The sequence below is a fragment of the Tyto alba genome, unplaced genomic scaffold (assembly GCF_018691265.1).
Source record: "Tyto alba isolate M040663 unplaced genomic scaffold, T.alba_DEE_v4.0 Super-Scaffold_27, whole genome shotgun sequence".
Taxonomy (NCBI): domain Eukaryota; kingdom Metazoa; phylum Chordata; class Aves; order Strigiformes; family Tytonidae; genus Tyto; species Tyto alba.
In genome coordinates, this window is record NW_024881301.1 from 7,375,689 (window position 1) to 7,494,140 (window position 118,452).

Consider the following 118,452-nt stretch of genomic DNA (forward strand, 5'->3'; position numbering starts at 1 on the left):
TGAAAGCCACTGTTTGTAACAATTGCAGTTAAAACTCGATCCTCTTACTAGCAAAGCCCTTACTCAAGTTTTTTCCATTTTTTTTCTTCAGTGAGAACTTGTGCTAAAATAAATAAAGCTACAGTGGCAGTTCAGTAACTGATGTAATTTGCAACTACTGTGCCTTAGAATGGTGCCATTACAGCTCTTTTTAAAAGTGAGTACAATGTTTTGGACCCCTTCCTTCTCTCTCAAACTGCATTACAAAGTATAAATAGAAAGGTTCTCATTGTATCTTAATCCAAAATCTTCAGTGCTGAGGAACTGAATAAGAACAAATTATCATGGTTTTAGTACATATATATATAACAGCTGTGCTATACCTTGTTAAGGTAAGATAGCAGAATCTAAACAATTCAGCTAAGAAATACAGTATCACTTTGAATTCCCTGCTTTTCTTTGACATTTTTATTTATTACTGCAAGAATTAAGACATCAGCTTAAGTATAATAAAGTTTAGCAGTCCTAGTGTCCCTTGGGAACCTGGAAATTCTGGGCTCCACTTCTGGTCCAAGTGTAACCTTCTAGTCCCCTGTAACTTTTCAGTCTGTTAATTGATCTCTTTGGTTCAGTTTCCTCTACTCTAAGAGGAAGGTAATGCTTAGCGAGCTTCTCAAAATTTGAGGGAAATTCTGCATCTTGTAATAAAGCATGACAACGGAAGAGAGTGAAAGATACACTCTCCAAAACACCTTTAGTCAATTAGCTAAGATCCCTTATTTGGGAAGCAAGGAAGCCAGATTTCACAGCCTCCAAAATCAAGTTGAAAACAGGATTCATCCTAGCTGAGCACTCTGCCCATATATTCTTCAGTCTCAAGAGGAGACTCAGCAGCTTCACTGTTTTTCATGAGAAACAGCTGACCTTGTCAAATGACTTATTCCTAAAGTGCTTTCTAGGAGTATATAGATACCTAATTCTTTTCCATCTCACTCCCTCAACATTTCTTCTTGGAATTAGCTTAGATCTAATTGGTGTCTTGAAATCTTAGGTATCTAACTCTTCCGCACCATGCTTGGAAAGCCTGTGTGCAGCAGGGCACCTAAAAACATGGATGTTACATTTATGTGCCTTGTGAATGTACCTCCGACATCATAGACCTATTTTGCACAAGTCATGATGCCATGTTACTAATCTGTTCACATCCAGAAGATAATCAACACCAGTCAGTAAGTTCTTTTAAAACATTAGCAGTGTAAGTAAAGTTTAATAGAAGATCCACCACATAGGCTTCTAGCAGAATTTTATTGTGTGGCTATAACTATGATTAAACCAGTCTAGAACATGTCTAGCTAGAAAAATATCTGAAGTAGATAATAAAATGCTGATTTTCTAGTGGCACCAGGGCAGTATATGAACTGTTCAGGGATAACACTATAAAAAGATATGGACTTTTTATTCAAATAGACATGCTAGACAATAAACACAAAGCACAGATTAATACATGAAAAGAATTCACAAGGAAATGTTCCAGCTTCCTCTTCCATTCCTTCTTCTCCAGATGTTAAACAAGAACACATACTAAACAGTAAAAGTACCATCCTGAATTACCTGCTTATTCAAGTGTTTGGACTTTTCAGTATCAAGAAATTACAAACAGTCCATAATTGCTATGCTGCAATTAGAGAGACAATTATCGTCACTTTTAAAAGTTAAGGGCAGTAGATTTTAAAAACAAGCTACTTTTCCATATTTCAGCATATAATACTTCCAGATATATGGTAGGACATTTAGATTAAATGTTCTGTCTCATCACCACTTTGTGAAGAAAAGCTTTTAAGATTGACAGGAGTTCTTTTTTTCTATTACTCAACTGTCTTGAATTCACTAAGGTTCTTCCTTCTGAAGTCTGTTTTACAGAGAAACCACCTGAGAGTTCTTTAGAAGATACTTTACTAATAAAATACCCTGATCAGAGACCAGACAAACTCCAGCTCTTAGTCCAGTCACTTAAATTTGAGCAACAAAGAAGAACAACTCATTCCAATACTACCTTGTAGGAGACAGCAGTCCTGTAATGGCTAATCTGGTTTCAGTCATACTCCTGATTTGTTACCAAAAGAGCAAAACAAAAACAATGAAAGAAAGAGGTAAGAAAACAGAATGGCAAAAAAGACCAAATAGAAGTCACAATCCAACTTTTTCTGTTAGTGTCTGATTCTTCACGGACATATTTTTATGACAGGCAACTGTACTCTAGGTATAAATTAATGCTATAATCCTTTTCTTATTTTTTTTTCAGATGACATTTGTGACTTCCCCAAACAGGGTCTATCTATACATCTTATACTGTCTTAAATGAATTTACAATATTTGATAACAAAAACTGTTACAACTGCTTCAGTTTAACATTATATATTCTGTCAGGACATTATTTTTAAAGTTAAAGTTGAAGCCAGCCAGCTGCTTGTAAATGTAGACTGACACGTTTTCTTTCTCAGGTTCTCGGGAACCTCTGCTCTTCACTAACAGAAACAAAATGTTTTATAGCCCAGTTTGTAAATAATTTAGGTTTTTGTTTTCCTTGTTAACAAGACAAATGCATGAAAGACAATGATGAAAATGTAACAATCAAAATATATTCCATCTGCCTGTTGCTACTCTGCTCTACACATGGAATAGGTTATTTGTGTCCTTTGGTTACCAGTCCCAGTGTTAAAACACTCTTGACATCTTAAGGACATCAGCTGCTGCTCAGTGCTAAACTTTTGATCCTGACACGTAACAACCACTTCTGCTCTAATTTGCTGAATTACAAAGCAGAAACAATTAGCAGTTGTATTCAATTAAGTGATGGGATACACCCTCCTTGAAGCATAACTAATAATCAAAGAGCAAGAAACACAGGTTCTTTAGGCCATGAGGTATGCTGAGGCATTACTCTCAAAGGAGAGGACAAAATCCTGCATTGCAGAGCTCTTCCGGAAAGCCGCAAGAAAACTTGTTCTTAGAATAAAGGAACCTGAAAGTTAGGAAATGCTTACAAGCAAAAATAGGAAGAGAATGCAACTTCTCTAACCAAAGCGTCCACAAGACAGCTAGCCAGCATTTCACCTTCTCTGGAAGAAACAGCGTGAAAATACAAACATATTTCCACTTTGATAGCCAGTTTCCAGTCATTTTAAGGGATAGGGGATTCAATTTCTTCACTGATTGAATGACCTATATATACAGTCTACTTCATTTACATGGCAAGTAGTTATCAACAACTTTTTTCTCATGTTTTGAGGTTTTAGTTCTTGCTAACTCACAACACTGAAACATGAGATTCTTGGAGACAAGGATCAGTACTTTCTGAAAAAAACAGTAGTTAAAAAAAAATAAAATCAGACGCCTAGGTTCACATACCTCAGACTGAACATCCAAAAAGCTCAGACCTTCAGAATCTCTTGTTGATTCTGAGCGTTCAAAGCTGAAAAGATACTCTTTGGAAACAGAACACACATTACTACGAATGGAATTGCATCTTGGGCAGCTGCAGCGTAACTTCTCACACTACACCTGCTTCCTGTATTAAGTAATTGCTACAATTTCAAGCTTTCATAAAAGAAACAGAAACGTTGGAATAATTAAGTCAATAAGGTACTGGAATTGAATGACAACATTTTTACTTTAACAAAATCTGTCCGTAAACCAGCTAAACTATGAACAAGAAATACTTGTGCAACCCAAAAAGCGCAGGGCTACTACATGCTGTAATATATAGATCTTCCCTGGGAGGAATGCCATTTTATTATCACAAGTACAGGTGCTAAGGCTGAACCCCAAAAAACATCACTATGCAGACAAGGCAATATAACTGCATAATATTGTTTCAGTAAATCAATTTAGGACACATCTGCCAGAGAATCAGCAGCAATTTTTAATTTTTTTTTATATCACGTATTTTTTAGTGGTACTTTTCAAGGTACAGAAATTGTTAAGGAAAATCTCTGTTGCTGTATCAAACCCTGGAGTAGTCACTCTGATTAGATGTAGTTTGGGAAAGGTTTTCTGGGGTATCCATGCTGGAGAACTATAATGAACAGTTCAGTATAAGAACATATCAGCAAAGAAGATGTGTATCAAACTGGTGGTCAAATAAGCTCTAGTCTTCCAAATACACCTTTAAACTATGTAAGTGCCACTAAGGAAACATCATTAAAAACAGTCACAGCCCTGACTTTACTATATGAGCAAACTACATAAGGTCTACCCAACCTAAGAAAGAACCTGTGACTCAGCTGGAAATCAATGGATCACAAAGTTTAGAAATTAACTTGAGAAAAAAAAAAGAAAAAAAAAGCTAAAGTCCATTAAAGTCATTAAAGTCCATCATCCCCAAGTGAACGTTACCAAGAGAATGTTAAAAAAAAACAAAATAAAAATTAAATCTCATCTAAATAGCAATACGACAATTAACTAACAAAAGATCCCGTTAGTTTTTCTGTAATGCATTAGAGAAAATTTGGAAGGTAGTCATAAAAGAGCAGAAAATTCAAGTGTTTATGATTATATTGTTAACACTTGGTTTTATCCCACTCTACACTGTCCTGGTTTTGGCCAGGATATAGTTAATTTTCTTCCTAGTAGCTGTTACAGCGTTGTGTTTTGGATTTAGTGTGAGAACAATGCTGATAACAGGATGTTTCAGCTGTTGCTAAGTAGCCTTACCCTAAGTTAAGGAGTTTTCACTTTCCTGTGCTGTGCCAGCGAGCCAGTGGGCAAGGAGCTGGGAGGGAGCCTGGCCAGGACAGCTGACCCCAACTGGCCCAAGGGATGTTCCATACCACAGAGCATCACGCTCAGCACATAAACTGGGGGAGCTGACCAGGACGGGGGATCACTGCTCGGGAAGTGGCTGGCTATCAGTCAGCAGATGATGAACAATTGCACTGTGAATCATTTGTTGGAAGTTTTTTCCCCTTCCGTTTCATTTGTCTCTTTTTGTTATACCCATTCGCATTACAATTATACTTTATTTTATTTCATTTATTAAACTGTTATCTCAACCCACAAGTTTTAATTTTTTTTTTTTTTTTTCAAATTTTTCTTCCCATCCCACTGAGTGGGGTAGGAGTGAGCAATTGGCTGCATGGTGCTTAGTTGCCAGCTGGGCATAAACCACAACATACATTAATAGAAGCCACTTTGCAGTGTTCAGTACTACTCACTACTAGCTGTAACAGTCCAATTTCAAAATCCACATACTCTTTGTTGAAATCACTGGTTCATTTAATTATACATTTAATCCTCAGCTTTTTAACAGGCTCCTAGAGGCCCAACAGTCAGAGAACGATCCTCAAAGAAATTCTGGGGCAATTTCTCCCCATTTTAGTTCATCATCCATGTTCAGTCTTTCTTATGTCATCAAACAGGCCCTATCTAGCATGATCAAGAACTGAATAGGCAGGACCAGGCTCTCCAAGGCCATATAGCACTGGGCCACATGCCTTCCTTTTAGGTAGAGAAAACCTAAAACTTCTTAAGTAACTGGGTCTATGAATGACTCCAGTCTCACCCTCAATACACCAAAACAGGGAATTCAATGACTAACACAAGACAGGTGTTTGAGTTCATAACCAGGAATGGAGAAGACAAGTAATCCACATTTTAAATTAGTCAACCATCATTCAATGGGAGGGGGTGAGATGGGGAAATGGTTCCAGATGTTGCAATGCCATCATAACAAGGAGCTGAAATGTGTGAGAACACGGAAAACGTGTCTAAGCTCTACTTAACAGAACAGCAGAAGAAATCACAGAACAAGATGAAAATATATCTATAGCTTTACTGAATTCTCTTTTGAATACAAAATTTCTTTTGTATTGGATAAGGCAATAACATCCATGCTTTCTTTGTATAAATATGTGCAAAATAATCTTTTACAATTTTTAAAAATAAATTAGTGCTCTGTTCTCTTCTTGTTTTCTTTCCTTGTTTTTTTGCTCTTTCCTGCTTGTTTAGATGACTCTTCCTGAAATGAAAAAGAAGCATTTCAAAATTTAAACAACATTCTTGTATACCATGAGTATTCTCTCAAGGTCACCGATGAGAATTATTTTTAATATTAATAGTGTTCATAGTTCACTGGAATTTATGGAACTTTGAGTTGTATAATATTTATCCACTCAGTTTCATTAATCTGCTTATCTTGCTATTTAGAAACTTCTGCCTTCACCAATGATAAAATTATAGACATAGAATGTATATTTTGCATATAAAGCAAAAATAATCTAAGCCATTTCTATTCAAGGAAGAGGTTATCAGTATAGGAATACTTCTACACTACAATGTAGAACTCCTTCTAGTGTGCATGTGGCCTTATCAAGAAATATACTGCACACCAGAACATTAAGACAGCTTCCCTAAGTGAAACAAACCTACACTGGTAAAAACAAAATTTTGCCACTCTTGCTGAATCAACATTGTTACTCTGACTGCCAGTTCTGAAAAACAAGACTTTTCTTCAGTAGGCATTCATTGCAAGCACTCCCCCAAATGGTGAAGGAATCTGCCACTACATCTGACAGAACCTGGGACATTTTAATCTACTCCCTTCTACCTATTGCACATGGAAGGGAAACAGACCCTAACAGGATGTTTGAACTCTGCTGTTCTGAAGAGAGTTAGCTAAAAGAATACTTTTTCCAAGAGTCACATCTATGGTACTAGAATAATAATTACCATAAGTTCCATCTGTTATTTTCCTGATGGACACTGGTAATAAAATACATTTGTTAATACACAATAAAGAAATACAGTCTGTTTAAAGTCATCAAAATTAGAAAAAAAAGAAGTAATTTTTGGTACTAAACGTTCTCGTGAGGGTAAATATTTTAAAATCTTGTTAGTTTCCTTTTATTTTACGAGCAACGTTTTCAAATAAAGCAATACTGACAAGCTGCCAAGAAGGTAAATCATTAAGTATATACAAGCACCTCTAAAATGCCAAAAGCAAGTAACTGAAAATTGCAGGGGGAGGAATGGGGAAGAATGCTCAGATTTCAGCCACAGCAATCTTAGATACTTTCATATAAAAGAGAAAACTGACAGTTGGATACTTTTTCAAGTGTCAATTAGTAGTTATTTCCTACTGTCTTAAACATTCTGTTGTTAGCAATTACATACTATAGTGTACATAGACATATTTAATATGCTGTTCTGAGGATGAAGAAATGTTGAAAAACAATAATATTAGATGATTAAATGACCTAAATCCCTTAAGAAATAAAATGCCATTTTGAAGACATTTGGAACTTTGTTATTTAAGCTCCTTTGAAGCATTTTCCCATAATCCTTTCTGTAACAGTTCATGTTACTTTGTTTGAATATTTCTAGTGTAGACTTTTTTTTTTAATGGTGTCTATAATTCTGAAAACTTCTTCGGGTCTAACAAAGCTTTAAATTTTTAAAATGCCTACTAGTTACAGTGATTCCCAAGCTCAGTCTGCCTATACACTAGAACTGGTTGGCACAGTTAAGCACAAGAAGCAGCAGCTTTCAATTTTCTGCACACACAGGAAGAGGCATTTCTCCTTCCCATCCTCCCCTCCAGTCTCAAATTTGCGTTCTGGATCAATGCCCTCAACTTCTGCCACCCTTCCGTTGCACACCTCACACTTAGAAGCCAGCTCACTAACTTCTCTGGAAGTTCTTTGTGAGCCTTTGCACTGATCCTATGTACACGATCAGTTCATCAAAACAACCAGAGGATGACACAAGTAGTATTACTTTTCTTCTGGCTTCATCTAACAGTGACGACTTATACAAGTTCACATACAAATGCCTTCATTCTAACTGGCAGAAACTTACCACTGAAGGCACATAGTTGTATTCCACAAGTACATTTCTGGCACAATTGTTTATATGTTTAAAGCGATCTGGTCCTAAGAGAATACCTCCATACCAGCGGGATACCACAACTAACACATTGTGGACATTCAAAATCTGTTTTAAATAGAAGACAAAAGAAAGAAAGAAAGAAAAGTTGTTATTTTAATTGAACTAGTTTTACTGTTGACACCAATTTTAAACATGGGAAAAGTCTACTATCTTGCATTTTTAAGAAGAACTTACAGTCAGGTCTGTGTCACACATATGTTATCAGAAGGTAACAAATAATAATAAGTCAGCAGTTGTGGTAAGTTTCCCTCTCCAAGCTCCTACCCAAAGGTAAATTAAAAATAAAATGAGTCAATACACCCCTCAGAAAGGTCACAAAGCTATCTCATGGGCACTACAGTTGCTCATCCGTGTGTCAAAAGCGTCAGGCATTACTTAAAGGGAAAATTACTGAGTTACATTTACTGTTCTTCAATATGATGAACTAGTGCCAGACAAGCTCTGTCACTAAGCAAACTGCCTACCCACATTTTTGGAAGTATTGGTGGATGAGGTTAATAACAGCCAGGAGACAGGCATTATACATATGGATACCAAAAATGCCATAAGCTAGTACTGTTGTCATGTGCAGGACTTAGCAACAGCACCTGGACCATACACAAAAAGCTCTGAATTTTCCAGGTTTGAGTCTCAGTCCCTTATTACCAAGCAGTTGCTTTCTGAATTCAAAAAGGCATTTATAAAGTTCACACAACATGAAATAATTAGCAATTAGGACTGAAAGGAACTAAATGACCTTTATATAGCTTTTTAAAGGCTGTGAATAACAAAATCAAGTAGAGAGTTAAACGGAAGTGATGATTTTACTGCAGTTAAAAACAAGAAATGTGGAAGGCCTTCAACAGCTTTACTTTTCACAAAATCTAAACATGATTTGACTAGACTTGAAAACTAGCATTTATTCTTCCTTACAGCAATTCTTTCCTCAAGAACCCCCCATCATCAGCAAACACCAGTAACACAGGGAATGCCAACTAAGTATCAGAGAGAACCACACATCTTGTCAAAATACAAGATATACATTACTGCATGGAAATGTGTAGTGACAGTCACCAGTTCGCATTTTTGCTCAAATTAGTCTTGTGTGATGAGTGACCACGATCCTAAATTTGTCCCTCAAACAAAAGCATCTGAAATCTCCGTGGCAGGTCTTCACTTACAAACAGCTTTCTCTCAAGTCCTGCGCAGTACTACACTAATGCACCCAGGTGGCCTGGAGCCAGCCAGAACAAACACAGCTTTATTTGCATAAGGCTGAGCAAAAACACTGTGGTCTGCAAGATATCAGGGTGGTTTGGTGAAGGCGAGTAAAATCCCTTAAAAGCTAGATATCAGTAAAGCACCTTAACAACCATACGTTGTCTTCATTAAAGAGAAAAATAGATACATTTTACTAATTTGAACAATACTATTATTAGAAGATGCTATCATTGTTTGTGAAAATGTTAATTTTCTTAGACTTTTCAAATGAAAAGGGTAACTTTAAAAAAAAAAAAAAAGGATTGGGGCAGGTTTTGTGACGGGCACTTTCATCTCTACATTTACACATCAACCATAAACTCTATGTATAGCAACTGTTCACAGTAAACAGGATGCCAAACAGGGTTGGGAAATTTTTTAACTCTAACTTTAAGTTCAAAAGAATCAATCTAAAGTACAGTTTCTTGTAACCGGAAAATGCTATCTTGACTGAAGTGCTAGGTTTATCTGAAACGAGATAAGATTTCTATTGCAAAAGAAGAACTATAAGTACGGCAATAACAAGTGTGTTCAGCCAACTAATTTTCATGCTTGTATTATATGTCAAAAGTGCTCAGAACAGAAAAACTATGAGACCTATGAACATCTAGAAATCAGCCCATAAACTATTTTAATCTTTTCCTACAGGTGAAAATTGCACTTCTCTGATCCCTACAGCAGTACTCTTCCAAAACAGAAATATTCGCAGTAACTACCGATAGAGAGAAATGACCCATATGATTTAGACACCTTCATATTTGAAAGGGGAAACTTCATGTCATCTTCTAAACTGGATTTTTATGGAATTCCTATACACTGTAAGTTTGACAGCCTTCAAAAGCATACATTAGCATGCAGAGACAAATTTGATAAGCTCAGGACAAACTGAGGTACAGTAACTGAAAAGTTGTTTCTTAACATTATTTTTATTACAATAATGTTTTCACATTTATCACATAGACTTACATATATTACATAACATAAGCTTTCCTTCCCCAGTCAGGTTTGAGTTACTTAGGAAGTTTCAAAAAGTTCTAAATTTAAAATGTCAAAATATTTCCATCAATTATATTTTTTTGTTTTCAGAAAAAAAAAAAAAAGCTTCGAAAAAAATTAAGAAAAAACAAAGCTGTAAAACAGTCCCCAGGAATAAGAGTACAACACATGAAGCAACAGAATATGCAAGCAAATAAAGGATGGGAAAAGAAAACCCCTGTTGTGAAGGGGACTTCAATCTAAAAATCAAAATTAAAAACAGTAATTAGTGTGCTGATATTGCTAAGTGACTTGAGGCACTGTGTAAGATGTATCCAGCTGTCCCCTGTAGTTATATTTTCTTTATGGTTTTACTAGGGCTTGCACCATGCCAGTGAATAAAAAATTATCTTAATTCACATTTAGTAGCAACTTTGATGTGGAAATATTATTTCAACAATTGAAAACTAAAATATATATGAGGGCTATGGACCCAGAACTGGAAACAGCACAAAAAAAGCCATATTAAATGATTGAAAGAACTTAACTCCTTCACTCCCACTACCTTTTGCATTTAAAGCTCTACTCTGCAAGTTCAAATATGTGTCCTTTTATTACAAATACTCAAGGAAATTGAATGAAAGGCTGTGCATAGGTCAGCTGTTGTGTCCTGTCAATCAGTTTTAGTCTTCATTTTCTATATACTTTACACCATATTGTAAGCATAGGAATCAAAACTTAATTATCTTTTAAACCGTTCAAACTATTACTACCACCTATGAAACACTACTTGTTTCTACAATCCAAGCCTTGGAAATCCCAGTTTACTACATGTATGCAACCATCTAGTGTTTTTTCTTTCACCTTTGAGAAAGCAATCATTTATTTGGCTACACGCACAGCATGAATTAAAATAATCTTCTACAAGTTTATTTGCATTGTAGTAATTTCTAAAATCTGTTCAAGACTTCCAGAAGTCAGATTAATTCATATAACCTGCATTAGATGAAGAAGACGTCCACCGGCTGCTGTCTCCCCATCATCTTCGCAATCCTGTAAGAATGTCTGCTGGGCTTCACAGTATATTCTTCAAAAGAATAAAAAAAAAAAAAAACAAAGAACATAAAACATATTCAAAAAATATCAATCAACTAACATTTTTACATGATCAATGAAGTCTCAGAGACCTTTCAGACATGTATCAATTCTACTTCTCTACTAAGGACACCTACATGAAAACAGGATGAGGCTTAGGGTAAATCACAAATATTTATCTGTACAATAGAGCAAGGTTTGAGAAGCTTTTATATAGATGTTAGCTACTTCAGGTTAAGTCCAGAGTCGTTACCAGTGTGAAGTCCCTAATCAGAAAAATCCTTATGCTTTTAGCCTAACAGCTACACCTAGCTGAAACCAACTCTATCAGATATAGGTTCAAATTATGGTACACATCCACAAGTTGGAAGAACTTGGATAAAAATATTATGGATAATTAGTTAGGTCTGTATTTCAGCAGCAGTGTGAAACTATTACTGAAATTTGCCTTCAGATTCTCCATGCCATCTCCTTTCCCAGGGAACACTCCAGGAAATTTTCGGGTGTATTGTTTCATATAAAGGACAGCTGCCCACATCTAATTTTCCAGAACTAATGTTCAGAGGTCTACTGTTTGTTACCAATTGATTTCATAACTTCTGAACTTAGTTAACACACATGACACAATGACAAAGAGGCTTCTGGTACCAGATGACAAAAATGAATCAGTAAGTATGTTTCTGTTGCTTTTTTGAAGTGTATTTAGATAGGACGAGTGAAAGAAGTCAGATCATCAGCAACAATAGAAACTCCTTCTTTACAGAAGCCTTTTACTTAGGTAGACTTTTTGGTAAAGTAAGATTTCACTTGCTCTTTTTTCATGTTTCATTAGGATCACACCAGGATGTGCATAAAGGGATCAGTGCCTATACATGCTTTTTCAGATGACTGGTTCCTCCAATAATGAAAGGGGCTCCTTTTACTGTCACTTATATTCCTCAGAAAATGTACATCACCACTGGGACTAAGACCATTTCATTTCACATAAGCTGTATTCACAGAAGTTGTCAGAGACAGACCCCTGTCAAAGTCGTTTTTACCTTTTCCTCATTTTCTCTGAGTTTTCTCATATTTCAGCTGAAACTTCATATGCCACGTATCTGCATCAGTCTGTCTGTTTCAACTCTTACTTCAACTAAAAATGTTCAGCTATTTCTAAATGTAAGGTTGAGGTAAAAAAAAAAAATTACTTCACCCAAGTAAAAACACATTTAGTTCAGGATGATGTAGCATTTCCATGCTCACACATACTATACAAAGTATAACAACACATGTTCAAATCCACGTTTAGGCTTTTTTTGTTCCTAACGCTGCTTTACTATCTTAATGTATTTCCCACTATATGTTCTACTTTCTTGACCTCAAATTCAAAATAAAGTCTAAAACCTTTACCATACAAATAAGAAACATACTCCTATAAAGATTCAATAACAAGGAATTTCTTTGATGGATTTTGCTTTTCTCATGTCCCTGCACTCATTTGTCAAAAACACTGAAAAAAAAAAAAAAATAATAAAACCACTATTCATCTCTCACCTGTATGCATATATGTTGTGGGTAGCACTTGCAATTTTCTTATTCTCATATAATTTTTCAATAACTCTCTTTACCTTTGAAAAAACAGAAATAAGCTTCCTTTTATAATGGGGATTTCATACACACCATCTCAATACTACCACTAAAAGAACATCTCTGTAATACTATAATGAAACAGTTTTACACTTTATATTAAAGAGAATTAAATATTCAGTGTGGTAACTCAAAAGTAGCTTCTCAGTACCCACATGCTAGTTTCAAATCATTTTTCTGGGATATTGAAAACATCTGTTCCTTGAATTTGTACCTTGTGTACATGTTTTTGCTGAAGTGTCAAATCGCTTTACTAAACAAGAGAGACAGTAAAATGTAGAAAATATTTTTAATCAGTATTAAGTATCAAATACACCTGCTTACTTTTTTCAACTATAACATTAAGCTGGAACATAACACAGATTGACATATGTTTTCCCATTACACACTGCTTTTATCTATGTCACAAAAACATGATGTTTAGAAAGCTCTACTACATTTCAAGTTTTTTCCTCAAACATACTTTTTTTCAGAGTTTCTATTTCACAGAAAGAATAGTAAAAAAAATGTTCTTTTATGGGTCTGGAAGTGTCAGTATTTCCCAGAAAACAGATATTCTCACCATGTCCATCTCTCTGCTCTTAAGCAGTACCAAATTCAAAGCATTTATCAATATCCGTTCATCTTCTGTTTCTAATTAAACAAGCTAGCAATTGTTCAACCCTTTCCAATTTGGTCTGGCAGGAAGGAGAGCTTTGATCAACACATTGTTTTAGTACCTAATACAAAATTAATATTACTTGGAGCAAAACATTACTGAAGTTCAGAAAGCTTGGGAAAACATGCTTGGCAAGTAAATTGCCTTCCACTCCAAAGAAAAATGTCTCTGAGGAGTAATCAATATACATATTTAATATCTGCCTTAGCTATACTGTGTTATTTCCAATTCTTCTGGAAAAAATGCAACTTACAAAAATCACCTCAATGAAAATACTCCTATTATTAACAAAGAATGTTGCTTCAGATACCTGTTTTCTCCCTTTCTCCCCCTAAAAGGGAATATTGAAGACAACTTACAGTACTTAATACACTTTTATAAATATGTTTCAATACATAGATTTCGGGTACAAAGCACATGAAGTGATCATCACCTCTGATATTACCTTTTTGTCAGCTACCAGGCTCCTAAAAACATACCTTAAAAATTCATTATGTGTATGTATTAGAAATGAATCTCCAAGACAGGCATCTTACAGCTAAACAACAGTTTATCCTTTTTTCCTGTTGTAGCTCCTGAGCCTTTTTCTTCCTGCTGTTCCCCTCTCTATTATTCCTGCTTTAGGAAATTAGGGATGTAATTCCCTACACATCAGTGAGACATCTGCTCATAAAAGATACAAGATGATTAAACAACAGATCAGTTCTTCATCCCACCTTACTAAATCAATGTCAAGTCCAAGAACCACATAGATTTTAAATGTCAGAATAAGCCAAATTGAGACAAGGAAAGGCAATGGTACCAAATATAGCCTGCTAACCAAAATATGCCCATTACTTTCTTTGCCCCATGAAGTTTACGGTAATATATTCTGTTACGTAAGTAACCATGGCATTACTCAGGCTATCATTACTGAAATCTACATTGGAAGTTAAGTTCCACTATTAAAAACACTCAATAAAGGAATCTACGCAGCAATCTGTGTACTGTCTTAAAATATTGATAAATATAATTGCAGATTATGCAGATAAAGTAATATGGGCACATACTAATCTCTTCAACTGATAAAGAAGCTAGCTTTCACTAGAGGTGTAGTGTTTACCCCATTCCTCACCTCTTTTAGCTTGCTTTCAGAAAAATTAGTCCATACCACAGGAAAGCTTCCCTGCCGTCTGAAGACCAATCACCCACACTGTACAGCAAGACTCTGTGAAACAAGATGGATTTGACCCTTGGGGAATTGCTCTGTCTTTACACTAACCATGCATCAGGAAATCTTGACGGGAAATCCTAGGTTTATTGAGAATATGTTGGCTTTTAAAAAAATAAATTAAGAATGTCTTTGCATGCAAAAGGGAAATTACTAAGCTGCTTTAAGTGAGTACTATTTCTTGACACAGACCTGTCCTTTTGGAAACCCATGCCTGTGGCTACAGACTTCCTCATAAGTAGGAACAATCTTACTCATAAATCATGATCAAAGAGCAAGAGTTTTTTAAAATGAAAAAAAGACATGAAGCCAATGATTCCAAATTCTTCCCTTTCTAATGCAACACAGTTCATAGGGACTCACAGTTGATAAGGGACTGAGTACAGCTAAGAAAGCCCCTGAAGTGCAGTACTACTTCAGTGAAAATGGAAATGTACTGAGTATTTTAAAACACTGCGTTATTCCACATTAACCTTATGAATAAAATTACTTCACTTTGCAAGCAGTAAAAGAGCAGCTCAGAAAAGCTGAAAGTGTGTTCAAAAAAGTTCCAGTTGTACCCAGATAGAGAAAAATAAGGTAGATGACAAGATAGATGTGAAAAGCACAGCACATTTTTGAAGGTATAAAAATAAAATTAATAATAATTTATTTCTTCAAACACATAAGAAGCTGAATCTTATCAGAGATCTCTACTGTCAGCAGATGAATGTAATAGATATAAAAGAATCACTTAAAAGAAGATACAGCTGTAGCACAAAAACCTAAATGAACATACAGTATATATGAACCTAAAAGGTGAGGCAAGGATGATACAGTAGAGCCTCACCACAGAATAAGGTTGAGCAAACTGTTAAAATGAACACAAATAAATCAGCAAAACCAGAACATATTTATGTAAAAGTTATTATGTAAAAGGGAATTGGAGAATGAAGCTGCTGAACTGTAGTTAAGGTATCTAACCTGCCAGTTAAAACTGTTTCTGCAGCAGAAGGTGACTGATGCAATACCAACATCTCAAAAGTATTCCAGGAAGGATGCAGGGAACTAAAGACCAACAAGTCTTATGGCCATACTAGGCAAACTAATGAGGAGGAAGCAAAACCCAAAAAGCACAGACAGCTTAAAACATTACAGATCTTGTACAGAGAAACATGCCTCAAAACCCTGTCAATATTCTTTCAGTCACTAAGCATGTTGTAGATCTAGCTTACTTGGAATTTCAAAAAGCATCTGACAAGATCCCTTACCAAAAATTCTTAAAATAAAAGCTAGGATTCAATAAAAGGAAAGAGGAAAATCCTCTCAAGGTTTAACTCTCAGTTAACAAGTAAAGATGAAAAGATCAGTAGTTTCCCCACTGAACAGAGATTGTCAAAGGAGACTGATGTTAATAGATGCAAACTGATGTACAAAGTGACTCCAAACTAGTTATGAGCATTTGCAGAAAGAGATCTTGGGATTATAACAGATGTTTCTATGAAAACATCAGCTCAGTTCTCAGTACAGGGAAAAAAAGTAAACTGAAAGGTATTACCAGGAAAAAACCCACGGAAAACAGAAAAAACTCTTCACCACTCTATAAATCCATGGAGTGATTGCATCTTCAGGGTTGTGTATAGTTCTAGCCTGCATCTCAGTAAGGTTACGGCATATGTTACATGTACCAAAAAAGACTGGGCATCTTCAGACCAGGAAACAGAAAAGTAAGGTCTATAAAATATGACAGATGTCTGTAAAATCCAACTGCACAGAAAAGGTGGAGAGGTGCAACAAAGGAAGTTATGAGTGACTGATTCACTGCAAACACAGGAAGGAGTATTTTCATATACAACACTCTTGATTCTGAAAGTTAATTCTGGTGCAAGAAGCAACAGGACAAATTCCACAAAGGATTAAAAAAAAAAAACAAAATAGGAACAATAATCACAAGGATACTTTCTTTACCATGTGTTAAACTGCTGAAAGAGGGGAAGCATGATGGGAAACTAAAGGTACCTGCCCTTTTCTAGCACTCTATCTAGGTCTACGTTCACCAATGATTCCAATAAGAGACAGTAACTACTGCAGACTTTTTTTTCTAGTTGTAGGCAAATACAACTCTAGAAAAATGTTTACCCCTCTCACTTAGGTCACAATAAAGATTTACTTATGCATTATCCAAGAGTATTTTTTAACATAATTCCTTTCAGAAAGAGAGAAAACATACATAAACCCATTTTCCAAGTAACACATGGTAGACTCAGTAGCTTCCAAATACCTTGATAAACTTGCCAACATCCAAAAGTCAAATTTTGATGTTCTTATTCTTACATCTAATGCATGTAATGGTACAGAATAGCAGGAAGCACTGCAGAGATGGTGTTTAGAGCTATTTAGCTGATACTGAAAGCGGGAAACTGATGACTACTCAGACAATATTAGAACATGAAGATGCAAAGACAGACAGACATATTTGGCTAATCCCAAGTCCTTCAGTAATGTTTTGTCAAGCTCAAAATACAGACAAAAAGAGTAGAATTGATCTCTACTAACTTGTCTGGGTGTCACCACAGGAGCCAGATGTGCCTGGAAAGTACTCCTTCGATCTGTGATTGGGTTTCCATGATGTATGGACGGCAGTTCTTCATCTACTGATCACAAACAAGGAAGTGTTTGTTTTCTTTTAAGGGTACTGGAAGAATGTATATGGCTACATAAGCAAAGAATGTCTCAACTTCAGGAAAGGGATTTGTTAAAGTACACAAGACGACATAGAGAACCACCAAAAAGGTTCTCTTTTTTACAACTGTTATTAATTTTTATTATCATTTTAATATTACTAATTTTACTCAAAAACTGAGTAGAAAACCAGAATCTTAAAGCCTCTCTCTCCTAAATTATTTCATCAAAACTAACAAGGGCATATTTTTTACCTTCTTGACTTTCAGATGTGATGTAGTTTAACATTTTAATTGAATCTTCCTGAATGGGCTGGTAGTCTAGAAGAAAATCATCTCCATCGTCTCCATCAACTTCTTCACTGGTTTTCTTAATATCTGGTTCTATTAAGATGCAAGTAGCAGAATTTATTACACAGTTTTTTGCAAGACAAGACAAAATTTCAAATTCTTTTTCTCAAAAATCTCTGGCTTTTCAGTTCAAATCAGTTTGCCACTAAAAATTACAAAATGCAGAATAGTAACATGAATTACAACAAAACCCAGAAATTCGTATTCCAGTATTAACTAAAATCTTCCTTTGAATTAAGAATACAGTGCTCATGCTATGGAATCCTTGCATAGTATCTTCCATTTCAATACTAATTAACAGTATTTCTAAGAATAATGATAATGTTTACCACTTCCATTAAACATTTACAATGCTACCACTAACATAATCTGAATTTAGTGACCAAAATAATCTGATGTTTCACAAGAACTCCAGTCATTTAGTTAGTGCTCTGGCAACTGGATTTAGAGGGAACCTACCATAGAGACAAGTTAATATATCACATTCTAACTTCCTATTTAGAGGGCCTATGATGTGGTCATGATGCAGTTTCTATAACACAGAAACACATTTTCCAGAAGAAGTGATATAGCATGTTCAAAAGACCTAGAAAAATTATTAGATGTATTAAGTAGAAGCCTCAAGGTTGCTGTCAACATACCCAACAAAATTCCAATTATGTCACTAAAATTTTCACTTCTCAGTATCCAATCCTTTGGTCATGTCAATGAAAAATGACTTTTAAAATGTCTGTGATATAGCAACAAAATACAGTTTATTGAAAGACTAAAACTAGACCTCATCATGAAGCAGCACTGAAAAGATACTTTTTTTTTTTTTTTTCAGTCGTTTATTCCACACGGCACTAAGCTAACATCCATGAAATAGAAAAAGGCTTCTATTTACCTTTACTATGAGTGCATGCATGCATGCATGCCAGTCACACATCTCATAGCAGTTAAGCATTTTAATGAACAAAAAAACCCCATCACTTTTTGAAACAACTGTGAATTTACACAAACTCTATCACTATAAGAATAACGGCAGAAGAATCACTGCAGCTCTAGTGATGATGTACTTCTCATCCCAATATAGTAAAATGCAATTAAGATGGAATACTTGGTCATTTGTCTGCATATTCCACTGAAGTTTATCTTCTCTTGAGGCTAATCCCAATCCTCCAAGAGTGCACTCAACACCAGAAATTAATTACTGATATGAATGATTCCTTTGCAGAACAGAGGCCAATGCATAATGTACCTCTGTGCAGCACACTGCTTTCATGCAAGTCATTTAGCTCCTGAGAGAACTGAGGACCTTGTTCTAGTTCACTGAGGATACTCCCCTCCTTTTTTTTATCCCCTACTGCTTTTAAAAAGCTATCACTGTAAAACAATAATCCATGAAACTGAAGACTGTTGTTTTCTGTTATTTAGATCTAATACAAAACCGAGCATAAAGCTTCAACTTGTAATGAAGTCTATCTTGGCAGTTGAACAAGAAGTAAACTGAAAAACTCATGTATTTTCTGAAGTACCTGGATCCGATGACTGTGCCTTTTCTATCAGAATGTCTCGTATCTTCTCCACCCATAAATAAAGTATACTTTCACCAAGGTTCTGTCTAGAAGTTAAAACTCACAGTGAATGAAGAATCATTTTTTGTGGATTTCAGCTGGGAAGTACACCAAATAACACACAGATTTCAGACATGCAGAAATAGAACATTATAATCTAGTGAGATAAAGAGCTTAGACAGGCTTGTGGAAAGTTCTGTCTCAGTAGTTTGCTGGATGAAACACATAATATCTGCATCATTAAATACTCTGTGGCTTGCACTTTTGTGCTTTTTTTTTTTTAATTTATTTTTTAACACTAAAAGCACCAGTGCTGAAGAAATACGGTCAACTGAAAGAAACTTTCTGGCCACCAAGGTAAGTGAAAACAACCATGAGAAAAGTTGGACAGGCCTTAGTATTTTCAAAAGAATACTATGCTAGGACGTCTAGCCTTAGAGCTTGCCCTGGATCAGTTTTCTCTACAAAAAGTACTGTACTGCCAGGGGTGAGCTTCTTCAGCCGCCTTGTGGCCACAGGGGACTCTTTCCCTTCATGTTTGGAAGGGGGGGTTCTTCCTTGGAACAGCCCCGCTTCTCTTCCCCCTCAAGCAGTCAGTGCACACAAAGCAGAGGCTGACCTCCGTGAACTATGATAGCAGGCCAGTGGCAGCAAACCCTGTACAGCACTGGACTGATACGCTAGGGTCTGGGTAACAAGCAGTCCTATAGGAGACAGTGGTAAGGATTTAGGTGTAGGAGTCCTCAGTCAGGGGGCACGGGGGTGTATTAAAGTGCTGGGGGAGGATGGGGTGAACACATTTCTTATGCGCATACTCAGAGATAAAGAAATGCTGCCTTGATGTGCAGCAGGACCCAAACAACTCAAAATATATTTAAAATGGGGTCCTGAAAAGTTGTCTTTGCAGTTATATTTCAATATGTTTATGAATTGTGCATACTTGTCTCAAAAGCAAAACTAAAGATTTAGGGCCGTAGGTAACATGGTTTCTCATTAATTTTATTCTTACTGCCACCATCTGGGTCACCATGTAAGTACAAATCAGTGAAAAAACTGCATTTTTAAACTTTTACTTTGCTTAATGTATACAACACTACTGCTGAACACAATCAGAAATTCAAACAAAGATACATATTTTAAGAAAAATATTCAAGTAAAAATAAGGAATTTATAAACTTGTAGCTCTGTCTTAAAAATCTGGACAGACTCCAGAAGAATTCAAGGCCCTGATTTCATGCTGCTTCTTATCACACTGAAGCACTACTTTAATACATGAAGAACTACATTTATTTTAATGATACAATGAGAGACATTACACAATGAATAAGACTCCTCTGTTTTGCACGAGTAAATAGTAATTTCTTCAGCTATAACCCAATTTCATTTTCTGCCTATTCGCAAATTATGTTTAGTCTGAAAGGTTACCTTCCTATGCTGCTATTTTTCTTGTCACATGTGTATAAGTCATGAAACAAAGCTTTCTATTGAATAAAAGTCTTACCAGAAGAATATCTGGGAAGGAAGGAGGGGAAAAAAAAAACAAACAAACAAACAACAAAAAAAAAAATCAACAAAAATCAAACCCAAACATTTGCCAAATTTTCAAGAACTTTTGGTCTCCCAAAACAGGCTTGTGATCTATAATTATCCAATTTTTCTACCTCGTTAAGAAGACAAGTGACTGACCGTACAGTTCATATTGGTTTAGACTGGAGAATTTTACAATTTAGATCACTAGGAACTAGAAACCTAGTAACACACAATGCAAATGGTGCAGAGTACCTCTGTTTATCTGACAACTATTTAGACACTGGATAGATAAAAGGCTTTCACAAATACTGTGCACATCAGCAACTACTCCAGAAGGTTTTCAAACAGTCAAAAATTATATATAGCCTTAAGTATAAATGCATTAATTTCCTGCTGAACAAACAAAAATTAGATGAGACCAGCAAGGGCTCTAAACAGCAACTGATATAGACCGAACAGAGCTGCACCAGACTGATCTAACTAGCACAATGTAACAGCCTCCAAGATTGCAGTGGTAAATAAAAGAAAAAAAGTAAAAAAACAAAAAACAAAACAAAACAAAAAAAAAAAAAAAAAAAAAAAACAAAAACAAAAAAAAAAAAAAAAAAACAAAAACAAAAAAAAAAAAAACACAACACAACAACCCAAACCCTTTTCACAGCCACACTACCCCTCGGTCCTCATGTTGTAACTTGTGCTGGATGCTCGGGACATTTGAAGAACCACCTACAGCAGCTGTACCTCTGGCAGAGACTCCAGAAAATGCTATGAATCTGGACAGAGTTAAGGACAATCTCTGTCCTTTTTGCTCCACCGAACAACCGTGCTTAATATGATCCCATAGAACTTTTCACTTACAACCCTTGTACATTTTTAACACTTCAAGTTCAATTTTACTTGCTTTAATTATCTGTTGCTGAATTAGATGAGAAACACAGTTAATGAAAGTAACTGAGTAATTAGTTAAAAAACCCTCATGCAAGCTAAGTGCTTTCTTCCTTATTTTATGTTATTAAGAAACATTTGTTATGCTGCATGTTCAGATTCCAGCATTTTGGGCATGACTATGCTTCCTTATGACATATTTTCATTTCATTTAGTTTATATTATCTTTGGGATATGAAAGAACTACATAAACCACATAACATTACTACATTTACTACCCCAATTTTACAGCAATTCAAAACCATGTGAGTATTTCTAAACGTTCCATTTATTCTCATACACTCATTATGCATTGTTGTTAGCTGCACACTGTGACAATAAACAGTCCGCTATGTTTCAGACTATAGTTAATAGATTCTACATGCGTTTAATTTGTTTTAAAACCTACTTATCCCTTAGCTATGTTTAAGAAAAACTGTTTTGCCACTTGTGCTCTAAGACACAAACGTTTTCATATCCTGCGGCTTAACATTCAAATGCAGAATAAATGTAGAAATCTTATACTGCATAGCACCAATTCGTAAGCAATCTCATAGATTCTAAAGGGAGTCTCTTCTACTAGGAGTCAAATGAAGACTTCTATCCTTATAGAACACCAGATCTAAACAATATGCTTTGTAAATACACAGCATTTCTACCTGTTAGATTTATAAAAGAAACTTGTTGTTTTATGGCTACCGCAGCAATCACTTCACAACTAGTAAGTAGTTCATGCAGGTACTTCAAAAACATATATTGAGAAGAGCATGAAACTGAAAATACATTGTCTCCTTTTCCACAGTCTCTAACTTACACATATATTTCTTCCAAGCTATTTGCTAGTTCCATATAATCTTGTCCTCGAAGCCAAGGGGCACTAGAATGAAAAGAAATACAATGAGAATTGTGTCCATACACTGATTCCCACATCTCAACAAACATTAATTTTAAAATAAATGCGACAAACACCTTGAAAATAAAACATTGTCAATCACTCCCACTTAAAAAGATTGCAGTTGTAAACATCTTGGTAAAAGCATGACCACCCAGTTCTCCTTCAAGATTCCTATCTTGGGCTGCCTCTTCTCCTCTAAGGTAAGAAAGCTGCTCTCATTTTGCATGGTAGGCCGTTATCACTCCAGAACCAACTTACATATTATTAAGTTTACCTTTCCAACTCCTTCAGCACCACAGTACCTATTACATTTAGAATGGCCCTTCAGTCCTTTACCTGCATCCTCCTGGTCTCATGTTAAACTATAAATTTTGCCTCAAGTTTACCAGCACTGTTTTGTATTGCCTTGTCAATACTGCTGACCAAAACTCTGTAGATAGGCTATGTGTGCAGGTCCCTCTACCATTCAGATCAGGGGTCTGGCTTATACATCTCCATTCCCATCTCTTTTACATGCCAGGAGATGAGGGGAGAGCAGGGAAGGAAAATGGGAAGATGGTACATGCCATGGCTCCATCCCAACAAGAGTCAGTGCTCAAATGAAAAGCATGCCTTACAATCTGAAACAAGGATCCAGACAAGAGGGATACACCCAAGGAAGTGAGGAGACATCACTGTCCAACACAACAGGCAGCAGCCACCACTCCTCCACAGTCTAATTGCTGCCTTGCCATAAAATAATGCTGCAAGAATTAGAGTTGAGGGAAGAGAGCAAACTGTCATAGGGAGCTCCATGAAATTAACTTGCAAGAAAGAATAGAATATTCTTGCTGGAAACATACCCCCTCCCCAGTATATTTTAATTCAAGGATCATATTGATTGTTTACAGTGTAAGTTAAAGTTTCGTTAAAAGTAGTAATTCATAAAAGAAATACGAATGTTTGATAGAAAATTTCACTTACTTTAGTTGATAAATAGGTGGCTCTGCAGTTGGATATCCTGGCGGCAAAATCACCTGAAAGAAATTCAAGATAAGTATTCACTGGACTACTGCTCTCAGTTAGCTAAATTTTACTGATGGACTCTGATGTCCAGCACTAGGACTACAATCAGTGTTATATGTGAAGAAAATAGTTGGCTATGTTGTTACAGAATGACAAGAAAACCCGACTATCTGTATTTAGGATTCCAATAATGGTAATGCATACAAATATTATATTTCATGGTGCAATTTTTATGGATGAAGCATCATGCAAAATAAAGCGCAGTAAAAATCTGAAAGGAGATGCATACATGATTACTGGACTTAAAAAGTGGCACTGCACTTAAATTCACACTTCAGTGTTTCTTCTACTAACTAAGCTTTGTATTTACAGAACTGGAAGCAATAAATAGCAAGTTACTCAATTAAGTTGGTCTGAATTTCATTTTGCCTTCACACTTTCCAGAAAGTAAATCCAGAAGCAATTGCAATAGATTCACTGAGGTGTACGTAAAATCAAAGATATTTTTTAAATTAGTCATGGAAGAAAAACACTGAAATTAGTTTTTTGTCAGGTGTGGAATTAGGATATGTAACTACTGAAAATATCGCAAGCACATTGACATCTGTACAGGAAAAATCACTGAAAAGTCTATCACAGAATCCAATCCAAAAGCTCCTTAATCCCTATGAATAGATACCGAATCCTATTTAAAAGGGTTTCATGCAAGCACAAGATTTTGTCTGCATCAGTCCAGCTGCAAATTCTGTGCAAAACTCCTTAACATTACTATACCTGCAGGCAGAGGGTCCATTTTGGTTGATCCAGACAATCACTAATCTTAATGCAATAGATTTTTTCATCTTCATCAACAACACACCAATCTTCACCATATATGGAGGAAAGGGCTTCAATTTCATCAATCTAGAAAAAGCATTATGCAAAAAGAAATTAACACCCCTCCCCCCACAAGCCCGCAACCTTGTGTGCCAATCAGTTTTAAATCTTGCTCTTCTACAGTTTATTTACAGATGTGACAAGATTCACTACACTGGAAGGCCATAACTATTTGGGATCCAGTCCCGATTCACAGCCTAAGTAACTTTTCCTCAGTTCTCCTATGCACACACCAGTTTTTGCCTTTCTGCGGATAATCCCGCAATTCTCAGCTGTGACACGGCGAGCAAAGTGACAGGGAGCAGCTACAACACATCCCCACAGCTCCCCATCGGTGCTGCTCCTGGCTGGGCCATCCCCCTCCAAAACACCCCACGGACTTGGTACGGGCTCTTACCGAGTTACAGAGAACAAAGTTATTCAACAAATTCCCATCTAAACCGGAGAGCCACCTTCCACCTAGAAATTAAACACCTAAAACAGGTCCTCAGCGCAAAGGTGCAGCAGTCACAGGCGGTCGCGCTGCCGTTCGGGCAGCGCCGCGGGCACGGAGCCCCTCACAAGGCCGGGCTTCACCAGAAACCACCTGACCGCCCACCCGGGGAGGCCGCGGCCCGGCAGGACCGTGACTCCCCGAGCTCTCCTCACCCCCCGCCCCGCCGCTCACTTGTTGCTGAGCCGTGTCCGCACCGTTGGCCGCCATCGGTACCCGCGGGGAAGAGGGAAAGGGCGGGCAGCCGCCCGGCCGGGGGGGCAGTGTGCGCATGCGCTGAAAGCGGAGTTTGCGCAATAGCAGCAACGAAGCTACCTGCCCTTCCCTCCGCCAGCACAAACACACACCACCACCACACCACCCCCCGCGACGGGCGAGCGCATGCGCAGTGTCTGTCAGCGGGGCAGTGGCGGTAAACCGGCTGCCGCCGAGCAGTAGGTGTCCGTGGGGATGGCGACGGTGGTCCTTCCGTCCTTACTTCCCTCCCTCCCTCCCTTACTTCCCTCCCTCCCTCCCTCCCTCCCTTACTTCCCTCCCTCCCTCCCTCCCTCCCTTACTTCCCTCCCTCTTTGGCTGGTCTGTCCGTGCGGTTGCTGTTGCGTCCCGGAGCCCAACCGGCCCGAGGATCGAAAGGGCAGAGATGGCCGCTCGGGGGCACTCACAGACTTAACGGGAGAGCCGGACACCCCTGAACCGTTCTCGCGTGTTTCTGACAGAATGAATGATCTCAAGTGATCTGTTTGTATCCAGGTTAGGTTTAGTTGCTGTCCCAAATTCTTACGGCAAATAGCCCAAATAACTACGTCAAGGTGTAGCGTTAATAAATTGTTACAAAATCAACTTCTGTTCATGCAGAGTCAAGATGACACCTGCTTGGTGGTATTTTTGCCTTACTCATTCCATCCTCTTTTTAAAATAAAGTGTATAAGTAGTCATATTTCAGTGATGATTTTATAGATAGTCATTTTTACCTTGCATTTATGTCACTCGAAATGAGCAACTGGCATTCTTACTACTACATAATTTCTTCAAAAAAAGGATTGAAGAAAAATCATAGGTGTCCCAAGCAGTTTTCATTACAGTTATAGAAATGCAATTCATTTATTTAACATTGACAAGATTGATGTATCTCTTTTAGAGACAGCACTAACCAGTAAAGATCTCTTTCTGCTTGAGTGCAAAGTATGGGTGTCACCTTTTGGGGAGTTTTTAGTTAGGATATTTTCTTCCAATGTGTTTCTATACTGACATAGTTGTGAAGAATCCAGTGTAAGCTTTGTTTTCCCCTTTGTCAAAAGCTGGAAGAATCTGCAGCTGCTCTGGAGAACAGGATTAGAGTTCAGAATGATTGTGACAAACAGGACACACGTTCTAAAAAAACCAAAAAAGCAACAAAAAAACCCCAACAGAATGCAACTGAACAGAGACAAACCCCGCACTGTATTATTAACTGCATATATTCAGGATGGAGAACCACTGGTTACACTGCAGTTCCACAGAAATTACTTGGGAGTTCCAGTGAATCCCAAGCTAACCATCTGCCAACAGCGCTTTAAAGGAGGACCAACGTGTTGGGATGTCCAAACACGTAAGGTAATGTAAGACACATGAGGTAATGCTGCTTTGTATGGAACCGCTAAAGCCCCGGCTGGAATTCTGTGTACAATTTTAGGACTGCACTTCAAGAAGGATGTGCACTAACTAAAGTCTGGATTAAAGCAATGAAGTCAGTTACAAATCTAGAAAGCCTGAATTCTGAAAAGACTGTAGAGGAGTTTGTTAGTTTAAAGAGAAGTCTGAGAATGGTAGGCATCTTTAATATGCTACAGATTGCTGCAGAGACTACATTTTTCTCTCAGACGTAGAAAAGTGAAGTACAAAGATTTAATTTTGAGGGTTGAGATTCAAATTATACACTACAGAGAATTCATCAACAATTAAGTCAGTCATCCTGAGTGAAGAGAGGTGGTGATGTGATAATCATCCTTATTTACACAAAAGCTGTTGCAAAGATGGGCAAAATGCTATGTGCTTATGAAGCATGTTACCTTACACTGCAGGAAGGAAGATTTGGATAATTATGAGGAAAGGCTAACCACTGAGGACTTTATTGAGCTGTCATCACTGGCAGGTCTAAGAGAGGTTGAGCCTGGACAAAGTTAATCTTGTCTTGGGGCAGGAAAATGGGGTAGATTGCTGTGAAAGCAGTAATTCCTAGGATGCTTATGTGAACATCTTCCTGGGCTTGTAGTTCCATTTGAAATTAGATTACCACTATTAACTATGACCCAGGCTTGAGGACAAAAAGATGACAGAGATAGTAGAAGGCAAAATTTGGTTCCATGTTTAGACTTAGATTCAAGAAAATACTTTTCATACTCCTATTTTGGCTCCTAAATTTTAATTAATTGGAATTTGGAAGTATTTAAGAATATACATATTCTTATATGCATATCAGAACTTAATGAACAATGCTATTGATGCTATCTGAGCCCAAAATCTTCCACGTTTAGATTACAGGGATGGAAGTTTGAAAAAAATACTTTCTTTTTTCTTATTTTAGCCAACCTATAGAAATTGGGAAAAAAAAAAAAAAAAAAAAAAAAGCGCTCTATCCTGATGTTGTTTGAGTGCCAAAACAGCTAATTATATACCTTTCCAGTTGTGAGATTATAAATACTAAAGGTTATTCCATTATTTTACAACTTGAAAGGTAATTTATTCCAAGATCAGTGAGGCTTCTTTGTCTTCAGTGTCATGGACAGAGCTGGTTTAATTATTTTTGAAATAACAATAAAAAGAATATACCCAGTCTCAGAAGATGACAAAAATGCATATTTTATCAGGTGAAGTAACATATTCCACTTAATTTCACGAGTGAGAGAGAGAGAGAAAGGGCTTTTTTAAACAATTGCCTTCTGACCAAAACATAACAGCTTTAATCTACAAGGACCTAGAAAAGATGGTGCCACATCTGTTCATCCTTATACTAAATTGCCTTATAAATTTAAAGAAAGAATTATGACACTACAAGACATTTTTTAACTTTCTGATAGCAATCTCTATATAGTGCTTGTGGTTTATAAGTCGCTAGTTTTAATTTAGCTGAACAAATGAGTTAACATGAATATACATATAATTTGTTATTAAATAAAGTCCTTAATGACATTTTTTATGACTGTTGTTGTCTATATGTTTATGTTGTCTATAATCCATATAAAAGCATCGATATGAAGGACTTCAGCAACCTACTATTGGGCAGGAAGAAACTGAAATGGGTAAAATGACAGAATAAATCACAAAAACTGTATGGACTGTAGACATCTCTGACAGATTTCTGAGGACTCTGCAATTTCACTGTCAGTTATTATTTGTGATAAGTCTTACTAAATTGAAATGGAAATAAATGTGGTTAATGAATCTCCCAACATGTTTATATATACTAAATTAATAACAGAATAGCTGAATTGATATGGTGCACAGGAGTATTTAACAGGTATTAATTTCCTTGTCTGTCTGAAATAAACATTCTGTTAAAGCAGGATATGAAATACATATCCATAGCTTTCAAATCAGGAATAACAGCATAATAGATTTCAGTGAAGTATTTGGGGTCTTCTTTTAGTACACAACTGGACTTCACTGTTCTTTATGGTAAGCTGTCTCCCAAACTCTTCACAGCAGTGCATGAACTTTGATATTTAAAATGGTTACTAAATCTAACCTTTGGTCCATCAGTTCTGCCTTTGTGAACTATCGATATCAAACAAACATTTAAATCTCAAATCAAATCAACTAAGCAAAAGAAAACCCTGAAGGTCAGGAAGTGGACCAAATTACTATGGGGAATTCAAATTCTTTGTTCTGGCTTGTCAGTAAGATAATACACTGGGTAATTACTGATGCCTTTCAGGAACCAGAATCTAATCCTAGAGAACAAAAAGCTTAATCCAGATACAAATAATATTCACATAGTTAAGGAAGCAATATTTACACATAAAGCAAAAATAAGAAGAATGCTATTTAAATGCAATGCATGTAAAAGCTATCAACAGTTTTGAAAGAAAAAAAATAATAATAAAAAAAACCACACAGAAAACCCCTGAACAAGCAAACAAAAAAACCCAACCAAAACAAAACCCATAAATGCTTTTTGATTTAATGATATACTACTTACATTCTATTACCAAATCTGTCCTGAGGGGGGAGGTAAATAGCCACATTTTTATGTTACCATAAAGAAAAAGGAACTAGCAAAAACTGCTCATTCTCCCTGTGTACATAACTTCAGCTCATGTGAACTTAATTTGCTGAAAATTCTTTTATTGCCACTAGTCATTTTTTTAACTTCATGATACAAACCTCAGAAACTTTAGATTTGCATAATAAACCAAAATGTTACATAAACGATGTTAGGAAGACAGTATAGAGTTTGACAGCACAAAGTAAATGCTGATTAGGAATAAAATGCCGTAACTGATATGAGTGAAGAATTCTGACTTGTGACTAAGAATCACATGTAAAACATACATCATGAAATCTTAACTTCATTAGAGCTGATGGGATTTTGACTATTAACTTTGATAGGGCAACAGTAAGTAAAGATAGAAGGATAAATCAAGATTGAATCACAAATAAGTGAAAAATATAGAACTAAGAAATATATAAGAACTAAAACGTTGGAATAAAGTATCAATTACCCTGCTTGATTTTGCATACAACAGGTCAAGCAGCATAGTGCGTTTGCAACTTTTCTTTTATAAAAAAAGAGGAAGATTAAGAACAAATAAAGGCAATGTTATGTCATGTACTACCAATTAATGCCCTCAGTTTTGTATTCTGTTTTTCAGCAGGATTTTCTTCTACCTGGAGTCTGCCAGTACTGTAGCTTTATTTTAATAATACCTCAATGAGAGCATTTTGCTGCAGTAACTTACCAGCAAAACACAAAATTTTCTCTAATGTTCCAGTTCCACTCTACATCAAATATAAATCTCAATCTGGGCCATCCAATAAGAAGCATATATACATTTAAGCACAAAGCAGTTCATCTGATTTCAGTTTCACAATGATGTGGTTTGCTAGATTGCAGTTTAAACTGACAAAAATTAGCTATAAGGTTCATAGTTATAAGTTCTCCACATGCAGCTAATTTATCATTTTGGATCTAAAATCAGACTAAAATGATGCAATCACAAGAACGAAAAAGTGCATTAAACAAGCCTAAATCTTGGTCTAATACTACATGTCTGGTAAAACTAAGGACAAGTGTACGTACAGGTGAGTTATACCTTGGTTAAGAACATTTTTCTCTCTTAGCCACAACCCAGTTGTGTGCTGGCTATAGCAGGATATAGTTGTCTTCTGTAGAGCTAGAGAAATCCAAAAGCTTTTCTACAAAGTAGCAACTGCTAGCAGCTTTTAGGAGTCTCCTGGCAGAAGAGGATCAGTGATTTCTCATATTTTCTCCTCTCATACTTGCATTCAGATAAAAACGGCATGTTAAAATGAGCTCTTCTCTATTATATGATTATTTTTTTGTGTGCTAGAGGATACCTCCAGAAACTGCCTGAGCTTACTTCAGCACTGCTTTGAGCAGCAAAAAGCATTCCTAATCTCAGCAGTGAATCTAGCTCACACCATCTAAAAATTAACCATATTAAATGGCTATTTCCTGCAAAGTATGAAATAAATATCAGCAACAATCTCACATCTGTAAAATTTCCTACTGCAGGCAGTTCAGAACATGAAAATTTGCTTTCATTGCTCACTGGAAGTTGCTATTGGTAATCCAGGAGGGAGAAGATCCACAGGAATCACATCTGAGTATCAGCACATTAGCTAATTCTCCTGTGCCTGTCTTTTGCCAGCCTAATAAGTAAAATCAGTGTGAAAATACGACAAGACTCTGTGCTTGCTGCACTGCTTTCCAGACAGAGGTGAGGAGCAACTTTCTCAAGAAGTGCACCAGGGCTGCATGCAAGCTACTAAGGAACAAATTTTTAGTTTCTGTCCAATGACTGTTGGTCAGTTAACAAACACTCAGTCATTAAACATTTTACTGCATGAAAACATACATGCTACCTGCCATGTATCATTTATTACTTCATCATTTCCATGTGTACACTCCCTTGCTGAATTGTGTATCTCAAGTTTGACCAGTGCGCTCCCATCTGAAGAGGAAGAAAACAAAGTGTCAATGCAATAGTTGTTGTATCATAAATAAAATTGTGAAGGTTCATGGGGGGTAGCAGTATAAATGTCCAGTAATTCTTGTCCCTTTCCAAGTCTGAAATGTTTTCCAAAAGTGCTTCCCTAGTTCAGCCCTGGATAAGCCACTAGCAACCTAGGTCAACTGTGCAGAGGCAGAAAGGGGTGTAGGGAGGTGCTGCTTGTCTTCTCTCAGCTGCAAATGGTACATTGCAAAACGAGGAATGATCAGTATCTTGGCTTGTATACTTGCTAGTGATGACATCAACCACAATAGTGTGGTTTTTTTTGGTTTTTTTTTTGTTTTTTTTTTTTTTTTTCAAGTATTGGCAATGAAGAATGGTATTATTTCAAAACTTCCAGCTGAAATACTTCTAGTCATAGGGTTTGGTTGCCTGCAGCAATGAATTCAACCGGTTGATGATGCGCTACACCCAGCAAAAGCTCCCTCCCTAAACAAGTTTCTCCTCAGGAAGTGCTGTGGCCTTGCAGCTTCCAATTCTGCAGTCAGGTTGCCCCATTGCCCCATCCCAGAATACGAGAGGATGTAAAATATACTATACCGTGAAAATCATTGACAAAACAATTAAGTGAGTTCTGTGTAAGGCTGTTTGCCAGTGCATTCAGCCCCAACATGGGAAGTATTTCATGCTTTCTGCATCACTAATTTCAGCAGGTTATCTGAAATAGGAAAACCATGAAAAAATAGATAAAAGACATGCTTAAAACAGAAAGAACCCTTGACATCAGCAACACTGTTTTGCTCATTTCCACACTTTAAAGCCCCCAATACACTGGATTATTACCCTGGGATGTTCAAGGAGGCAAAACACTGGTGAAAAAGAGACACTCCTTGAAGACACTGGAAGCAGGGGGAGTATAGTGACCCTGACCAGGAGACAGCTGTACATCCAGGAGTCAGTGATCCACAGCACAGTAAATCTGAGCAGGCCCAGGTCTGTGCTCTGTGCTCTGCTGCCTTCAGGCCTGTGTTGCAGTGCACAAAGCCCTTGCCCGCAGGATAAACTCCACCAGCAACTCGGCACAGAGGAGCCTGCAGGCAGTTCCCTCTTGGCTCAGGCGATTACACCACCTGCGTGGCCTTGCCTTTATCTAGAAGTGCAGCAAGAAGTTCTCATGTGAACACCCTTTATGAACAGCTATCTTCTTGTAAGAAAATTAAAGTAGCTTGAATGACCAAGGAGGAGCTTCCTTCCACGGATGGGATCTGTGCAGCCTGCCGTGGGAGAAATCCAACCAGGGTCAGTCCAGTGCTGCAGGAATGTGGGGTTCACAGCATCTGAAGGGACATAAGTTTTACTCACTATCTGTATTATTCTTCCCTATTCTGTCTTTTTAAAACGGTAATTTTATTACGGCATTTGTTGTCAAAGATTCAGAGAAAAACCCTGCACGGTCCCTCTCAATTAATTTCCCCTACTCCCTGGTGCAGAACAGGGACCTACGGTATAACTGACTGGTTGAAGGGTAAAGCTCTGTGCTATAAACTCTGTGCTGCATTGCAACAGGTTATAGAGTAGGGGGATGCTGATACTTTTATTGCAAAAATTATAATAAATATCAGAAAATAAATATATGAATATAGTATTTCTGTATGTAAAATATAATACAAAATAGGAGGAGGGAGGGATGCTTGATTTTATTGTGAGGTTGCTTGGATCTGTTATGGCATTGTGAAAGATGGCTTAAAGCCAGAAGCAAGAGGAAGAAATAAGGGGAGAGAAGCTCAGGCAGACTGACAGCTGTCACTGAGAGCATAGGAAAAGATGTGAATGTGGGCACAAAACAGCTTGTGCTCTGAAAATAAGGACAGCAACCTGAAGACCTGCTCTTAAGAAAGCCAGTGTGATCCTTCACTGTGATCTCTCAGATGTCATATATTTATTGCTGAAGCATCCCTGGGAGCAGATCTCTTAACTATGATAAACTAATTTAAAATAATGAAAAGCAGGAAAAGTCCAAGCATGGTAAATTTGTGTTATCTCTGCAAGTGTCAAACTGTTCTTCTTTGGTACTTCATTCCTAAAACATTAAAAATATATGTAGCTATAGACAATACAGAAAAATTAAGCACACCTCATTATTTCCGTCTCAAGAGTTTCACAAGAATTGCTCAGGTTTAAACTTGCCCACTTTTGGAACAGAAGTTTCATCCTAATCTTTTCAGGTAGTTTCTCATGGCACCTGTGGCTCCTGCCCTGCCTTCTCAGCGCTCCTTCTGCATGTCACAAACTCAGTCGTGCCTCAACGCTGCAGAGCTTCCCTGGTTCCGCAGTGAATTCCTGCAGGATTTCAAAGGCACAGCGGGAGCTTTCAAAATGCAACACCCCTCTCAGGTGCTAAAGGCAGAAAAACAAGGTGCCAGCTCTTGGTTTCAGGTGAAAAGTGGAGAATAAATAAGGGCAGGACTAAGAGGTGGGAAGGAGTGGCGCAGCAAGGGGCCCCGAACCAAGAGGTTGCTTCACTTTTTGCGCCGCTGTAGTGCCAGAACTCTGGCTCTCGGGTTGTTTTGGGGCACGTTGTTCTCAGGAGCGGCGCATGTATTCGCAATTTTCCCTTACGTGCCCCACTTTCGCATACGAGACTGAAGCGATTTTCCAGGACGCCCCTTTTTCCCCCCGGGTCATACATCATCCTCGTACTCTGCCCGTGTCCCCACGTCCCCTCTCGGTAGCTCCCCCTCGGCAGAGGCGCGGGGCTGGGGCGGCCGCCCCGGGGAGGCAGCGGCGCCCCCGCCTGCGCCCGCTGTGCGGCCCCATTTCTCCCCTCCCGCCTCCTCGGGCAGGTTACGGCGAGCCCCGGACTCCGGGACCGGCCCCACGCGTGCAGAACAAGCCCCGCCGCCCGCTCCCACCCGGCCGTGGGGGGGGCGGGGGCGGGGGGGAGGCGGGGCCGTGGCGGGAGCGGGGCGGAGCGCTGCCCCGCCGAGAGCTCGCGCCGCCCGGCCTGCGCGGCGGGGGCGGGGGGAAGCGGCCCGCGCGGCCGAGGCGCCGCCGCCGGTGGTCACGTGCGGGGCCGGTGCGTATAACGCAACGGGAGGGTGGAGGGGGGGCGGTGGCGGGAGCGGCGCGGCGCGGCTGGTGGTCAGCCCACCCCACTCCACCCGCGTGTTTTCTTCCGTGGCGCGCAGTGGGGGGGGGGGGGGGGGGATGCGGGGGCGGCAGGATTGAGCCGCCCTGCCGCTGCGGCGTTTGCTTTGTTGCTGCCGTTATTGCGTGCGTTGCTGTCCCCTCCTCCCGCGGAGCGGGAGGGGACACCAAGTTTGGCAGGAGCCGGCTGCGAGGGGCGCGGCAGGGCCGGGCCGGGGAGGCCTGCGGGGCCGGCGCTGCGTGAGGGGGTTTGGGTTGTCGCTGCGTTTCGCCCCCCTCAGAGCGCGGGGGGGGGGGGGGGCGCGACCCAAAGTAGGACTCGGGTCGAGGCTGAGGAGCTGAAGCAGAGGCAGCCTTGGTAGCCGGGGGGGGGGGGGGAGGGTGGGTGTGTCGGGCCTTCGGTAAGCGGTGTGAGCGCCCGCTGTGGTGTGCGGGTGGCCCTTCCTCCTCCGCCTCCTCCTCCTCCCTGCAGCACTCCCGTGGCCGTGGCGGAGCTGCGGCCGGTGCCCGCGGGCGGGGCGGTCCGCGCCCGGGCTCTCAGCGCGCCTGTCCCCTAGGCGAGAAGCGCAGCTGGTGTGATGCGGGAGCCCGTCGCCTTAAAAGTAATAATAATACTAATTAAAAAAAAGTGTTCGGTGACCGGTGCGGTAGCGAAGGGCGCGGTTCCAGGCGCAGGCGGGGAACCCCCCCGCCATTCCGCCGAGGCTGGGAGGTACCGGGAACGGCGCCTGCCCGCGGAAACGGAGAGATCTCCCACTGCCTCTGGTAAGCTTCTTCGGGGCTCCTGGGCTGAAAGGAAGTCTTCGATGTAGCAGAACAAAACTATGTGCAGAAAACAGCCAAGAGATGCCCATGAGTAAGGAGTAGTTCAAATAGCCATTACTTTGGCGGTGCTATTGAGCAGATACTGTGTTATTGCATCTGTGTTAATTGTGACTGATCAGACAGTAACTCGATTTTAGATAGGAGGTGTTTCCACATGAAGCACTGTGAGTGTCGCAGCAGCATGTCCAATTTACAACTTCTGGAGCCCTTTCACTGAAGATTAAAATAACTACTTTTAGATAACATCACTTGTGCTTCTAGTACTGCAGCTCACTCTTCTTGGAGTAACTCCTGTCCGTACGGTGTGTTGTGTGGGTTTGTAGACAGGTTCTGTCTGTTTGTGCGGTTTGGTGCATTTTGCCTTTCTTCTTTACAAGCATCACATTACAATGTGTGCATGCAGGGACGTGTAGAAAGTTTTCCTGAGCAAGTATCATCCTTTCTTACAGGAATCTAGTTTTTGTTGCTAGAGGGAGATCTCTTGAAATACTAGCCAGCACTGTGCTTTTTGCCAACCTTACTGTTTGTCATGAATGGAGAGCTTCCTATACAACCAATGGCTGCTGACTCAGAGCCTTAACATTAAATTGGGCAGTGGCAGCACTGCTTCTGCTGCTTGTCAAGGTGCAGCAGAGTGAAAACCAGCCATATTCTGGTTAGTGTGTACTGTCACTGTTCTAGGCTACGTACATGGCAGGAGGCCTCAGCAGGAGAAAAAAAAGCAAAGCAAAAGCAAGTGGATCTTATCAACAGTGCTGCTCCATGGTCAGGGATGGCAATTCTGGTCTTCAAAGACCACTCTGTGAGGAAAACAACTCTTTATTGCTTGGAACAGTTGGGTAAAGTTGGTAGTTAGGTGGCCTTTCATGGTTAAGTATTCTGCAAAACTCCCCCTAGCAGGCATGCAGGTGGAATGGTAGCCTGGGCTCTCTACTCTGTTGGAAACAACTCCTGTGTGAAGACAGATGCTGTAATAGCGTGAGAAGATCACTCTGGCATATGTCTCGTAGAAGAAGATAAAAGTGGAGCTTCTCAGTGCTATCTTTTTATACCTTCTTAAAGGATAAGATCACATTAGCAGTCAAGTACTGCTCTGGTAGTCCTAATGAGTTCAACAGAAGTGCCTTGCAGTCACATCTCGGCCGTATAGGAGTCACTAAATATTGATTCTTGTGGTGTTTTCTCATGGTATATCAGTGGCTGCAGAGACTACCATACAAGCCTTTCAACAGTGCAAGGCATAAAGATGAGCTGTGAAAGGCAGTTTAACCTATACCAGCTGATTAATGAAGTAAGTTAATGATAGCACCACCACCGACTGAACAGATATCCGCTCTCTTAAGTGGCTGGTAGCTTTTCATGTAGGCAGCACGATTCATGTAGATTAACCTGCTGGTAGTATTTTATGGCTGATAAGTCCAAACTAAACTATAAAGTTTCTCCATCAGTGCTGATGGTTTGGCCTGGTACCTCAAAATGGGTGGGTGAGGATTTGAGAGCTTTCTTGGAGGTGGCTCATGTGACCGAATAAACTCCTGCCTGCAGGGAAATGCACATTGATGAAGTACAGTTGTAAGCGCATAGCACTTTGGTGCCTGTGTATTGATTTCTTGCTGTACTCTAAACCTTCCACTCAGACTTCGTTGGTGGTTGCTCATCTCCATTCCAGAGCAAATCCTGTTGCTTGAAGCAGTATTTTCAAGATTATGCTAAGTTCTGTTAAGAGCCCCTTTGCTGCCAGCTTCATTTAGGCACTTCATTTAGCTTGTTAGCTAAAACTTTAGGTTCTGTATCACTTGTCTGATGAGTAACTGCACACAGATTCACTTTCCAGCCCCAACTGTAGGAACATTTTCATGTGAATGATCCTTCTAACTATGACTAATAGCTAGGCAGTCATTCTTCTGCATCACTGCATGCTTCAAGCTTACAAAGTGTATTTGAAATTGGAAGCTTGGCCTAAATGCAAAGTCTTTGGGGACTAAACCAGTGAGGCTGACAGTCCCTTCATAGTCATGTTACTATGCATGTCACTCTACTGCTAATGTTTGCTGTAAGAGTCCAAATAAATCAGTGATGTTAACCTAATGACTATGTGAGGGGAGAGAAATCATGCAAGTAACTTTACACAGTGATTCAGCTTTTGTGTCTCTTATGCTGTTCAAGATTCTGCTCGTGTATAAACTGGCCTTGCTGCATACAAGAGTTGTGCATTTGGATCAGCTTCTTAGTTCCCTTCCCAAGCAGTCTTTTCTTTCTTATCAATATCAAATGCAAACTGCAGATTCTTAATGTGTTGAAAGTGCATCACTACTCATACCTGCTGTGTATGTGGGATGTTGACAAATGATATGAGATGTTGATAGGTGTGTGTTTCTCTCATCTGAGACATTTGAGAGATTGCTAAAGAAATACTGTGTGGGAGAGGATGAAAATGAAGGATGAGCTTTGCTCCCCCACTCCAGCATCCCTCATGATGGGTTAGCCATCAAAATGAGCTCTATCCTCTTAGCTTTTGGCTGTATGATTCTCAGTGCTGCATTCTGTGTCCCCCTGAAACAGTATCATTCAGCTTCAGAGAAAGTCTTACAGACTGATAATACATGAACATACTTGATTTTGATCTTTCTCTAGACACTGGTAGAACTGATTCACCGAGGAAAATTTCACCTGCCCCAGTAACAACAAACTGCTGTGTTGCCTCAGACAACTGGATAGCCTCCTGTTTAAAGGAGGAGATAGCTTCAGGGCTTGAAGGATTACTAGAAGGAGTAGTAGTGTTTTGTTTTGTTTTTTTCTAGTAGAACAGAAAAGCAGGCACAAACAAAGAGTATGGTGTAACTGCTGCTGGAGAGTTATTTGTATCCTGTGTCTGTGGTAGATTGCAGGTGACTGATCCAGCCTGTTCTCCTGAAACGGGTTAGAAAGGGCTTAGTTTCTGTGAGATTCTTTGAAGACAGATAACCGCTTTCCCTTTGCTGACTGAGCAAAAGGTAGGGGAGGACTCTGTATTGTGAGCGCTTCGGCAGCTGTGCTGTTCCAGGCTTGTCTGTCTTGAATATTAGAAGGTCTGTCACTATTACAGGCTTTTTATTGCTTGAGACAGTGAGAACACTGGCTTTTTCTTGCTGCGTAGCTTCTCATCTTATGGTAGTCAAAGAGTTCCCTGCATCTATTTTAGCTGTGAGTGTATGTGGTGCGATCAAGTTGCCTGTCCAATGCAGCAGAGTGCAAACTGTTTGTGGGACTAATCAAAACCTCTGCTAATATAGGAAAGCTAACTATGTGAAGCCAGAAATATTCTTCATAATCATTAACTGACTTTACCAGATTCTGCAGAATCTAGATTTCTAAACCTAGTATGTCAGGTAAATATGCTAAACTGGAGACTTTAAATTTGGATCACCTCTTCTTTCACTATTGATTTTAGCAGCAATAAACTGTGTATTGCAGCATGGTCTCTTGAGACTGCCTTTAAAATTGCTTCTTGACACCTCTTAGAAGCAGAGTATTTAAATAGGACATTAAAATTGTTTTTTGCCTGTGCTGAGATGCATCTGCGCCTAGTAGTTATAACATTTAAAAATTAAAAAAAAACCCAAACCAAACCAAAACAAAAAAAACCCAAAACAAAACCAAAAAGGGTAAAACAACTTCAGATTATGATTCTGTAAGCGTGGAAAAGGATCGATTAAGATGTCACTTAATAACTGTATTCTGCAAGAGACCTGGCAAGTAGCAGTATTACTTGCCCAAAGGTCTAAGGCTCCCTTTCTAGTAGAGAGCTGTAAAAACAGTTATGCTGACAGGTTTTGTTTTCTCTCTTATTTGAAAGATGTAAACGCTCCTTTTTTTGTAGTTCAAGAGCAATGGTAAGATGAGGATTGGCTAGTGATCTCTTACAGTTGTGTGTTAACTTCTTTATATTGTACTATTGTGTTTCTTTAAAGATAAGGTCAAATCTACAAAGTTGTTTGAGTATCTGACTCCCCTTCAAGTCAAGGTTGGAGGGTGTCAGGTATCTGAGCTCAAGAGCTGATAGTACCAGTCACTGATGGGTATCTGAGACCTCCTGCAAACACAGATTCTGTTCCTCAGAGTTGGCAGCCAAAATAAGTCTCAGTTAATTCAGAAGAAATACTTGGGTTAAAGGTCATACATAATTTTATTTTTTTCTTTTCCACATTGCTTCTGGAAACCTTAAGGGGTAAAGGTAAAAACCTTAAGAGGAGGAAGTAAGTGCTTACTGGTTATACTTGTAGCAAAGCTTGCCTTGTTTGTGGCATACAAACTCCTAAGCCACACTTAGAACCTAGAAAACCAAGAAGCAAGAAAACGGATATTTTCTTATTTAACTTTATTTGCTTGAGGAATTTTAATGCCTCTTAATGGCATGACTGAGTGCTGGACTGTTGAAAGCAGCTTACACATTAAATGTGTTCCACAGAAGAAATAAAATAATCATCTTTCTTATACCAGTGTTAGTATTAAATAAGGGAGAAAAGTGACATAATATAGCATCATAAGAGATTGCAAAATATTTTTTTTCATATCTTTATTAGAGATGAGTACTGAAGCAGAACAGCAGCTTCTCCATGATGCTAGAAATGGAAATGCTGAAGAAGTTAAACAGCTGTTGGATACCATGGACAAAGGAGAAATAAGCTTTGATATCAACTGTAAAGGTAATCTCACTGTTGAAGCCACATGTAGTGAAACTGTTACTGATAGTACATCTTGCTTTCTTTGAAGTGTTCTACAGGGTAATAAAAAACACTTAAACAGCTGCTTCTGCTCTGATTTAAGGACGTACTTGCATAGGAGAGGGATTATAAAGGCAGAGTACAGGTAGTTGTAATGCAGAAAACCAGAGAGTAATTCCCAGAAGCATCAACAAGACAAAGAATCAGTACCTATTTTTGCCTCTGTTCATGCTTGTGCCAACTGTGGAGCTTTATAATACTAAACAAAACAGACCATGGTGACAGCAAATGGTTCAGGGAGGTAAAGAGCCTCCATTACAGCTGCAGAGAAGATGAGGTCATACATTCATTTATTTGTGCTGTACTATGTGTGACTTTTTTTTTAAGGTCCATGCTTCATTATCATGTAGTATAGAGCAGCTACATCTCTTGCCACTTGCAGGAATGGTTGGGACAAATGTATGCTTTTTATCATTATCAGTGCACTTGGTTACTTGGGAAAAGAAAGTAAACCTGTGTCTGTCTGGCCAACATTAAGGTTTTGCACATGCATAGCTACCATAGTTATAGCTAAGCAACTTGCTTGCTGAGCATTGAAACTTCAAACTGGGGCTGCATTTGCAAGCTTGCTAGCAGTTGCAGACTGCCCTACTTCTTTATTGATTTAGTAGCGTTATATTTCTCCTTATTTACATGAGTGTGTTTTTGGTTGCTTCAAAAAAAAAAAAAAGTGGATGTGTATCCCACTCTTTCTACACAAGCTGGTGTTTCTTTGTTCAGCATTTAACCGTTAGGCAGCACTGATAGTGCTGCAGAGGGACAGGGAGCTTCCTCTCAGCCATGACGGAGGTAACGCCTTGCCCTGAAGAGCAGTGAAGCCTGTTATCTCAACAAGCTCTCTCCCTTTCCCAAGTCCTGTTCTTAATCATGGGTTTACTCATCCTTTTGACTACTCAGCCATGTCTGTGTTTTCCCAATAGTTAATGAGCTCATCTCAGAAAAACAAATTGTAAAACCCAAACCCTTGCTACTTCATCTCCAGGGAGCTAGTTCATAATTTAAAGGGGAGCTAGGCAGAGCTTGATGGAGCTGAAGTCCTCCACCTGCACAAGTATGTCCTTTGCAAATATTCATGACCATTGTGTATAGTGCCTAAACTGTTGGAATAAAAGGACCTTAAGATTCATGAAACGGTACCCATAAATAAATTGCTGAAGTCAAGAAGAAGTTTCAGAGCTTTCTCAGATGTGTTCTTAAACATAATCTGAAGTCAAGAAAACATAATGAAATGGCATAGTCTGCAGTTGTATATTATATCAGGCAAAATGGTCATTGGTCAGCATTCCTGCTCCAAGTCAAGTGTTAGTATTATGAAAGTCTGCAGCATAGAAGAGACTCAGCTAATGAAGGAAAAGATAGTGCTTAGCTGTTACTCTTCCAGTTTAGCAATACATGGCCAGCCAGCTGAAACATTCTTGCCAGTGGGAGGTCTAGGAAGCTAGAGGGAACATGCTGGTGATAGTTAGGTTAAACAAAATAATTCTCAATATTGAATCTATACACAGTGAAATATCTGCTTTCTAAGTTCTCATTCTTTTAAACATTAGAGGACACATAAGTGTAACTAAAGTATTCTCTGGGGGAACTGTTCTGGTTGTGTGAAACTCCAGAGTTAAATCTGTGGTTTTCCACGGTCGCTCTTCAGAGGCTGACTGCTTCAATCACTCTGCTCCTGTAGAGTACTCCGTTGGAAATAGTCTAAGACAAATGCAGGCCAAACAGCCTCTGCAGTATAACTACCCCTGCCATTCTGCCTTCTCACTAGCAAAACTACTATGGCTTGCTGCAAATCCTGATCTGTTAGGTACTACCAGATAATAATTGCATGTCGACGTGATGGTTAACTAAAATTCAGGCTGTAGACTGTAACTCACTTTTTGCGACCCTCAGTCTTCCTTCTGTTCCCTACAGCCTCTTGTCCTTCTCTCATTACCTTCTGGATAATCAGATGTCCCTAGAAAGTCAGGGTATGGGGAATGTCTTCAGTGCTGCAGCAGTTCCTTCAGGACTTGCATCTAATTGTGGCAGTGACAGTTGGAATAAAGTACTTTTGGAGCAGGTGCGAGGCTGTACTGGAGGTAGTTTAAACTTCCCCCAGACTGTGCCTTGGAAGACAAAAGTCCGAGACACTTACGTGCCTGGGTGTCAAAGCCTACCTTCAACAGCTTGTAAGACCTGTTGTCATTCCAAAGGTGAGCTTATATCTGAGTCTGTGCTCTAGATTCACGAGTGTGAAGTCTGATAACAATGATCCAGAACATCCTTATTTCAGCCAAAGTGAAGGAAGAGAAAGTAAGTCCAGGATTTTTGTACTTGCTCTGTTGTGACTGGATTCTAGCCAGTCAACACTTGCAGATAAGCAAGACTTGCTTGATGAGAATCCAGCCAAATGGTGTGAACTTCCATTTCCAGTTTTCTCAGTTCATTGATTTTAAAAGAAGGTATCCACATCAAAACAGCACAAAACTTGGGTTTCATCCAAAATGATTGTGTTTTCTAAGGCTGTGTTGGCTCATTCTCCTAAAATATAAGAAAATAAAATATCTCTGACTTTGCAAAGTAAGAAAACTGTAAAATAAAGTCAATGGTCAATAGTCTGTTATGGCAAAATACACATTTGAATGACTCTGCAGTAGCCTAGCAGACAACCACCAGGAAATGACTGCATAGTTTGTCTCTATTCTCTAAAGTATCAAAGCAAAGAACTGGATGGGAGGGGTAAGGGAATTATTTTTTTGTGTGTGTTCTATTTTCTTATCCTTCTATTCTACCCAGTGTAATGTTGGCCTGGTTTAAAATAATAATAAAAAAAAAAGTGCAAACACTTGTGGTCACTTGAAGAGAACTACCAAACACCTCAAGAGCTTGAGAAGTAACTGGTCAGCTATCCTCAGAAATGCAAGCATTCAGAGTGGATGCAGAACAAGGGCCTGTGGCACTTTATTCAGTAAGAACTACAAATCTGGACAGGTCCCTGGTTTTTCTTCATGACCGAGTTCTTTGGCAGCATCACTGCCTTGTCAGTGCTGTAACTAATGCCTGTCTTGGGCTAACTGTATGAATTCAGTGCAACTTGAACCTCTTTTGTGTTCTTTGAAAGAACCTTCTTCCCTATTAGACTGAGAGATGAATGATGTCCGTTTAGTATGTTTTCCAGCACACATAGTCCCAGAGTTAGTGATCCACACAGTATTTATCTTCTGTGGTACTTTATTCCGTAAGTCACATAGGGCAGGAACTCTGTTGTAGGCCAGACTGGGGTGAAGGGAAGATATTAAATATGGGGATGGAACGACAGAAGTAATTGAAGAGAATTAAATAACAAAAGAAATAGCGAATGAAGGACAAAAATGTTAATTGAAAACAATTGTAAGAAATAGGAAAATATTTCAGCTGTGAACCACATTCTAATGTTAATTTGTAGTATGAGAGCAGAAAGAATGATGAACTTACAAGACCAAGCAGTTCTCTTTTTCCTTGTACTAGTGGCTTGTCCCCTCAGGGCAGACTTGTTTTGTGCGTGTTCCAAACCTCAATGCTTGAGGATACGTGAAAGGGGAAAAATGAATAGTGCCAGTAATTTCAAAACAATTTCTAATGGCTCATTTTCATTTTGCTTCCAAATACAAAATGATAGCTTTTAGGTGGCACTTGGAATGCTGTGGGTCTGCTGCTTAGTAAAAACAAAGCACAAGTCAGCTTTGCTTAATGCAATTGAGTGTTACAGTCTAAAAGTAACATCAGTTGTTCGCTTAATAATCTCTAATGCTTTAATATCTTGCTTTTAAAGAACTGATTGTAGGACAGTGTTTGAATTCCATACGTATAGCCAGTCTTCCCAGGGCATGCTTTAAATGCTCTGTAAAGCATAAATCATAGTTTCCTTTGCATGGTCACCTCTGTGCCTTCTTTCTGCCAGTGCTTATCATTCCTGCAGAGGCTTAGAGCTGTAGATGGTACCTGAGTTCTACAGTGCACAAAGATTTCAAATCATGATACTCAGTAAGGCTATCTTTATTAAAAATGAGTACAAGCACAAGACAACAAAACCCCCTAACATTAGGTCATCTCAGCTGTTTTGTTTTGAATCCTCTATTTGGAAGATGGGTTGTCCTACCTCCCATTTGTGTGCAGGAAATAAAATAACCAAACAGTTTTTTGATAAACAAGAGAAATGTGTGGTTGTATGTGCTATTTTCGTAGTGAATGAAAGTAACTGAAGCTTCTTGCTACTGTCAAAGAACAAGATACTGCATGACAACAAAAGCTTTATTCTCCATCAGACTACATGACTTTCTCTTTTCAGAAGTATTTTCTAGATTTGAATCTAATACTCAAACTGCATCCTGATTTAGTAATTCAGATGCTGTGAATACTACTGATGCTTCTAGTCTCCTTGATCCTCTGTTACTGTGAAGAATGATCATTTATGCCAACCTCCAAGCACATGACAAGATCTTTTTTTGTATTGTGTGACCAGAACTTAATTTACCCGTTTTGTCTTTTAGGCAGAAGTAAATCTAATATGGGTTGGACACCTCTTCACCTTGCTTGCTACTTCGGACATGCTGTTGTGGTAGAGGGTTTGCTGAAGGTATGTTTCTACTTGCCTCTGTGTAAGGCAGAAAATTCTTTCTTATTCTAGAAGCAGTTAGCATTTTTTCAGGTTTTTTATGATAGAATAAAGGCAGCTTTGTAGAGAGGCAGAGCCACTCCTACAGTTTATCTGCATGTAACATAGAGATAACTGATTGTTAAAACTAGGGAGTGAAATGGTTGCGGTATTAAGATCATCCCAGTTTACAAGGACCCAAAATAGTGATGCTGGGAGTCTATACAGTCGTATACAGCTGTTACTCTGAACAGTGTTTACGATTATCAATACTTAACTAACTTTCTCATGGAGTATGTGTGTTTGTGTAACCATCTGAATGTAGGAATTAAAGTTGTATAGTGTATATATATGCACTCGTGAAAGCTTTAGCCTTTTCAAGCCTAGTGGATATCTGCATATAGTAAGCCAGTATCTGATACAAATAAGGCAAGTGCTTCAAGGGCCTGATCTAGCTTACTGGAGTAGATAAAGTATATACTTCAGGCAATTTCACTTACTGAGTTGTAGGAAAGGCTAAAGTGTTTCAAATACAAAAAAAAAAAATCTGTGTTATCTAATTGTATGTTATACATAGAAGTATGTTTAGAGTTCTGGGTGAAGTAACCTGTATGTGTTTATCTCCAGGCACAGGCTGACATAGTTTGACTCGTTACTTCTTTCTAATGTCTTGGAAATAATGAACTGTGAGATGATGAACCTCTGTCATCAGAGCTGACCTATTCGTATCTTCATAGCCACATCTGCACTGCATTTGCAGTTGTTTCTGACTGAGTTTATTTTTTACCCTCAGCTCTCAGGGTAGCTTCAACCAACCCTAACTGTATTGTACCCTATTCATGTTTGAAAGATTTTGTTGTAGATGGAAGGAACATGCCATAATAATGACTGTAAAGCAGGAAACAAATTTGAGATTTCTTTGAGTTCTTCTCTAGCCTACACACTTGCTCAGTAGATAGTGCTGTTCTCGATACAAGAGGGCTACTTAAAACAAAAGGTAAAGTTTTGTCACTTAGTCCATTTGTCAACACTTCCAGAGTTGGAAGAGTATATGGTACTTTGTGCTTTCTTCTTTGCTGATAGGGCTCTTGAAAGGGTTTTATTTAAAGAATAAGTCAAATAATAAAGGAGGCTGTACACCTCTGAAAGCTAGGCATGTACGTGTGTCCGTGTACTTGCACCTAGATTTTTGTGCTCTAAGAGTAAGTGAGTGAATGAAGTACTCTCAGAAACATCTCTGGAACTAGAGTCAGGTTCATCAGTTAACTTCAGGCGGGCAGCAGTGACCTGGCTAAATTATGTGATCTAAACATATGTAACAAAGTTAAATATGTCCTGCCTTCTTTCTGACCATTTGAGAGGTTAGGTAAAGCCGTGTAGAAGACATACTTAAAGAAAGAAGGATAGGATTCTTTGGTTTCCTGGAACAGTGCCTGTGCAGTGTGGCAAGCAGTCTTCCTTCCAGAAAACAGGTATGGGATGGAGAAAGTGTGTGGCAAGAGGAAGGGAGATTCACGACAGAGATTGTAGAAGAGAAAAGGGAGAAGAAAGGTTAAGTTTCAGATGGTACCATCTTAATGCTGACATGGAAGTTTCACTTCAAGTGAAAGAGCAGCAATAGGTGCTGAGAGAGAATACCATTTGTTAAATCAGGAGCACCAGGAGGCTGGCACTACTATGTGTACATCTAGTAATATATGTATGCATGTTATACAGTACCACTGTAGTTCCTTCATTAAGTTGTTTTGTTTTGTTTTTTTCCGACACCTACCCTCCCACCAAAAAAAAGCCAAACACACAAAAAAAACCCTCAAAACAAAAATCCAAGCAAAACAAACAAAAATCAAGCCAACAACACCTCCATGCCCTTTGTTAAACTTATTTTTCATATACCTTCTTCTTAAAAGTGAGAGGTGCCTGGAAAAAATGCAGGAGGCTTTTCCTTTTTAAAGCAGTTAATAGAATGCTGATTATGAATCTTACTTACATATTTTATCTTTGTTTCTAGGATGGCTGTATTACAGTTTCGACCTGTTTGCCACAAGGCCTACATTAGTGTCCTGTCCTCCTCTCCCCTGGAGTCAGAGGGAATAGCTATGTAGTTCTTGTTCGAAGGACATTTAGATGTCTTTTGGTCTTCCTGTTTAGGCTGGTGCAGATGTGAATGTGCTGAATGACATGGGGGACACTCCACTCCATCGTGCAGCTTACACAGGACGTAAGGTAAAGTAGGTTCCCTTTTTTTAAGCCTCAATCATAGAATTATTAAGGAAATACTAGCAATAAGATCACTTTAAAAAGATGTTTTTACAGTGTCTAAAATCTGCTAAGAGCGTGTTCAAAAGTGCTAGGCACATTGCCTGGCTGGTATAACTCTGTCCAAAACAAAAACATGATACAAATATATTTTCTTGAAGGTAGGAGAAGACTGGTCTGTGGTTTGTCTTGGTATACTTTGCCATATCTTTTTTTTTTTTAGTTTTTTGTTGGTGAAGATTTTGCTGTCAGACAGAGAAAGAAATAGAATCAAAATAAATAGAAATTGTCTTCCACTGTAGCACTGTGCATCAGTTGTGGAACTGATATTGCTTCTGTTCTGCTGTGTGTCAGAGATGATGCTGAAGCATAGCACTACCTCTGGCTGCAGGTGCTAATTACCATGTGGAAACCAATGTAAAGATCTCTCATCTGCTACTGAAGTACAACAGATTAATTTGTGTTTGTGCTTGGTATATTTGACGCAGTAAAAGGAGCAGGGGTTGTTCCTCCTAACTAACTGCATACTTACATCGTGAGAAACCACATTGGTTTTATATTAGTGGCTTTTGGAGGCTAAAAAATATAAATTAGGACACACTGGTTCATTTGATGTCTAGAAGTGCTGTTTATTCATAGAAAACTAGAGGTAAAGAGCTTTTTATAGGCCTGTAATGTCAGACTAGTTCGATTGTTCCCCACATGCCACCATCATTCCCAAACTAGTACTACCTCTATGGATAACCTCTCGGCCCTTCTGAAGGTCTGACTGCTTAGTTTCTTATCAAAAGAGTCAATCATACTATTTTTATCTGTCAAATTCAGCATTCACACCAGGTACACCAGCTTTGAAATCAGAGAGGGTCTTTTCAGCTATAATTAATCTCCTGTTAGTTCCTTCAGTCTAACTGATGTGACAGAGAAGGTTGCAGTTAGTCCTACTCTTCAATCTCTCTAAAACATCCCTTCCTGTTTTCGTAAGTCAGCAGTGGTGAGAAGCCGTTATACAGTTCATATTACAGGATGTCAGTAGCTGGAGACCCTGCCTGTGGCCTTGCCATAACAGAGATAGATAAGCAGTGTTTTTCAAATTGTTTTCCAGGAGGTGGTGATGTTACTCTTGCAGCATAATGCTGATACTTCTATTGTTAATGGGAGTGGAGAGACTGCGAAAGAAGTTACTCATGATAAAGACATAAGAAATATGTTGGAAGGTAATTTTAATAGGTCATAGCCTGTCCTTTTTTTTTTTTCAACGCTTGTACATTCTAAAAGTGGACCTTCTCCTGCAAGCTACAGAAGCTCAATGGAATTTTCTTTTTAAATTTGGTCATTAGAAAGAAAAAAGTTACAGTTTTTGGTTTTTGTCTTCAGTACTGACAGCTGGGATTTTTTTTTCACAATATGTCTGCAAGTGACTTAGAGAGTTAAGTATCATGAATGCCAATAGCATTATTCCATGTAACTATTTTGTTCCTGCTGATGTTATCCTTGCTACAGCTCTGAATGGTACATGTCAGTCAAAGCCTTAGTTCACTGTAAGAGGATAAACTCAAAGAATAGTGACCAAAATTCTGAACAGTTTGCAAAGGTCACCCAGTTTGGCATCAAGTTTAGGACTTGCTATTGCAGTCTTAGAGGTTATGTCAAAAAAAAAAAAAAAAAACCAAAAAAAAAACGCTTTCCCTTCATTTCTTCCATTGCCTCACAGGTGTTGAAAGTACATAGGCTCACTGCTTATAGTTTTCAAGAGTTCAAGAACTGCAGTGCTTTCTGGCATTATTATGTGATACCCCTAAATACTGCTGAAGCTCTGTGTCCAGTACCACAAGCTATATATGTGAAAAGTGATTTCACTTCTGATTCTCCATGCAAGTGTACAGATAACAGTCCTTTCTGCTGCTCATCTGCTGGATTGTTAGAGAAGAATAAAATTCCTGTAGGATGATAGGAAGAGTAGAAGAGAAACTGAAAAGAACACAGGGAAGACCCGACGAAGATCTCGCATAGTTCCACTGTTTTCCCTTTGACTAGGGAGTGGGGTTGGGTTGTAGGTGTTTACAAAATAATAACAGCAGCATATATATGTGCATGTGGGTACACACCTGGACATCTTGTGAGATATTATATGTTCTGAACCTATTTTGCTCTGACACAGATTTTTCTGAATAAATATTCCATTTATACCAGTCCCAGATAAATAATACTGGAAACTTGCTTTTCTAGGCTTGTTTTGATAAAGTTTCATGAATGCTGTACTTTGTGTATACTTGATACTTTGAGACTGACCTTAATTTTGGGGGTTTTTAAATAGCAGTGGAAAGAACACAAGAAAGGAAACTGGAAGAAGAACTCTTAGGCGCAGCAAGGGAAGGGGAAACAGGGAAACTGACTGCCTTGGTAAGAATTCAAGTGCTTCTAATACTTCTGTGTTAAGTAGTTCAAGCCATAATGCTAATGTATCAACATGTGACATTAGGCCTTGCGTTTCAAAGTGCTGTGACTTCAGAATATTAGTGCTGTGTACCGTATTATGTTGGTAAGGTGCTGAGCCCTCAGGGGTTTTCCAGCCTCCTTGTTGGAGGCTGCAGAGCAATGGTTTTCATCTTTTTTCATGTTTCTGAATACTCTTCAGTTAGTTGTAAATAGCAGTGTAATGGTTCTAGATCTAATGAGGTAAGCTTGCTGTGTTTTTGTGGATACCTTAATATCATGGTTGCTTACATTTTCACCACAGTATGGCCTATTTTAAATCTTGAAGGTAAACTTTTGTTATTAGCATCAGTGGCAGATGAAGTCTGTAGTTTTTAATGGACAGTCAGCTGCACAGCACAATTTCATGCTAAGCAGGAATTGAAAATTGTATATGTACACACATGCACACTTGTAATGCAAGCTGAACAATACTATAGCATGGTAAGGCTATCTGAGAAGCAAACACAGAAGAATTGAGACTGGAGGGTGCCTCTGGAGATGGTCTAGTCCAACGCCTGTTTGCAGAGCAGAATCAACTAGAGCAGGTTGCCCAGGACCATATCCAGTTGGGTTTTGAAGCAGGGTCTCTGTGCTTGAACTCAAGCTTTTGAGAGTCCTGAAGAGTTTCCTTGGGGAACAGACATGCAGTAGGGGGACATAAAGTTAGCACTTTTAATAATATCTTTTAAGGCATCAAATCAGTCTGAATATTCCTACTTCTTTCTGATGGATAATTCACAAATACAATATTTGTATTTTGAGAAATCTAATATTGTTTACTTTTCTGTCTAGAAGCCAGAGTGAACACCTATTTAAAATTTGTTATTTCCGTCCTCTAAATGTAGCTCTTCTAGTCTGAAAAGCCCTTATCTTTCTAACTCCTTCTTCTGTGGAAACTGTTTTTAAATCTTTGGTCATCCTTGTGATTCTTATTTGTAATTTTTGTACTATCCTCTTTGAAATGGAGAGAGAACCAGCACTTAAGATGTAGAAGAACAGTGCGTTAATACACTGGCATGACTGTATTAATTGTAATTATACACTGGCATAAGTGATCTGTTCTTGATTCTGGTAATTTGTAACACTTCTTGTATCTGATGTTTCATGCCTGCTGACTAAGCCTTAAACTGATGTGGTAAAAATTAGAAAAAGGTGACTCCTCATAGAAATCTGTCATTAAAGAACTGTGCTTTCTCTCACATAGCATGTAACCACATGTGTGCCTATAACTCTTCCTGTAAACATTTTAATTTCTAAGTGATTTTTAAAAAAATATTTAGTATCACTGAGCTCTGTATATGTGAGGACAGCTATATGTTGACCTCTTAAACTTTTCAAGGTACTTAACACATTTTTGACGCTGAGGCAGTTTTTAAGTCACAACAGGATTTTTTTGGAATCCTTTGGTGAGTACTTGAACGTGTGACCATTGAATTACACTTTTAAAACTCCTGCTGACTCTTGAGGAAGTCCAAGGAGCTTTCTCCACTTACAGCTCTATGGTGTAAACCTCCTTGACTTTCCTACCCTTAGGTTAATACCTCTGTGGAGAATTCATGTAGCTCTTCTGAACTGCCCTTTATCTTGAGAATTCGTCATACCTTGACTACTGATTTTCAAACCTTTCTGCTCCTAATGTATATATATTTAATTAGTAGACCATTATGCTCATGAAACTTTAGTTGCTTACATCTGTTTTTATTGTGAGACCTAACACACCAGAATTTCTTCTCTACTGCCCTGCTTTTGGAACAGAGTGCCACTTATTTTATTGTTAATTCTCCTCTATCTTCATTATATTTATCAAAAAAAGACTGTACTGCATATTGTAACACAGTTGTCTAGAAGAGAGAATTTAATGGTGCAGTTTCTCTAAAGCTTCTAGTTGGATTTAAGACCATTTTTTCTCCTTTTCCTGCATGTACTTTATAACTGCTCCTTCTATTGAAGTTTCTTGAAGTCAAAAGGTAGTGGTGGCTTTTGTGCTTAGCTTCTGTCAAGATTCTCACTAGATCACAGTATGTTTTGATACTGACTGCTGGACCTTAGTAGGTGAATCTTAACCCAGGCTTTTCAGTCTACTTGAGGCAAAAAACAGTGTGTTCTTCTTGTGAGTTCTGAAAAATGTACAGTACATCTGCTGAAATGACTGGAGGGAGTTTTATATCAATGAGTTGATGCATTAAACTTTCTTGAAAATACTACCTCGTAACAAGCTGTAAGCTGCTGAAAACACAGGCCTGTGGCTTGAAAGGTGTGGAAGCAAGAAGTTGGGAGGCAGAGATAAGACACATGTAAAACAGCTGGTCGGAAAAAGCGAAAAGCTAGGAATCCTCAGGAACTCAAGTATTTGACCTCAGTATTAATGAGGTTATACTTCCACAAGCTGTCTCTCTTTGACTTGTGTTCTCTTTTCAGTTGAACAGTAAATAACAGATGTAGCAGTTTATGCTTTACAGGACTATTTCTGAACCTATTTGAGGTGGTTACTGTTGAGGCTAACCTAAATTGCTGCCATGGGAATTCTATTATTTTGGAGTAATTTCTTTAAGATAGCATATGGCTAATGCGAAAGGCTTAGACTGAGTTTCTCCAAAGTTGTCATGCACTTGTGACTAGTTTCCTAAGAATGCTTGACAGTAACTTAGACTTTTTTAAGGCAGTCCCATTTGACTTAGAAGCCTAACTATAATGGCTGATATTGCATAGAATGGTTTGGGTTGGAAGGGGTCTTTAAAGATCTGATCCAACTTCCATGTACCCATCCAATAGCCACATATTTACATAGAAGTGTGGTGGTATTTTAGGGTGGTTAGTAGTGTCATGCTTCATGACCCTTCTCTTTGGGGTTAGTTTCTCAATGCATTTATATTGTGCTCAAGAAAAACTTTTTTTCTGCAATTACATAGCCGCTCTAATCCTAAATTCCCACAATAGATTTCAGAATGCAGCGGAACTGTTTATATAACAGACTGCCTATACTAGGACCTTTTAAATGGCCTAGGATAGCTCTGTTGCTGGGACCGGCAAGCCTGCCACTCTTCTATATGAAGTTCTTACTCTCTGAAACAGGGTGGCCGCACAGACTTGTTCTGGATTTAGTGCTGGCCCATGCTAACTTTCAGACTGTGCTTGGGAGTCTTCTACAGAGAACAGTAGATTTTGGCAGTAGGGTCACATAGCCATTCTAGTAACATAAATGACTGAACTGCAGTGCTGGAGAACTCCCTGGCACTGTGCAGTTGAGCAGGATAAATGTTTCCCAGGACACCATGTTGTGCAGTAGAGGTGGAATGGGTATAGCAGGCAAAAAACTGAGAAGTTCCTTACTCTAGCTGAACATCTTGCTTGATTGTTGTAGTCCTTGCCCTTCTCATAACACTTCCTACATGCCCTCTTTGTTGCCAGATCTATGCTGAAGCAACCTAGTTAGGAACAGCTAACTTTCAAAAGAATGAACTTGGCATCTGGAGAGGGAGGAAGACTCATAAGTAAGCAAAACATTGCTTTTTTTCCAGTTGAACAAGCCCAAACCACCTGATATCAACTGTACAGATCAGATGGGGAACACACCATTGCACTGTGCAGCATACCGTGCCCATAAGCACTGTGCATTGAAACTTCTAAAAAATGGAGCAGATCCTAAAATAAGAAACAAAAATGGTGAGTGCCAAATTAAAGTGCATAAAGTGTTAAGAGGAGATGGAAATTTATCAGTTTCTGTAAGCTATGTTACTTATCACTCAGTGTTCAGGGAAGATGTTACAGTGCTTTACAAGCTTTATATCATAATTAAAGGAAGCCCAACACTGACTAAATTGTAAGGCTTAAGAACTATAGCAAAATACTTTATCGTATATGCTTTTATTTTACAAACTTACCCATTTCTAGAGAATTTGCCTGCTGTCTGTCTTAACCATGAAATGTGCCTGGCTTTTGTTTTCTTAATGCTGGACACTGGATATAGGTAACAAAAAAAGTGATAAGATTGAAGATGTGGCCCAGACAAAGTGACTCTTCATAAGAAGGCTTCTAATGAAAGCAAATCCAGGAAAACTTTATGCAGATGTTATGCAACTGTGTACTTGACATCTGATTAAAGATGCCTCTATTTTGATATTTGTGAATGTTCTGTTTTATATAGATGAAGAGCTAAAACCAAATTTAAATAAGTAAGAACAAAGGCCTCTATGTGGTTAGTAGAACTCTGAATGACAGTTCAGTGCACTAAAGTTTAAAGCCTTTTTAGTCTTCTACCCCTGAAGAGCTAATGTTCCCCAATTCCAAGTAAACATAGATGCTTGTGAGGCCAAACTTTAATGGGTAAACACAATGACAGATTAAGTTAAGTACATCTGGGTTTATCTGCATCAAATTCTCATGCCTTGTCTTTGTTGCTAAACAGATCAGACACCCCTTGATCTAGCCCAAGGTGCAGAAATGAAACTGATACTGGGAGGTAAAACTGGAAAGGTAGGAACATTTGTATCCATTTAAAATACCAAGGCTTTCTAGTTGAAGTTTTTCCTACATGAGCTTTAATTTCTATGCAGGTTATCAACAAACCCCTGAGACGATACGAAGGTCTCCTATGGAAGGTGTGTCTTATTTCGTTTTCTAAAATAGCTTATAAGATCTCAAAGTATGTCCTTTTCTGTACTTAAGTGAGAGTTGATGAATGAGGTAACTTTTCAATAATACATTTATTAAATTACTTGACTTTAATCTAGTATATTGGACAAATTATAGATGGGCTGGCTGATGGAGCAATTCCTAGATTCATGGCACTCTGATCTTATCTTCAGTCCCTAAAATCTCTCTTCAGTTCTTGGTAATTTCTGAGATAAAGCTTCACTGTGGTAAGGCTTTGTTCTTGGTCTGTGTGGCGGGCAAAATATGTGTGTTTTTTTTTTTCTTTCTTTCCTGAATAGATGTCTTCAATAATCTGTGACTAATACAATATCTTTAATAATCTATGACTAATATTTTGCCACAAGTTCACCGTGTTCTGGAAATTTTAAAACTTAGAGGGAAGATGTCAGTCAGATGGTTGTTTGAAGCTTGTTTTGCACCGATAATCAAGTGAATCTTTTTTCCCTTGTTAAAAAATAGTATTTCTCAATCTTCTACATAAATGCTTAATTTTTGTGTTCCTTAATGAAATCTTTGACATTTTCTTTAGTGTAAATTTTCCTATGTATTCGCTCGCAGCTGTAATATAAGGAACTGTTTTAAATCAGAGCTATGTACTAAAGCTTGTGTAAGGAAAAATGTTGTAGTTGGTTATCTCAATATGTTTTATTTCTCATTTGATTTTTATAAAGTAGAATTGTGTGGTGATCAACAGCCCCTGTAATACTGAAAAATGCAGCATTTTAATATTTCAGTTTCAGCTGAATAGCAGGCCCAACAAAACTTTTGTCCTTAGGTATTTCCAAAAAAGAGAATAGCACTACAATTGTAAAGTATTCTCAGGTTGCTGTGATCACCAAGGTCAGTAAAACCTATAATGTTTTCCTAATGACTGCCGGTTCCATGTAATAGCCTTCAAGCTGTCAGACATACTGGGAATAACTTCAGCTGTTAACCTTACCTGGCTGTTTTTGTTGTGGTTTCTTTAAATTTTTTTCTTTTTTTTCCCAGAGCTCACGATTTTTTGGTTGGAAACTCTACTGGATAGTTCTAGAACATGGAGTCCTTTCCTGGTACCGGAGACAGTAAGTTCTGTGTTTTAAATTTCTGAAAAGTGATATAAATATTTCCCATCTTCACTTTATTAAATCTGTTTTTCTTTCAAAGAGCTGATGCGGTCAATAATGATCATCGTCAAGGATGCAAGCATCTAACACAAGCTGTCTGCACGGTAGGAAGTGAAATGACTTGTAACTACTGGGTTTTTTATGTGATGGTGTTCCATACCTAGACAATGAAAACTTCAGCTAGGTTGGTAAACATGCCTTTGTTATAAAAAAGGGAAAAAGCTTGTGCTGTTGCAAGAAACACTGGTTGTTGTCAAGCAAAGTATTCTTATATGTAAAGTGTCCATAATGTTCCTTCACTTCTTTCCAAAGTCTTGAAGATTTAAACAAACATAAGGCTTCTTAAAATCATGCCTCCTCAGTTGTGCAAAACAGCTGTTAGAAGCATGTGATACAGAACAGCAAAGCTCTAATTCCTCTGGTAGCTGTCACTGGCTACCTGTGACTGATTGTGTAACTTAAGCTGATCTCAGTTGGAGAACTGATCAATTCTGAAGGTGATTTACAAGAATTCATTAAATTTCGTTAGGCTTTTGGAAGGGGTGAACAGAGGACAGAGGAGAAACAGGCCAGGTGCTGTTTATAATACACAGGAAGATGAAGTGTTTGAGGGGTTATTTCAATACTTTTTCTTCTATAACTAATCTGTCCTAGTACTATAGATTGGTACCACAAGTTCTATTAAACCACAGTTATATATACTCTTACTGTAGGAAGAGTGACTCTTGCTTTACTATATCTACAGATTCCTTAATGTTGGTGATCTCGCACCACTGCTGAGATTTTGTCTGAATCGAGTGGTGCAAATCTATGCAAATGCAATATTTTGACATAAAGAACTTCTGTATTTTCATTCATGATGTAAAATGCAAGACAGCACACTTCGCAAAACTGTTCTGACCAAGCTTTTTGTAAACTATAGTTGTTTTGCATCAAAATTGAGGCAAAAACTTCTTAAGAGTAATTCCCTATCTTGCTTAGTCTTACGGGTTTTATTTTCTTATTGATTCATTATTCTAATTTTGTGTTTTCTCTACACTGTTGTAGGTAAAATCTACAGACAGTTGCTTCTTTTCTGTCAGATGTTTTGATGACACTGTTCATCGTTTCAAGATTCCTAAAAATAGCCTTCCTTCTCAAACTAGAGAGGTAATAATAACTCTTTATCAAAGACTTTAAAATGTTATAACTTCTGGAATTAATAGTGTGCATACTACTTGCTATGGATGCATTAGTATTGGGTTCAGTATCTTGATCATCAAGACTTGGTAATGTAAGTGCAGATGTGGAATCTTTTAGCGTGACTATAGACTAAATAGCAAAAATGGACAGATTCTCATCCTCTTCAAAATCAGTGCTGCCTTGTTTTCCAGCTCTGTGCCTGGATTATGCCCTGTAGTCTAACTTTTTCTTTAACTTCTCCATGTGGTAAATTTCTATTGCAACTTCCTTCTATTGCACTTTCTTTCATAGTTTATTATCCCAAATAAAAGAATGTTTAATGGTACATTCTATTCTTAGCCATTCTCCCAGATTACCTAATAAATTATGTTTTCTTAAAAGGTGGGTCTGAAACAAGAGACTAACTTTTTGTTTTAGGGCTGTTTGGAGTGTAGTTAATATTGTACTTCTATAGGTGTATTAACTAGAGATGAAGTAGGCGCGGAGGCAACTGGAGTACTGTGTCCACTTCTGGACTCCCCACTATGAGAGAGATGCAAACATACTGAAGAGAGCCTAACAAAGGGATGGGTAAAAGGACCAGAGTATCTCTAATGCTAGGAAGGACTGAGAGTGCTGGGGGACTGCTCAGCCTGGAGAAAAGAAGGTTCAGGGGGATTTTGTCAATGGATGTGAATACCTGAAGGGAGGATGCAAAGAGGGATGGAGTCAGTCTCTTTCTTTTCAAGTGGTGCCCACTGACAGGACCAGAGGTAACGGGCACAAACTGAAACACAGGAGGCTCCCTCTGAATGTAAAAAATGTGAGGTTGACTGAGCACTGGCACAGGTTGCCTAGAGAGGTGGTGTCATCTCCATCCTTGGAGATACTCAGAAACCATCTGGACATGGTCCTGGAACACCAGCTCTAGCTGGTCCTGCGCGGGCAGAGGGATTTGGACCGGATGACTTCCAGAGATCCCTGCCAACCTCAGCCACTCTGTGATTTGATGATCAGGAAAAGAATTATGATGGCACTTGAGGTTTTATACACAGTTTGTCTTGCAGAAGAAGGCAGACTTTGTCACAGGGACCTTGCTGTCTGAACAGAAAACCAAAGATGCAAAATACATTCCCTACAGTCTTTTCTTAATTGATGTGATAATTTTCTTTTTAATGTGATTTTGGATAGACGAGGCGGGAGGGGTTACATTTGTGCTTAATCAGTTAAGTCTCTGACTACAGAGTATCTCATATTCAGTACGTACTACAATTTTTAACATTCTATTTTCTGCTTATTAAGGTGTCTCATTTTACTAATTAATATCTTACTGACAACAATAGAAAAATTTAATTTTTTATTTTACTGTTGCCTTCCGGGCATGACCTTTGAAATGTGTATTAACTCAGTTTTTTTCTGTTCAGAGTTGGCTGGAAGCAATAGAAGACCACTCTGCATATAGCACTCATTACTGCACACAGGAACAGCTGAGTAGTGATGATGAGGAAGATGATATAGTATCTGTTACAGACCTACAGGATACACTGAAAGTATGTACTGAGTACTTACTTGGCTCATGCATCTAGGCACTTGCAGATTAGTACTGCTTAGTGTTGAAATACTTTAGTGTACTTTTGGCTAACAGTAATGATTCTTTCGTCCCATGGATGCATTAATGCTGCTTGTATTTGCATTACTTACTGTCACATAGTCCTGCTCGGACTCTATGCATAAAATGGCATGTTCATCACAACTACAGGGTTGTGGTTTTCAGTTTTACCAGCACTGCTGCAAGGTATAAAGTTACTTGGTGCTTTCAGCCAGGAGAGGGAGCCTTGTGTACTGTACTTGGTGACACCGAGACTGGAGGATAAAAAACCTAATGTTCAGTGAGCTTTACCTCTGTAAAACAGACAATGAAATGGCTTAGAAATGATCCTTTAAGACCTCAGGTCACATCAGATGTGTTATACATTGATTGTTCAGACCTTCAATGGAAATGAGTCTTCCTTGACAATTCTAGCATTCAGCCTGTGATTCTTGCTTTTGCCATACATATACTTCTAAAGCCTTTTGTTTTAAGGAAAAGTTGACACTGCAATACAAAAATCTTCATGTGACTGAACTCCAAGTGGCTTGCACCATACCTTTTGGTACAAGAACTCAAAGTAGCTCATGGCAGAACAGAGATGGAAAGATAACTGGTGCTGGCAGTTCCCAGCAGCCTACAGAAGAAGATGGTATTATCTAATAGATAACTATCTCAAAGTTCAAATGCAGGCTTGGAATATGATCTTGGGGTGGGTCCCTGCACGTTGCTGTACTTGCCATACATCAGTTAACCTGTGCATTTGCTTATTTTGTCCTTAGGTTTGTCAAAGAACAAAAAATGGCTCGCTCTGGATTTTCAGACTTTAATAAAAAAGGGGGAGAAATGCAAAAGCTGTACATACAATGTAGCTTTAGGGTTTGGTTTGCTATGCTAATTTAAACAAAAGCTGGTCAGCAATATAATGTGAGTAAATCTTCTGTTTGCTTGTGTGATTTTGAAGGTACTTCAAGTAATTTCTTTTAATGTATCACTCTGTCACTGGGAATCTTTGTTAAGATGTAATGCTCTCTAAATTTAAAATTTTCAGTACAGTTAACAGAATAAATATACCCTTTCCTTAGAACAAGGCACTTCTGAACTAGCTATCCTTGCTGTCTTTCAGAAAGCCCAAGCATGCCAGCAAAGACTCAGTAAAGAGATTTCAGACTTTCTTGCAATGGTTAAATCTTTGGATGCTACAAAAGGTAAAATTTGTTTTTCTAAAATGCAGTTTGTTACCAGGCAACCAATTTTTTCTTTTAAGCAGCACATGCTTTAATTTCACCAAAATTAAATTTTCAGGAGCTTGAAAATATAGGACTGTTCCTCATTGAAACAGATTCAAATAAAGTAGCATTATACTAATCACTAAGAACTAAGATTTGAAGAAACAACTAAGTATGTTGGTTGAAAAAAATGTTATTAGTGGCAGTAAATGTAGTGAAAGTGCCTTTAGATATAGCGCTTACTGAGTAGTATTTTATGAAAATAACATAGAGGTTTACTTTCAATGTTTTAAAAAAAATCTGTAGTTGATAGCTTATGACAGAACATGTCTCCCAACAGGTACAAAGAACTACCTGTTTTACTCTAGCTTTCCCCTCAAAAAACTTGTCTTGTAGAGAGTAGAAACACTATGAAAGCTGGGGCGTGATAAACAGGATGTGAAATCATGAGCTATACAGGGAACTGAAGACACAGTGTGATGGAATATATTCCACAGACTTCTGCCTTGAGTTCTATGCCAGATTTGAATTTCTCAAGCTTCATTTTAAATAATAACTCTTAACACATACCTGGATTTTTGCAGCGTAACTGCCAAAAAAATAGCACAGGCATCAGGCTGTTAGTGATTAGAACTTGTTTCATTTAATGCATTGAACATGTACAGAAGTTGCTCACATATTAAACACACAAAGGAGTTCTGTAAGAACATCTAACACTTGCTCCTTTGAACCTGAGTCCTAGTTACATATTGTGACTAAAATTTATGAAGCTCGGACTAGAGAGCAAGTTGTTTATCAATACAAATCTATAGTCTGTAATAGAATAGCAGTTTTGGAGGAAAAGAGTTCTTTCTCTTCCATCCCTGTGCCTTCCCAAAAGGGGTCTGAAATAACAGCTTTTTCTCCATATGCTACTAAGGTGAGTTAATCTATCTTGCACTAACTGAATTTTTACCAAATTTTTATTTCACAAAGAAAAGTAAGCTTTCATAATACATATGAGTGTTTTATTGGGAAGCCTTTGTAACTAATAATACAATAAAACTGAAGTCTTCACAAAAAGCAGCTTGAAAATTAGTATGAGGTAGGTAAGTTTCCTTCGGTAGATACAGGGATGGCTTCTCTGACCCCATGTTGCTGACCTGAAGAACCAGTGAGGGCATTCACTTTTTAAAAAAATACACAACTTGAGTAACCAGAACCCATAGTAAAGCGAAAACAGATACTATGTCTTTCGTAGAAACTGCTAATATTGGCCAATAGCAGTAGGAAGTTCCTATTTTCCTCCCAATGAACGTTTGTAACTCAATGGGTCAGTGAACTGTTTTCGGATTCATGTGTAACCTCTGCAGGTCTCAACAGAAAGCTGCTTCAGCTCTGCCTGTTCTCACATTGGGTTGACATGGTATCTTTAAAGTATTTGAGACCTCTGGCTCCAGAAGAATGCATATTTCTGAGTTAAAAGTCCCTCCACGTGGAACTTCTAAAAGCTTTTGAGTAATATAAGAATGGCTCTACCTTGCGATCTGATGTTTAAAATTCTTTCCCTAACGGTCTCAACATGCTATTCTAAATCCAGGTATCTTTGAGATTTATGCATCTTAATATATTACAAATAAAGGTGTCTCCTGATCCTGCACTCAGTGTGCTGCCCCTCCTTCTAGACGCACTAGCTGTTCTTGATAGCTGCTGTAAGTAGAGATTCCTAATTCCAGTTGGTAGTGAGCTTTCGTATCAAAGACAGCAATTAGCATGTAGATATGTGCTGTATCTTGTCTTCCACAAGCAGTACAAGTTGTAAAATAAATTCAAGAACTGTCACTCCCAGACCTCTTAATCTTTATTGGTGTGACATCAGCTTGAAGCAGCTGTGTTACTAAATGGTGTCAAGTGATCCTGGAGTCTGCAGCCACTAACTGAATGCTTATTTTAATTGCAGTAAGTATGCTTCCTGAGAGAATGGCTTGCTTGACTTCTGAGGAATTGCTGCACATCACAAAAATTAAAAAATGAACTCATATATTAAGTGATTTCTACCAGATGATAGGGTTATCATGGTTTCCTGCTGCTTCTAGATATGTAGCCCCTTCTATAAATGGTCACAGAACTCAGGATGTGAGGTGGCGTTGCTCCGCAAGCTGTACAACTTATCCAGAAGATGAGTCCATTAAAATAAGATCTCCTTCCCCTTTTATTGATCAGTGTCCTTGTAACTCCCTGTCTGTTTTCTCAAACCTAAATCTCCAGCTGCACTGTGGTAAGCTTTTTCTCTTCTGTATAATACCATGGCAGAAGGCAAAAAAAAGCTACATGTCTCACTTTAACTTATGTTAAACCAGTGCAGCATCTTTTGTATCTGAATTCTGTCACCTGGCAACTCTGAGGCTTTTAAATGTAGAAAGTGGTTAAAAGGAGATTGTTGCTAGTCACTTTTCTGATGTCTTGCTGCCATAGCTTACTACCTCTGCTTTCTAAGCCATGCTGAAAGAGAAACTTGATCCATTCATGTGCCATTTATACCAGTACTAGGGAAAGGATGCAAAAGAAAGAACTTAGGTTCCCTCAGTGCTACTTTTGCTTGCCCTTTCCTCACACACATCTACAGGAAGGCTGGTGCACTGCAAGAATATGAATGTTATGTCTGTGTTACTTAGAGGTAAAATCAATTAAAAGAATCAGATAGTTTACAAAGTCCCCCCTAATGCTACTAATCTTTTGTGCTTTCAGGAGTATCTTCTCCTCTCCTGCAAAAAGTTGATGTGGTCTCTGAAGTATCTCAGGAAACATGTGAGGCCTTGGCTGACTGCCTTAACCTATTCACAAAGCACGAAGGGGTATGTATTGGGCTGCATGGGTCTATAAAGGGTCGGGTAGATGAGTATGTTTTACTAGTTCCCTGCTTGCCTGTTACAAAAATAAACACGCAAACCCATAAAACCTCATATTGTAGGTAAGCTGTCCTTTTGCATGCTGAAGGTGATGAAAACTCCTGCTTCTAGAGTAGCTAAGTTCCTCTACAAAAGGGTATCTTAGTATTTGAGTGTTCAGAAGAGACATGGATTTTGCTTAAGAACCACTGATTGTAATGTTCAAACTGAATGGTTGAATTCAATTAAAGCAGTTGCTTTGCTGATTTGAAGGTTAAAATATTGAGAAAATTCATCTTTTTTTTTTTTTTTTTTTTTTTGTACTGGCTAACTGAAGTGCTGAACAATACTGCTTCTGAATTTATTTTTCAGACCATGTGCTTAGTGGGTGTGCGAATGCTATCTATTGAACTTGTGGCTTTCCCAGTGACAAATATCTCTTATGGTGTTAAACATAATGTAGATGCTTCAATTTGGGAATATATGTCAAACTTGTTCGTTAATTCCTGGGGTAGGAGATGTGGTATTTTTCTTCACTCTCGAAGATGCCCTAGCACCATGGAATAAACTTGTCTTCCTGTATTGTGGTAACAGGAATCCCTCAGTTAGGCTCTTGTCATCAGTAAGCTGTGTTTCAAAATGAGGTTTGTGTTGGTGCTGTTAGTCTTTCAGTTATCTGTGAGCTGCAAACACTGGCTCCATTGTCTAGGTTTGGTTTAAGATTTTTTTTTTTCATTCCTTCCCAAGCCTTCTTGTCTCTAGTCATGAGTCTTCTAGACTTACTTGAGTCAAGCTCTATCAGAGTGGAACAAGCATTGCTTTTTTACATTGAGTTGTTTCTTAATCTAATATTAAAGTTGCCAGTTCCATTTGTGGGTGAGGGGGAAATTGTTACAACAGTGGGTGTGTAGTGTTAGTTAGTATTCCTTAATTGTGTTGGCATCTTGCTTCAAGCAAGACTGAAATAGCTTTCCAGAGTGGAATATGGCAAAACATATGGTGAAATTGTAATTTCACCTTACTTGAACTTGAACAGTCTTAGTAGGTGTTATAGAGGCTCTATTTTAATCTGGAAGCACATACATTTGGGTGCAGAGGGATAGGCTGAGGTGTGAACTTGAATTTCCATCATAGCTAGTGAAATCAGTCGGTCATGACAGAGAGATGTGGTCCTGGAGAGTTTTGAGTCTTGATATTTTTAAACTTCAAACTACTGCAATTCCAGAATATAATTCAGGCTTTTAAAGATGCCATAAACTCGTAAGGGAAATTACAGCAACAATCTCTTCCTAAGACTTGAACCATTCCAGAAAGTTATGTTCCTTGATCATTGTTCTTAAACCTACAACATTTGGCTTTGTTGCCTTCTGTAAGACAGGGCCCCATTCAGTGTTAATTTCTAGACTCAAGCTCTGCTGGCATTACAAAAGAAATTTATTGGGTTCTGCATTAGGAAGTGATAGGGCCCCAGTTTTATGCTTTTGTATCCCTTCCAAGTGTGTTCAATAGTAAAGCTTAACTCTGAAGTATCAAACTAATATAAAACTTCTTGTCTAAGTACCCTTAAAAAAAAGATTTTTTTTTTTTTTTTTTTTTTAGTATTTGTTTCTCTTCTGATCCTGATCTCAGTAATGAAGTTAAGGCTTAAGTGTTGTAAATGTTTGGGAGCAACTTCACGAATGCTCAGCTTTGATGGCAATTGGCTGCTGTTAACTTAAAACTGCCAAACTACCTTCAGGAAGGATAATTCTACCAAAAAAAAAAAAAAAAAAGTTTTAAAGGGTTCTTTCCTGCCTGCCCTGTTGTCTCCAGGCCTCTTTTGTTGTCAGCTGGGCTGTTTGACTGCAGTTTGTCTTATGGAGACTCCCTTGGAGAGGAATGAATTGTTCCACAATACCTTTCAGCTGCGTTGTGCATGCCCCCTGAAATCTGTTTCTCTAGGCAGGAACATTTTCTCAAGCTTGGCGCCTTTCTATCATGCCTCTTTAAGGAGAATTCTTTTCCCTCTAACTTAAATTGTCGGCATACCAGAGGCTACTGCTTGACTAATGAGGAGAGACTGCTAACTTCAGTAAGGATAACCACAGTAGCACTTTTTTTTTTTTTCCCTTTTAGAGAAGACTCTTTGTTTCGGTATTGCCCATCCCTGTGCTATGTAAATCGTAGCATAATTGTGCCGTATGCAAATGAAACTGCTAATACAGCCCTAAAGGGGAAAAAAAAAAAAAACCAAACAAAAAACAAACAAAAAAAAAAACCCAAACAAACAAAAAAACCCCAAACAACAACAAAAGGTTGGGCTCTCTTCCACTGGCGTTAGAAGTGCTGCAGGAGCGCGGTGCCCACACGCTCCGTCTGTCCGCTGCTCCCCCCGCGCCGGTGCTGCCGTGCGGGGCTGGGCGCGCCCCGGTTCCGGCGGGGGGGGGGGGGGGGGGGAGCCGCCGCCCGGTGCCGGGGAAGGCGTGACCTCACCCCTCCGCACGGCGGGAGCTGCTGTGACGCCATAGAGGGGAAGCGGGGCGGGGGGGGGAAGCGTCTAAAAATAACCCACTGCGGCGGGCTCCGCGCGGGAGGGGCTCTGGGACCCGCGTACCGCGCGGCTCCGGCGGGAGGGTCCCCGCTCTGTCAGCGGCGGGCAGGCGCCGCTGTCCCCGTCCCGGCGGCGGGGCGGGAGCGCTCGGCCCGTCAGGCCATTTTTAGCCGGGCCGGGAGCCGGCTGCCGCCCCGCTCTCTCGGCTTGGTTCCCTCCGTGTCCCCCCCCGCCTCCATCCCCGTCTCTCTCCTTCCCTCCGCCGCCGCGCTCGGCGGGACCCGCTGGCCCTGGCGGTGCGCGCCGCCGGGGCGCGGAGCAGCGCGCGGGCTGCGCGGGGCGGGCGCGAGCCCCCGGGGCCGCGCCCCGGCGGGGCGGCCGCCCGCGCCCGCGGAGGGGCCGCCCGCGCCCGCTGCGCGGCCCGGCCGCCGCCGCTGCTGCCGCCGCCGCCCGGGGGGGCGGCTCTTCCCGCCCGGCGGGGCGAGGTCTGGGAGCGGCCGCCCGCCCGCCAGCGGCTCCGCGGTACGTAGGGTGCGCGGTGGGTTGGGTGCGGGCTGGTGGGGTGATTTTTTGGGGCTTTTGGGTTGTTTTGGGGGTTGTGGTTGGTTTGTTGTTTTTTTTTTTTTTTGTTTGTTTTTTTTTGTTTGCTTGGTTTCTTTTTCCCCGCTTCTTGACATTGGGGTGAACCTTTCAGCGTCAAGCGGGGAAGGCAGAGATGAGCGCGGATGCTTTTTGCCGAACAATTAGAACAAGTGAGGGAAGAAGGAAGATAATTTGGTTGCTTTAATCTATTGAGGCGTTGGTGTCGGAGGTAGCGCAGCTTGAAACGTTTTCTGCAGTGACTTTGACCCAAGGTTAGTAAGTATGGTTTCAAAGCAGGACTTCCCTTGTACTATTTCTGACAGATATTGGAACCTGCTTTCTCACAGCAGCTAGATTCTAGTATTTCTGTATTCTAAGGTATTTATGTGTAGTTGCAGAAGATTAACTTAAGGTTCTTTGCATGCTATTATCTCTGCTAGATTTTCTGGGTGAGTTTAAAATTTGTCTCCCAGTACTTGAGCTGCATGCACTGAAGCTGTATGAAACTGATAGGAAAGGTAGTCTTTAAAGAAATCAGCTTTATTATTTTTTTGAAGCTTGCTTCTTTATTAACCTGTGCTAGATAACATGTGCTGACGAGTATTTTGACTCTCCTGAGTTTCACTTTTGACATCAAAGGTTATATTTAACTGTAAATTAAGGGCTCATATTGGATGAGTTTAGAACAAATAGCAGTTGTAAGATGACTTCATCTGTAGTTTGTGGCTTTGATCTTCCTTTGTAGGTGGTGTCATTCTTTCTAGTTTGGTTGTTTTGGGTTTTTTGAAAAGGGGATTTGTTTATAAGCTGATGAAAAACCTTAGCTGATAAGAGAAGGGATTCAGAAAAGGTTTTTTCATTTCTTGGTTTAAATGAGTTGTATACTCAGCTGGGTAGAATTTGTCATAACAAATTAAGCTTGTCATTTTTACAGAAACATTAAGGTCAAAATGCTGTGGTTCATAGTCCGTGAATTTAGTTATCTTTACCATGGCGTAACATGTAATCTCTTATAACGGATGGACAGTAAATAAATATGCACGCAGTTCAACTAGCAAATATTAATCTCTAGAAGTTTAGTGTACCGCCTTAGTTTATTTCATATTGCTTAGAAATGTAATTGAATGTCCAAAGGTTAGAAGTGTCTCTGTGCTCTTGTGAATGAATGCATGCATGCTCTTTGGGATACAAATAGTTGTCTTTAATATGTGTCTGGTTTGTGGTCTGGGAGACATGTATGAGCATGGCTCTTACAACTCAGATCTACTACCTTACTGGATTGTGAATAAAGAAGGTGCCTGTAAACTGTGTCCAGGTGACACCTTAATGAGACTTTTTATGTTTCCTTGTGGAGGTGAGGGGAGAACTATTGATAAGGGCACCCTGAGCAAATCTGTCTAGAAAAATCCTGGAGTCTGTCAGCAGTCCTTTTCTGCCACCTGGCAATATAGTCAGCTACAATGACCTCTGTAAGGTCTCGGGAGCCTTTGCTGTGGGGGAGGCAGAGATGAAGAGGGGCTGAGGGACTCGAATAAAATCAGGGAAGCTAAGAAAGAGGTTAATTTTATGATTTCTGAATTAGTTCTGGGGAGGGTTTCATTTCTCAGCTGGCTGTTTTACTAGACCTAGAACCACAGAGTCCCTAGCCCCTCAAGTTGTGAAACCAGTGCCTGTGTTTCTCCGTTCTTTTTTTCTTTATGCTTAGAAACATGTGACAGCTCTGATTTTTAAATCTTTTTTTTTTTTTTTTTCTTCTTCCTTTCAATCACTGGAACACAAAAGAACAATTCTGTCATCCGTTCTGTTCTGCGGCTCTTGCTGAAAGCAGTGGAAATCAAGGGAAGACTTCAGTGTGTCAGGGGCTATAGGCAGTGCTCCAAACTGAAACGCTGTTCAGCCTGTAAACTTGGGAAAAGGAGGAGAGCAGTATTCAGACAGTTGGTAATTGCACTGGGCACAGAAAAAGATGTCTGGTGTTGAGCGACTCGAGGTGTGTCTGCATCAAGAAAACATTTATTGCCCGTATAAGTCTCTAACGGACCTGACCCTCTTTCTTCCCCAATCCTTCAAATGAGTAGAAACATATTAGAAATACCCAGTACATCTTGTAACCTGCTTGAAAGTAACAAGTCCACTGGAAGCTTCTCTGTGCTCAAGCAGGTGCCCAGGTAATGATTGATACTTTTCCCTTACATGGAAGAGCATGGGATATAGCATGTTGTAGAATGATGTATAGAGATGGCATATAAGAGAACAAAGCTACTGACAGGAAGGTCATTTGGCAGGTTGTTTCTCCTGCCAGAACATCAGCAGTTCTAGTCATGCTTTGATGATGCTTGCTGAACTCATTTTTGGATGCTGTATAGGCATGTGTCTTTCATATGTGGTAGAGCTCTAAAGAGATATTCCAATTGGAAGAACTTGGTAGTGAAACGTTTGCAGATGACATAGTGCTCTTCCTCTGGAAGCATTTTTTTTTTTCTTCCACTGTATTGCAGCTTTGCAGGTAGAAAGCTAACTACAGGTCTGTGAAGACAACATGTTTATTGGTAAAGGAAGGAGTTTATCGAGTCCAAAGTATGTAGGAGATAGGAGAATTAAGGAACATGACTTTTTTTCTGAGACTTTCCTAGAGCAGCCAAGACTGAATAGGTCACCAGAGTGGGCAGAGAAGCAAAGCAGCAGCCCAGACAGAAGATTGTTAAAAAACCAAATACTGGGACTCCATTCAGGCAAAATATAAGTAAATATTACTGCTTTTCTTTTATAAAAGGTTGTTATGTGTGTTGACAGAATGTTTAAATTTTGAAGCAGTTGATAAGTTACTTGGTCAAGTGCTGCATACAAAGGCCTTCTGGGTGGCAGACAGTTCTGGCTGCCAGAAGGATGCCTGGCTGTTACTATAGGACAACAGATTAATGCTACTGGGCTTTGTAGTACATCAGTCCCAGATCCTTTTTCTTTTTCTTTTTTTTCTTTCTTAAGAGTGTGTACTTTAAACCTTTTTCCTTGTAGCTGGTAATATATTTGAATATAATCTACTGGCAAAGTGACATACTAATTTCTAGTGATGGGGAAACTGTTGCTGACTTGTAGCACTACGAGCCTATGTGAAAGTTGGTCACACAACTTGTCTGAAGGCATTCTTCACTTGGTAGTGTATTGCTCAACTCAGCACACTGCTAACTTGTTCTTGTACCTTTCAGAGTGGATTAATGCTTTTTCAAAGCTTGGCTTTTAGATATTTTTTTTCTTGGCATCTGTTGTTGAGCAGCCTGGTATAAACTAACTTGGAATCTGTTCATGGGCCTCTGGAGAAACACAGTGCCTAAACATACTAGTTTGAAATGAGACCCCTTCTCACTGTGCTTCTGCAGCCCCCGCTCTGAGGTTTACTTCTCTGGTCTTGTCTGTGACTTGCTTGGGGTTTTTATGTTTAATCCAAAAACATGGAGAAAAGGGGCTTAGCTGAGGCTGCAGCGGGGAAAGATCAAGCAGCAATCAACTTCAATGGAATAGTATTTGATATAGGAAGCTTCTCAAATAGGAATTAGCAATTCTGTTTTCTGTGAATGTATTTGAAAAATGGTGCTTTTTGTGTAAACTGATGGGAACAAAAAAGAAATATACAACATGTAAATTTTCTTTCTGTGTTCTCACTACTTACTGCTATGAGGATATTGTTTGTTTTCCTCTCTTCCATGATTGGAAAACAAACTGGAGTGAGAAGGGTGCATGCTTTTATTTTTCTAGTGTCATTGTGTAAAGCTCATCAGCTTGTTTTCAGTGTTTTGGCTTAACGTGTATCTGATGTGTCTTGGAAGAAAGATGAACAGCAGAGTTTGAAAACTTGCTAGCTCCCAGCCAGTGTGTTGTCAGCACTGACTGGTAACATTTCAGGAAAAAAAATGAAGTAGCAAAAACCAGGATTTAAGGGTGAACCTCTGTGCATAGCACCATACTTGTTAACTTTGTTTTCTGGGATTTGGCATGCAAGTGTGTGAGATACTTGACTGCAGTGGCGGTCTGGCTGAGTGGTCTGGCTCTGTTTCAGCTGCATAAAACATCAGAATGCTGAACTGGGTAACTGCGGTCACGCACGTTCACTAATTCTCTGGAGATGTATTCTCCTTCTTGACTTTCCTATCTTGAAACTTAGGGTTTTTATAATGCCTTTTTTCCTTGTAAAGCTTATAAAAACTAGTTTCTTAGAAATAATTTTTAAAATTATTATTTTACTACACATGAAAACCGAATTTCCCATATCCTGTTCAATACTGGGTATTAACACATGCTCTTGAGGGAGATCAGATACTTAACGTTTTATTACCCGTAGGTTTTTATGTGAGGTTGTTCTAAAGGCATCGTCTCTGAGTAGCATAAGTAACTTAAGGGTTTGTGTCACTTAACTGTTGTCAAATCACCTTAAGTTTGCCATGAGGTGAATTTTTGGTATGCTTTATTTGGCTTCCTTAAATGCCAGTGATCTCAGAGCTCTTGCTTTATGGCCCAGTAGGCTGTCCATGTGCAGTTGCAATAGCCTTTCCTTGAATAAAGGAGGTTGAGTCTAAACTTACTTTTCCGTTGTTCTTTGCTGCGTGTTTAGTTGGTGTATTTTAGTCTCTCTTGATTCCATGAAATATAGGGTCTTCTAGCTATGGTGAATAAAATGGATGATCTCCCATTTAGACAGTACTAGTGTGTGTGGGATAATGTGTTGTCCATTTTTATTTTCTTTTTTTTTTTTCTTTACCTGGCCGCAGTCATGGCTTTTCAACCAAAACTGCTTTTTTTTTACTTCTTTATTCAATGACTCCTCAGAGCTGATGTTATTTTTATAAGAAAGGTAAACTGTTGTGGAGTTTGACCTCCTGTCTGATTTTTAACCTTGTGAACTGAGTACTTGTTGGCCTATCTCTCCCAGACAGCCAGCGACTTTAAAAGCTTTTTTGGTTTTAATATTCAGAAGTGCGTTATCTCTGCTTCTTGCACTGTCCAGTAGAGAAATGTGTTAGTATAATGCTGACTGCTGAGTCACTGAGGTTATCACTAAAATTAGTAAATGGGCTGTGTTTAGAAAGTGTTTGTGCACTGAAAAGAAATCACTGGTATTATAGCTTTCCTTAAAGGTACATGCCAGGCCTGGTCATCAAGGAATGTTAGTAGCCTCTCTCTCCAGAGTGTGTGTATTCTTAACATCACCCCCTTCTAAATGCATCAGTAATATGATTTAAAAATGAATGTGTTCACTGTTATGTACAAATGGGAAATGCAGGCCTATGCTGTCCTATAAGGATAGTTGATAAGCATGCACATAACAAATGATGCTCCATTTATAGTAAAGAGCTGAGCTGAATATTGCTGCCCAGGAGTGTTAAGATAGAGGGCCTCTTATGAATAAAGTGTATCCATTTGTTGTGAATATTGTGAGGAATCCAGTATAAGGGGCTGTCCAGCTTTGATGTAAGCATAGCTGTCATCTGAATATCTCATCTTTGTAGAATGCATTTGGGAGTGCCACCTGTGATGTGCTTACTTTGCTTGCATGGCTTTATGTTAAGACACTTGTAAGGTGAATGTGGAGTCAGTCAGTGGTTTAGATTACGAATGTTTTCCTTCCTCTCATACTTGTCACTGCTACATTATTAATGTTAAAAGTTGGACATCAGTGCAATAACTCTGGGATCCATAGGTACACCAGGAGACTTTGAGAATGGCTTTGAAGCATGCCTATTTGAAGGAAGTCTGCAGTATACATCATAACATAGTGGTACTCCTTAGCTCAGAAGTAGAACAGTTTAGTCACAGCTTTGTGCTGCTGAAGCTACACTGCTTCCGCAATGTAAGCTTGTTCAGGTATGTTGTTTGACCCTTGAATAGAAATACAACTTCCTATTAATCTTGAAATTTAAGTGTTGCTCTTCCAGGTCTCTCTTTTTGAGTCAAGAGCTATAGTGGGAGAAAGGGTAGGGAGAACAAAACTACTCTCACCTTATCTGGAAACATTCAGTTTAATTGGTCAGAGCATCAGCTTCTAGGCCTTGTGCAGGACTACCATAGCAGAAAAGCATCTTCAGGAACTTGGAGGGTTTTAACTGCTAGATATGAACTAATGGGACACAGTCATACATGGGCATTTTGTCATTGTGGTGGGGAATAATCTTAAATTGTCAAGGTAATGGTATAACTCCTCTAGGTGATATGGTAATCGATATATGTCAGCAGTTTCCTTGCTGGAAATGCCAGCAAGACTATTAATTGTGGAAGTATTCTGTGCTGTGCATGCAAATTGAATTGTCTGTTGTTCTAGCAAAACGCCTTGCTGCAAGATCAGACAAATCAAATTGAGGTGAAAATGAGCTGGCTGAGCCTTTAAGACGGCTTGAAACCATAGATGGTAGCACCTGTGCCTATGGATAGCAGAAACCTAGTTTTGTTAGACCTGTATCATCTCCAGCTCTGAAGCCACTTTTCAGGCTAAGGGCTAAACTTTAATCTCACAGAGCAACAAAATGGAAATGGTTGAGGTTGGTAGGGACCTCTGGAGATCCTGTGGTCCAATCCCTCTGCTCAGGCGGGGCCACCTAGAACTGGTTGCCCAGGTCCATGTCCAGACAGCTTTTGAGTACCTCCAAGGACAGAGATTCCGTAACCTCTCTGGACAACATGTGCCAGTGCTCAGTCACCCTCACAGTTAAAAAGTGTTGATGTTTAGAGGGAATCTCCTGTGTTTCAGCTTGTGCCCACTGCCTCTTGTCCTGTCAGTGGTCACCACTGAGAAGAGCCTGTCTCCGACTTCTTCGCACCCTCGCTTTCAGGTATTCATATAGATTGACGAGATCCACCCTGAGCCTTCTCTTCTCTAGCCTGAGCAGTCCTCAGACATCCACACAGTACTTAAGAGGCAGTTCAGTCCAGTAGTTTTAGACAGTGTGAGGGAACGTGTCACAGATCATCTGATGCCATACGATCAGTGCTTTTTTACTATTTTCTTTGCTCCCACATACAATTTATTGACTCTAAAAAAGCGACATGTCACTCTAGGCTGTTAGATCCTGTTTCAGCTTGGGGTGGGGAGAACTCTTGGTGTTCCTTAGACTTAGACTTTCATCAAATCTACCTCCCAGTTTTATTCTACCAGCCAGTGTTTTTTATTGGAGAAGCTCATAAAAAGGCTTACTGGAAGTTTAAGATGGAGCCACTTCTTCCTCTGAACTGTAGATCTTACTGGATTGCATATTGGGAAGTAATAAATATAATATTTATCAGTAAATACCTTTGCTAACGTGTTAAGTGTGTATGGGGGAGAAGCAGGCTTGTTTTGTCTACTCAATCTTAGGTACTTTTTGCACAAGAAGGACCTAAATAGCAGTATGTAACACACTGAATTCCTGCAACAGCGAAAGTAAAAAGAAAACACCCAACAGCAACAAAACCCTCACCAGATAAGGGCACAAGTGTTTTAGACCCTTCATAAGGAGGGAAGATCTGCTCACTGAATTAGACTATTTGGATTATCTAGCTGTTCTGCATGGCAATGGTTGTGATCTATAGTGTCTTCTTGTAATATAACATTAAGTATTGTATTTGGGATAATTGTGATGGGTTTAGACTGTAGCAATTATTTCTAACAAAAATAAGAACTGGGAGGCAGTACTACAGATTTCATTCTCAATATGCAAATGTCTTTTTGCTAATTTGATCTGAGGTTGTGAACTTCCAATTTGAATTTCCGTAGCCCAAAGCATAGTTATCTGTCTGCCTTAACTCCTGGGCAAACTTCTGTATGACATATTATAATTTCAGGAAATATCTTACTAGTGTACCCAGGGCCTTTCTGATGTCTGCTGGCTATTGCCAGTTTAGGGGTAAGGACAAAACAGTGTCTCAGAGGAAAGTCATCCCTAAGAAGAGATGAATGTCTTCATGCTGGAAGTCATTCTAAAATCTGAAGTAGAAGTGGGGTTTCTGCATTCGTCTGCCTGTGAAGTCTGATTCTTTAATGGTGGGAAGTTGAGAAGAGCCTGTTCAGAGCTATGGCAAATGCGAATGCTTTCCAAGGTGGATTTTGCTTGTAGCTTAGAACTCCAGCACTGTATTGTGAAACTCACCATTGACTTCTGGCCTATGTAGGAGTTCAACTTTTTAAATTTTCAACTAATTTGGTTGGCATCCAAAATGAAATAAAAAACTAGCAAATAAGACATCTGAGTTTTTCATAAATCCAGAACAACTGTACGGAGTGCATGTTTGTTTTGGAATTGCTTTTCAAAAAACCTGACAGTTATTCTTCATGAATAATTAACAAGATTCCTTATGCGGAGCTTGAAGAACTGACAACCAGCTTCAGAAGTGTTAATTTTTTAATAGGAAGCTGGTTTCACTCTGAGTCAACAACGTATCCAGTTGTGTAGCAGCACTAGTAAGCTGGTGTGAGCCAACAAAAACATAGCAAAACCATGACAGTTGCTTCAAAAGACAAAACATTAATACACGCATTTGCTGTGATCCAACTGGGAAGAAGTGTGTGGGAGAGGATACAAAGGAGTTGATCAAAGTAATCAGTGGTGTATACAGAAAAGTACTTAAGTGAAGTAGTTAGATCAAAACTGCCTTAAGATCTATTTTCAAAACAGTCCTTAAGAATAAAACGGAAATGTTTCCTGTGCGTGTTCTTAAGAACTACATCTTAAAGTCTGGTCTCTCTGTTTGTGAGGCTAGCAAACTTCAAAGATGTCCAGAGTCTCTCAAAGGGAAAAGACACAAAAAAAGTCCCTACCGTATCTGAAAACACGCAGCAGTATACTGTTCTAGTCCTGTTGGCATTGGTATAATATGCATCAGTTTGAATGAGACCCTTAGTTTGGGTAAGATTACTTGTGGCATATGCCTCTGAGGAAATAGATGCTTAATCTCACTATGGCAGCAAAATATCTTTGGGGGGTGTTTTTTTCTGGTAATCTTGTAGCTCTGCAACTTGAAACAGGCCTCCCAAGCATGTACATCACTGCTGACGTCATTCAGTCCCAGCTTGTTTTGGCATAAGGTATTGGCAAACATGAATAGCAGCCATATTTAATTTCAGCTTTGCTCAGAATAGAAACAATACTTAACAGAAAATGACAAAATCAGAAGGCTTTTTGTTTGAACTCCTGATATTTGACTAATCGTTATTATACTACTAGAACACGAGTAGGGACAGTATGCACTCTGGAAACTAACAACTTCTGCAGCTCTCAAACCTAGGTGGACTTCATGAGATTTATCAGTTTACAGTTAAATGTAAAAAACAAATACTTTTGAGAGGAACAGTTGGAATTGCCATTAAGTTTCACTTTAGAAACAAACCAGAAAAAGCTCTAGTAAGTCTTAACCAGTGCAGAATCACTTTAGAGAAAGCAGTTTCTCTGGAAAAGCTTAAACCCAGGCTTTTAAGCTAAAACCACCCTTCTAATCTGCAATCAGAAATTAAGTCTTTGCAGTTTATTCTTGTGCTTCTAGATGGGCTCTTGGCTCAAACTGCAACATTCTCCGCTGGTTAAAACTGCGGTGCTTCATCAGCCTCCAAATAAACAAACTTTGACATAGCCAAATGTGGAAACAGGAGAGGGGAAGGAAGGCAGGCAGCAAAGTCCATGCTGAGGAGGAAGTGTCAGTGTCTTAGGAGGCGAAAGGTGGGGGGCGGACAGTTTTTGTTCCTAGCATGTGGATAGTTCAGAAACTGTTAATCCAAGCAGTCTTAAATTATTAATTTTTAGAAGACCTGTATGTTGGAAGAAGGGTGCTGACTGCTCTCAGCATCTCCAGCTCTTCTCTTGAATAACAATTCTCTTACAGCTTTGATGTTTCTGTTGACATGATCCTGCCAAAGTCTGAGTTTCTTCTGAGTGGACAATAGCTTGGCTCTTGCTTCTAGCAGTGGTTCCACTGTCTAAGCTTTATGATCGTATCTGGTCCTTTCCTTCATTAGCAGAATGTTAATATTTTAATAAGTCAAATATAGGGAAATATGGTAACTTTGTACTCAGAAGACTTAAATGTAGCCTTCCCAAATCAGCCCTGCTAAACTCCTCCTGTTGAACTTTGGAGGTGAACATTTGTAGTTGATTAACAATGAATCCTTGTTCTCATCTGGGGAATGATTGAGGCAGAGTCTTATGACTTGATTTTCAAAGTCTGTGGTCTCTTCTACAGGCTTTGAATTAGGATGTAAGTGACTAGATTACCAGGACTTCAGATTGCTGTGTATGGGGTTTGCTTGTGTGTATGGGGGTCTTTCAGTCTTTATACAAAAAGGAACTTTATTGGTGAAGTTTCCTGTATACGGGTCTGAAAAAAAAGCTAAATGTTACGTTAGCCTTCTGAGGTTTTTTTTCTCTCTTGAATTTGATGATCTCAGTAAGAAGTGGTACTCTGATGCTGTAGCTGTAGAGTCAGCTGGCCAGACTTCTGAGATGAAGACTGATGCTGTCTTGTGATACATTAAGTAACCCTTTACCTATCATCAGTGAGCTCAGCTTACCTCCTTGATTAACTGATCACATCTTGTTTTGCATTTCAGTAGTTGCACTAGCAGTAGTTCAAGTCACTGGCAAGTATTAACTATTCTATTTTTAACTAGAGATCTGATAGATCTCTGAAGCCAGGTAAATGGTAAGTTTATAGCACAGAGAGAGAGAAAACCTAAGCAAGAAACAATGGTTGGGGGAAAGCATGACTTTCTTGGATCAGTCCTCTCTACACTGGGGAGAGCCAAAGGTATGATGTTTACAAGAGCTAGTTTACTCCAGCAAATGAATAGTTATGATACAAAGCCTTAACATATGTTAAGATAGCAGATGTTCGTCACAAGTTCCTTGTGGTTGATGGTGATGGGGCGTGGTGAGTCAGCAGGGGGACTCTGTGGAAAGGCCTGTGTGTAAACAGATAAGAAGTCTGAAAGTTTTGTATAAAATACCTACGTGCTTTAGGGCTTTAGGAATCTAGTGATGTGTTCATGAAACCGATTGCATCTGTTTGGGAACACCTTGTTTTTGCTTTAATGTGAGCTGTCACATGTTGCAGTTTTATGATGTGTCATAGGAGTATTCATAAAGCACTTGTTCCTTTCTCTAGTACCTCAAATACCTGAGATGTGCTTGCAAAGAAACATACTGAAACTAAAACTGTTCTTGGCTTTGGGGGATAGAGGTGGGGGAGCGTTAGGAGAAAAGCAGGATTATGCATATTCATATCGTATACTCACGTGTGCTTAGTGGGAGTTAAGTCCCATGAGTAGAGGCAAGAATCAAGCCTTTTTTAAAATTTACTTTCTTTCTGGAAAACTTCCTTTATTGAAGCTCAGATGCGATTAAAACTACAAGAACTCCACATGAGAGCAATTGGTTTCAGTTTTCACTTCAGTAGCAACTTAAGTAACAACTTAGTTCTACTCTACGTAACAGAAAATCTAAAAGCACTTTTTTGGTAGAAGCATAACCTGTAGAATTAGTGCTGCAGTAGCATGCTTCAAAGCTAGATAACAAAATATATAGAACTGTTCCATTTCTAAACAGATAAGCCTCAGGGAAGATACTCAAAGTTTTTACATTTCTTCTACAATGGAAATGAAAAGGCAGGTTTTGTTCAAGACACGAATGCAGACCTGGCTCTTCACAAAACTATGTACTTCTCATTCTACATTAAATGCAAAAGAATAGCAGATTTACTCAGCACTAGTTTAAACTGGTCATCACAAAGAACTGGCTTATGCAAGGAGGCGCTAGCAATAGGGACTGTATTGTACTAACAGCAGAATTGCAACTATGAGCTTGTCTGTTAGAATAGACAAGCAGTGTACATAACAAACTGCATTGAGGTTGTGATTTGCCTGGTAGCCGCAGATTTTTTGGTAGGGGTTTTCGTTTGGTATGAAGATCACTGAAGAAGGGAAAGGATCCTTGCTTTGGATTCCCAGTGCTTCCTGCGAGTAGTTTTCCATAGTGTGATGTGTTGTTACAACATGTAGCTTTGTAGATTATGTCTTTCAGGATAGTATGTCTTATTGGAGTAGCTGATCCTAGAAACTAAGTTTCATATAAATAGATGTAGTGTGAAACAAATGGCAAGTGTGATTTGGTATTTACTTCATCACAGAAAGCAGGATTACATTTCTTAATGTCAGGAGATGTCCATAGAAAACTGTCAGTTCTACTACAGCAGCATTTTTCCAATTCCTGGGTTATATGCTAATTTCCAGCTGGGTGTTAGACTAGCCCTTTGCTTGCTACTGAAAGCTTGCACCTTGTGTCTGTGCTTCGTGGCAAATGTCCCATAAGTGATGACGTTTTGGGGAGGATGGAATTTCTGTGGCAGTTGGACAAAGCCATTCATTTTGAAAACCAAAACCCCACTTCCCAGTAGTGGGAGGCATTGGTGAGGCAGTGTCTTGGGCTGCTTTCCTGCACTCGGCTCACTGCAGAGCAGCCTTGGTACACGGCGTACTGACACCCCGGCAGAGCCTGGCTTCACATCCCCTGGTGGTTGCTATGTGAAAGAGGTGGTTCTTCCTTCCTACACAACTCAAAAGTCTGCATATTTTGGGCATTCTTATTTCTAACACTGAAGTTGAGTGCTTTTGAAAGTAAAATTCAACTAAATCACACTGCAGTCTTGTGAAGTCTGTCTTCTCTCTTTCTCAGTCCAGGAGAACCTAGAGCTAAGGTATGCTGTCTTTCCATTTACTATTCTAATGTTAAAGGAAGGTAGCCGTATGTATTGTTGAGGTGTCTGCATTTATTCTATGCCATGCTTGCTATGTGTTGTTTTTAGGATTTACTTGCAGCTGCAACAGCATGTTGCTGAGATGATCGTTTATTAGCTGGGCGTACAGTGGTATGACCCTTTCCTACCCCACAAAAGTGCCACTGTTGTAGGGGATTAATTTAAATTAAAAGCATCCAGCACCAAACAAAGCAAGTATTTTGTGTATTGTACTGAGATGTCTTCAGGATGGACAGAGAAGCCTTGGTTACAGGCTGTGTCAATATAGTTCAAGACTTCAGGCTCTAAAAAGGAGAAAAAAAAAAAAAAGAAAAAAAAAAGAAAAAAAAAGTAGTAGTAGTGGTTTCCTGCATATCACTAGTGTCCCACCTACCTCATGGAAGCTGAGGGTACAGAAAGGAATGGGACTGGTGTTTGTTACACACAGATTAAGCTTTTTGATATTTTGGAATAGGCATGTGAACTTTCTGCTGGTAATACACAGTGAAGGAGTTAACCTTTGGACCACGCTCTTGTGCATAGCAAGATTTCAAATAGCTTTGAAAGACAGTAGAAGTATCAGCAAATAGCTTGTTGCTTTCCTTTTTAAAAAAATAAATAAATAGAGGTCTGACTGCTAAAATAACTCAGTTCTGCTATTTAAATTCACAATTCAGTGCTTACAGCCTGAAGGACTCAAATATTTATGGGAAACTGTCAGAAGCAGATTCACATTCAGTTAAACCAGAAGGAAAAGCAGTTACCAGAACTTAGATATCAAACATCTTCAGCTGGAGAATTATTTAAAAAAAAAAAAATGTTGCACTGACCTAGATACTGAAGTCTTGGGGGTTCTGTGTCAGTGTATCAGGTTATAGCTGTGTCTATAGCTGTAAGGTTAATGACTGAGTGATTGTTTGCTTCTGTGAGACAAAGCTAGATAGTTTCCATCGTCAATTACAAATCTGAAGTTTCACTATAATAATCTCTTTAGAGATGAAAATAAGACTGACCTTCACTGCCATTGTCTAGCACTCGCCCAACTTCAGTGATAACTGTAATTGCTCTTGTGCAGAACAGCTCCCGACAAGGGGAAGGTAGGAAGCCTGACCAGTTGAACGCGGGCAACTCAGCTGGGCGCATGCTGGGCTCGGTAGAGCGCTCTGTGCTGCCGTCCCTGTGGAGCACAGTGCAGAGCTTGTAACACTGGCATGGCAGGGATCAGAAAGACTACAGCCATTCCATAGCTGGAGGATGAGGAGCTGAACTCAGTATGATGTGAATTGCCATCTGTCTCTTTCTCAGATTAGGCACCCCTACTAAAGGTACAGAAATCATGGCTGCATCACAAGCTGTGCCTTACGCAGGCTGTCGATAAGATCTCTTCTGATATTTTCCTGAGTATGCTCAGACTGAATTTCCAGAGCTACATGTGCACTGATACCTGCATCATTTTGGTGTGCTATTTACTACCTTATATAAATATTTGTGTCACTGTGTAAAATAGTGTGGTACTCAGCTAATGCAACTTCATGAAATTATATGATATTCCCCTGAAAAATGTTGGTCTATCTGCATCCAGTTTAACAGACTGAAATGCATATGCTTCTGAAAGCGGGTGTTTTCTTCATTATTTTATGCTTGTCTTCTTGCTTTATCCTAAAGATTTTGTGTTAGTAAGCATTTTTAAAACTAGTCTGGAGGTTCCGTCTAATCTTGCAGTTGTTTTTGTGTTGGGACACTGAAGAAAGACAGGATTGGGAAGAAAAAAACTTTGGAAAGATGGATAAAGTCAAAGTGTCATCTCTAAAAATGGTGGTGGAGTAACCAGGAATGTGAATGAAATGGCTGGAGTAGCCAGGAATGTGAATGAAACAGTGTGGCAGAATTATACATAACAGCAATCTACTACTTACATTTTGGGAAAACCTACCATGCAGCTGGTCAAGTATGTTGTTCAATAAATTTATGCTTTGAAAATAGTGCCAATCTGCCTACATATTTTTTGTTAAGCTTGGAAGAATGGAGTATGTGGTTCTGGAAAAGAAAAAAACCCAACATCCTGCCTTTATAGTCAAATTACTGCAAGAAGGTTTTAGGTGATGTATCTTGTCAGTAATAAAAGACAAAGTGACAAAATGGTGGTATTACTTAAAGCTGCTTTGTAAAAATAAACAATATTTTTATTTCGAACAAGGTTATTTTTCCCATGATGCCTGTATTTTTAAGTGGAGTACACAAAGGTTGTGCTAGCTCTATATCTGCAAGCATTGCTTTTCTACAGGTGAAATCACTCAATGGTAGTAGAACCATCTCTTTTTTTTTTTTTTTTTGAGTTCTGTCATTGACACTGTAGAACTGTTTTGGTGTTTAAGGACACAGTATAGTTAGAGACAGTATTTCCAGACCACTACATTCAAAGAGTTGCTGGTGTAAATTCTTACTCTTCACTGAGTACTGGACTGTAGAGGTTTGGCTCTCTGAATGTGTGTGTCAATCCCACATGCTCAGTACTCTTAACAGATTTTTATATTGGACTTTCTTCTCCAGCCCCCAAGTACTGAATTGAGCTTGTTTTAAAACCAGTTCAGGAGGATTTGAATGAACATCCAAAAGGTTACAAGCAGCAAATATGTTTTCTGTTTTCCTTAGCTTCTGGCTAGCATTGTGCTGCTTATGTAACAGATGAAAAACTTTTTTTTTTTTTTTTTTGTTACCTACTAGTAGTGTGTAAATACTGTACTAGTAAGTGTTTGGCATCTAAGAAGCCTGAAAGTACACAGAAAAGTGAAACTTGCTGTAAAGCTGGCTATTTACTTTCCAGAAAGGAAATTTATTTCTAGTACACCACCTGCAATTCTGAATAGCTTCACATGATGATAGGGCAGATGAACCTTAGAATCAATAAAAGACTTTTTGGGGGGAGGTGTGGTGTCTTAAGCCTATGGCTGTTGTTGCTTGTTTAGTCACACTACTGTGCTTTAGAGGATGCAAAAAAAGGTTCATCTGGGTTTTGTTAGATATATTTCTATTTTCTTTCAATTTGCTGTTAAATATCATTGAAACTTAATATTTAGGCAAAGATTTAAATCACTGAAATAATTTATCAAAGTGAAACATCAGAGCATAAATACACCTAAATACTGAAGAAAAAATACAAATACCATTTTAATAACTGGCTTTACTTTGCTTTTAATAAGAATGAAAACTATGATTTTCTTTTCAGTCCTCTACCCTCCCTGTTTCTCTAAATGGGCAGTTCCTTAAGTATTTGATAGCATATAAAATGTAACCCCTACAGAAACTGCTTATTAACACAGATATTTTGCAGTGGTGTGCCTCATTGGTATGAAACATTGGAGTCACTGGCTTTGTTGCTACTGTCAGAGTGAACTTTAAATGAAAGTGACAGTAACTAGTCCAGACTTTTTTCATTTTGTTCAGGGTAATACTGTTAGACAGTATGTGACTTGCTGATTTTATTGCTTTCAGTTAGCAACCCAATTTTATACTCTTTACATTATAATTGAATTGGCTTGCCCCTTTACACTCAGATCATGGCAGCTAAAGCAGCTGATTTTGACACAACTGAGGGCGTGAAGATTTCTTCCACAAATCTTTCTCCAGTGGATGTGCTACTGCCAGCATAAAAATCTTTCTCTGGAAGTGGCAAATCTACCTTATTACCATCTTTCTAGCCTCTAATTTTGCACGTCTTCATTTGTGCCTGACTCTGAATCCACTCTTTGAGTGGTGGTTATAACTGAGGGAGCTGAACCCTCCAAAGTAAAGCTTTAATGTAAAATGTAACCAGATAGGCCATATGATCAGTTCTTAAATTAGATTCAAAAAGATAATGTTGGTATATGTGCGAGTTGCTTAGAGAAGTGTGTAAGTTGTCCCTGTAACTGTTCCAAGAGATTGTCATGTCCTTGCATATTCCTAGTGGAGGGGGAATTAGTGTTGTAAACTGACCTTTGAGGGTAAACTAGAGGACAAAGCAGGGGTTGGGGACTGAAAGGGAGAAAGGAAGAGAATGTAAAAAAGTCAGTGGTTTAAGGACTGAAGGAGAAGTAGCCCATTGAAGCCTTGCTGGGCTGGGAGAAGAGGCCTGTCCTGAGCCTTAAGATACAGCCTTTTTCCCTCCACTGAAAGAAAAAGGAGGCGGGAAAGCACTGGCAAAAAAAATGAGGAAGAAATAGGAAGGACATGTTGCTCTCCTATCACTAGTTCTGGACTCAAAATGCATATAACAGCATCATCTCTGCAGATGATTGCATGTGTGGGCTTAAAAAAAAAAATGTCCACCATCTGGTGGCTGGGCTTCTTTTTTTGTCAGCTTCTGGTTCCTCTGTAAACTGTTTTGGGAGTGAGGAGGGAGGACTGTTTATATGGATGTTAAATTAGTTAAGGAATCTCTTCTAACCTCGTCCTGTAATCCTCAGGGTTAAATGTTTTCAGCTCGTAGTCCAGTTGCAGTTATTTGTAGCTGGCATTCACATTTGCTCTCTAACTCAATGTAGATGCTGCTGCTTGGCCCAAATTAAAGCGGACCTAGTACAAGGAGCTTGGTGTGTGTAGAAACTGATCGCTAACATCATAGCTAAGGTCATCCAAGTAGTGTTGTAAATATTTCCCCTCAGTATTAAGGTATAGTTATCTGGCTTGAATTAACTTGTGGAATTGTGATTTATACTGTCAGTTCTTATTTGTCAGATTTCTCAACTACTGAAAGTGCTGAGTAAGAACCTTATTGTCATCACTAAATAATGTAATATTCTCATTAATCCACGTGGTTTCGGTTTCAGATGCTTGCCAGTTATTTATTTATTAGAATCTGTTTTCTGAATAGCTTCCAGCTACACATTCTTCGGAGAGATGAGATTTTATTCATACATGTATCTACTTATAGGTAAGGAATTTGAAACTGGAGCATGAGCAGGAGAAAAACAAGATCTTGTCAGAAGCATTAGAGACACTAGCTACCGAACACCATGAACTAGAGCAGTCTCTGGTTAAGGGATCTCCGCCTCTCAGCATCATCAGCGAAGAGCAGTTCTATGATGCTGTTTCAGGTAAGTAATGATGTCCAGAATGTGAGTGTAGCCAGCACGTGTGTGGTGAATGTGTTGGATGGGGTCTGGGGGGGGCAGGAACAGAGTTACTTTGAGTGAAATCTCTGCCTTTCTAATGTGGAACTAATTTTAGGAAAATGCTGCATGTGCTTTATGAGGGCATGTAAAAATTTGCCCGAGTTCACCTGTAGAATTGTATTGTTTCACCTTGTGACAAAAAGTTACAAAGCCACGGGGCAGTCGTGAAAGGTCTGATTGCTTGGGTGTCTACGCCCTTTTTTTTAAATAGCAAAACTTAAGGCTCCTATTTTAGGAGATGTAACTGTATCTGGTAGCCTTCTGACTTGCTTTCTCCATGTTGGTGTATTTTTTTTCTCTTGTTTTGTTAAGATCAGTCCATAAAAATTGCTAGTTTTGAGGGATAATGAGGTTAAGAAAGGCTTGTTCTATTTCAGTTTTGTATACCTTAAGTGTCACAGTTGGAAGAAAAGGATGACTCGAAATCCTGCATGCACTTCTGAAATATATTTTCTTTCCCTGTCTGCACTTCAGTATCTTTCATATTTTCATGTGCAGAACATGCAGATAGTGATTTTGGAAAACTCTTAAACTGCGCAAGGTGATTACAGCACGCATTTGTATAGAGTCTGTATGTGGTGCAGCTCAATAATAGTTCTAACTCCGTGATCCCACAACATGCAGCTGTCTACAACTATGAAGGGTCTGGAAGAGCTCGAGGGTGAGCACAGTCTAACTGTAGCAGATAATTAGGTTGTGATGGCATACTTCACAAGCAAGTATGGGGTTACTTTTTCTACGAGCTGAACTGTCTGATGCTTCTGACAGATGAGAAGAGCGGTGTTCCCAGACTCCTTGATAGGTGTTCTGCAGTGCACAACTTAAGCAGAGAATAAAAACGGGCAAAGCAGAGTCTGTGCTCAAGTATCACACTAGCACAGAAACACAGCACATCAATAGCAGTCTTTGCTGCTTGCACAGTAACAAATTTATCAAGCCTTCAAGGTGGAGAAGAGATAGAGGAACACTAGAAACAGGTTCTTCAACCAGAACCAAAAGAACAATTCTGCTGAAAGGCCTCGGGCTCTTTTGCTTGTCGCAACAAAGCAGAAAATAGTTGTTTATCTGGTGCTGCTGGAATGTAGTCTCTCCAGCTAGGCTTGCTTTGAATGTATGAGAGAATACTTAATCTTAAAGAATTGTGAGTCTATACATCCACACATCCCATAACTGTCCCAGTCTCTAAATCTTCCTGAGTTAGTGTCCAAAGCCTCCTCACTAGTTGGGAGAGGTGACATTTTTGTCACTTGAAGCTACAAACAAATCACATTGAGTGGATTTGTGTAACTGTGAAACTTTTTGAGCGTATGTATGTATGTATACATATAAAAACCATGTGTCAATTCTCCCTCATTTGGAAGAAGTTACGTGACATAATTAATCTTGATTACAATTTAAATAATTTTCCAGGACAGACTCATTATCGATTGTCCGTCAACTTCAGCAGACTTGTGTTAGATTCTCTTTTCAGTGCTTTGGAGTGATTAGGGTCTTCTTTGTCTCTGAAGGCGTGCGTTTGGGGGAAGTGCACTCTGATTTTTTTATTTTTTTTTTTTTTTTTAATTGGACTAGAGAAAGAGAAATGTAACATTTTCATGTCTGCTCGGTGCATGTTATGACTTTCACCATAAGCACAAAAGGAATTAGTATTTTGTGGGTGTGGTTTGGGGTGGGTTTTTTGGCTAATCACTGAGATCCTGGTAAAACTTTCTAACCCTCTTGCTTTTCTGCCATGTCTGTGGAGTATCAGCCAAAAGGCTTCTTGTCTCTGTATGACAAGAATACAATGAGAGCAGAGGAGTTGGGGATATATGATACTGGCTCAGAGTTTGGAAATGTAGGTCTTCTTTCTTGGGCTAATGAGACAGGGGATATGATCATAAATATTTTTATAACAGAGAGCAGTGACTAGGCCTAATTGTCAGAAGCTAAAAAATTTTATCTCCAGAAATGTAAACTCTAAGACTTTTTCTTCAAAGCTTTTGCTAAACTTGATTTGTAATCTGATAGTATTTTATTAAGTTAAATTAAATTGATTTTGGATAAATAGACATATTCATGAATTATCATACTAGGCTGTATAGGAGACTGAGCAAACACCGATGTATTTTAACAGGGTGATATGACAAGTTATAATGTCTGTCAGTGGAAAAACGCCACTACTGCAAGAGTGGTTTTTTTCTATTAGGATACCATCTTCTTCTAGTTACAGTTCTCTGAATTTTTAAATCTCCACCGTAGGAGTGAGTTTAGAAGTGAGAGTATTGCATAACTAGGCTTGCACTTTGAGCTGAAGAATCGTTAGCTTTGACTTGACAAGTTGAAAGAAGCAACCACGGCTGCTTTTTGTTTTGTTTTTCAGCAGCATGTTGTTTTCACATTAAGACACTTCTGCTTGTTTACTCTCAACAAAAGTATCTCTAGCTGTGACAATTCAGAGCAATGCAAGACTTTTCAAACAGGTTTTTGAACATGAAGTGCATTAGAAAGGACATGTTCACAGCAGCAGCTACTTGTCCCCATTTACCATGCTCTGATTCACATTATAGAGCAATCTGATTTCACGAACTAGACTCCCGAATGAAGCCGAATCAGCAGGTGCAGTCTGGTTGCTGTCGGACACTCAGGCCGTGGTAGGGGAGTAGAGCTGATACGGAGACCACTGCCAGACAGGTACCTAGTTCAAGTGTCAAGTCCTCAGCACCATCTGTTTGGCTTGCAGATCTGCTCCAACTGAGCAGTGCTGCCTGCTAGTGTTGGCATAGACTAAACTGGTCACTGATAAGTCTGTGGTGTGTAGTTCTGTTTGTAGAAATTGTGGGGACAGCTACTGAAATATCCTCTTTCTTTTCCAAAACTGGGATGAGGAGAATGTTTGTAATGTGGTAAGATTGCTTGCTGAAGTCTCTTCTATTTTTATGATACGCTGTTATCAGTGTTTTCTGACTGTTATGGTAACTCCTGAATCCCTGCAGTGGGAGAGCAGTAGACACTAAACATGAAAGAATGAACCTACAGGAAAGGTGAGGTTTTTTGTGTCACTAAAACATAGTATCCAGTGTTAAGAACAACAAAGTTAAGGGTGTTACTAATCTGAACTATGATAGCAATAGGTCAGTTACCAGTGCTTCCCAATGTGCTGATATCCTCTCTCATCATGGGGGTAGTGGAGATGTAACTAAACTTGGTAGCACAAGAAGTGCTGGAGCGCTCAGTTTCAGGATTGAGTGCTTAACATGTGTCAAGATCTTCTATGTTTAAAGCAGGGTGGGGTGGGAATTGGGGAAGCGAAGAAGCACTAAGCAAGTAGCAAAATTTAATAAGACTAATGGCATCTCCTAGAGACCTGGAGAAGTTATTAGCTCTGATTAAGTATGCAGACTTCAGGAAGCATATAAAAACAGAATACAAATGCAGAGTCCATCCACAATGCTGAAAAATGGCTAAGCAGGTCAAGAATTAAAGGGTGAAGGTATTTGATTTTTGCCTTGTAGATAAAATTCCCTGATTATATGCAAATTGCACATACAATTTGGGAATATTTTAGAACTATCCTGATTTTTCTCTTTAATGGGTTTAATCTGAGAGGTGGGGGTTTTCTGCAAACACAGCTTTTTGTGTGTGGTTTTACATAGATGCAGTCTTACTATAAAAGCAGTTATTTAGCTACAGAAATATTAGATTATACTAAAACTAACCTGTCATAGTACAGCCTCAACTGTTACGTACCACTAATAGGTGCTGTGTGTATAAATACTGCTCCTAAATGGTGCAAGAAGTAGTAGACTAGTTCTGTTGCTTTTGCTCACTTCCTAGTTTGTCTCCAGTTTTCATCTCACTTAAAAGTAAAAATGGTACAAAAAGCATAGAAACTTACTACCCTTCCTTCCGTGTTTAGGGTAGCTGTCAAGTGGGGCTTTTCTGAATGTGCACCAGAAGTACTCTACAACCTGTGTGAGGACACTGCTGTCTGTGGACTTCTTGCCTTGAATATAGATAAAAGAATTAATTCAAGTACCTCAGAGGGATGGGTAACACATGGTCAGAATTCAAAACCAACCTTGCCTGTAGTTAAACGCTACCTTTCTCAGGGGTATTTATTAATCAACTACATTGGCCAAACTTTTCTGTCTGGAACTGAAGACTTACCAGTTGTTGCAATAGGAGGTGAACTTCCCTTAAGTTAAGTATCTGTCATTGCTTCTGCTGTTTCCCCTTGCTCTCCCACTCTTACAAAATGTAGCTGGTGTTTTTACTGTTACTTTGATACTTTAGGTTTTATGAGCTGGAGAGCTTCCTAGTCAGCCTGGTCTTGTCTCAGAGATCATTTAAAAATTTTGGCTTCTGAACAGGGACTCTTAATCCTTCTCCCCCCTCCTCAGCCCACATCCCCTTAAGTTCAGTAGAAAAAACCCCTCATTTTCTCCTAGTCATCTGTTTGACAGCTGCTCTGTAGCAACTTGTGAATATAAATCTTTTTTTGCAGTGACGGGGGAGTATGCAAATCTTAATTCAGAAAAGAGTTAGCTGCAAGTACACAGGGAAAAGCTCAGTTTGCGTTGCCTGTTGGTCTGTGCTCACAATACAACACCAAGGCTTGTTCATTCTGACACCTAAACAAACTCTCAAGGCTTGTTAAGCTTGTTGGGTCAAAGGAGGTAGCTGAGGTTTAGGGGTTGGAGATTGCATCTTTGATGGCAGGGTCTGTTGTAGGCATACCGTTTCAATGAGAGTCATTTCTTAGGAAAATGGGAGAGATGTCTCTAGAGAGCAGTTTTGTTTAACAGTGTCTGTTTTCATTTTTCTATTGTTCTTCATTGTATAGCATGCTTTTGTTGTACCAAGTAAGGCACGTGTCCTGGAGAAGGCTGGCTGGTCAGCGTCTGTAGCTCTGGAGAGGTTTGCAGGTGCTGAGCTCAGTCCAGCATAATTGTCTCTCGACACTGTAAGGCCAGCATTAGGAGAACTGATTGTGTGTAGTGTTTAAAAATCCCTGTTATACTGAGAAGCATATCTCAGAGAGTGGTCAGCAGTTCTGGTGAAGTTTACCTATCCTCCCCTTTCCACCGCTGGAGTCCTAGGTCTATTGCAGAAACTCATATTGAGGGAATTTGTGTGTTGTGATTCTTGTCTGAAAACAAGGCAGTCCTGGATGGCACAGAAGAGAGGAACCTTACAGGAGGCAGACTCTTTGCTTTGTGTTACCAGGTTTGCTTCATGCTTTTCTTGTCATGATACCTGTTGGCACAGTTGAGCAGCTCCTTCAATAAAGAGGAGGAATATTTAGCTTAAAGTGATCTATAGCTTGTCATGTAGTCAGGATGCTGAGGCCCAAGCTGTGTTACACTGTGTTTCTTCCTCTGTGATACTTGGATATGCAACAGTGTTTTCTCGACTACCTGGACTTATGATCTCTGGAGAAATCTGTGTTTTATGTAACAGCCTTGTCCACAAGTGAAAATGCTTCTCCTTATCCTACTTGTTATATATAGTACCCACCAAACTAATGCTTTGATATATTATGTCATAATTTGGCTCAGAACTAGACTGACAAATTTGGGGAAACTTGTGAGAAGATTCTCTGGAGTGCCAGTCCACTTTTTTAACATATCCTCAGCACCAGCTGGCAGTTCTTTTCATTCCCTAGCAACTGGCTTAATTTCAGTACTGTCTTGACGAGGACAGGGATGGATGTTTTTAATGAAAGGAAAGATCTCCTTTGTGCTTCTAGATCTCACTCTCTCTAGAGAGGATGGAGACATTGTGGCACAGCCCATCCATTCATAAAGATTTTGACCTGTTAGTGACCCTTCTGTAGTCTGGATGCTGTAGAAAGTCCTCTTGTCACTGTCCCCTTCACCAAAGCAACATATAATTTACATGTTCTGGGGAAGCTACTGGAATAGTTTTTTAAGAGAAAATAAGAAAGTACCTGGCAATGGACGTCTGTGACTGAGATATTCTTTGCATGGACTACTGCTTCAGCAGATTTTGATTACTAGTTTTGAATTAGAATCAGTGTGTGAGAGAATGACTAATCTTGCAATTGTTTCTTTGGGTATTTGCAGCCAAGAGTGGTGGCATATGCTGAAAGAAGTATGTAGCAGGAATGGTGTCTGCTACAGTTTGGGTTCACTTTTTTTCAGAAGCAGTGAGACTTGCATTAAGCTGTTTACCATTCAGTGTTGTACCTGGTCTCTGCTAAAGGATTTCCCAAATGGGCTAGAAATTGGTGCATCTTTACTTGTTTGGAGTTGTTCCCTTGCTTCCTGGAACTTGCAGTTGGATAATCCCTTTGACAATCTTGTCAGGTTTGAAAGAAAGGCATGAAACAAAAATACAGCTATTTGCCAGGAAATTTTTACTTTCTGATTTAGGAAAAGACTGTCTCTTCCCAAGAGCTCAACCTGGTCAAGCACTACCTGACCAAAACACTAGTGTCATTGATGTTTTTAGTTTTAGGTGTGATGTGTATTGTACTATTAACCTTCCTTCCAAAGTACAAAGTTTATCTTACTGATTGGTGAGCTTATCATTTAGACTTTTCTGGGGCTTATCTCCTTCTGTTCTTTGATACTTGTTCAGTACGTTGGGAAGTGAAAGTTGGTGAACAGCACTGAGTACCTAAGAGTTTAGACCAAACTGAGATCTTGTATAGAAGGAGTCGTCAATACTTGAATGTTGAGGTAACTGTTACTTAATTAGGTACTTGTACCTATGTGACACTGGCACTTGTCCTAAGCAAGTTGTAGTAGCTTCAATTTAATAAAATTGTCAGATTTTGGCTCTGTTTGACAGGGTATTTTTAATGTACTGTGTTCTTGATTATCATGCAGTCTCTTTATATCTAGATAGAGAGCTGCAGTGCTCTGTGGCAGTACTAGTTACTTACCAAATGGATGCTGTCATCAGGACACAGTAGCCTACTTAGGTTTCAGTTTTGTACAAAGAGTGAAGATCTGTTAGTGACTGAAGTCTAGCACAGGCGGTAGATTCATTAACATGCACCTGCTCTTTTGCAGATTCAGAATCTGAAAAATCATTAAGTGGGTTTGAGACAACAACGGCCTATTCATTAGAGGACAGCATGGATTCAAAAGATACGATAACTTCAAGCATGTCTGAAGAAAAGGTTTGTGGCAGTGAGAAGTCGCTGTCTAACGGAATCAAAAAACACAGGTAGGATGTTGCCTGTTCTTAAGGTATTATAATGTGCATTAATGGTGAGTAAAAGACCACGTGAATCTCTGAAAATCTAACTCTGAAAACTTTTAAAACTTTTTTTGGGATGATTGACAGGTAGTTGGTTGGGCTATCATTTTATAAAGGATATTTTTCCAAGGCTAGTGTGCTTCTTTGCATCTTGTTTTCTGATGATTGAATCTGAATAAGTAAAAATAAAATATAATGTGCTGTGTAAAAATGGAGACACTTGTTTTTTAATAGATCTTATTGAAATCTATGTGGATTTTAATTCCTTCATGTATCTTTAATGACCTATGCCTCCTATTGCCTCTTTAATTTCCAGTCATTTGATCCTTCTGTTGGTATCAGGAATGAATGAAAAATATTGCTAGCCTGGCATAAGAAACTGAAATGTGAACAAAGGGAGTCTTATTCTAAAAGTCTCATCCATGTTTTATGTGCTTATTTTGTGTTGTCAAATGATCCATTTTTGTTTGTTTCCTTGCTGATAAAGGAGGACAATAGGCCTGGAGTTAATGAGATGTAATAGACACCACTATTCTCAGGTTTCAGTGAAAGGGCAATATAATGTTTGTGCTAAAGATCAAGCCAGACCTCAGTGTATTTCAAAAAGACCGCTTTGGAAATGTTTTGGATGTGCAGAATGATGATGGGGACACCAGGTTTCTGTAAAACCAGGAAATTAATATTACAGAAGCAAGACAGGCACGCTTTAATTACTTGGTATCTTAAATAGTTAAATTGCAGTGACTGTTGAAGTATGTGGTAATGTCACAGACCTGACGTTTCACAGTTCAACCTCTGCATGTATATCCTTCCCACAGCAGGCAGAGACTAAGGCAGATGAGGGCTTGGGTGGAGTAACGGGGTGGTTTGGGAAGCTAAGATAAAGCAGCTGACTAGGCACATTGAGCTGCATACTTGTGCTGTTAGCAAGGTGGTATTTATGGTCTTGGCCAAGTGCCTTTCCTAATTAGAGCAGGAAGTTCAGGGGTGGGGGGGAAGCACTAGGGGAAGGTAGACTTCTGCATTGCATTCATTGCCTTGGAAACAATGAGGAGAAAGGAGGCAATCGGTGATCAACATGAAAGTGATGATGCATGTTGACATGCATTGTCTTGAAGAGTTTTAATAGGAATTGATCTTCCATTTACTGTAAAAAAGAAATAACTGAAAGTTTCCATAACGCTGCACTATGCTGTCAGAACTGTAGGGAGCAGGTGATTGGAGGAACATTTAAGATCTGCTGGTTTTATAAAGGGGAATGAAAAGTAATAAACAAGTACCAGTAAAAATAATAAAAAAGTAATAAACAAGTATTTAACAAGTTGTTTCTCGGAGTTGTGTGTCTTTTAGTAGTAAAGAGAGTACAGGACGTTGGAGTAAAATCAGTGCATAAATTGGCTGGCTAATAATTTACTGCAAAAGAAAAGTGGAAACATCTGTTTTGCATATAGATAAGAACTTATGGTCATATGTTATGTGACTAAATGGCTATAGAGCAAATTCTAGGTTGAGCTCTAATGCCAAGTAGTTTTTTTACCTGGCACCTTGGTGACACATTGGGATTTGTCCACAAATATATTAATGCAAACTGTTTCTCCCCAGAGTTCAGCCAATTTAAATTTTACCTCCAAGAGAAGCTTCTCAAGGGATGGGAGCTATGTGGTGTTTCTAGCCTCACTTCTGAGGCTCTTGGTGGCAGCAGTGCTTGGCCTGGTACAGCATCTATTTGGTGTGACTTCAGAACTGTGTTACCTACCTGGAGCTGCCGGCTCCAGTTTGTGCCCCTCTTGATTTTGGGGCTAATTAGAGGGGCATGTGGACAAATATGTGTTGTCTGTGATGCCGCTGTGTCCTTCCTGGAGCAAAAACCCTAACTTCTTGATGCTGTGCAAAGCGAGGGGGTCAGAATGTTTTGACAGCACTTCATTCCACCCTTACAGCTATGTGTTTGCTATAACTTTTTTGTTTAACTTCCATTTGTATTAATCACATGGAAACAAATGATTTGGAGAATTGACCAGATTAATTTCTTTTGCTTAAAATCTTCATACTTGCCCGTAGTTTCTTGGATGAATAGAGGATCTGCAGCTGCACTTGGGTTGCATGTGAAAGTACCTACCACTGTTTAGCAGTCAGTATAAATAAAACTGTTTCCTGCCTTCATCTAGAAAACCTGAGCTCAAATCTGCCTCTCATAAGTGGTGGGGGTTTTACACAGGGAGGTGGAGGTCAGTTTTTGATGCGGGTGAAGGGTGCGTTTTGGTTTTGGAGATGTAGGAATAAATCTGTTGAATCCAGGGAATTAAAAGTATTGGGATGTACGTATAAAAAGATAGGTGAAGCCCATGCCATTTATAATTTTCTGTCTTATTCTGATTTTTTTTTAATGTAGTTTCCATCCTACTGATTGTTCATAGAGTGTTTTGAGAGTGGACTTAATTTTTGAAAACTTTTTGGAAGAAGATTTGAGAGTTGGGAGAGTAGTACATTGAATAATCTGGAACTATTCAGATAACTTCTTTTTGAGAGGGAAATTTTTAATCTGAGCCAACCTTTAAAAAACTAAAACAAAAACTTGACAAAAAACATACCCACACCCCAAAAATACCCAAGCCAAACCAAAAACTCCCAAACAAAAAAAATCCTTGCACAAAAATGTTTGGTAGTACCTGCCAGTATTTAACATCCTCTTGTCACTGCTGTTTCCCTCTTATTGCTAAATATGTGTAGTCAGCTTTCCCTTTGGTTGCCCCACTGGGGGACCTTTCAGAATGCAGACGTGTTTCTGTTTAGCTTTTTGAGAGCCTGGAGGTTATTTGGCCAGATTTTACATGAAGAGCAAGATAAACATGCCTTTTTCAAACCATATGTCTCTCTCCCCACAAGATTCCTGTAGTAGTTGATCTACTATAGATAACGTTTTGGACAAGTGTTTTTGTCTTGAGTGAACGATCTTAAATACATCTCATCTGTTCTACTGCACAGAAGTGCCAGCAGATGTTTTTGTCACTTAAAGCTAAAATTAACTTCCTGAGTTGTTTCTAAAATTGACATATGGAAGGAAATATCTGTATTCACCAACCTTACCCTTAATCACAGAGAGAGTCGAGGTTAGTAGGCCTTAAGGCTTGACTGCCTGTCATTTTTCCAAATGTCTTTATGTGTCCCTGAGATCGATCTTGATGCCTTAAAACTGCTTTGTTTCTTCAGTATGTATGTGTTATATGGAGAAAAGAACTGATGCCCATGTCAGGTTTGGCTGATACAGCTAAGAAGTATGGATGAATAGCTGAAACTGAATGCCAGCTTTCAAGTAATTAAACAAATTGACGGAAGGACAAGTTAACTTTAATGAAAATGTAAGTTTTAATATGTAAGGAAAGCAATCCCTGTGTGTACTTTAGCAAACTAGAGGCACTTAAGTGTGTTTTATGTGCAGAAGGGCTTACTTAAACACAAATACCTGCTCTACTAACTGCCTTCACTAAAGAATACACAGAAAAAGTATGTAAACACGACAAATGAAGATAAGACTGAATACTTGGTGGACACTGTCCTCTCCTGGACATTTGTATCAAAGCATCCATGGAAGTATTTTATATTTTATATTATTCAAGATGATGTGTTTCATGAAATATTTTTATATGAGTGGAAAATCAAAATAGGAAGTGAGTGATACCATGTGTGTCAATTAAAATAAACCCTCCTACCCAGTCATCCCCTGCACAGGAGGTGAGTAAAAGTCAGTGTTAGGCTGTTAACAACTTGCTAACAAAACGTAGTTTGGTACCATGAGAAGTTCAGGCATATGACTAGGGTTTTGGTTGGAGGGGTCTTGTTGTATTTTAAAGGAGTGTTCTTTGATTTGTTTCTTTATGAAAAGTGAAGCATTAGCCCTGGTAAAGGTGTTTCAGTAGCAGGTAAGTATGGGAGGTAACACAGCAAGTAGGGCTACTAGTCTGAATAGATTTTATTTTTTTTCTTTCTCTTGGCAGTGTTTCTGTTTATCAGACAAGTGGGGTGGAGGAGGCAGCTACAGCCTGTTCACACTCTCTAAAAAAGATAGTGCTTTAGCTAATTTGAGGGGAGACAAGACCTTCTTGGTCAGGAGGGAAACATGATCATTTAGACTGAGTTAACTAAACTTTGAAACTCAAATAGTTCATGCATTTTGAGTGAGCTGTAGGGAGTTCTTACCTATTGGGAATTTTTTTCATTGGTAATAGCTTCATTATCCAAACATGAATTTTAGTGGTGTTGTGGACAAAGGGCTTTGACCTACATTTATGCCTTTCTATATATAAATTGGATTAATAGTTGAGATGGTCAGTAGCAGTAAGAAAACTGAAGAAAATCTGTGCCTGATTTCTCATAAAGCTGAGAAATACAGGCTGTGTTACACAGCGTAAATGTTGGTCTTGAAAATATGTTTAAGACTTGCTTCAGGATATGTCAGCCTCCTGTTGAACAGGCTGCTTTGTTTTCTGTTCTTCAACAATGCTGCTTTTTCTTTTGTTCCAGAGGGCTGATTTTAATATAGGCAATAAATGTCATGGCACTTCATTGTCAGTATGCAGGTGACTAGAAAAAAAAACCCTACTGTTCAACCCTCAAATCTGTTCAGACGTAGTGAACATACCTATGTAACTACTCAGAAAGAACTTACATTTTCCACAAAGACACAACCAAATATCTTAACAGTGCCATTGTGTTTTGAAAACTCATGTAGAAATTCTCTTCCAGTGCTCTGATGCAAAATGAAGGGAATGGTTCTGGTTCTGTTTTTGGAGAAATTCAAGTTTCTGTGTAGGTAAAACAGTTTAAGTGCTTCAGAGTAGCACTGTCATTCTCCCTTGGGTTTTAATTTAAAAACTAGAAAACTGTTACTTTCAAAAAAGAATATTTGGGTTTCTTAGTCATGGTTAATAATGGAAAACTTTTCTTACTTCTGCTTTCTTCCCTGTTCCTTCCTGCAGAACAAGCTTGCCATCTCCGATGTTTTCCAGAAATGACTTCAGTATCTGGAGTATCTTAAGAAAATGCATTGGAATGGTAGGTAATCAGAAAGCTACGATAAAAGATGTGAAGTGATTCTTTCATTTGAGGCCCAAATGAAAACTTGTTGGGGAGAGGGATTCTTTTTTCTTAAATTTGCTGCTTATGCTTCAGTTGCTTTCACAACTCGAGAAGGTAAGGCTTGGTCAGAGCACTATTCCTTCAGTAAAAGCATTTTCTGTTCACTTTAACCCTTTGTTACTTCTTCATGGTAGCAAGACTTTTTTTACTTTGACTGTGGAAAAAAACAAAAAAACAAACAAAAAAAACCAAACCAAACCAAAACAAAACCAGAAAGACAACTGCCTTAATTTTGCTCTTCTCCCTTCCCCTTAGTATCTTAGTCTTCCCCCAACATGGCGTTACTGGCCAGAAAGTGGCCAGATCAGAGTTCAGTTGGTTGGCACCTAATCTGCTTCCAGCTAAGGGTGAATTGAGAGGAGCAAGGAATTCTCTCCATTAGATCCTGCAGTAGGCTGAAAGCACTTAGTGCTGATAAACCTCTGTCAGCCTGTAACAGTAGCCTAGAGAAGGGAGTGTGTGTGTTTAGTCCCTGCTGTTTTCTTCTCCTCCCCTCACTGAAGTTAGAAACAGCACCAAGCAGTGAGATGTGGAAATGCTGGGGGATGCCTGTGTCAGCAGCTCCAGGTCTCCCGAGTTGTTGTGAAGCATCTGAGGCTTCTCACAGTGGCTTTAGCGGAAGAGCGTTACACCGTTGAAATACAAAGAGCAGATTGAAAGCCTGTCTGGCCTAAGGTGTGTGCAGTAAAAAAACCCATACAAGTTTTAATTCTGCTTTGCAGAGATTGCTGGATAGAAGTTGCAGGTTGGGGCGTGGGGGAAGATCTTGGAGTGGACTGTATTGAAGTGTCTGCCAAAGCTGTTAGTGCCAGATGCTGCTATTGCGGTTCACAGCAGCGCTGCTCACTGCGCACATTGCCAGGGGTCAGACTGTATGCTTTTAATTTGCTACTGCAGGCAGTTTAAAACATTCCTATGTTATGCATTCAGAGGGCATACTTTTTAAAGTGGGATGGAAAATAAACAGCATCAAAACTGTAGGACTTCTTTTAAATTTTGATTCCTGTTACAAAAATTCCCTTTTTCTTCAGAATGCAGAATCCTTGTTTCTATTCCTGTGCTGCCATGTTTCCCTGTCCTTTCTCATCCTCCTCCTCCCGCCTGCCCACCTGCCTCCAAAATAGATAGTATGTTTAAGCAATTAAATGGCCTGTATCTATTTTAAAAGTAATAAATAACTGAGTCTTTAAAAGGGTCCTTAATACTTCATTACACTTTTTTTTTTTCTCACCTTAATGCATTTATTGATAGGAAGCTTGTTTGTTTGATGCTTGGTTTTCTTTTTGTTTTAAAAGTAGCTTTAATGTCAACACAGATAGGCTTATCAAGCTCACAAGGGATGTACAAGGTTTTTTCCTTTCAGCATTAGCAGAGCCGGGTCAAGCACGTTGCATTAGCACTAAGAGCATAATTTATTTTTGTAATTAGCCAATTAGACTTGGGTTACTGCAGGTCAGCATATCTAATCATTTGATTTTCAACACACATTTCATTTGTGCATCAGGAGTTGTCGAAGATCACAATGCCAGTTATATTCAATGAGCCACTGAGCTTTCTACAACGACTTACAGAGTATATGGAGCATACATACCTCATCCACAAAGCCAGCTCGCTTTCCAGCACAACTGAGCGAATGCAGGTACTTTGGGTGTGGCAGTTTGCTAGCTCTTGATGAATGTGTTGGGATTTTTTTCTTCCTAGTTAGTCTTATAGGAGGAACTCTTGTAATTTGCTGCATGTCAGATTCTTATTCATTAATTAATTTTGCTTATCTGTGAAAATGTTGTGCTTTTCCTAAGGCTTGTTTTTTTTAGCCTTTTGATCGAAACTGTTTATTCCCCTGCCTTGCAAACACAACTTTGCTAAGCTGGTTCAGAAGAATTATTCTGTAATACCATAACTGCTGTTTGATAAAGAGTAAAATCCAGGAGATTAACTGTGTACTCTTACTCTTTTGAATAGTGTGTTGCTGCATTTGCTGTGTCTGCTGTAGCCTCACAGTGGGAACGTACAGGGAAGCCATTCAACCCATTGCTTGGAGAGACATATGAATTGATCAGGTAGTGAACAGAAGATGCACTGAAGAGTGGAGTGGTGTTCTGTGTAACTGATGTTTGATCAGACTTGTCAGGTGGCTTGCAGAAGGCTCTTCAGCTTGTAAAATGCCACCCGTTCTCCTAGCAGCTGCTGGAGGTGCTTGCAGTGCATGTTGGTGTCCAGCAGTACACCTTCCAGTGAAGGGAAACTACTTAACTTTTCAACTCAGAGCAGGCAAATGAAATTTGCCAGATTTAAAAGCAAGTTTTGTTAACAGAAATGATTTGTTTGGGTTTGGGTTTTTTTTTTGTTGTTTGGGTTTTTTTTGTTTTGTTTTTTTTTTTTTTCCTGAAACCTTCTGAATTAAAAGATGCATGGTACATAAGGGAGGTGTTGGAACTGTAATATTCATTATATAAGCATCCAGAATACAAATAGGCAGTGTTAGTCTGTTAGCATGCAGCTGCATTTTAGGGCAAAATTTTGTCTCAGGTGAGGTTTTGGCCTACGTTTATGTGACAGTTTGAGGACGAGGTCACTATCAAAAATAAACTTATTTATTAATCAGATTTGATAGTTCTTGTTGCCTTTTTACATTATGTCCTCAGTTATTTAGAACGAGGATGTTCTGTGTATTAGTTGATCTGTCTTTGTTTTACCCTAGGATTTTAACTAACTCTTGCACTGACTACAGCAACTATGCTTGGGTCCAGCCATGTTTTACCCTGAGGAAAAGAACTGCAACTTCACTACACTTGTTATATAGATGCATGCTTTTGCTTATCTTTATTTTGCAGAGATGATCTTGGATTTAGACTTCTCTCGGAGCAAGTTAGCCATCATCCACCAATCAGTGCTTTCTATGCTGAAGGTTTAAATAATGATTTTGTGTTTCATGGATCAATCTATCCTAAACTCAAATTCTGGGGCAAGAGTGTGGAAGCAGAACCAAAAGGCACAATGACTTTGGAGCTTCTTGAGTAAGTTGATAAATAATAATTGCATAGGTACAGTGGCCACATCCATGATGATTAGGGTGCATTAGAGTCTCATGGCTTAGGAGTGAGCATGTCCAACACCCACATCCTAATGTTGGATAGCAGATCACTTTGTGAGGAGGGGGGGGATGAGAACATGAAAGGATCTACCATCATTTCTCCTAATATACTGCATACTAATAGTAGCAGTCGTTGAGGCTTGTGTCTTTATGTTCTGCAGATGCCTGGACATCAATCCTACTAAGACTAGCATGCTCGAGTCCTGTTTGCTTTCCTCACGTCATTCAGTGCTAACAGTGACTGCCCTGAAGTGGCTGTTTTAAGAAATTGATAAAATCAGTAGCAGTAGGTTAATAAACTTCCTGGGTTTCCTGACTTACTGCCATGTCCATTTCGAGACATGCTGCGATTTACAGATGATGGCTTGTTGCAGGAGTGACATCCAGTACAAGGATAAGGTATTTTAATTTTTATTCCCCTCCCTTAGACACAATGAAGCCTACACGTGGACAAATCCTACGTGCTGTGTGCATAACATTATTGTGGGCAAACTTTGGATTGAGCAGTATGGAAATGTGGAAATAACTAACCATAAGTAAGTTAAAGAGTGTGAGTGCTTTCACTTGCTGGAGTTTGAAGAGGAAAAGTGTTTAGAAGTAATTAGTGCCCTCTTGTTCTGCCTTTAGAACTGGTGAGAAGTGTGTACTAAGCTTCAAGCCCTGCGGCCTCTTTGGGAAGGAGTTGCACAAAGTTGAAGGCTACATTCAGGACAAAAGGTGACAGCTTCGTTCATAACAGGAAACAAATGGGTGCCCTCTGCTTCTGATGGGAGCTGTAGAACTGAATGCCTTTGACATAGTCTGTCAAGGGCATCAACCTGCAACAGCAAGGTTACAAATTCTGCAACACCAATAGTTCAGTTTTAAGAGTTGCTCTCTAAAGTTGTTCTTTCAGATACTTTTGTCTGAAATGATGAAGTAAATCTCTTTAAGCTCCTTTGTAAACTTAGTCTTTTTCTGACAGCAAAAAGAAACTTTGTGCGCTGTATGGGAAGTGGACTGAGTGTTTGTACAGTGTTGACCCAGCTACATTCGAAGCTTACAAAAAAAATGACAAGAAAAATGCAGAAGAGAAGAAAAGCGGTAAACAGGTATTAATCATATAAGGAGATGGTATCTCAAAAGCTAAATATTTTAGTAGCATTTAAAAGCATTAAGATTTCTTTTCACTTATTCTCCCTTTCCCAGTAAGGTACAAAATGGATTGGATGAGTACCAGCATTAAAGGATAAAATGCTTTCTCTCTCAAGGATTTGTATTCAAACTTCCCAAAACTTGGAGTGATCTAAATACTGGCTCATTCATTACCTGCCTCTTCCTCTCAAGTCGCATGGAGGAAGTAGCATATTCCCATTAGTTGGACCATGGTTCTGATTATATATGATAACATGTATATTCTAATAGGAGGATTTAGAGTCTCAGATGCAGGGTAGACTAGTTTCTCATCTTGATAGATCATATTTTCCAGCTTTTTACAAGAAATTTCTATATTGTTTTTTATTAAATTTTCACAACCATAGAAATACTTGCATTTTTTTGTTGTTGTTCTGGGAAAAAAAAAAAAAACCTCATTAATTCTTCCAGATCTCTGGTCAGCAGTGTGCTTTTCGTTTAAGGTGAATAGTGATGGTGACAACGTAGAGCTTGATGAAGAACCACCACTCGCGTATCTTAAAACATGGATTGTTCCCCTTTGGTGGCTGAAGCCAGATTTCTCATTGGCTTGGGTGTTGGTAGTTTTTATACTTAAGAAAAAAGAGACAGAGAATTCTGAAAGCAGTTTTTCCTGTGCAGGTTCAGATTGTTGCTGTAACTGAGGTTGTTCCAGGGCTTGTCATCAGGAGAGTGCTAAAGCACTGGGGACTACTGCTTCTCTTTGTGTCTGACCCTGTGAGCTCTAGGGAGAAGGAGCAAAGAAAAACATACCCTGTGTCTTTGTTCTGCTACCACTTTGCATTTTCTAACAATGCTTAAGATGATCCTTGCTTTTTACTTGAAAATGAAGCATCCTATTGTGTAAAGCTCAAGCTGCAATGTTGCTCTGACTCTAGAAAAGCATGCTTTTTCAACTCATTTAACAGAACTATTTCTGTGTAGAAAACTGAAAGCTTTGTAATGCACACCATGAATCAGGTAGTCTTTATTCAGTGTGTATTCCCACTGCCCCCTTGTGTTTGGGGAGTTGATACTGTTTATGGGTTTTGAGCATCTAGGTGAGCCAAGTCTCATATCATGTCTGGATGTGGTTTGTCCTTTTGTGGTAGTGAAGGAATAATTCGGGCATGAAAGTACATGGCCTTTCAAACTTCTAATTAGAATGTTCAGATCCATTTGGTTGTTTTCTAGCTACTCCTTCATGCTATGTTGCTACTAATGAAGAATTGCTTCTGTTTCCCTTTAGGGCACCTGCTTGGATGTGAGTCCTTTTGCAAATCACCCTAGATTTTTCCCCTGAGTCCCTTTGGTTTCTGTATGGATAAGACTTAAGTAAAAATAATTTTGCAGGGAGCTAGATAAGCCTTTGTGGATGCTAAGGTGATATTTTACCAACATCAGGAGAGTTACAGTAGACCTGGGGTTGGACCAGGATGATTCTGCTCTGGATGAACTGGGGCCTTTTTAAATCAAGGAGAAGCATTCCGTCCAGATTTTCAGTGCAAATATATAGAAGAGCATAATGTAAGGCAACAGCAACTGCCCAGCTGCCCTCACGTGTGCCTTGTTTACAGACACCAGAGGTCTTGCTTTGGTAAAGTCTGTCACTACCCTCCTAGCAGTATACTGAGAGTAGTGGTGAGCATGAAGTATGGACCATTGTGGCAAGAGCACATGAAAATCCATTTTTTACCTAGTTCTTTGTAATTCTTGTGACATTTTTAAGATTGTGTATCCAACAAGGCATAAATTGCAGTGTGTATTGTAACCTTTCTATAAAAGTTGGAGTTTGACAGTCAGGTATTTAAATGTTTTTGTTTTGATATAAGGTTATCTTTCTGACCGGTTCTGCTTCAAATTCCCGATTTCTGAAAGACAGATCGGTGTTCTTTAAAGGACAGAATGGCAGGTTGCCAGCACAGTTCAGATGCAGTCAACTAAAAGCCCTGTTTATCTTCCTAATAGGTGAGGGACTGAACCCTGGTCTGTGTGTTGTTCTGGTTACTTTGCAACCTGTTCATTATTAAAAGCTCTGTACCTGAGTGCTCCACAGTGAAACAGAATCTTTAATACTTTCTAATTTTCTTGGAAGCAGAGCACATGAATCATCTCAGAGGACAACCTGAGTCCAGTTTGGGTACTGGATTTTTTTGCACTAGAACATCAGTCTGTATTATCTGACACAGCCATCAGAGAGCAAAGCTTATTAACAGCAGGATTAAAGCTGTTGGCATGTAACCAAAGTATTTAAAGCATTAGCTGCCTTTAAGTTCAGCTTTACTCTCCAGTGGTCTCTGAAACATGCTGCTGTTTTTAGCTGGGATAGTGACACCGGGTTTTCTTGGGGGAGCCATCACTCATTGTCTAGCTGGCTTTAGTTCAGTATTGTAACGTATGCTTGTGTGGCGGAATTAATGTCGGCAGCGTGGGACGCCGGCTGCTTTAAAGCCGTGCCTAAAAAGGGTGATGGTTTAGAACTAGATCAGATCACATCTCCAGTGCGACCACTAGTTATTCTCTACTGCCCTAGTAACACCGGGTGGAGTTTTTCCCTTTTTGGGAAAACCATTTCAGAGTGCTGTGGCTGCAGCTGCCTCAGGCCATATACGTCAGCCTCTGTAGGATACCCTTGCCAGAAGAAGTAACTAACCTGGGATATTCATTTAACATTTGCAGTTTGCCATTTCAGTACTGCAGTCAATGGAAGGGAGCGTTCCTCTGAGCAAACAGCAGTAGTGTATAGGGCTTTCTGTTGTGCACAAACTGAAGACAGCATTTGCATTATGTGCTGGTGTTGCTTTGATGTGTAAGGAAGAGGAGTGTGACTTCTGTTCTTCAACTTTAATGAAGCAGTAATGGAGTTAAATATCAGGCATGGAAATGCTTGTGTTTGAGGAAATGGGGCATCTCTGTGGTGGAAACCGTGTATTTCTTAACACTTGGACACCCAGATTATATCTGTGAAGACATTGATGCAAGAAACTGTTAGTAGTCTTCCACTGGGAGGGAACTGGGAGTGCATATGCCATGTTAATGCTGTTAGCTTCCTTGACAAGCAGCTAGAAAAGTTTCTTTGTTGCTGAAACTATTTACTTTTGGACAGGAAATAATTTTATGTAAGTTCCAGTGTTAGAATGAATGGGTGTAAATGGCTTATGACTCCAAAGAACTCTTCCTCTTTTCTTTGTGTGCTGCCTTCAGGTGGGCAATGCTGAGGAACCAGATGAGATGCCGCTGCCAGATTCTGAGAGTGTGTATGTTATTCCTGGAAGTATTTTGCTATGGAAAATAACTCCGAGGCCTCCAAATTCAGCACAGGTCAGCTATGCTTCTGCTTATTGAAAGTGTGTACTATCCTGTTATTCTGTATGTTCAACACAAAGCAAATCCATTTGTTGTCTTTTTCATTAACAAGTCTGGATTTGCCTGTTTATTGCAACAAACTTTCACACAACTGTAACTCTATAATATGGGGTTGGAGGGGTAAGTGCCACAGGCCTGACTCTAGAGTTAGCAGAATTTCTCTAGAAAATGGGGTGCTTCATGTAGCTAGCAGTATGGGGCCTTTCTCCACCCTGCTCCCCCCACGGAGGCACCTACCTGTGCTAAATCTCTTCTGAGGGGCTTCATTAGTGGACAGACACTGCACAGGAGATGCTTGCAAAGCCTGTGTAGCATGAGCTGGTGTGTGAAGGGCTGTGGAGCTGCAGAGCCTGTGGGCAGAAAACAAGAGTACATGTGCAACTGGAAAGACAAAGAATTGGAAAAAGAAAAGTTACCCTTAGTGGATTAATCAAGGGGGAAATCTCTCTACAGTAGGACTGGAAAAAGATGATGGGAGAAATAGTGCACTGAGTAATTGGATGCTGGCCTGCTTAAACACCAAGGATCACCTACACTCTTGCCTGACAGAGCAGCTTTGCTAGTATCTAGAGTATTCCTATCTTGAGCAATTAAATAATAAAAAAGCACTTGGATGTTTGTTTTTAGACAGCAACTTTCTTGTGTAGTAAGACTAGCAGCTAGAGATATCATGAAGTAAATTTTTATCTGTCTCTGAATTTCAGATGTATAATTTTACTAGTTTTGCTATGGCTTTGAATGAGTTGGACAAAGAAATGGAGAGTGTCATTCCCAAAACAGACTGCCGGCTACGACCAGATATCAGGGCCATGGAAAATGGAGAAATAGGTAACTTATAAGTTACTGGCAAAGGTGTTTGGGTTTTTGGTTTGGGATCTTTGTTTGTTTGTTTGTTTTGGTTTTCTTTTGTTGAAACTGGGGGACTAGGAAAAAAGTAAATTCCACGTACAGATTGTTAGGTGACTTGTTGGAGTAATTAGCTACCCATAAAGATACATTCCTCCTTGCTGCAAGACAGTAACTTTTTAATATAGCGTTCTGCGGGTTGTGTTATGCTTCTAGTGAAAGGTATGTCACCCACCTGTGCTGGGCTGGTTGGGATGGAGTTAATTTTCTCCATAGCAGTCCATATATGATGCTGTGGATTAGACAGATGACCAAAGCAGTGCTGATAACAACACATCAGTGTTTTAGCTGTTGCTGAAAAACACCTGCACAGTGTTCAGACCTAATCTGTTTCTGGGGTTGGCAAGAGGCTGGGAGGGGACACAGCTGGGACAGCTGACCCAAATGGAGCAAAGAGATGTTCCAAACCACATGACATGCTCAGCAATAAATTGTGTGTGTCGGGGAGGTAGTTGTTGCTTGGAGACTGGCTGGATACAGGTCTGCTGATGGAAGGTGGTGATTGCATTTGCATCACTTTTCCATCCGTTTTTTCTTTCCCTTCACTTATTAAATTGTCTTTTCCTTGACCCATGAGGTTGTTTTGCTTTTGCTCTTTGATTCTGGCCCTTAACCCGCTGGGGTGGATGGGAGTGAACAAGTGGCTTGTGGGTGCTTAGGTGCTGGCCAGGAGCCCACCATACCACCTTCTTGCTTATGTTCTTTCATATAAGCAGGAATCTTAAACTTCACAATGCTATGCTTTTTATTTAGCTTTAGGCCCTCTGCTGTGTCCCATAGTCAAGCCCTATAGTTGGAAACCAGTCTCCTAGCATTGAAAGGAAGTATTTGTGAACTTTTCAGTTTTCTGTTTCCATCAGCCTGATAAAAAGTTATTCTGATGTGCCAGTTCTGACAAATGCAATCTAAACTACTTAAGTGAAACTGCAATGCCAAAAAATACACTTAATGCAAAATTATTCTTCACTGGGATTTGAACACTTCTGTTGTCCTAGAACAGTGAATTAGACATACATTATGAGACTTGCAGTGAGTAGAAATAGTATGCCTTCTAGAAACTTCATAGAGATCGTTACTGTGAAAGTGTCTTCTAGTCTTCTGACGTGTGACTTGGTGTTAAATAGTTTGATGTGGTGTGGAACAGCTCTTAGACTCAAGCCGTGAATAATTTTTACTACTTTGCTTATTTATTTGCTGGGTCAGATGGACCAAGGTCCCTGTCTTATGATATACTTTAACATCTTCTGTATTTTTATTTGTGTATTTTTATCCCTTCAAGATCTAGCTAGTGAAGAAAAGAAGAGGCTAGAAGAAAAACAAAGGACTGCCCGCAAAAATCGTTCAAAGTCAGAGGAAGACTGGAAGACGAGGTTAGTGTGCTTGCCTCTGTGTGCAGTGTTGTGTCAGCACGAAGAGCTGACCCCGTCAGGTTTGGTGGTGCCACTGTTGTATTTGCAGACTTGGTCCCTGCAGGCTTCTGGAGAGAAGTGTCAGGCTTCGTCTCGGTTCCTTCCATCTCACGGCTTGCACACCCATATCCAAATACAAACCGTGTTGTCTTTTCTGAGCACCTCTTGGTTCTGACACAAAAAAGATGTTGCCACTGATAGCTGCTTGTAAGGACTGTTGTTGCTGATTAATTTATAATTGCCTCAAATTTGCATGATCGGCCAAAGAGAAGAGGAAACATTTCCTCCGGTAAACTTGATAGTTTATTGCCCGTGACTTCTCAGATCAGTTGCCATGTGCTGGCAGTATGGTGTTGCCACTACATACAGTTATTGTTGAAGTTGGTGAAATGACTTTATCACCCAGATATCCAAGTCATTGTCTCCTTTCTGGGAGGGTTACTAGCTACAAAAATTTGAAGAGCTAAGGGAAAAATTAGCTTACAAGGGATCTGCCAGGATGGTTGCTTTTTTTGGTTTTCTCTTACGAGCTAAGTAGAAACTGAAAACATGACCAAATGATAATGTAATTTGACCAGACAAGGTATATTTAAAAGTAGAATAATAAGTTGGTAGTCTCTTCACAGAAAAAGAATGGTAGGGCTACACTCTCTAAAAGCAAGTAAGCAAGCTTCATCTCTTCCCTATTAACTAGCTATTAATACACCTGGACACTGTGAATTCGATACCTTTAAAATGTCTGTTTGTAATTATAAATCACTTTTTTCTTTTTTTCAAATGAAGTCACCCATCATTCCAGAGCCCCAGGTTTGGACACGTCTGCCTTTGTCTTTTTCCTGTGCCTGCTCTCCTGAAGTGTTTGGGTTTGTTTGCCCTGAGACTGGTGGAAAATAACATCTCTGTAATGCTTCCAAGTAAACGTGTTAAGTGCTGGACAGCCTTGCACCTTCCTCTTCCTTTCCTGAATTCAGAGTGGTTCTACCTCTCACCACGTGTTTTCAAAGCAAGGGGTAGTTATGTTGTGTTGTTCCAGGTGCCTGAAGTAGTTTAAGGAATCTCTCAAAGCAGCTGAGGTTGGCATTGGAAATTGGGGAAGTCCCAGGGGGCAGTTCAGAGCGGTGGTTTCCAGGGTTTATAATTAGTGCAGACACTATTTTCCAGGTTCTTCAGTTGCTGTTGTGCAGGTACGGTAGACCTGCTCAGCACTTGCCTGGGATAGCTTTGTTTTCCAGGATGTTTATAAAGCTTTGGCAGAAAATTCCTAGCGTCTGATCTCTTTAATAGGAATGTCAAGCACGACTGCCTCCAAAAGATGAACATAAAGTGTGGAGGAAGAATTGTGGTTTTGGGGGGAAAAAAAAAAGCATGCCGTGAAGGGAAATTCTTTTACCTGTTCTCAGGTGGTCAGCTGTAGGTCTTCATCTACAGTGTAGTATAAACTCTGATGTAAACGACTGCAACTTCCTTGCCGCAGAAAAACAGACTTCTTTGTCTAGTAGAGTTCCTCCTTCATAAGACAGTTCTCCAAAGTGCCTAGAGATTATTTTTTTATTTTTTTTTTTTTAAATTTTGAATCCATCTTAGAAGTAGGGGGTCTTGGTGTTTCCAAAGAAGTGATCCACGTTGAACACTTGAAGTTTTAGAGGCTGACCAGCAGCCTTAAGTCTTGCGTAAAAGACTAGTTTGGTTCTGAAACACAGCGCTGGTCTGTTGCTTTTGATGAGAATCAGCCCCCTCCGCCCCCCACCGCTTACCTGCCGAGATTATCTGACCACTTTGGGTCTCCTGTGTCTCTCAGAAGTAGCTCTTCCCATCACCTTTCCCCTTCCTGTTGAAGTAGGTGGTCACCGGAGCAGGGACGACACGTCCCGACCTGTGTAAGTGTTACAGGCGCACTAGTGACGTGTGGGGTGGTAGAATCCCTCCGTGTGAGCGATGAGGGGACTGTGCTTGTAGCACTGCCTCCTGGCAAGCTCTGTGTGCTCCGGAGTCACCTGCTGTCACCTGCGAACTGGGCGCAGGTGCACACGCAGGCACCGGTTCCTTGGGAACAGCCGACTCACCCCGGGTGGAGGTGATGCGGTGGCGAACCATCGGCAGTACAGGGGTTGAACGAACTTCTGTTGACTTCAGTTCGCTTGACCAGGACAGCAGGAGGACCACTGAAGTGCTCCGCTGCTCAGTTTACCACCGTGGAGATGGTACAAGGCATTTCTTCCGACAGGCACCTCACGTCTTTTTTGCCAAGCAAGACTTGCCCTCTTACATAACCCTCCAATACCGGTGGCCTTTATGCTTTCGCTTTTTAAAGAGATCAAGTTATATTTGATCCAAATGTGCTTTAATTTCTGTTCTGAAAATTTACGGTGCCCTAGAAGGGAAGAGCCAAGTTAAAAGGGCTGCCTTGCACGCGCATGATTTACTTGACTGAGTGTGTTTGCTGCAGTGAGACGTATAAAGGAAGAACTGGCTTCTGCGGCCGGTGAGGAGGTGAAGGCAAGCTGTGGGGCATATTAACCACAGAAATGGCTTCTAGCAAGCAGACCTGTGCCATTAACACGGCTTGGCATAATACAACAAGAAGTTAAAATGCCAGAGGTCTGGCACTGTGGAGTGCGTGCTGCTGGGGCAGAAGATTGAGGAACGGGACCCAAACAGGAAAGTGGTGGTCAGTGAGGGGCAGCAGGATTGCCAGAAACGGCTGTGGGAGCAGAGGAAGGAGGACAAACCTCTGTGCCGGGGTGATTGGCCAGGGTTGTGCTCACCACAGGGGTAGCAGTACACGTGCCAGTGGTACAATCTTGTAAGTGCACCTTATTTTATGGGTAGATACTGCCCCTCCTCACACCCAAAGGTTATACACACTTGCAGGCGTAATCTGTGTGTGTGTATACACAGTGCCTCCAGATTAGATAGGAAGGGAGAGGGAAGGGAAGCGAGGAGGTGCTAAATTTCAGTGTTTCTACCACCAACCAGGTTAGCAAAAGCTTGCAAGTAACATCATGTGGAGGGAGTCAGCCTTCTGGCTGTTCAGATCAGCCCCCAGCGCTAACGGTGTCCTGCAACACAGTGAAGGTGTAATAAACCAGGACTCTTCCTGCAGCCTGTGGGTGATACTTCATCTGCACTGAGAGTAGCTGGCACACTTGCTCCGAGTTATGTGCGTTGCAAATCCAGGCTTTAAAAAACCAGGGGAAATCTAGATCCTGGGGAAATAATGTGTTTCTGTTTTCAGGACTGCAGTGCTTGTGGTGTTTACATGTCTTGCAAAAACGGTTACTGCTTATGCATGCCAAAATGATTGTTCACAACTGCTTTGAAGTAAAACTGTACCTGTCCTTTTTTAAGTGATGGTCTTGACTGCTACAAGTGACAAAATGCTGGGGTCAGTAATTTCACCTAGGAGATGTTTAAGTGGTGTGGCAAAGGAGGAGATCTAGCCACTGAAGTTGACTTCAAATTCAGTTATTAATTTAAAACCGAGGGCTTCTGCAACCACAGTAATTACTTTGAACGGTAAACTGCTGAAGATACAGCAAAGCAGTTCTGAACTTCCATAAAAGTGTGTGTTAATAGCTTCACTAACATGCTGTATGTTTCCTTGCAGATGGTTCCACCAAGGCCCCAATCCCTATACTGGTACGCAGGACTGGCTTTATTCTGGCAACTACTGGGACAGAAACTACTTTAACTTGCCTGATATTTATTAAAATGCAATAAGGAGCCCGTGACTGATACAAATAAGTCTTAATCTGTTTTAACGTTTTCCCTTGTTTTACTTACCTCCTGAAAAAAATGACCTGTTATCAAACAGAATATTAAGCATCTCCACAGTGTATCTGGTGGTACATGATCCGCAGTCCCATAGGTAGGGGAATAATATTTCTGGCTGATGGTGGGTCCTGCGTGGACAAAGTCAGTCGCCATGGTTTCGAGCTGCCCTGTTTGCTGAATACACCTATATTAGGTTGTGGTGTATGAGGAATAGAACACCTCTGGCTGTTCTGTGAATACTTTCTTTCATAGATAACAGTGGCACAAGTAAAACTGGTTTTATTTATTGTGACATGGGAATGTTTAAAAGCAGACACAGTAATTGCAATATTCTGTTCTTGAATGAAGAAGGGTGTGTCACTTTTGTAAAGATGTAATTTTTTCATAAAGTGACTTTTCTTTTACTGAAGTAATTCCCTTGAATCCTGAGCTCTGGTCAGAGATTCCAGAAGTGTTCCTGTCTCTGGAGCATTAATGCAGTTGTTTCAGCTGGTAACATTACTCAGAAGTATTTATTCAATGTTTTGTGCAGTGTGTTTTGAATTTTGCTCTCCTGTTTTGCTACCAACCTTATGGTTTAAGGAATTAAGAGCCATTTAAATATCTACAGATTTGATTTGAACTGCACACTAGTAACAGGTTTTAAAAGAATCTGTTTCATGCACTAGAAGTTCTGGTGCCCAGCGGCACTGCAAAAAGGCGAGAACCTGCTCAGTCCAGGACCCGGTGGAACATGGCAGGGGGACAGGACCTGTGTCTGTACTGTGCAGACTGCCTGGGAGGAGGAAGTCTTGTGCATTTCAAAGGTAGTACAGCACCTCAGTGAGGGCTCCTGTGCACAGCTGCTTTACCCCTTTTTCAGTGGGGTGCATTCAATCTTAGAGTGTAAGTTTATATTGAACTGTGTACAGAGCTTCTAGAGGGCAAGCTGCTCTTTGTACAATATTTTAACTGCTGTCTGGAGGTTAGTGTTAATTGAATAATTTAATTGCTACTAAATAAAGGCTTCAAAACTTCTTGCATCTAGTCTAAAGTGAGTGGTGTTTGACAGTGCTGACCCTTTCTGAGCAAGCCTGCTCCCAAAGCTGCTGCACCGAAGCTGCAGAGTGCTTCCCTGTGCTTCCCGGCCCTAAGCACCAAAAGTCTGCTCGTGTGTGTGTGTGTGTGTGTGTGTGTGTGTGTGTGTGTGAGCTTTCTGCTTGACTATGCAGTGAGGCTGCAGCTCTAGCCTTGAGCATGACTACTGAAACCCTGAATAAGTCAATGAGATCCTGTCTATTTTTATTCTGTGCACTACTAGAATTACCCAGGTAGGGACTCTGAGACTTATTTGCATAGATAAGGGAAAGCCTTTTCTTGGCAGCCTTTCATGGGAGGGCCCAGTTCTCACAGTGGCTTGTAGATGCAGAAACTGAATACTTGCACTGTCTCTTAGAAGCCTTATCTCTGCCCTCAAGCCTCTACTCTGGCCAGCATTTCTTAAAGTCTGTCTCAATTCCTGGGCAACTCCAAGTGGGATTCAGAGATATAAAGTTCTAGCTGTTGGGTCAGTGCTTCAGCAGATCACACAGCATTATACCTTCAGCACTAGGAAAACCAAAGCAATTAGTTCCTGCCTGCCCACCCAGCTTCAGGAGGGGGAAACCTCTATATACCATTAACTTTGTATCTTTTGTTTTGAGCAACTTCTGTTTTGTAAGAACAGATTTATTTCTTTTTCTAGACCTATTCATACTTTTAAGAGTCTGGCATATTGAAGTGACCGTAGCTGGAGTTGTGAAACCTCTAAGGCAAAATAAAGGTACTTTTTCTTAACCCCCTTCGTGGCAGCATAGCCTCAAGGGTCCTTGATAAACCTGTAGTTCAAGTGAATTGACCATGTGGGAGAATAATTCCTTCCTCTAGTTGAAAGTAGGACTGTCTTGCTCCTTGCTCTCGCTTGTACACAGTTCCTTCCTGGAGTATAACCCCAGCAGTATAGATTACACCTGGTTGCACTGAACTAACTTTGGGTCTGTATGTGATCTGTCAGAGACCGTGTTCACACACTCAGGAAGCTGGGCCGCCCTTCACTGAAACAGCTGCAGCACAAGTGTCTCAGTGGTCATAACTCATACAAAGTTAACAGTCAGGATGATGTGCTGTGCTAGGAAATTACGAAATGCATGGACGTGCAGTTCTGATTGCTGGCTTTTTTTGAGCATTTGCATTATTTGATTTATTACAATGTAAACTCCTCTTCCTGAAGTCCACGTGGCCTCTCTTCTCAACCTGTTTAAAAATTAACATTAACACAGTAGAAAGTGTGCAGCAAGCACTTCAATTGCACTTCAAGGTGAGGGTGTTTTGCCACATTCTGAGTATTACACAACTGCTGAAAGTTCAGGCTGCAGGCATAAAGATGTGTATAAATGCAAGATGAAAAACCTTGGTTACTTTAGACTAAAACCAGAGCAAGAGTAATATCACAAATTGCAAGGTATAACAAGCAGAAGGTGGCACTGGGTCTGTTATGCATACGTAACAAGTAGTTAACCACTGGTCTTAGACCCTATTGTCTTTTGAAAAGGGTTACATTAAGCTTTTAGTAGTAAAATCCAAAGAGTAGCCTCTCGCTGTGCAAGAGCCATGCAAGAAGCAAGCTTAGCTCTTCAAGACCCTGCTCTGGGAATGGGGCCTGACGCAGTGGTGGTGGGTCCTGTGAGAGCATTTACACCTGTGTGCTTACCACCAGCTTGTGAGCCTTTCTCTGCAGACTTCACATCATCCAGAAGGATGGCAACTGAGAAAACACTGGGTATAGGGGGCCTAGCCCCGGTTTCCTCTGCAGAATGAGAATTGCAGCTTGCCATAGCTGTTTCCTCAGCAGCTGGCCTGGCGACTGGGACTGGGACTGTAGTGAATCTCCTCCCAACACCTGCCTCTCGCTGTGCAAACACAGCGTGACTAGGAATAGGTTTCCAGTCCTCTGCGTTCTGAACATTAGAGCCCACTAAAATGAAAGGTGGAGCATTTTCCCTCTTGCTTCCTTCTTGCATCACATAAATTGGAGCAGATACTTGAGACAGCTGACCCCACTGTTGATCTTCCCCCCCAGAAAGACTGAGGGTTGCCTGGGAGCAAGGACCACCAGCTCCAGCAGGAGGAAGGGAACGTGGTGATTTTTGACCTTGTCTCAAGTCAGTTAGGCAATAGAGGGTCCACACATTAGTATGTGGTTGTAGCCGTCCTGCTTCACTTGATGCCATGGCTACAAAATTAAAAATAAGAGTGCTGGTATCAGGAGGGGTGAATTCCAGTCATATTGTAAAACCTTATGTCTAAACCAAACATACCTACACCAGGCAAACCCAAGCATGTTAGAGGGGAGAGCTGGGATAGCAAAGACTGTTTGGTATGTGGCTGACAAACACCTGCAGCCTAGAAAAACTGTTCATTGTCAGAGTAGAGCCTCTTCTGGGCAAGCATTTTTCTGGTATTTCTGAAACTGAAGTTTGCCAAGCTCCCCTAGAAGTCTGGTGGGTTTTTTTAAAACAACTCTGCCTAAGCTCAGCTCTCCTCTACACCATGCTCTGCTCAGACCTCACAGCTGTACTAGTTCTCCTGGGGCCTGGGACAGGGCTTGCACAGAGTCTGAAGTACCAGGGAGACTCAGGGCAGGGGAGCTCTACCCTGGAGGGTTTCTCCAGCTGGGCAAGGGAGGAGCTGGGCACGTCACCACAGGGAAGATGCTGGTGAGAGCCTCACCAAGAAAGCTGAGCTCTCTTGTCGTTTGTGGAAATAATGAGCAGGGCTTAGCCCACTCAGCCCAGCTGCAGAAACTCACCAAGATCAAGACAGCAGAGGCAACTACCACCATGTTTTTCCTAACTGGAAAACCTTCTAGGTCAGTGCTGGAATACGAGATCCTCAGGGGAGGAGAATCAAAAGTAGGGCTCCAACTGGTCACATCTCTTCAGCACCAGGGCACATGTATTACAGCTTACGTCTCCCAACACCTGCTTCAGAAAATACAGCGTGCTTTGAGCAAGACCATTTGGCATTAGTTGGCACCTTCCCATCACTCTCACCTGCACGTTTGCCCACAGGTGAGCAGAGCCCTGCCCAGAGCTAGCCACATCTCTTGGAGCAGATGTCAGAGAGACCAACACACATGCACTGGGGCCAAGCAGACAGTGTTGGTACAGTAGTTTCTTAGAAGTCATCTCCATCCTGCACTGCACTGACATAGGTGCTTTTCCATATAACGACTACTGATGAAGCTGTAGAGCCTGAAGCTGAAACAGGAAGATGACACAAAGACCTAAACTTTCTTACCTGACAAGACATACACTTGCTCAGCTGATTCCATGCGTGCTGTAGATTCCGTTCTCTCAGGATGGTACACTAAATCATCATCAGATGGACATAAGGTTGTATCACTTGGGCCTGCATCTATAGGCTGCTTGATCTTTAACAGATAAGCTGTTTGGTCTATGAAGGGAATTATTATTTTCTGTGGAAACTGCTCTATATAAGGTGGAACCTCTGCCTCCATAATCAGCTTATCATCCCAGCACAGTGATACAACCTCAGCGGTTGAGGTAACCTCAGCTTTGTTGCAGGAAGGCAGAGCCTGCAATGGATCTTCAGGAGCAGGTGATGGTGGTGGTGAAAGAGCTGATGGTGATGGTTCTTCCCACAAGGAGACCGAGGAAGAATCTTGATTTACATCATTTGTTGAGACATCAGCCTGGCTGCCTGAGGGCCCTAGTTCTCCAGCTGTGGAGGACTGACTCCACACTCCTGATTGTGACCTAACAGCCTCTACGGGAGTCTCAGCTGCTGGGGCAGCAGAAGCATCTTCAGCAGCACCTTCTGAAGGTGTAAATTCATTCTCTGAGGTCTGAGAGTCTTTGTGAAAAGTCTGCACGCTGGTTGACACATCCCTCAAAGAATATACAGAATCACTGTTACCTAGCATATGGGCAGCGAGCTGTGCAGGCTCAGCAGGGATGTACACCAGTTCAGCTTCCTCGGGGGATGAAGCTGCATCAGATCCAGGGGTGGAATCGCTTCCTGCAATGGAACTGGTGGTTGATGGGTGTTGAGTTACTCTGGAGCTATATTGAATATCAGGTTCTTCAAGGATCTGGTCTTCCTCTGTGTCAGTACACTTGTCCCTTCGCTTGGGCTCCCCAGAAAACAAAGTAACTCTGTACTCTGATGTCTCCTCTTCCAGTCTCTTGTTCCCATTTTCTGCAAAGTAGAAAGCACATAAAGGCAATACATGAGCAACTGTTTCCATTTAAATAAAATTAAGAGTGATTTCAGCACCAGCTCAGTTAGATGCTCTACAGCACATTTAAGAGGCTTCCCAGGTTGTAGAGATGGAATAATTTAAGGAGGGGGTTTGCTGCTTGCCTATCAGTAAGAGGAAAGAAAATTCAGAGAGCAGTGGTACCACTTCAAAATCTAGGAAGCCTTAACTGTACTCCTGATCCTGCAGTGATGGCTACATTCTTATCTACTGCCCATAAATATTGCTACACTTATGGGTTAGGAAATTAAACCTTTTCCATTAAGCACCGTAGCTAAGCCAGCTAGAAGACCATGGCTCCTCTTTGCAGCACATCAGAACTCTTTGGATCCATACAAATTATTTTAGGTGCATTGATGGTGACATTTTAGGTTCCTCAAGAATCTTGATTAGTTGAACTGACAGGTGATCCAAGTGAAGAATAGGGTAAGACACAAACAAGTTTTAGATAGTGAAAAATGGCTTCTAGATTAGTTATCAAGGGAGGAACAGAGGAGAGTACTTGTGGGATCAAAACAGTCTTCCATCACATGGTTAATAAAACCTTCCGCATTGGAAAAAAACAACAAAACAAGAGGTCTGGTTTCTGTCATGATTAGCAAGTGTTGGACAACAGGTAAAACCAGCACAGTAGCAGAAGAGAATGTGAATCTTTAATACATCATCACAGCTCAGCACTAAGCTGTCCTCTGAAGTCATAACTGGACGAGATCAGAAATGATGAGAGAAACGTAACTCAAAGGATGACAGAGCTAAATCCTCTCTGAAAAATACGATTCTGACTGCCATCCCAAGCCAACCCAGACCCATCTGTAATCCAGTGTCAGTGTCGGGCAGTGCCACAGAGAAGAAAGGCTCCCTCGCAGCTACGGAAACCAGCTGGCTGCCTGCTGCTGCACCACCAGTCCCAAAACCCGTGCTGGCACTGGGCAGGAGACTCACTCCAGAGGAAACCTTGCTCGAGCTTGCTAAGGAATTCCTCTCTGATCATCCCTTTTCTTGAAACAGTTACATGACCACATCGTAGCAGATGGACCACGCAGAAAGAGAGGGGTACAGCAGGGACCTGTACTGGAGGTTGGTGACCATGCAGGGGTCAGTTCACAATCACATAAGCAAACCACTGACAGGCATTCAGACAGAAAATTTCTGCATTGTGCAGCCACTCTCCATCACACCTGAAAAGTCATGGCAGTCAGGCAAAGTCCCCAGTGACTGGAGTAAAGGGAATACTACACCCATTAAAAAAAAAAAAAAAAAAAAAAAAAAAAAGAGAATTAATAAGGAGAACACTGGGAACTACTGACCAGTCAGCCTCACTTCTGTACCTGGTAAGATCATGGTACAGACCCTCCTGGAAAATACGTCAAAACATACAGAAGACAGTGAGGTGATTAAAGACAGCCAGCACAGCTTTACTGAGGGCAAACTGTGACTGACTTAATCTCGTGGTCTTCTATGATGGAGTGACAGCATCAGAGGACACCAGAAGAACTACAGATGCCATCTACCTAGACTTCTGTAAGGCCTTTGATACAGTTACCCCACAACATTCTGACCACTAAACGGGAGAGATGGGTCTGACGGATGGGCTGTTAGATGGGTAAGGAAGTGGCTGGATGGCTGCATCCAAAGAGTTAGAGTCAATGGCTCAGTTTCCAAGTGGAAACCAGTAATGAGTAGTATCCCTCAAGGGTCCATACTGGGACCAGTAATATTTAATATCTTCATCAATGAAAAAGAGTTGCATTGAGTGCACCCTCAGCAAGTTCGTGGATGACACCAAGCTGAGTGGTGCAGTGGATGCACTAGAGGGAAGGGGGTGTCATCCAGAGGGACCTGGACAGGCTTGAGGAGTGGGCCCATGTGAACGCCATGAAGTTCAACAAGGCCAAGGGCAAGGCCCTGTACCCGGGTTAAGGCGATCCCCGATATCAATACAGACTAGACGAGCCCTGCAGAAAATGACTCAAAGATACTGGTGGATGAAAAAATGGGAATGACCCAGCAGTGTGCGCCCGCAGCCCAGAAAGCCAACCATACCCTGGGCTGCATCAAGAGAAGGGTGGCCAGCAGGTCGAGGGAGGGGATTCTGCCCCTCTGCTCCGCTCTGGTGAGACACCCCCTCCCCCCCCCCCCCCCCCAAGTGCTGGGTCCAGCTCTGGGATTCACAAGTACAGGAAAGACATGGACCTGTTGGAACGGGTCTGGAGGAAGGGCACAAAAATCAGAGGGATGGAGCACCTCTCCTATGAAGAAAGGCTGAGAGAGTTGGGGCTGTTCAATGTGGAGAGAAAGCTCCAGGGAGACCTTACTGTGGCCTTTCAATACTTAAAGGGGGCTTCAAGGAGGACAGAGAAAGACTTTTTACCGAGGCCTGCACTGACAGGATAAGGAGCAACAGTTTTAAATCAAAAGAGGGTAGATTTAGATTAGATATCAGGAATATTTTTTTACAATGAGGATGGTGAGACACTGGCACAGGGTGCCCAAAGAAGCTGTGGCTGCCCCCTCCCTGGAAGATTTCAAGGTCAGGTTGGACGGGGCTTTGAACAACCTGGTCTAGTGGAAGAGACTAGATGATCTTTAAGGTCCCTTCCAACCCAAACCATTCTGTGATTCCATGATGATGTAAAAATTGCTATGTCATATCATTAATGCAACATTTTCAAATGCACCAAAATTCAGCCTTTGGTGATACTTTAAGTTGCACTGCAACACCCACCAGTCATTTTTACAAAGAAGAAAGCTGCTTCAAAGTGCTGCAATCAGTGGTGGTTAGCATTTTTAGAGGAGATCCTAAGATAGGAATAAGATAATAGCACTTTCTGGTCATAGCTGGGGCTTCTCTTCCTTGCTGTAATTACCCTAGTGTACAGCTTTCAAATTATAGCCTAAGGCTGTCCAAAGTGCTGGCTGGTTCCAGGGTTACTTAGAACCCAACTTAGGTGGCCTTTCTGAATAAAGGGAATATTTGAAGCTGCTGACATTTACAGTAACCAGACAATGGAGACACAAACCAGTGGGGTAGATACAAACAGGCTGTGGGCTAGGCAACACACCCCTATCACTGCTCCCACACAACCTTCAGGAGGCACCATATATTGCAGCCCTTACAGCCAAACCCAGGGAGCAGCTGAAAGCTCCCAGCACTTCCCAGAGGAGTCAGCATCCCAGAAAACTATATCATCTTTTTATAAACAGAGATACACGATATCTATTTGCAAAGAACAGGTACGTGTAAAGTTGCTATCTGCTTAGAGGGTGATAAATCACACTGCAGTATCTTAAAATTAAAATGACCAAAGGCATCCAGGCTCTCCTCTATACTCAAGGAGAAAGTACAACATCCCAGGAGATTAATTATTCCCACATTAAATAGAAGCAAGTGCTTTCTGAAGTGAAGCCTTTTCAAAAGCCCTGAGCCTATGTGCCTCTTTCACATGACTAGACATGGCTGGGATGCACCCCGTAAGTGGAAATGACTTGCATAATGTTTGGGTTGGAACAGTCTCAAAATATTTTAAAAGAACAAACAGCAACTATCTTACCTCTAGTGCACTCAAACTTTTCAACCAGGTCTGCTAGATCCAGATTTGGATGCCCTGAAAGCAGAAGGAGAAATTAAGCTGGAGTAGAAGAGCACTCACAAGTAGCTCAGCTCTTTAGAGGAAGCACTAGTAGGAACAAACCTTTTTGAAAGGTGAGGAGGTCTTGGAAATAGAGTGCAAAAAACTCAGCAATGTTGTCTGGGTTGTCTAATACGACAGCCCGGCTCACCCCCTCGAGCAGGATCCGGAGGCTGGACGGAACAGCCAGGCTGACCTTTGAATACTGCATCTTCGCCCGCTCAAGCTGACTCACGGCTTTGCCATCTGCACAAACAGACCCCTCGGCTGAGCGCCCACCCCGCCCCGGTGTGAAGTGCCCAGTGCCCACGGCGTGGTCGCGGCTACTCATCCCTTGCCACGCCACCAGTAACCCTCCTACCCCGCTTCCCAAACACTCCTTTAACTTCAAGGGAGCGACCAAATCCTTTACACTTTACCCCTCCGCACCTTTGGGCAGCAGGGGGCACGGTCAGGGGAGCCAGCCAGCTAGGGAACCCACGGTATGAATCCAAACCCAGGCCCCAAATTCCAGGTTTTTTTTAAAGATAAAGCCCACCAAAGCACCCCGCCATGAGCCACCGAAGCTATTTGTGTTCAAGCTAAGTTTACGGGT

General features: G+C 40.0%; 3 protein-coding genes across 11 annotated transcripts; 1 reads left to right on the forward strand and 2 right to left on the reverse strand.

The window, feature by feature from the left end:
- Positions 1–5,791: 5,791 nt before the first annotated feature.
- On the reverse strand, positions 5,792–25,285 carry IMPACT (impact RWD domain protein). Of its 2 annotated transcripts, none has more exons than XM_033001141.2 (11): positions 25,194–25,285; positions 24,425–24,553; positions 23,609–23,661; positions 22,565–22,627; positions 19,258–19,343; positions 17,645–17,773; positions 17,265–17,362; positions 12,769–12,842; positions 11,134–11,224; positions 7,834–7,968; positions 5,792–5,995 (listed from the first exon to the last, which is right to left on the reverse strand). In XM_033001141.2, the coding sequence occupies exons 1-11, from the start codon at positions 25,227–25,229 to the stop codon at positions 5,924–5,926; spliced, it is 966 nt and encodes a 321-aa protein (XP_032857032.2). In that variant the 5' UTR covers positions 25,230–25,285; the 3' UTR covers positions 5,792–5,923. The 2 variants fall into 2 exon arrangements, with proteins under 2 accessions (XP_032857032.2, XP_032857033.2); XM_033001142.2 differs by having other exon boundaries at positions 17,265–17,359; positions 25,194–25,242.
- An 8,894-nt stretch (positions 25,286–34,179) lies between these two features.
- On the forward strand, positions 34,180–109,951 carry OSBPL1A (oxysterol binding protein like 1A). Of its 7 annotated transcripts, none has more exons than XM_042797936.1 (28): positions 34,180–34,268; positions 39,727–39,849; positions 44,436–44,521; positions 46,688–46,762; positions 47,898–48,009; positions 49,110–49,195; positions 52,789–52,933; positions 53,676–53,743; positions 53,824–53,868; positions 54,914–54,987; positions 55,070–55,133; positions 56,077–56,178; positions 57,615–57,740; positions 58,905–58,986; positions 61,735–61,841; positions 82,640–82,802; positions 89,903–90,059; positions 95,069–95,144; positions 96,733–96,867; positions 97,191–97,288; positions 98,063–98,245; positions 98,751–98,858; positions 98,950–99,039; positions 99,287–99,413; positions 102,679–102,795; positions 103,545–103,668; positions 105,026–105,116; positions 108,763–109,951. In XM_042797936.1, exons 2-28 carry the CDS (start codon positions 39,729–39,731, stop codon positions 108,863–108,865), a joined length of 2,865 nt encoding a protein of 954 aa, XP_042653870.1. In that variant the 5' UTR covers positions 34,180–34,268; positions 39,727–39,728; the 3' UTR covers positions 108,866–109,951. The 7 variants fall into 7 exon arrangements, with proteins under 7 accessions (XP_042653870.1, XP_042653869.1, XP_042653871.1 ...); XM_042797935.1 differs by lacking the exon at positions 34,180–34,268 and adding an exon at positions 34,751–35,104; XM_042797937.1 differs by lacking the exon at positions 34,180–34,268 and having other exon boundaries at positions 39,773–39,849; positions 44,440–44,521.
- A 96-nt stretch (positions 109,952–110,047) lies between these two features.
- On the reverse strand, positions 110,048–114,441 carry CABYR (calcium binding tyrosine phosphorylation regulated). 2 transcript variants are annotated; one of them, XM_042797940.1, is made up of 3 exons: positions 113,247–114,441; positions 111,658–112,179; positions 110,048–111,200 (listed from the first exon to the last, which is right to left on the reverse strand). In XM_042797940.1, the coding sequence occupies exons 1-3, from the start codon at positions 114,214–114,216 to the stop codon at positions 111,196–111,198; spliced, it is 1,497 nt and encodes a 498-aa protein (XP_042653874.1). In that variant the 5' UTR covers positions 114,217–114,441; the 3' UTR covers positions 110,048–111,195. The 2 variants fall into 2 exon arrangements, with proteins under 2 accessions (XP_042653874.1, XP_042653873.1); XM_042797939.1 differs by having other exon boundaries at positions 110,048–112,179.
- Between the last annotated feature and the right edge of the window lie 4,011 nt (positions 114,442–118,452).

Coding starts and splice junctions, on each gene's coding strand:
- IMPACT (XM_033001141.2), bottom strand. CDS start 25,229: ATGGCGGCCAACGGTGCGGACACGGCTCAGCAACAA. Junction 17,363..17,644: donor CACATCTGAAAGTCAAGAAG/GTAAAAAATATG, acceptor GTTTGTGATCAG/TAGATGAAGAACTGCCGTCC. Junction 12,843..17,264: donor CTGTGGTGACACCCAGACAA/GTTAGTAGAGAT, acceptor GTTTTTTCAAAG/GTAAAGAGAGTTATTGAAAA.
- OSBPL1A (XM_042797935.1), top strand. CDS start 34,918: ATGCGGGAGCCCGTCGCCTTAAAAGTAATAATAATACTAATTAAAAAA. Junction 54,988..55,069: donor CTTTCCTGGTACCGGAGACA/GTAAGTTCTGTG, acceptor TTTCTTTCAAAG/AGCTGATGCGGTCAATAATG. Junction 102,796..103,544: donor GGCCTCCAAATTCAGCACAG/GTCAGCTATGCT, acceptor TCTGAATTTCAG/ATGTATAATTTTACTAGTTT.
- CABYR (XM_042797939.1), bottom strand. CDS start 114,216: ATGGAAACAGTTGCTCATGTATTGCCTTTATGTGCTTTCTACTTTGCA. Junction 112,180..113,246: donor GCAAGTGTATGTCTTGTCAG/GTAAGAAAGTTT, acceptor TTAATTTTGTAG/CCATGGCATCAAGTGAAGCA.